The sequence below is a fragment of the Mya arenaria genome, chromosome 8 (genome assembly GCF_026914265.1).
Source record: "Mya arenaria isolate MELC-2E11 chromosome 8, ASM2691426v1".
Lineage (NCBI taxonomy): Eukaryota > Metazoa > Mollusca > Bivalvia > Myida > Myidae > Mya > Mya arenaria.
In genome coordinates, this window is record NC_069129.1 from 73719549 (window position 1) to 73831515 (window position 111967).

General features: G+C 36.9%; 7 protein-coding genes across 22 annotated transcripts in view; 3 read left to right on the forward strand and 4 right to left on the reverse strand.

Annotated features, from left to right (window-relative positions):
* LOC128242890 (short transient receptor potential channel 7-like) overlaps positions 1 to 19176 on the forward strand; it is a 279075-nt gene extending 259899 nt beyond the window's left edge. For all 12 annotated transcript variants that reach the window (XM_052960296.1, XM_052960295.1, XM_052960299.1 and 9 more), the window contains exons 11-18: positions 483 to 634; positions 2418 to 2572; positions 11357 to 11555; positions 13170 to 13406; positions 13785 to 13940; positions 14392 to 14458; positions 17284 to 17520; positions 18072 to 19176. In XM_052960296.1, coding sequence (XP_052816256.1) covers positions 483 to 634; positions 2418 to 2572; positions 11357 to 11555; positions 13170 to 13406; positions 13785 to 13940; positions 14392 to 14458; positions 17284 to 17520; positions 18072 to 18400 — 1532 coding nt within the window. In that variant the 3' untranslated portion in view covers positions 18401 to 19176. The remainder of the gene's footprint in view (positions 1 to 482; positions 635 to 2417; positions 2573 to 11356; positions 11556 to 13169; positions 13407 to 13784; positions 13941 to 14391; positions 14459 to 17283; positions 17521 to 18071) is intronic.
* Positions 19177 to 26063: 6887 nt separating this feature from the next.
* LOC128243877 (protein unc-93 homolog A-like) lies at positions 26064 to 51116 on the reverse strand. Of its 3 annotated transcripts, none has more exons than XM_052961861.1 (5): positions 51024 to 51116; positions 40705 to 42222; positions 37261 to 37396; positions 30497 to 30628; positions 26064 to 27914 (listed from the first exon to the last, which is right to left on the reverse strand). In XM_052961861.1, exons 2-5 carry the CDS (start codon positions 42004 to 42006, stop codon positions 27685 to 27687), a joined length of 1800 nt encoding a protein of 599 aa, XP_052817821.1. In that variant the 5' UTR covers positions 42007 to 42222; positions 51024 to 51116; the 3' UTR covers positions 26064 to 27684. The 3 variants fall into 3 exon arrangements, with proteins under 3 accessions (XP_052817821.1, XP_052817819.1, XP_052817820.1); XM_052961859.1 differs by having other exon boundaries at positions 50983 to 51092; XM_052961860.1 differs by lacking the exon at positions 51024 to 51116 and adding an exon at positions 43031 to 43188.
* Positions 49160 to 62727, forward strand: LOC128243878 (b(0,+)-type amino acid transporter 1-like). Its single transcript, XM_052961862.1, has 14 exons — positions 49160 to 49655; positions 51628 to 51768; positions 52550 to 52651; positions 53843 to 53970; positions 54331 to 54442; positions 54699 to 54824; positions 55144 to 55243; positions 55510 to 55554; positions 55806 to 55929; positions 56433 to 56536; positions 57120 to 57216; positions 59354 to 59503; positions 60283 to 60451; positions 61188 to 62727. Exons 1-14 carry the CDS (start codon positions 49649 to 49651, stop codon positions 61253 to 61255), a joined length of 1473 nt encoding a protein of 490 aa, XP_052817822.1. The 5' UTR covers positions 49160 to 49648; the 3' UTR covers positions 61256 to 62727.
* A 711-nt stretch (positions 62728 to 63438) lies between these two features.
* LOC128242105 (centrosomal protein of 76 kDa-like) lies at positions 63439 to 73785 on the reverse strand. Its single transcript, XM_052959148.1, has 13 exons — positions 73594 to 73785; positions 73143 to 73365; positions 72673 to 72897; positions 72144 to 72329; positions 70348 to 70445; positions 69302 to 69430; positions 68356 to 68547; positions 67968 to 68131; positions 67485 to 67605; positions 66260 to 66472; positions 65960 to 66047; positions 65324 to 65453; positions 63439 to 64955 (listed from the first exon to the last, which is right to left on the reverse strand). Exons 1-13 carry the CDS (start codon positions 73654 to 73656, stop codon positions 64817 to 64819), a joined length of 1971 nt encoding a protein of 656 aa, XP_052815108.1. The 5' UTR covers positions 73657 to 73785; the 3' UTR covers positions 63439 to 64816.
* A 1433-nt stretch (positions 73786 to 75218) lies between these two features.
* On the reverse strand, positions 75219 to 79550 carry LOC128244838 (glucose-fructose oxidoreductase domain-containing protein 1-like). The gene is made up of 2 exons (XM_052962931.1): positions 79105 to 79550; positions 75219 to 77615 (listed from the first exon to the last, which is right to left on the reverse strand). The coding sequence occupies exons 1-2, from the start codon at positions 79191 to 79193 to the stop codon at positions 76517 to 76519; spliced, it is 1188 nt and encodes a 395-aa protein (XP_052818891.1). The 5' UTR covers positions 79194 to 79550; the 3' UTR covers positions 75219 to 76516.
* A 92-nt stretch (positions 79551 to 79642) lies between these two features.
* LOC128244839 (uncharacterized) lies at positions 79643 to 85871 on the forward strand. Of its 2 annotated transcripts, none has more exons than XM_052962932.1 (3): positions 79643 to 79842; positions 83941 to 84056; positions 84796 to 85871. In XM_052962932.1, the coding sequence occupies exons 1-3, from the start codon at positions 79724 to 79726 to the stop codon at positions 85545 to 85547; spliced, it is 987 nt and encodes a 328-aa protein (XP_052818892.1). In that variant the 5' UTR covers positions 79643 to 79723; the 3' UTR covers positions 85548 to 85871. The 2 variants fall into 2 exon arrangements, with proteins under 2 accessions (XP_052818892.1, XP_052818893.1); XM_052962933.1 differs by lacking the exon at positions 79643 to 79842 and adding an exon at positions 79874 to 80010.
* A 10958-nt stretch (positions 85872 to 96829) lies between these two features.
* On the reverse strand, positions 96830 to 108272 carry LOC128244658 (uncharacterized). 2 transcript variants are annotated; one of them, XR_008262963.1, is made up of 4 exons: positions 108184 to 108272; positions 107465 to 107620; positions 106574 to 107128; positions 96830 to 97242 (listed from the first exon to the last, which is right to left on the reverse strand). XR_008262963.1 is itself a non-coding variant. In XM_052962680.1 (3 exons), the coding sequence occupies exons 1-3, from the start codon at positions 108248 to 108250 to the stop codon at positions 106932 to 106934; spliced, it is 420 nt and encodes a 139-aa protein (XP_052818640.1). In that variant the 5' UTR covers positions 108251 to 108272; the 3' UTR covers positions 106234 to 106931. The 2 variants fall into 2 exon arrangements, 1 of the variants encoding a protein (XP_052818640.1); XM_052962680.1 differs by lacking the exon at positions 96830 to 97242 and having other exon boundaries at positions 106234 to 107128.
* Between the last annotated feature and the right edge of the window lie 3695 nt (positions 108273 to 111967).

Here is a 111967-nt window from a genome sequence, read left to right on the forward strand (position 1 = left end):
GAAAAGTTTTCTCCATTTCACAAAGAGGTCAGGTATGGTTGTTATTGAACCTTCGAACTAAGTCATAGCTCCCAAGCATACATTGTGGTTCGCATCAGTCATAGGACTTACAATAGCATATCCTTTTAAAGAGCAGATATCAGCGTCATTTATATCTAGTTTCGTTTCATTTCACGAAATTCGTTTGGTGCATGTAAACCTTATTAAATCGTTATATGAAATAATTGACGATTTGTTAATATAACAACAACATTTACAGTTTTTAACATAAATTATCTTTTTTATTGTTTTACCTTATCAAAAACTGTCTTTTATAAAGAAAACATACACATAAAAACTTTTTCAAATTTGTATTACCAACCATTAAACATGAATGAAATGTGTAAATATATATCGAATAAGTTCAGTTTGTCAATAAAACACAAGACGCAAATAGCTTAGCAGGAGCGTTTCTAGACCATCACATCACATTTCCTTTGCAGACCGCCTTTACTGGGACACCTGGGACCCCCACATTATCGCCGAGGGCCTGTTTGCCATCGCCAACGTGATCAGCTTTACCAGGTTATCCTACATCTTCCCAGCCAATGAGCTGTTCGGACCCATGCAGATTTCCGTCGCTCAAATGATCACCGTAAGTGAACCAATATGTTTCCAGCCAATGTGCTGTTCGGACCCATGCAGATCTCCGTCGCTCAAATGATCACTGTAAGTTCACCCATATGGTCCTAGACAATGAGCTGGCTGGACCCATGCAGATCTCCGTCGCTCAAATGATCACCGTAAGTGAGCCAATATGTTTCCAGCCAATAAGCTAGCTGGACCCATGCAGGTAACCTTCGTTCAAATGATCACCGTAAGTGAGCCGATATGTTTCCAGCCGATAAGCTAGCTGGACCCATGCAGATAACCTTCGTTCAAATGATCACCGTAAGTGAACCGATATGTTTCCAGCCAATAAGCTAGCTGGACCCATGCAGGTAACCTTCGTTCAAATGTTCACCGTAAGTGAACCGATATGTTTTCAGCCAATAAGCTAGCTGGACCCATGCAGGTAACCTTCGTTCAAATGATCACCGTAAGTGAGCCGATATGTTTCCAGCCAATAAGCTAGCTGGACCCATGCAGGTAACCTTCGTTCAAATGATCACCGTAAGTGAGCCGATATGTTTCCAGCCGATAAGCTAGCTGGACCCATGCAGGTGACGTTCGTTCAAATGATCACAGTAAGTGAACCAATATGTTTCCAGCCAATAAGCTAGTTGGACCCATGCAGGTGACCTTCGTTCAAATGATCACCGTAAGTGAGCCAATATGTTTCCAGCCAATAAGCTAGCTGGACCCATGCAGGTAACCTTCGTTCAAATGATCACCGTAAGTGAGCCGATATGTTTCCAGCCGATAAGCTAGCTGGACCAACGCAGATAACCTTCGTTCAAATGATCACTGTAAGTGAGCCGATATGTTTCCAGCCGATAAGCTAGCTGGACCCATGCAGATAACCTTCGTTCAAATGATCACTGTAAGAGAGCCAATATGTTCCCAGCCAACCAGCTGGCTGGACCCATGCAGGTAACCTTCGTTCAAATTATCACTGTAAGAGAGCCAATATATTTCCAGCCAACCAGCTGGCTGGACCCATGCAGATCTCCGTCCCTCAAATTATCTCTGTAAGTTCACCCATGTGGTCCTAGACAATGAGCTGGCTCGACCCATGCAGATCTCCGTCTCTCAAATGATCTCTGTAAGTGAACCCATATCATTCCAGCCAATAAGCTTTCTTTACCCATGCAGATTGTCGTCGCTCAAAAGATAACATAGAGTAAAAATAATCGATCCTTAACATCAAGTTCGAGCAAACAAGAAATCGAGCCAAGCGCTATCGAGCCAACGTGTTCCGTATGTATTTCTATTGTAAAATCTTAGCACTATAAGGAAACGCAATAATGGCATATCGTCGTTAATTCAAGAGATCAACATCATTTATAAAGAAATGGTTGCATCTACATCTTCATGACACGCATTCTCATATGCAAGAGATAATGTCTGTTTTCATGGAAATTTTTTCAAAATGCAGCTTATGCATTACAAAAATTAGCATCAAAGACACATTGAAATTGCTGTGCAAAATCAGCCAAGGTTTTGTTTTCTACAGCAAGCTGAGAACAAACCAGTGTTTTTTGTCTCTTTATGTAACCTGATGTGAAACGTGTATTAAACATCTCAGACAACAAGGCAATAAACTATCCAACAGAACACATTGGAGAAATAAATCCCCATCAATGTCAGGTCCAACTGAGATTAACATGTAATTGTCTTTTATTCATGATAGGAATCCGTTTACTTAAACAAGATCTTGTTGGATTTCAGGACATTATACAATACTTAAACGAGGTCTTGTTTGTTTGTTGTTACAGGACATTTTGAAGTTCGGTGCTGTGTTCTTTGTATTCTTCACTGCGTTCTTCGTGGGCTTGCACAACCTCTACTGGTACTATCCAAAAGACGTGAGGGGTAAAGTCGAACTAGTGAAGACTGACATTCAGACGAACGCGGAAATGAACTTTGGCGTGTGAGTAAAATTATACGGGGCGTCCATCCAAGATAATCCCGATATATTTTTTTTATTTTTATTTTTTTTATACAATCAAGTTTAAATAGCAATTGGGTTAATGGTGTAGATCCACCTGTTACGCTTGAAATATGAAGTTTGTCACGTGATTGAATGTGGCACTGGTGCGTGCGAAATGACGCACAGCTGCGTGCGAGAAGTAAATATTTTAACTAATCAATTTATTAAGAGAAGGTATTTTGTAAATTTGCATGGCTGAAATGATTGCAGAACGCTTTTTGGTTATTGAGAACTGAATATGTGTTTGTACTGAAATAGAGAAACTGAGACCAAAGTGCTCGATTGTTTATTGATGCAATTCAAACGCATTTTACGCTGGAATTGAGCCATTTTTGTATACACTTAACGTAATCAGGAGCTATGATTACATCTTATGTACTTTCTGGCTTGATATATTGATTGCTTGCGATAACATTGTTTAAAAAACGCATCTGAGAATTCCAGTGAATTTACAAAAGCAAATGGAGTGCTTAACCTTCGCAAAATATGTTCCCTGATATACACGTCCCTGACAAACATCTCCAAAACAAAATGGGATTTAAATGTCTTTCCAAACAAATGTATGAAAACAAGGATAAAACCGAATTTCTTATTTTTTGCTTGTTGGTATGTATGTTACTAATATTTTGCTGAAAACCAGTGGCAATCGTCCTTATTCAAATATATTCAAAATGTGTAGCTGTTTATGGAAACATATTCGAAAACCCTTGACATTTGCTCGGTGGCTTGCTTCTATGCAGATAAAGCTGCCTTATCGGGGATAAAGCATTCTCATCCATGTTAAGGCCTACCGGTCACGCTCTTGTTTTGGAAATCTAAGGGATAAAAGACCCTATAGCTGGTTCACAGACGATATTGTACGTACTCTGTCTTGTTCAAGGATAGTCCAAACGCATGGAGCAAACGGAAATATAAATAATCGTATTCTTCCAGCTATCGACCCAGTCTTATTGGAGGTTTATGGTCTTCTGAGATAGGCACTGGTATTTATATTATATTTCTCTCTGTATGATTTATTCAGTTCAAAGATATTTGTAAAGGAACGTTTATTGTGCTTTTTACCAGGCCCTCTTGCAGATATTTTCAACTGTAAACATTGGAATCGAAGATCATACATCATATTTTGAGCTGATATTCAGACAATGACTGTCCATAATTGAAATGTAAGACTGCTGGAGATGTGTTTCTGGCTCGCCATCGTTATCGTGTAATTCAATACGTTGCAGTTTGTCTGGTGTAACGATGTAAACTTAGAAGGCATCTAAGCTTTTTTAACACATAAATGTCAATCACTTAACATATTATGAGCAGCTTCAGTTTTACTGTTTTAGTAAACATCACAGTAGAGACCTGGAGTTCGGGATATTTATGAATTGACACATGACTATGATGAGTCTGGAGATTTTTTGTATGTGTTGTATATGACATATTGGATCTTGGAAAAACTCGTGGCCCAATCCCTGGAAAGGGCCGTGACTGATATTGGAAAAACTCGTGGCCAAATCCCTGGAAAGGGCCGTAACTGATGTTGGAAAAACTCGTGGCCCAATCCCTGAAAAGGGCCGTAACTGATATTGGAAAAACTCGGGGCTAACTGATGATGGAAAAACTCGTGGCCCAATCCCTGAAAAGGGCCTTAACTGATGTTGGAAAAACTCGTGGCCCAATCACTAGAAAGTGCCGTAACTGATGTTGGAAAAACTCGTGGCCAATTCCATGGAAAGGGCCTGTAATGTTGTCAGTGTAATGTATATAACAGACCCAAAACGGGATGGTTTAATATAGCTTTATTACATTCATACTCATACGCACACGATCTTGAATCTAATCAATAACTGAACTATCGACATACATGCAACTGTTAGCCAGAGGCGGCTTATCATACACAGAGGCGGGTTTACCAATAGTGGGCTCTGATTGGCCACTACATCCCTCCTTTACATTGATTTGATTTTACTTATATGAAAAAAAAGATCAATAAATCATATAAACATATTTTCATGAATTATTCATAAAACATTGTATTATTTCTTTTTAACAGAAACTATCATTTTCTTAAATATCATTGCAATAATCAAATCACTTGCAACCATGTATTAAAATAAACAAGATTATTGTCTGTCTATAAATTAACCTCTGACCCTTTTTCCTCACAAATTTAGAAAATGTCAGGTAATAAAACTGTCTAATAGCACGCACATTATAGATCATTAAGAACAAGAATTAAGTTCGAATGTTAGATAATCTGGCTTGTCTTTATAACATTAAGATGATATCATGTAAATGGTTTGACCGGGAACAGATTTCCCAGCAAATGTCCGTTTAATTATCATGATGTGGTTGTAAATCAGTTTCGGATCTCTGCAATGTTCTGGTCAATCGGACGCTCCCAGAATTTTGTAGTTAATTGTTATTACTCCCCTGAAATGGTTAACACACTTCACGGATTGAGTTTATTAGCATTTTGCATGGGAATAGTTGTGTGTGTGTGTTTTGCTATTAACACTCTATTATTATCTAGAAACTCATTTATACTATGCAGGCATTATTATGGCCAGGATAAGAAAATCACACAATTAACACTCATTCAATCACGATAACGTATCGGCATCTGACGATGTCTGTTTGGTCGCCGTTGTTCGTTTTCGTTGTTTTGCTGCTCACGCGGTCCTGAACGCTGTTTATGTTGTTGGCTGTGTGTGGGCGGTACAGGTACCAACTTAAAGTGTGCGGCGTCGCGTGTCATTTCACGGCCATCATAGCGTACTGTGACCATGGATCCCTTTCGTCTGACGACGTATCCCCATTTATGACTGAATGGCGTTGTTAATTTATTTTGTTTGGGTTGTTTAACAAGGACCGGATCGCCTGGCTGTAATGTACACGGTTTTGCCTTCCGTTTCTCATCGGCATACTTTTTGTTCTTTTGCTTTGATTTAGTATCCCTTTTGCGTACATATATATCATTTCTCGGCACGATAAATGTTGGAAGCTTTGTCTTCATTTTGCGATTGAACATTATTTCAAATGGCGAAAGTCCTGTGCTTGGATGTGGGGTTGATCTGTAATTCATTAGAAAAATAGTAAGTTCAGATTTAAAGTTCTTTCCAGACGCTGTAGCAGTTTTCATTGTTTTTACTAGTGGCTTCATAAATGCTTCTACCAATCCGTTGGCTTGTGGGGCTAGAGGGGTCACTTTCCGGTGTTTGAACCCGATACTGTTTGCAAATTGCGTAAATTCATGGCTATTGAACGGCGCTCCGTTGTCGGATTTTACCACACTTGGAATTGAGAACATTCCAAAAATTCTTTCAAGGTGCGATATGACATTTTGTGCAGTCAGGCTTGTTAACTTTTCAACTAATGGGTATCTACTGTAGTCACAGATAACTACCATAAAATATTCTCCTGTGGGAAACGGCCCACAAAAATCAACTGACACTTCATCCCACGGTTTCTTTGGTAATGGGCTTGGCTTGATCGGTTCTACTGTCGTTTGTGGTGATGCGGACATGCATGGTATGCAATTTTTGCATTGTTCGTCGACTAGTTTGTCCAGATAGGGGAACCAGCAGGTTTCTCGTAAGAGCGCTTTTGTTCTGTTTCTCCCTTGGTGACCTTCGTGTGCTAGGCTAATTACTTTTGATTGCAGGCTGTTTGGGATACACAGCTTGATTCCTCGTAGGAGAACGTTTCCATGCTCTGTTGACAGGACGGTCAGTTCGTCTGCAAGTTGCTGATAACAGTTATAGCTGCCATCACCGGCGCATGTTTGCTTAATCCACGTGTTGTTTTGAAGCGCGGATATTATGCATGTCAACACACAATCTTTGGCTGTGGCACTTGCCACGTCTTGGAGATTTAATGACTTGGGCACTGCGGCATTGGCAATAAAATTCACATATTCCTCAGCTATGTTTTCGTGTGAGTAATTATTTATTGGATGTCGGGCACAGTAATCTGCTATCATTTTATTTCCAGGCATGTGCTTGACTGTAAAATTGTAGGTGGTAAGTCTCAATCGCCATCGTTCAAGTCTAGCTGACTGTATTTGTTTAGAGTTTGTGCATATTGAGAGCAGGGGTCTGCAGTCGGTTACTAGCTGGAATGCCTTTCCATACAAGTAAATGTGAAAATGTTTGCAGCCCCAAACACATGCAAGCATTTCTCGTTCTGTTTGGCTGTAACGCTTTTCCACTGGCGTCAATGACCGGCTTCCATATGCGATAACTTTGTTTTCTTGTATTAATATCCCTGATATTCCCTCGGGGCTTGCATCTACCCATAGTTCTGTGTGTTTTTTCGGGTCAAAATAGCTCATCACTGTATCGCTGCATAGCGCTTGTTTCAGCTGGTCGAAAGCAGTCTGCTGCTGATTTGTCCATTTAAAATCGCTGCTATCTTTCAATAAATCACGCAGGGGTGCCGTAATTGTAGAGTACTTGTCAATGAACTTTGAGAGGTAATTGGTCATACCTAAGAATGACCTTAATTCACCTGTAGTCTTCGGCTCGGCTATATTTTGAACTGCTGTGATTTTGGCCGGATCGGGACTTATGCCTTTGTCCGAAAAAACAAAGCCATAGAATTTGACAGAGGTTTTACCAAATTCGCACTTCTGCTTGTTGAGTGTGAGATTTTTGTCTTGCATTCGTTGCAGTACGGCTACGAGTCTCCGATCATGTTCGTCACGGTTTGGTGCGTGTATTATAATGTCATCCGATATGTTCAATGTTCCCTCGAGACCTGTAAGCACTTGTCGTATTTCATTCTGGAATATTTCTGGCGCTACGCTTACACCGAAATTCAGTCGTTTGTACCTGTATAATCCGACATGCGATGCAAACACTGTCATGTTGCGTGACTCCTCGGACAGCTCAAGCTGGTGAAATCCTTTATTAAAATCCACTTTGGAGAACACCTTTGATCCGTTTAATTCCAGGATTATGTCATCAGTTGTAGGCACTACATGACGCTCGCGTTTCAATGCTTGATTTGCTTTTCTCATATCTACACAAAGCCTTATTTGGTCTCGAGCGTTTGGCTTTGGTGCTACAACAATGTTCGAAACCCAAGGTGTCGGCCCGTCCACCTTTTCAATGACATCTTGCTGTTCTAGTCGTATTATTTCCTGTTCCACTTTTTCTCGCACGTGGAATGGAATTCTTCTAGCTGGTTGTGCTATAGGCACGACGTTTTCGTCAACATGGAACTTGATTTGTTTGTCTTTTAATTTGCCTAGTCCAGTGAACACGGACTGATATTTGTCACATAATTCCTCGTATTTGTTACTGTTCACTGAGTTTATTACTGGCACAATACCGAGTTCAACAGATGTCTGGTAACTGATCAATGTCACTGATGATCCCTGAACAACGTGAAATTCTGCTGCTGTCACTTTTGATTTAGTTTCCACTGTAAATGTATATTTGCCTTTTATGGTTAACGGTTTATTTTGTGCAAATGCGAACACTTCTATGTTTGTTTTCTTCAGCATTGGCCTTGGTTTCATTTTGTTAACAACATCTTGGCTGATTATGTTTATTGAACTTCCGGTATCAATTAGAGTTTTCGTTTGAACACCATTTATGCTTAATATTATCTTTGGTACTTTGTTATCTGTCAAAACGTTGACTCCAAATAATGTGTCTGTATCCGACACCGAATGCTCCTTTTGTGCCTCATTTTCCACCTGGTCAATTCCATGAACCTGTGCCTTACGCGTTCGTTTTCTGCATACGCCAATAAAGTGGTTTGGTTTACGACAATAATTACATGTCGCTCCGTAGGCTGGGCACTTGGTCTGATGTGGATATATGCCGCCACAGTTTCTGCACGTTTGTCTTGATTGTGACTGTTGTTGACGTTTTCTTTGTGCTGAGGGTGGATAGCTATAATTTGCATGTTGCGATTTTGTGTGTTGCGGTGTGACTTTAATTTTGTTTACGTCGCTGTATTGCGGTTCCATTGCTTTGGCTTGTCTGTCCGCAATTTCCATTGTTCTTCCCATTGTTAAAATATCTTTAAGCGGCTTGTCTTCTTCCAGACATTTAAGTCGTAGTTTCTTTGACACGCAGCCTTGGATGATTTGGCTCTTTATTTCACCGTCTTTGTCCGAAAATTCACAATTGTCTGCCTTGTGGCGGAGGCGAGTTGCAAATTGGTCTATTGTTTCGGCGTGATGTTGTTTTAGGTTCCTAAATTCGAACCGCTCGAACTCTCTGTTTTTCTTCGGTTGGAAATAGCCTGTTAACCCTTGCTTGACGTCATCGTAGTTTGAATCGTTGTCTCCAAGATTCAATGTTTCGTATATTTCGAATACTTCATCTCCGGCATAGTGAAGTAATAGCGCTTTCCTCCGTTTTTTGGAGTCAATGCTAAGTCCTGTGAACAAATTTTCCAACTTTGTCACGTATTTAGTCCATCTTGTGCCAAGGGATGTTTCCTCCCCGTACACATCAAATTTCGGGAACGGCGCTAATCCAGCCATTGTGCGTTAATCCTGACACTGACGTATTTCATATGTTAATCTACTAGCACTTTAATCCTCAATCCTCGTCGCCAATGTAATGTTGTCAGTGTAATGTATATAACAGACCCAAAACGGGATGGTTTAATATAGCTTTATTACATTCATACTCATACGCACACGATCTTGAATCTAATCAATAACTGAACTATCGACATACATGCAACTGTTAGCCAGAGGCGGCTTATCATACACAGAGGCGGGTTTACCAATAGTGGGCTCTGATTGGCCACTACAGGGCCGTAACCGATATTGGAAAAACTCGGGGCTAACTGATGATAGAAAAACTCGTGGCCCAATCCCTGAAAAGGGCCTTAACTGATGTTGGAAAAACTCGTGGCCCAATCCCTGAAAAAGGCCGTAGCTGATGTTGGAAAAACTCGTGGCCCAATCACTAGAAAGGGCCATAACTGATCTTGGAAAACCTCGTGGCCCATTCCCTGGAAAGGGCCGTAACTGATGTTGGAAAGACTCGTGGCCCATTTCCTGGAAAGGGCCGTAACTGATCTTGGAAAAACTCGTGGCCCATTCCCTGAAAAGGGCCGTAACTGATGTTGGAAAAACTCGTGGCCCAATCCCTGAAAAGGGCCGTAGCTGATGTTGGAAAAACTCGTGGCCCAATCACTAGAAAGGGCCGTAACTGATCTTGGAAAAACTCGTGGCCCATTCCCTGGAAAGGGCCGTAACTGATGTTGGAATAACTCGCGGCCCAATCCATGGAAAGGGCCGTAACTGGTGTTGAAAAACTCGTGGCCCAATCCCTGAAAAGGGCCGTAGCTGATGTTGGAAAAACTCATGGCCCAATCCCTGAAAAGGGCCGTAGCTGATGTTGGAAAAACTCGTGGCCCAATTCCTGAAAAGGGCCGCAGCTGATGTTGGAAAAACTCGTGGCCCAATCCCTGAAAAGGGCCGTAACTGATCTTGGAAAAACTCGTGGCCCAATGACTAGAAAGGGCCGTAACTGATGTTGGAAAAACTCGTGGCCCATTCCCTGGAAAGGGCCGTAACTGATCTTGGAAAAACTCGTGGCCCATTCCCTGGAAAGGGCCGTAACTGATTTTGTAATAACTCGTGGCCCAATCCCTGAAAAGGGCCGTAGCTGATGTTGGAAAAACTCGTGGCCCAATCACTAGAAAGGGCCGTAACTGATGTTGGAAAAACTCGTGGCCCATTCCATGGAAAGGGCCGTAACTGATGTTGTAATAACTCGCGGCCCAATCCATGGAAAGGGCCAACTGGTGTTGAAAAACTCGTGGCCCAATCCCTGAAAAGGGCCGTAACTTTTGTTGGAAAACTCGTTGCTCGATCCCTATGCATGTGTCCTTTTTATATGAATGTTATGTTTGTTCCCTTACAATGCCTCTGTTTTATTCATCATATATCATGCAATAAAATATATTTTTCCGCATTGGAGTAAACATGTGTGACAATTTTACAATAAAAATGAAACTATCCAGACGGAAACAATTTCTAGGTATTGCGTCCGTAATATGATGACACGTCTCGACCATCTCAGTGCCCTTTCGTGCATAAACATTTGGCATTGAGTTTAACACATCAATACAGCAACTGTTTTCTTTCCAATTCTAATACCTCCCTTTCAAAGTGTTTGCCAGTCTCTAGTATAGGAAGGTGACAGTTACGATACGTTCGTCTGAAAGCTGCACTCCCACAGATTTACCGTAGATACAACTTGTTTTTAGTTTTTGTCTTGGAAAGAGCAAATTGTTGCGTAAATATCTGAAAACCAATAATAAAAGATTGCTGACAAAAGATCAGATCGCATATTTTCATACATCCGTTCGAAAATTAATGTTTTATGGTTTAAACCGTAACTAACGGTTTAAGAAAAGCGCATTAAACAACCATTTTGGAACTTAAATAAAAAAAAATATGTGATCTAATTTTTTGTCAGCAGTCTTACATAACTGTTTTCCATGCATTTTCGCTCTTTCCAAGACAAAAATAAAAAAAAAGTTGTTAAAATATTCGATCTGTGAGAGTGCAGCTTTAAAGCATACAATATGACCTGAATTGTTTTCCTTAACGATCCAATAAAAAAACACCCGAAAAATGACGATACGAGTCTACTCTGGACTATTTACTTGCAGTTACGGCAAGTGGAACGGCAATAGTATTAAGTGTGCATTTTGATGTCGTAAGTTTTGTTTGACCGATTCCTGTCCATTTCACAGCCCACACATCACATTCCGGACAGTGTTCTGGTCGCTGTTTGGGCGGGGTGAACCGACGGCGGTCCAGGTGGAACCCTTTGGCCACAAATTTACGGAGACCATTGGCTACTGGATATTCGGCGTCTACAATTTCTGTACAGTCATCGTTCTGCTTAACATGCTCATTGCCATGATGTCAAGGTCGTTTGAATTAATTCAGGTAGGTATACTCGTATTAGGACAAATACAATTCTTTACCAAACGGAGTTACATAAATACAGACTCTTAAGTTTATGCAACAGCTAGGTAAGATGAAACAAAACATGTTTGTTTTAGGTTTCCCGACTTTTTTGTGCACCCGAACCTCGTTTTCTATTACCGGCAGACAAACAAATTATGCCCGTTTTATTTCGTCATTTGTTTCCTCTGCGGCAGTTTCTTGCACCGGACAGACTCGTTAAAGTGCACAGACAAATTGATGACGGTTTTCGGTGTGAAAATGATATTAAGATACAACTGTACTAAACAAAATCCCGACATATTAGACCTATCATATTTTGAAATGAAATAGGAAACGAAAGACAAATAAATAACCTTATAATAAGTTATAGCCTTTTAATGATCGGTTATCGTTTTTGATTTGGTAATACAGTTTGCAACACTCACTGATAATCAGACAAGGATGTCGATGTTGTCATTTCTAAAATACACGAATAATTGTATTCAGATATAATTCTTATGTCAGCTTGTCATTGATAGGCAAATTTATAAGACAGTCCATGGTTTATACTATTTTATTTTTGCTCGCTTGTAAAGACAACTTAAAGTTGATGTAAATTACTCTCGAATCCGTTTCCTTGGCAGAAACCAGTACTGTGCCTTTTTGAGAGGTCATGATAAAGAACCCCTGGTTGGATATGAGCCCATAACCTCTTACCCGAGAGACGGACACCTTTACCACTAAACCACTCTCACCCTGGTGGGGATCGAACCCACAACCTCTTGGGTGAGAGACGGTAACCTTTACCGCTAAACCGCTCTCACCCTGGTGGGGCTAGAGCCCACAGCCTCTTAGCTGAGAGACGGACACCTTTACCACTAAACCACTCTCACCCTGGTGGGGATCGAACCCACAACCTCTTGGGTGAGAGACGGTAACCAGACCGCTAAACCGCTCTCACCCTGGTGGGGCTAGAACCCACAGCCTCTTAGGTGAGAGACGGACACCTTTACCACTAAACCAATATCACCCTGGTGGGGATCGAACCCAAAGCCTTTTGGGTGAGAGACGGAAACCTTTACCACTAAACAACTCTCACCCTGGTTGGGATCGAACCCACAGCCTCTTGGGTGAGAGACGGACACCTTAACCACTAGACCACTCTCACCCTGATGGGGCTCGAACCCACAGCCTCTTGGGTGAGAGTCGAACACCTTTACCACTAAACCACTCTCACCCTGGTGGGTATCGAACCCACAGCCTCTTAGCCGAGAGACGGACCCCTTACCACTAAACAACTCTCACCCTGGTGGGGATCGAACCCACAACCTCTAAGCTGAGAGACGGACACCTTTACCACTAAACCACTCTCACCCTTGTCGGGCTCGAACCCACAGCCTCTTGGGTGAGAGACGGACACCTTTACCACTAAACAACTCTCACCCTGGTGGGGATCGAACCCACAGCCTCTCAGCTGAGAGACGGACACCTTTACCACTAAACAACTCTCACCCTGGTGGGTATCGAACCCACAGCCTCTTAGCTGAGAGACGGACACCTATAACACTATCACCCCTCAATACTTTAATTATCACGTCAACTTTTTTTGTTCAGCGCGAGGCGGACACTGAGTGGAAGTTTGCCCGCAGCAAGTTATACATGGAGTACATCATCGACGACTCCACCCTGCCCATCCCCTTCAACATTATCCCCTCCCCTAAGACTTTCTACTACATGCTCAAATCTGTGTTCGGGTGTTGTTGCTCGGGAGATGACGAGGACGGGGCCATTGCTCACCCGGGCAGAGTTGTCGACTTGGAGATGTTCCCTGCATCGTCGAACGTCAACCAGGTAGCTTCACAGGTCTATTATTAACAAGAGGGAGTGATGTATTTTATTGGGTTTAATCCAATGAGTAAAACCCGACGTTTATATTTGACTTTAATTTTCATTTAACTCTAATTATGAATGAAATAACCTACGACTGCAACAGAAATAAGGATAAAAATACACTTTAAAACAGACTGGAAATGTCATTTTAAATGAGCTACGACGAGATATGTAGTATATAAAGGTTGTTGTTGTTTTTAAATCCAGAAATACAATTTAGTTCTTGCGTGTGGATTTTCTTTGCGCCATCCATTTCTCGTCATTTGTATGATGACATTTTTATTCTTATTTTGAAACTCGGAATACCACAAGGAATTCCTCTCTATTCTTATTCAAAAGACCCGACGGAAAGGGAATGTACAGCAATCTTGGGATGAACAGGAACAGAGAGCGGGCCAAGGGATCAAACATTTCCAGGAGAAAATGCATACAACTAACGGATTTGTCCGGAATGACTCCGATCCAAACATATTTGCAGAGAATCTTACATATAAGGTATGTACACCGTTTTTCGATAATTCTTAAAGGGAATGGGATCCATATAAGCCTTTGGTTTTCTCCTCAATTCTCAAAACTTATATATGTAATGTTGTATAAACAGAGTTTATGTGTTGCACAATAAATACAGTCCTTTTAGTTGAATACGAAAATAGAAAGAAACAAAAAGTAATCACCGTGCCGATTGATAAAGTTGACAACGTGATAAACGACATTGATGTTAACTTTTAAATGTCAAATAGTTGATGATGTCCCCACATATTTAAATAAAACAAGAATTGATGAAATACAAAGTATTTTAAACTTGCAGAGCAGTAACGATTTGGAAGTGAACAACAATAACGCTGACAATGTGTATGTCATCTCGTTTTAATAATATACCTTTATTTCACATTTTGTCCTAATTCCGAAATGTTCAAATTTTAACGAATTACTTTTCTGCCTACAGAGAGTGATGAAACGAATTGTCAAACGATACATATTCGACGAACAGCGAGAAAATGATGCAAACGATGGTAAGAGTAACATTGCTGGAAATCCTTTTCTCTATCCCAGGTAGTAAAGTTCCATATATTTGACCATGCTGAAAATCCTTTTCTCCCTCCCAGGTAGTATAGTTCCATATATTTGACCATGCTGAAAATCCTTTTCTCCCTCCCAGGTAATATAGTTCCATATATTTGGCCATGCTGAAAATCCTTTTCTCTATCCCAGGTAGTATAGTTCCATATAGTTGACCATGCTGAAAATCCCTTTCTCCCTCCCAGGTAATATAGTTCCATATATTTGGCCATGCTGAAAATCCTTTTCTCTATCCCAGGTAGTATAGTTCCATATATTTGGCCATGCTGAAAATCCCTTTCTCCCTCCCAGGTAATATAGTTCCATATATTTGGCCATGCTGAAAATCCTTTTCTCCCTCCCAGGTAATATAGTTCCATATATTTGGCCATGCTGAAAATCCCTTTCTCCCTCCCAGGTAATATAGTTCCATATATTTGGCCATGCTGAAAATCCTTTTCTCTATCCCAGGTAATATAGTTCCATATATTTGACCATGCTGAAAATCCTTTTCTCTATCCCAGGTAGTATAGTTCCATATATTTGACCATGCTGAAAATCCTTTTCTCTATCCCAGGTAGTATAGTTCCATATATTTGGCCATGCTGAAAATCCCTTTCTCCCTCCCAGGTAATATAGTTCCATATATTTGGCCATGCTGAAAATCCTTTTCTCTATCCCAGGTAATATAGTTCCATATATTTGGCCATGCTGAAAATCCTTTTCTCTATCCCAGGTAATATAGTTCCATATATTTGACCATGCTGAAAATCCTTTTCTCTATCCCAGGTAGTATAGTTGCATATATTTGACCATGCTGAAAATCCTTTTCTCTATCCCAGGTAATATAGTTCCATATATTTGACCATGCTGAAAATCCTTTTCTCTATCCCAGGTAATATAGTTCCATATATTTGACCATGCTGAAAATCCTTTTCTCTATCCCAGGTAGTATAGTTGCATATATTTGACCATGCTGAAAATCCTTTTCTCTATCCCAGGAAGTATAGTTCCATATATTTGGCCATGCTGAAAATCCTTTTCTCTATCCCAGGTAATATAGTTCCATATATTTGGCCATGCTGAAAATCCTTTTCTCCCTCCCAGGTAATATAGTTCCATATATTTGACCATGCTGAAAATCCTTTTCTCTATCCCAGGTAGTATAGTTCCATATATTTGGCCATGCTGAAAATCCTTTTCTCTATCCCAGGTAATATAGTTCCATATATTTGGCCATGCTGAAAATCCTTTTCTCCCTCCCAGGTAATATAGTTCCATATATTTGGCCATGCTGAAAATCCCTTTCTCCCTCCCAGGTAATATAGTTCCATTTATTTGGCCATGCTGAAAATCCTTTTCTCCCTCCCAGGTAATATAGTTCCATATATTTGGCCATGCTGAAAATCCTTTTCTCTATCCCATGTAGTATAGTTCTTTATATTTGGCCATGCTGAAAATCCTTTTCTCCCTCCCAGGTAATATAGTTCCATATATTTGGCCATGCTGAAAATCCTTTTCTCTATCCCAGGTAATATAGTTCCATATATTTGGCCATGCTGAAAATCCTTTTCTCTATCCCAGGTAATATAGTTCCATATATTTGGCCATGCTGAAAATCCTTTTCTCTATCCCATGTAGTATAGTTCTTTATATTTGGCCATGCTGAAAATCCTTTTCTCTATCCCAGGTAATATAGTTCCATATATTTGGCCATGCTGAAAATCCTTTTCTCCCTCCCAGGTAGTATAGTTCCATATATTTGGCCATGCTGAAAATCCTTTTCTCCCTCCCAGGTAATATAGTTCCATATATTTGGCCATGCTGAAAATCCTTTTCTCCCTCCCAGGTAATATAGTTCCATATATTTGGCCATGCTGAAAATCCTTTTCTCCCTCCCAGGTAATATAGTTCCATATATTTGGCCATGCTGAAAATCCTTTTCTCTATCCCAGGTAATATAGTTCCATATATTTGGCCATGCTGAAAATCCTTTTCTCCCTCCCAGGTAATATAGTTCCATATATTTGGCCATGCTGAAAATCCCTTTCTCTATCCCAGGTAGTATAGTTCCATATATTTGGCCATGCTGAAAATCCTTTTCTCTATCCCAGGTAATATAGTTCCATATATTTGGCCATGCTGAAAATCCTTTTCTCTATCCCATGTAGTATAGTTCTTTATATTTGGCCATGCTGAAAATGCTTTTATCCTTCCTCAGATAAGTAGTTCCATATATTTGGTCATGCTGGAAGTCTTTTTCTCCCACCCTAAATTAATATATCCATATATATGGTCATGCTGGAAATCCTTTTCTCTATCCCAGATAAGTAGTTCCATATATTTGGCCATGCTGGAAATCCTTATCTTACCCGAGGGCAAATAAAAAAAAGAACCCGTATGCAAACAATAAATTAAAACACATGTCTACTATATTTTGGGATAAAAATAATCTACAATGGCCGCTCGTGAAAGATAGGTTCATTCAAACCCTCGCGCATGGTGTTCTGTGGAAACTCGGCAGATAAGTCGGGTTGGAATGAACCTATATCGTCCATGGAAGATACTTATAGTCTTAAAGAAAACATAGTTTGTATACCTGATGATAATATTTTAGTATCACACTAGAAATCAATATGCGAAAAAGTAATATACTTAGAGGTTCCTTAAATTGATATATTATACTATTTTGCTCGACTCCTTTATTATTTTGAACAAGTTACCGTGTTGCCTTAAAACTTTGAATCATTTTATCAATGTTCGGCGGATTGATTTTCAGATTTCGATGAAATAAAGCAGGACATTTCCAGTTTCCGGTACGAAATGTTGAACCACATTTCCGTGCGTCAAAATGAAACGGCTGAAAACAAGGATCGTTTAGACAAACTTACCTCAAAGATGGACCTTATCCTAACACAACAACTTCAGCTGCTACGGTTAATGGGAGAGAAACCTTCCTTGCAGGAGTCGCTGAGCAGCACTTCCACGCTGTCATGTGACAGGGATACATATATTGGTAATGCTTCTTTGGATGACGGCAGTAAATCGCTGTCCGTTCTAGAAACACCGCTGTGATGTTGATAAATGTTTGAGTCAGGATGCGATAAGAAATATTTTGTCTTAAAAGTCAGTCTGTAAATTAAGACACGGATTTCAATATGCGCACGAGCACTTTGAAATGCAATTTCTCGCATGCATTAAAGTTTTTGAATTGACGAATGGGACCATTTTCTTGGCATGCGGAATAATTTGCATTAAATTGGAAGAGTTTGCATGCTGTCTGCACTTTTGTGAGGTCTCATTTTTAACAGCCACGGCTGCAAGGCTGTTTTCATTAACTACTACCCTTAATTTAATCAGAACATATGCGCCTATATGTATAATGTAGACTTCCTTGTTCACAGTTGAAAGTTGTCTTCTAATCTAAACGTATGAAAGTTTTCTACCAGCCTGAGTGTGTGAAAGTTGTCTATTAACCTAAAAGTATGAAAGTCATTTTGTGTTGAGCCAACATCTGTTTGAATGCGCAAACATGTATCCAACCCCCCTTGTTCATTAACATAACAGGTTCGTCGTTGGAGCGTTCGGCTTCAGTGACAAGTTCAATTTTGGAGGACGACGAAGAGACTTTTTTACCGAAAAAGAAGCCCGATCTTCAAGACATTCCAGAGGAAGCAGCTAGCGAGCATCCAGAGGAAGACAAAGGCTATAACTCTAAACAAGAGCAGGACAAAAGGACTGCCTCTTTAAAACAAGTCGTTTCCAGACACCGGAAACCTAGTAGTGAGGACGACCCCGAGCCTACAGAAGGGGGAGTAGCCACTAAGGACATTATGGTGGATGTTCAGATCAGTCCGCTACCCAAGAATGGTGACAAAAGGCATAGAAAGACTTGAACACAGTGGTGTCTTTTGATGGGCAGAGTTGTGATAAAGACTGTTTGTTTGACTGTTATTCTAATACATGTTATCCCATTCGTTGCTTAGTTACATTGCAAGACATTTTGTTTCCACAAAAGCATTGCTTTGCTCATTTACCGGATGTATGGACCACGTGATTTATATTAACACAAGTTTTGCATTTATTTCATAATTTCGGATTTTCCTTATTATTGTATATTTTATTTCATTTTGTCTACGCCTTAATCTGCAGAATGTATCACTCTTTTATATATTGGAGCATTATTCAATTTTATTCCTTATTTCAGATTTTAGTCTAGCATCATTTAAGGTTTGTTTTGCGGTTTTAATTAACAGTTTCTCAGATTTTACAATGTTTAACTAGGTTTGGTGAAAGATCTTCTCTGTACAGTATTGTCAAGTCATGTTTTAAACTTTGCAAAGACATTGATCGCGAATTATGAAAAATGAGTCTTCACTGTTAAGAAAGCATGAATATTAAACCAAATGTGATATTTTAGTTTAGAAAAGTTTGATGTGTTTTACTGAAATTGTCATTGAGTTATTTGATCCTATAGCAATGCCATGACCGATTCCAATAACAGTTTTACAGATAACAAATGAAGTGTCATTGTTTTAATGAATTTCAATTGTACATTTTAAACATTCAATGCATAATGTGTTTAATGTTATAACGCTCATTTCCATTCCTGTTCATTCATGTTGATCAAATCATTTATATTTGTTTCAAAACATAATAAGTACTCAATGGGTTGTTTGTTTTACTTGGGCCCAAGTATCTAACATGTGTTTCCGGTACGGATAGAAAATTCCGACCCGAGGGCACGTGCGTAAGCCGGTAACGAGGCTTGCCGAGTTACCGGCCACGCAGCGTGCCCGAGGGTCGGATTTTTTATCTGGACCGGAAATACATGATTGATATATTTTCTTGCATATCTAAATTTATCAATTTGTGGAAAAAATGACATAGAAAACGAACTTTTGTACAATTACACCAAAAAGCGCGTGCGACGTTGTTTACTAACGTCATAGAGCGCAGTAATTTTAAATAACTAAAAATAGCGTTTTTTATGATTAATTATTTTCAATTTTAATTAAAAGTCTTGCAAACATATATATTTGATTGCGTTTTATTAAAATGGCATAATATATTTTTCATAAACCATACAATAAATGAAATAAGAAGTGGCGCGTTGTTGGGCGTGACTCATCTTACATAAGGTATGTAAGATGGGTTTTTCCAGCACTGGTCACATGACCGGAAACACACGTCCGGTATGCATGAATACCGCCTCGGTAACCTAGTGCTTAGATCCCGCCTTCAAAGGTGGAGGTCAAAGGTTCGATACCCACTAGGGGCTTGCTCTGATATGGGCGGAGGCTGACTCAGCAACTATAGTTAAATAATGGGTTCCGATTGCATTTCCGCCAGTTGCTCGGCATTTTGGTAAGAATCGGTAGTAAAGGTATCGCATGAGTCCAGCGAGGTTGACTCTTACATAAACAAACAATTTATTCGAACACTTCTAGAGGTTTTTCACAATTATGTTGGAGAGTTTTTGTTGTAGTAAGTTAAAATTACGTATGAAACATCTTTGGTTAATGTGACAACATCTGTCAAAGTACAGATTCACGATCTCATCAATTTTATGTCGAAAATCGTTCATTTTTTGGACAGTAAATCACTCTTTAATTTATGCTCTGGAAGGCACAAATACCGAACTCTTGCAAAGCGAACATACATGGTCATACAATTATAATTAATAAGTATTCTATATTAAGTAAACACTTAGCTGTAAATGTATTTATTGTTTCCGATGTTTTTCAAAATATGCAATTGAAATGTAAAGCGTGATTTCTATCTATAAATATCTTGAATGTAGGTCAACATAACTGCAAAACCTTAAGATGCGCGTGCACCCCGATGTGACGTCATTCCCCCATGTGCTACATTTTGATCTTTAAGCGTATAAACATTGAAAGGCATTTTTTAGAAAAATACTTAACAAAGATGAAACTTCGCAAGTGTGACCAAGGCAAGCCTTTGTATTGATCTAAATCATCGAATAATCGATCACGGTAAACAAATGCGTGGTTTAGCCAGTGTTCGGGATTTGTGTCCTGTTCGGAAATGTACCGTCAACCAGTATTCATGGCATTTCTATGTCATTCTGTGCGTCTGTACGCACCTCAGGCTTTAACATTTAATTAATGTTTATTCAATCCTGTTGCATTTATAGATAAGCGTCATAGTTACAATACAGTCGGAAACGGGTCTCCACAAGCGTTATATATACAATACAGTCGGAGACGGGTCTCCACAAGCGTTATATATACAATACAGTCGGAAACGGGTCTCCACAAGCGTTATATATACAATACAACCGGAAACGGGTCTCCACAAGCGTTATATATACAATACAACCGGAAACGGGTCTCCACAAGCGTTATATATACAATACAGTCGGAAACGGGTCTCCACAAGCGTTATATATACAATTCAACCGGAAGCGGGTCTCCACAAGCGTTATATTTACAATTCAACCGGAAACGGGTCTCCACAAGCGTTATATATACAATACAGTCGGAAACGGGTCTCCACAAGCGTTATATATACAATACAGTCGGAAACGGGTCTCCACAAGCGTTATATATACAATACAACCGGAAACGGGTCTCCACAAGCGTTATATATACAATACAACCGGAAACGGGTCTCCACAAGCGTTATATATACAATTCAACCGGAAACGGCAAGCAAGTTGTGAATGCTACGTTTCAATATATATTTAAGAACTATTACACACCACTGAGAGTCATACGTCATTTTATGGACCGGCCAGTCAGCCACCGAAAGTGTATATTAAGTGTTCACCTTAAATTATATATAATCCAACAAAGCATTTCAACCGACATGGTCGGACACCTACAATATCATCGAGCTATTTAGTACGCTATACCCTTAAAAACAGGAGTCTGAATTTAATACTATCACAAATAATCCATCAATGGGAAACATGACGGATCATCTTAACAAACAGTTCACTATTCACCAATGACAGCGGTCTTCCAGTATCGTTTATCCTCCGTTTACCAAGCACCTCGAACGCAGGGTTTTCCTGTTAGCCTCCTGTTAGTCTCTCGTAATTTTAAGTGTTTCGCAGAATTCCGGCAAAGTCATCTGAGATTTACCCAGGGATACAGAATGGTACCAGGGGCCATGATAACGAAATCCTCAAGTCTGAGTTCAGACTCAAGTGGCAAAACTACAAATCTTTCTTCCATTGTAAATTTCGTTCTATTTGAGTTTTGATGATGGCAATTTTGCTGAATTTTATTATTTTCTAAAATTGTACAATGATTAACTATTATTTTTGTGAAACGGATGAAATAAAGATGATTCTTTGTACTTTAATAAAAGAGTTTTCCTGAATCTGATATAAGACTTTAACTTGGGACTGCTCGTAATCATTGCCCCTGTTCTGATTGTATACATCAATCGTGATTATAACGGAGAACAATTTACCCAGATAGATATGAAGGAAGATCCTCCTCGTCACAATTCCCTGTCCGTTTTCTAACGTTAAATAAAATTGATAAGGTATATTTTAGGGCAGATCATTTCCACTAAGTAAAAACAACTAGCCAAAATCGTAATATTTACTCTCAAATTTTGATAATGGCGCTATATTCAAAGTGTCCTCTCTCTAGCTTCAACACTTCCAGATCCAAGCTATCAAACTTGATAACTCTGTGTATAAGTAAAAACTCTCAATAATAGTTGATAACTGATTTCATAATTCACTTTGACATAATGATCCTTGAGAAATAGTTATGCCTGACCCCATTTACTCTCACTATCTTAAAGGCCTAGTTAAAGCCTTCTATAAGTGACCCCCCCCCCCCCAATCGGTGTATAGTACACAACCTCTGATCTTAATCTAATTGCCTGGTGCCCAGTTTTGGAGGTTTCATTATAAAATTGGACCCTAAATGGCCCTTAGCCAATAAACCCAATATACAGGAAATTGGCACCTACTGTGACACCAGTGCAATTAGCAGGAGATGCACAGCAGGGGATTATCATGCCAAAAATTCCTTAAACTAGGCCTTTAAGCCCAAGACGGTCTAAGAATCATATTTCATTTAGCTAAATTACTTGCTTAAACCTGATTTAATCAACCGAGGCATAGTCTTTCATGATTGTCTGACAAAAATACCTTTTAAAGTATCGAGGCTCTTACAATAGAGAAATTTACAAAATCCCATAACTGAAATAGTGACCTTTACTAGCTTGAACCTATTACAATGCCTATGAATAGCCAAATATATAATGGAATCTACAGGGTCAAGCTCACCAGCCTTTAATTGAACCTAATAGACATTTAAAGGCACAAGAATCAAGGCTAAAGAAACACTTAACGAGAGACCCATACCCAACCTAATTACTGCCTAATTTGTATCGATCTTAGGCATTGTGTTATCAATGCATATTTGCATGGCCCATTAAGGTAGGCATCAAATAATTGGGCCTATCATAACGAACAGTCTCAAGTCTGGACGAAGAACCAGTATTGTTAAATTACAAAGAATCATTTTAATTTAAGGGTAGGGTAAGAGTTAGAATTAGGTTTTACAAAAAAGATAACCTCAAACAACTTAAAGGTACAGTGTCACAAATGATCAAGTATACACTTTGGGCATAAACACCGTCATAGTACATACTTCGGTGTGTGTGGGGGGGAGGGGGGGGGTACATCGTTATGGCACGTACTGGGGGCATGGGACATAAACACAGTCATGGTACATACTGGGGGCGTAAACTCCGTTATGGTACATACTGGGGGACATAAACACAGTTATGGTACGTACTGGGGGCATAAACACCGTTATAGTACATACTGGGGGCAATAACACCGTTATAGTACATACTGGGGGCATAAACACCGTTATAGTACATAATGGGGGCATAAACACCGTTATAGTACATACTGGGGGGCAAAAACACCGTTATGATACGTACTGGGGGCATAAACACCGTTATAGTACATACTGGGGGCAAAAACACCGTTATAGTACCTACTGGGGGCATAAACACCGTTATAGTACATACTGGGGGCATAAACACCGTTATAGTACATACTGGGGGGCAAAAACACCGTTATAGTACATACTGGTGGCATAAACACCATTATAGTACATACTGGGGGCATAAACACCGTTATAGTACATACTGGTGCAAAAACACCGTCATGATACGTACTGGGGGCATAAACACCGTTATAGTACATACTGGGGGCATAAACACCGTTATAGTACATACTGGGGGCAAAAACACCGTTATGATACGTACTGGGGGCATAAACACCGTTATAGTACATACTGGGGGCAAAAACACCGTTATAGTACATACTGGGGGCAAAAACACCGTTATGATACGTACTGGGGGCATAAACACCGTTATGATACGTACTGAGGGCATAAACACCGTTATAGTACAAACTGGGGGCAAAAACACCGTTATGATACGTACTGGGGGCATAAACACCGTTATGATACGTACTGAGGACATAAACACCTATATAGTACATACTGGGGGCAAAAACACCGTTATGATACGTACTGGGGGCATAAACACCGTTATGATACGTACTGAGGGCATAAACACCGTTATAGTACATACTGGGGGCAAAAACACCGTTATGATACGTACTGGGGGCATAAACACCGTTATAGTACATACTGGGGGCATAAACACCGTTATGATACGTACTGAGGGCATAAACACCGTTATAGTACATACTGGGGGCAAAAACACCGTTATGATACGTACTGGTGGCATAAACACCGTTATAGTACATACTGGGGGCATAAACACCGTTATGATACGTACTGGGGGCATAAACACCGTTATAGTACATACTGGGGGCAATAACACCGTTATGATTCAAACTGGTGGGAAAAGAACGTTATTGTTCATACTATTGACATAAAGATCATTATGATTCATTCTGGGACAATCTCCGAGTAGGGGTACAAAGGGGCATATGGGGCATAAACACCGTATTTGTACCTATCAAAACGTGCATTATTATACAGCGTATTGTCCCAGCCTCCACTCTTTGGCTCCAGCTCAACCCATAAAAGAATAGCTGTGTGAAGTTAGCGACATTGGACATTGGACATTCAAGATCGAATGTTGTGCTGGCACGACATTGGACATTGGACATTCAAAATTGATTGTTGTGCTGGCACGACATTGGACATTGGACATTCAAAATCGAATGTTGTGCTGGCACGACATTGGACATTGGACATTCAAAAGTGAAAGTCGTGCTAGCACGACATTGGACATTGGACATTCAAAAATGAATGTCGTGCCAGCACGACATTGGACATTGGACATTGGAATTTTGAACGACATTGGACATTGGACATTCAAAATCGAATGTTGTGCTGGCACGACATTGGATATTGGTATTTCAAAAATGAATGTCGTGCTAGCACGACATTGGACATTGGACATTGGAATTTCAAAAAATGAATGTCGTGCTAGCACGACATTGGACATTGGACATTCAAAATCGAATGTTGTGCTGGCACGACATTCGATTTTGAATGTCCAATGTCCAATGTCGTGCCAGCACAACATTCGATTTTGAATGTCCAATGTCCAATGTCGTGCCAGCACGACATTCATTTTTGAAATTACAATGTCCAATGTCGTGCTGGCACGACATTCATTTTGAATGTTCAATGTCCAATGTCGTGCCAGCACGACTTTCAATTTTAAATTTCCAATGCCGTGCCAGCACAACATTCGATTTTGAATCATTTTTGAAATCCCAATATCCATTGTCTAATGCCGTGCTGGCACGACATTTATTTTTGAATGTCCAATGTCGTGCCAACACGACTTTCACTTTTGAATGTCCAATGTCCAATGTCGTGCCAGCACAACATTCGATTTTGAATGTCCAATGTCCAATGTCGTGCCAGCAGACCATTCGATTTTGAATGTCCAATGTCCAATGTCGTGCTAGCACGATTTTCAATTTTTTGAATGTCCAATGTCCAATGTCGTGCCAGCACAACATTCGATTTTGAATGTCCAATGTCCAATGTCGTATGTTTAGCTAACTTCACACAGCTTAAAAGAATATAAACATGCTTATTCCGGTAAACAGACGATCATTTTTATTCCCGATAAAATAAAAGCACGCGATAATGTTAGTTTTATCTTAAATGTAAGCTTCTTGAGTGAAATTCAGCTAAAAATTGGTGAAAATGTTCTACTTTCGTTTGTAAGCAAGCATGTGTTTGATGGGAGAATCGGTTTTATGACTCCATACACAATATGTTTACAAAATAACCGAAACACGTGTGAAGAGTAAACATATTTATATGGCACTGCATTCCCCAATTTCTCAAAAAAGCCTTCATAATTGTGATATTAGATAAAATAACGAGTCATACTTACGTTTTATGATGATATCCGTTCTTTTTCTCTAGCTCGGAAGTGTCATTGGCTCTTTTTTATACACAGCCCCTAAAAGAGCTGGAGCCACTGTTTCGCAGCCGTGAAATATTGGAGGTTTAAAACATCATTAAGGTACATACTTTGGGGCATGAACACAAATATGGTACATACTTTATTCACATTGAAATAAAGCACACGGAATACGGAATGGGATACATTTATGAAAGTAAACATTAAAGGTTTTGGGTATTAAGCGCTAACTTTTGAAACAAGTTCACGACATTAAATGAAATTAGAATTAATAAAACCTTATTAAATAACCGGTAACAGAGTAAACTCCTTCAACTTAGATCTACACAACAGCACTTTTTCCTTTTGAACAATATCGTTTATACTCGTATATACACACTGTTATCAGCCACAATTTGTCATTAAGTGAAATTGTCACTTAAATGGTCGACAAAGTTCCAAACAGAATGTAATGCTTCAATGCCTAAACATTACCAACATGAAAAAATATTTAAAGTTGGCAAATATTACACATCTAAAATAACAATGTTTGCACAATTCAGTGTTTTATGATTTTACAATATTTTTGTAAAAAATCGTTACGTATCACAAGGTGGATAAATGTTTAAAACAAACTTTTAAAATAGACAGGTGTTGCACAGTCCCCAAACTTGGGACAACTTCTCAAACGATAACTTTGTAATATTTAAAGCACTTTCAAACGAACAATAATCATTGCCTTCACACAGTATAGTAATGGCAGCAACACACTCTAGCAGTCAAACACTGAACACACTTCAGCCTTTCCAAGGCAAGTTCACGGGCCACATTCACAAAGCGAGCGATCAAAATAAGCAGACGAAGACTGTCTCATCATATATCATGTTCCAGGAAATAAGCAGGCAATGACTGTCCCATCATATCTTGTTCAAAGAAATAAGCAGGCGAAGACTGTCCTATCATATAGCATGCTTAAAGAGCTACAACATTTTTGCATTGTTCCCTAAATTTTCGATACCCACGCCTTTACCACACTAAATTGTGCCAGTGGGTGCTGTCATATTTAATGACAACACCACCGGTTGGAGCAGAGCTGCTATTCCAACGCTACCTTGTCGTAACAAGAGCACCGCGGAGCGAACGCGACGTATGTGTTCATAGTTCAGTGGGAAAAGGGACATAACTCGTAATATATTTAAGGCATTAATATTGGCCTTGCTATACATTCTAATATTGTCTCAGGAAACATGTCTATCATTTGAATTTCTTGAATGGTGTTTAGTTTAGGTCAAGTTTTTGTAAAGACCAAAACTACAACAATACCCAAACATTTTTTTCTTTCTAAAACAGACGAGCTAAATATCTCAACGTTTTTAATTTAAAGCCCGATCCTCCTCCTTAAACAATCGCATATGCAGGGATCTTCAATATCATATATCGGGGAGTGTTGTAATGGTGTGCACGAGGGAAACATTCTACGGTTACACAGCGATCTGTGGTATTAAACTGCACGGAAGCAAGAAGCAGGTATAGAATATTGCGTACCACAGGCCAAATGATCAAGTTTGTCCTAAGAATCAACTCCACTATATATTTGATCACGCACGTAAGTACAAGTGGCTGTGACTTTCGGTGGCGGGTTTCAAGGCAAGAAGAAGGTTCATAATCGCACTGTCTCCTGGCCGCGTTTACGAGATAAGCTACCAAGCAATTACTGTCGCATCTAGAGCCGCTCAAGTCTTATTTTGATTCTTCATACACCTTGTACATACTAGAGCGCGAATGGCAGAGGCTCCGCCGAGATCTGTGGTGAGCGCACCACCTCTAGGAGAAGGTACAAGATGACGCCGACGACGAGGACGCCGCAGCAGACGCAGATCATATTGAGAAGAGTCACGTAGACGTCAAGAAGAAACACGAGCGCTAGGCCTAGACTCTGCACCGTCCGGAACACCGTCACCGCCGCGTCCCGCCGTCCTACCGACCACGACAACAGCACGTCTGAAAGAAAAATTGGTACATCTGATAAAAACAATTAGTATACGTTTCTGTTCATTTTTGGCGCTTTACCGAAAATAGAACTAAACCAACCTTCAGAAAATAAAGCAATTGAAAGGAAAACTTCAAACAAATCTTCGTCTGCCAATTGCAGACGTCAATGTTATTTATTTTGTAAACGTATTGGGAAAACATTTGATTTCTAAATTAGTTTCGTGTAATACACTATTCTGCAATTGCCTTTGCTATCAACAAAATCACAGAACAGAACAGGTTTTCAAAATCTCAACAAGTTTCAAGCAAAAATAGCATTTCAAAACGTGAAAAGAATGATATTCTGAGGTAATATCGAAATATTATGCAATCTCTTTTAAATCGAGAAATTAGAAGTAATGTATTATCATATTTTCCTGACTGCATATAGCAAAGCTTATTACTGACAAGGGAATGGACGTTATGTCTGATATTCAGTAACAGTGCAGTATATTTGAGGCATAATCATCTAAAATCATCTTCGTTAAATATTGATCATACGAACTTTCTCACTGGAAATGCGTGTAAGTTAACATCAATTTGTCTAGAAGGAAGCCATATTTGGCATCTCCAAAAGAAATTGTGCCGTTACTTAAACTTGAATACAAGCTTGAAGTCGCGCAACAATCAGACGCTTTATTTTTATTGCTTTTATTTCGTCTCTTTCCTTGACAATTTTATTGGTAACATTTGTATTGTTAATTCAGGGAAGAACACTCGGTTTAGCACGGAATGTTTGTCAATTCGGGAATACGACTCGGTTTAGCACGAATTCGAGGGAGACTACTTGGTTTAGCACGAATTCGTTAAGACCATTCGGTTAAACACTAATTCGAGGAAGACCACACGGTTTATCACGAATTGGCGGGAGACCACTCGGTTAAGCTCAAATTCGAGGGAGACCACTCGGTTTAGCACGAATTCGCGAAGACCATTCGGTTAAACACTAATTCGAGGGAGACCACTCGATTAGGCACGAATTCGAAGGAGACCACTCGGTTTAGCACGAATTCGAGGGAGACCACTCGGTTTAACACGATTTCGAGGAAGACCACTCGGTATAACAGGATTTCGGGGAAGATCACTCGGTTTAACGCGATTTCGAGGAAGACCACTCGGCATAACACGATGTCGAGGAAGATCACTCGGCTTAACACTTATTCGGGGAAGATCACCCGGTGTATCACGAAATGTTTGTCGTATTGGAACACTGAGTACATACGATTAAAATCGCAACACCGTATTGTCTTTTAAGACATTCCAAAACTGCAGTTAACTTTTTGTTGCTATAACTACAGACTTTCAAAAGGAGAACTCGATATTTTTAATTCCGCATATGAGTATAAGACCGATACATTGAATACCCCGCTTACTTTGTAACACTTTTAGAATACTATCGCAGAAATGCATTTTCAAGACACGGATCAGACAATGGTCGACATGAGAATTTCTAACAGTTGCTTGTGGTGGAAATCAGACAATATTCATTAGCTTAACCTGTCCGCAGAGAACATGGTTACGAGACGATGGGATTAAATAACGGTATAAAGCGGATGAAGACTGTCTTAATGCGGAACAGATGAGTGAAATATCAGCCTTCCAGTAACATTTGGCATGAGACCAGTTATATTTTTTTTGTAAAGAGCCTTTGATATCAATATGATGCAATTTTGGAGAACCAATTGTGGTGTGCATCATTGAAAATATTGGTGTACGAATATTTGTATTAACGGTTTTAAACTGACATTGGCCAACAAAAATGATTTATTTCGTTAACGAATCATGAACCGCTTTTAGTGACCTTTTATGTTTAAGTTCATGCGCTGTGATATACACAGAGCTGTTATTTGTTAGACAGTAATGGAACTAATTCATGGCATACCTGTTTTAAGAAAGTAAAAAAATCAATAATTCTATATGAATGTCATAGAAACGTGGAAATATCAGTTAGACATTTTTACATTCGAACTAACAAAGCTCTGCTTTTAACGATTCCAGCGGGTAATCTTGACTTCTTTCCTCTTAAGCCATCAATTTTAATCTAAGTTTTGGGAACAACAGATTTGGTTGGACATAAAATGTTCTCCGCATTGGAAAGTTTCTAAGAAATCACACGCAACATTGCTCTGTATTCAATTACAGATATTTATAAGATGCATTCATTACAATTTAAACTTTAATGTTATATCGGTAAAATAGCATGCAACTAGATGCAATAAAGCACATGCACAAGTTGCATTTCACAATTTTTAAGTCTGCATGCAGAAATAAAGCTTATTTTCAGACCGACGTAAAAAGGGTAAGTCGTCAACTAAATCTAGAATAAATGTTGTTTTTACTTCAAAAACATGATACATGAAGCTTGATTTTGATGAAAAGCTTTAATCTCGCAGTAAGGAATCGAACGATACATTTAAATATAATTTGAAGAAAATGCAGTCAACACCAAAAAGTATGTTTTTACGTAGCTAACAGAAATTTTCAAACCTAACAATAATTGTTCATTCGGCACAGTCCCCAAATACTGTCAGCAGCTAATATAATACACTTACTCTGGACTTGTGACTGCCAGAGCCCGTCCACCGCTCCCCAAATGCCCACGTAGGCGATGACCTTGAGAAGTTCATCATGCCCGGGCTCCCATATATACAGCCACACTAGCAGCCCAAGGGACACCAGGAACGCTGTAATTAGTCATGCATTAGATAAATTATTTAACACTTTTAATTTTGAAATATTTCTTAAACGAGTGTTGAAAGATTTTACGCCAAGTTATGTCGTTGGGTCAACTGGAGATACCAATGGAATTATTTTTACTTCATTTCACACTAGTGTTTCTTTAATACTTTAGCCCTTTTTGTCCAAATAGCAACGCTGGAACAAGGAACTATTTAGACCTCATTGCAATAACACGAAATTTAAAGCTTCACTCTCCGGATATACAACATCTTTATTTTTTGTCAAGGAAAGAGCAAATTTTTGCGTAATTATCTGCAAACCAATGATAGAAAAATACTGACGAAAGATCAGATCGCAGGTTTACATTTTTCGTTCGAAAATAATTGTTTTATGGCTTAAACCGTTATTAACTTTTTAAGAAATATGCAAAAAACATTATTTTTTTAACTTAAATCCAAAAAAATTGCGATCTATTTTCAGCAGTCTTATATAACTAGTTTCTATGCATTTTCGCAAAAAGTGGCTCGTTCCATGACAAAAAATAAAAAAGTTGTCAAAACGTTCAATCTTTGAGAGTGCAGCTTTAAAAGAAGCCTATGAGACATGCCTAGACCTTAAGTAAGACGACAGCACGGTATTCCGACAACCATCTGGTGTTTATTCTAGGGTCAAGGCCGACCTTTGTACTGTTTTCCTTTACGGCTTAAATCATCCGTATTTTTTAGTTGATACATCTCAGTATAAAAGCAGTGTGGCACAGCCAATCAGCATTGGCTTACATACGAATTATATAATACTATTGAAAAGTATCCTCCTACATTGTATTTAATCCGTCTTTGTTTGGCATATCACTGTTGTGTCATTGTGAATGTTAATGGCCATTCCCAATGGCAAGCGTGGGTGGGATAGGACAAAAGAGTTACAAAGTTATGTTTTATTTAGGTTTAAGAAACATTTCTTTCAGGAGAAAAACATACATACCTTGCAACGTGTTATGGGGTAAAAGGAGTTGTGTAAATTTAGAAAAGATCATTCTATCGAATTTGGGCTGAAAAGCATTTGAAATTTTTCGGAAAAGTTTGTCGATATATATTTTTTTAAATGTTGTTGTTTTTCTGTCGAAATGACCATATACTACCTGATCAACGATGTATTGTGCATAATTGATGATGTAAGATAATTAAATGATCTAGGACAGTGGATTTAATGTATTTCCTGGTAACAAATATGCACATATCTCAGTTAAAATAGTTGCAATCATCACAAAACCACAGGACATTGTTGCCATGGTAGTCTTAAATTATTTAACAAAAGATATTCACTATGGAAAGATTTTGAATGAAAACTCAACAATGTTTTTTGATGCTTGAAAAACAAATCCGACAAAAGTTCAACTTGACGAAAATACTCTTTTTAATCTTGAATCACCTCATCTTTTCATCAGATGTATGCGCATGAAGATATAGTAAAGACCATTGACATGCATAATGTCATACTAAAATGTACAAAAATATAAGTTTTCGTTAAGTTATGCCTAGGAAGAAAAGCACTTGTCTTTTGTGTAAAATAAACAAACTTAGATGCTTTATGTATACGGGCTCTGATTATAGTTGCTCTAAAAAAACGGACCCTGGTCATAGTTGCTTTATGAATTCGGACCCTGATCACAGTTGCTTTATGAATACGGACCCTGATCACAGTTGCTTTATGAATACGGACCCTGATCATAGTTTCTTTATGAATACGGGTCCTGATCATAGTTGCTTTATGAATAGGGGTCCTGATCATAGTTTCTTTATGAATACGGGTCCTGATCATAGTTGCTTTATGAATACGAACCCTGATCATAGTTTCTTTATGAATACGGGTCCTGATCATAGTTGCTTTATGAATTCGGACCCTGGTCATAGTTGCTTTATGAATAGGGGTCCTGATCATAGTTTCTTTATGAATACGGGTCCTGATCATAGTTGCTATATGAATACGGACCCTGATCATAGTTTCTTTATGAGTACGGGCTCTGATCATAGGCGCTTTATGAATACGGGTCCTGGTCATAGTTTCTTTATGAATACGGGTCCTGATCATAGGCGCTTTATTAATACGGGTCCTGATCATAGTTGCTTTATGAATGCGTACCCTGATCATAGTTTCTTTATGAATACGGGCCCTGGTCATAACTGCTTTATGAATACGGACCCTGGTCATAGTTGCCTTATGAAATCGGACCCTGATCACAGTTGCTTTATGAATACGGACCCTGATCACAGTTGCTTTATGAATACGGACCCTGATCACAGTTGCTTTATGAATACGAACCCTGATCATAGTTTCTTTATGAATACGGGTCCTGATCATAGTTGCTTTATGAATACGAACCCTGATCATAGTTTCTTTATGAATACGGGCTCTGATCATAGTTTCTTTATGAATACGGGCTCTGATCATAGTTGCTTTATGAATACGGACCCTGATCACAGTTTCTTTATGAATACGGGCTCTGATCATAGTAGTTTTATGAATACGGGTCCTGATCATAGTTTCTTTATGAATACGGGTCCTGATCATAGTTGCTTTATGAATACTTACCCTGATCATAGTTTCTTTATGAATACGGGCCCTGGTCATAACTGCTTTATAAATACTGACCCTGGTCATAGCTGCCTTATGAATTCGGACCCTGATCACAGTTGCTTTATGAATACGGGCCCTGGTCATAACTGCTTTATGAATACTGACCCTGGTCATAGCTGCCTTATGAATTCGGACCCTGATCACAGTTGCTTTATGAATACGGACCCTGATCACAGTTGCTTTATGAATACGGACCCTGATCACAGCTGCTTTATGAATACGAACCCTGATCATAGTTTCTTTATGAATACGGGTCCTGATCATTGTTGCTTTATGGATACGGGCTCTGATCATAGTTTCTTTATGAATACGGGTCCTTGTCATAGTTTCTTTATGCATACGGGCTCTGATCATAGTTGCTTTATGAATACGGACCCTTATCACAGTTGCTTAATGAATACGGGTCCTGATCATAGTTGCTTTATGAATACGGGCTCTGATCATAGTTTCTTTATGAATACGGGCTCTGATCATAGTAGCTTTATGAATACCGGTCCTGATCATAGTTGCTTTATGAATTCGGACCCTGATCACAGTTGCTTAATGAATACGGGTCCTGGTCATAGTTGTTTTATGAATACGGGTCCTGATCATAGTTTCTTTATGAATACGGGCTCTGATCATAGTAGCTTTATGAATACGGGTCCTGATCATAGTTGCTTTATGAATTCGGACCCTGATCACAGTTGCTTTATGAATACGGGTCCTTGTCATAGTTGCTTTATGAATACGAGTCCATATCATAGGCGCTTTATGAATACGGGCTCTGATCATAGTTTCTTTATGAATACGGGCCCAGATCATAGATGCTTTATGAATACGAGTCCACATCATAGGTGCTTTATGAATACCGGCTCTGATCATAATCTTTATGAAAACGGGCTCTGATCATAGGCGCTTTATTAATACGGGCTCTGATCATAGTTGCTTTATGAATACGGATCCTGGTCATAGTTGCTTTATGAATACGGGCCCTGATCATAGTTGATTTATGAATACGGGCCCTGATCATAGCTGCCTTAAGAATACGGGCCCTGATCATAGCTGCTTGATGAATACGGGTCCACATCATAGGTGCTTTATGAATACGGGCCCTGATCATAGCTGCTTTATGAATACGGGTCCACATCATAGGTACTTTATGAATACGGGCCCTGATCATAGCTGCTTTATGAATACGGGTCCATATCATAGGCGCTTTTTGAATACGGGCTCTGATCATAGTTTCTTTATGAATACGGGTCCTGGTCATAGCTGCTTTATGAATACGGGTCCACATCATAGGTGCTTTATGAAAACGGGCCCTGATCATAGCTGCTTTATGAATACGGGTCCACATCATAGGTGCTTTTTGAATACGGACTCTGATCATAGTTTCTTTATGAATAAGGGCCCTGGTCATAGCTGCTTTATGAATACGGGCTCTGATCATAGTTTCTTTATGAATACGGGCCCTGATAATTGTTGCTTTATGAATACGGACCCTGATCATAGTTTCTTTATGCATACGGGCCCCATCATAGTTGCTTCATGAATACGGGCACTGATCATAGATGTTTTATGAATACGAGCCCTGGTCATAGATGCTTTATGAATATGGGCCCTGATCAAAGACACTTTTTGAATACGGGCTCTGATCATAGTTACTTTTTAAATACGGGTCCTGATCATAGATGCTTTATAAATACGGGCCCTGATCCAAGATTTTTTTTGAATACGGGCCCTGGTCATAGTTGCTTTATGAATATGGGCCCTGATCATAGTTGCCTTATGAATACGGGCCCTAATCATAGTTGCCTTATGAATACGGGCCCTGGTCATAGTTCCCTTATGAATACGGCCCTGATCATAGCTGCCTTATGAATACGGGCCCTAATCATAGTTGACTTATGAATACGGGCACTGGTCATAGTTCCCTTATGAATACGGGCCCTGATCATAGTTGCCTTATGAATACGGGCCCTGATCATAGTTGCCTTATGAATACGGGCCCTGATCATAGTTCCCTTATGAATACGGGCCCTAATCATAGTTGCCTTATGAATACGGGTCCTGATCATAGTTGCCTTATGAATACGGGCCCTGGTCATAGTTGACTTATGAATACGGGCCCTGGTCATATTTCCCTTATGAATACGGGCCCTGATCATAGTTGCCTTATGAATACGGGCTCTCTGATCATAGTTGCGAGAAATCTTTGAATGTATCATGCAAAAAATATAAAGTGTATTCCCTCGAAATTCACCCGAATAAATCGGAATAATGAAATTATTAAGATATTTTTTTCAAAAATGTTTATATGAAAGGATACATTCTACGTATCATTGCGACGAAAACATGGCGAACAAAATATAAAAATAAAACGGGTTTTCGCACACTTATTTTTTTGTGGCGTATACTAGAATATATTGCTATAACCTTCACTATCGTGTCTAGGAAACAGTTTAGATAGAATTAATGAAACCACATATTATTCCCGGCTGGACCAATTACGTGTGAAAGACTTCAGGAAATACTTAAAGGGATTTGTAATGAAGACCACCAGAAATAACACCATTATTCGATTTTCTTCAAAATCGGACTTTCAATAAGAAACCGTCCTCTGGTTATCTAGGGATAAAAATAGCACAATTGATTTAAATTTTGGAAATATTTCTTTCGTTCATTTGCAGCACACTCTCTATTCTGTAGTGAACCAGGTTTTAAAATACATCATGCTTAGTTTAAATGTTATATATTTAACAACGACTGTGAAGAAAGCTATAATAGCTTATATTAAGTCACTCTCGTTGGCACGATGTTGCGCGAGAGTGTGGTCGTGTGTTGTGGGAGAAACCGGAGTACCCGAAGAAAACCCACTTGTTGGGTTTGGTGACCACTAACCAAACTCACATGCGCCCAGGCCAGTTAGCGCAGTTGTTAGCGCACTCGCTTATCACCAAGGCGACCGGGCTCGATTCCCGGCCTGGGCGCATGTGAGTTTGGTGTATCATGCTTGAACGGTCTAACAAATATATTTGTACGAAGTTCCTTCTTTATTTTTTTTCAAGATGTTTTGCTCGCCACCAATGACAAACAGAACGTGATTTTTATGGCCCATTTTTAATCAGGGTGTTATCAGGGATCTATAGACATAGTGTTGAATCCTCTTTCAAGAGACATAAACACTCGATGACGCATAACATGAAACTACTAAGTCAACCCACGACGTATATGGAATACCGTCAACTATTTAAAAAAAACTTACAAAATTTATCATTATTAACACCTATGAGTTACGTAACACATGAAAAATACCATTAGCACGCTATTCTGGTGCGTTCGCTTAAACATGAAAAAATACCATTAGCACGCTATTCTGGTGCGTTCGCTTAAACATGAAAACATACCATTAGCACGCTATTCGGGTGCGTTCGCTTAAACATGAAAAAATACCATTAGCACGCTATTCTGGTGCGTTCGCTTAAACATGAAAAAATACCATTAGCACGCTATTCTGGTGCGTTCGCTTAAACATGAACAAATACCATTAGCACGCTATTCTGGTGCGTTCGCTTAAACATGAACAAATACCATTAGCACGCTATTCTGGTGCGTTCGCTTAAACATGAACAAATACCATTAGCACGCTATTCTGGTGCGTTCGCTTTAACATGAACAAATACCATTAGCACGCTATTCTGGTGCGTTCGCTTAAACATGAACAAATACCATTAGCACGCTATTCGGGTGCGTTCGCTTAAACATGAACAAATACCATTAGCACGCTATTCTGGTGCGTTCGCTTAAACATGAAAAAATACCATTAGCACGCTATTCTGGTGCGTTCGCTTAAACATGAATCTATTATTATTTCTGCTGTTTGCTTTGTGACTAATACTAGGAAGCATGATACTAATGTAAAGAGCTACACTTAATACGCGTTGACGACTCGAAGATATATATCAATGCTGTCTTCATGATCCCTTGAAAGCCCAGTAGGCGAAAAAATGAGCTAACTAACCATTAAAGATGGCGACGCTGGTCTTGAGCTGGTTGTGGACCTTTTCCACGAGGAGCAGAACCACGAGCTGGCACGTGCCGTAACACATCATCATATAGCCGACCATCGACAGGCCCAGAGTCAGGGTACCGTATATCTGTAGGAGAAAAAGTGGAGGACCTGTTTGTTAACTAGGTTACTTAAAGCTTACACCATGCATAGAACTCCTATACACGTATGTATATAAATAAATTCTTTGAACGGCTTAAGTTTTTGTTATTAGCGCATGCGCAACTACATTCGATAACAACTATCATTATAATTGATAGTACGGCCAGGGTAGGGGTATATTGCTTTGTATAATTAATAATTACACAAAGGAATATACCCCTAACCGGGCCATACTGTGGCTACTTTTCACCCTGAATGACATTTAAATTCTGCGGTAACTTGCGCAATATTAAGTACTGGTAACAAGATTGTAAAAGTTTTACTGTGATCTACTATCGCCTCATAAGGTCTAAATATCGTGTTTTCTGCACCTTTCTTTCAAATTAAACATGGTATCCTTCATAAGAACCATTGTTTTCGACATTTATTCATCCTTTTTGGTATATTAAAACAATTGTATTCATTTTGGTAAATCTTATTTGGAAGTAAGAGTGCATCTTTAAAACTTATTAAAAATATATTATTTAAAAAAAACACTTAAGGCGACTTTTGCATTGTGTAAGGCCCTTAAAACAATGTTGAGCAATGATTGGGCATCTTACAGAGAAGCAAACATGTCGAACCACCAGAAATTGTAACTACAAAAATTGTAATTTCGGAATTTTGTAAAAAAATTGGTCAATTTACCAAGATTAAATACTGAAAACGTTGCAACTGAAAACATGAGATTTTGTAGCTTCGACATTTGGTTGTGGGGCCATCGATTATTATTTATTTATTATTATTATTATTATTATTATTTACTATTTAAACAGCAATAATTCATTTCAAAATGCAGAGCTTATCAGGTGGTCGTTTCCATTTTTATGGACCATTATTTAAATGATCGGAAATCGTCTGTTCTGAAACAAGTTTCAAGTTTTATTTACATCTTTGGCATATAATATGCATGAGATGATTTCATAGAAACAAGTTTAAACAGTTCTCATTTTTATTGATAAATAAGTGTTAGTTATTTTTCATGTAAGTATCTTGTTATGAATAGAACAGTTTTAATTGATTCGTACTCTTTGCATGTTTAACAGGTTTTATTCGAACTACTTTGTTTGGCCAAATGTATGCATAACTCACTGCCGTACCTCGGGGCAACGATGGAAGCCGAATGTCGATATTTCACCAGATCGAAGCTTTTTATGCAAAAACATGAAAACATTTCAAAAAGATACGACCGAAAGGCAGTACACGTTAAAGACATAAAATGAATACTAAGTAGGTAATTATAAATGTGTTGTTGTCTAGCAGCCAAATCATAGAATTTGAAGCATAAATAAAGCGATATAAACAACCTGAGTTATTGGTCCCAGATACAACTGGTTTGACATTCAGATAATCGCTATTGTTTTCGATCTCATAAAAGAAATATAAAAATACACCATAAAAAATAAGGGTGCTTCAGAGTTAGCCTAGGTCATGCACCAGTCAACTGTAACCACGGCACCCCAGGGGACCCTAGGTAAGGCCCATTCCCCGCTATATTTAAAGCGAAGACAAATCCACCGCATTCACCCGGCACTGCGGGGCCACCTGAAAGGTAAAAACACCGCCCATATCCCCGGCTATCCCCGGTATACCCCCGGACCGGGGGGGCGTGGTTACAATTGACTGGTGCATTATGTTAACAAACCCTGCAAAAGTATCAATTAAGAGATGGGACACTGGCGGTCGGTATTCATTTCTGGAAATTCTTTGGCTAAACTCTAGAGTGAATATCATTATGTTAACTTTCTTCCAGAACCTCTAATAGATTTACTTAGACTAATTTGATAAATAAAGCGATCAAAAAAAAAGTGAAATACTGTTAAAAATAAAACACCGCAGTGATAGCCGATCTAGTAAGAACTCATACTCGAGTCGCAATACAACTTATCTATTTTCATGGTTTTGACGTAATTCTGCTAAACATAGAGCGCATTGGCACTAAAAAACGTTAAAACTGACATGAAAAGAAGCAGTTCTCCGGAGTTTGCTCGGAGGACTTACGGCAAACAGCGCGCATGCGCAGATAGTCTCAACACGGGTCTCAGGATTAGTGTTGGTTTAGTTTGCTCGATATTGATACACTTTGCCAAAATAAACAAATATTTGAAATAAAATATTCTAAATTCCGTGTGATTATAAAAAATGGATAATGCATTTTAATGTCAATCTATGAGAGAGTCTTTTTAAAGGCAGGCCACACAACACATTGCAGCATAGGCCTTATATTATATTATATAACGTTAATTTTAGAAACCTGTCTGTACAAAACAGTAAATGATATCATTCTGTCATAGACTGTGTATATTAGAAAGAAAAAAGGAAACTCATATTAAGAAAAAATACTTGTACATAAACTAGCATTCTATTACATTTTACATGAGATTTATTGAGTTCCAGGTTAATCTCACTACTGGGAACTAGTTTACGAGGATTTCAATTGGCGTTGGGTGCTTGCACAGAACTTTAAATCGATAGCAATGTCAATTTTAAAGACAGTTAATAAGCTCTTATTGACCTTTATTACAATAGACAAATATTGGTATAGCAAGTTTAAAGTTTAACATGAATGTATGTGAGCAAATTCGTTCTATTTATGTATTGAAGTAGTAGAAATAATAGAAGTATAAATGTTGTTGTTGTTGTTGTTTTTGTTGTAAATGTTGTTAATGTTGTTGTTAATGTTGTTGTTGTTTTTTTCTTGTAGAAGTGGCCTCACCAGCAGTAGCAGCAGCAACGACAACAGTGAAAGTATGGGTAGCAACATCATCATTATCACTCATTGTTGTAGTTGAAGTGGTATCAACAGCAATAGCTGCAGCAGAGGTACCAGCTGTGCCACTAACACTTGTTGACCTTTAATTATGTATTTAAACTTCAATATGAATTTAGTGACTTCTTTTCGGAGGGGATCACTTTTATATAGACGCGATCAAAGGGACCCACTTTTTCTTAATAATTATGACCGGGTGGCCTGATTCTATAGCGATAACACCGGAAGCTGAAATCAAACCTGGGTGCACAGTATCGGCAGCCACGGATCGATCTTTTACACATGGGTATACAGTAACTATCACATTAGGTTTAAATTTAAGATACAATGTATAAACACAATTTTAAAATTGTCAACTTAGAAACGCAAGTTTAGATGTTAATTGTTATTGATTTTACAACTGCTGTGGGTTATGTGAAGTTACTTAAAACAACGTTATCATTTTTGTTGGCACCTTCAATTATTATTTAAACGATCTTGATTACCTTGGTAACGTTTCCAATGACAACAGCCTGCTGCATTCCACTGAAAAGCATCAACGGAAAGAGGGAGAAAAACGTCCCGGTCGTCATAAATCGTCTGACGTTGCGGAGCTTTTCACAAAGTGACGTCTTTCTCTTGTGAATAATGATATCCGGTTTATTGAGGAAAAGGCATATAATTGTCATTCCCATGACCGCAAATGAAATGAACACAAATTTAAGAATGTTTTCGAAGTTTGGCTTATCACCGGATGTGAGACCCACGTCAGGCTGGAGCTTGTAGCCAAAAGGTCCCATCCATACTAACTGCTTTGGAGAGTACACCTCGTGGGAAATATTTGTAATTTCGATACCCTCATATATATCGTTCTCTAGACGTGACATGTACATCGTCATGTTCACTGGTTGTGGATCTGTATCCCCGCAGTGTAAGACTGCGGACTCAACGAGATTTCCAAGGACTTGCGCAGCGTGGCAAAATACGAGAAACACGCTTTGAAACTGGTGCACTGCTTTGTCGATGTGGACTTGTGAAATGGCGGTGTAACTGGCGCCGTAGCTGGCAATCATAAGTTCTTGCGTTGTCCATAAAGGTGCGTGGAAAAACCCGAAGAAGCAGGACGCCGGAAGTAAGGAGTATAGAGAAGGGTAAACATTTGCGGCGCAATACACCACGTGACCAAATACGGCTATTAAAATGATTCCCTTTGGGCGAGCATTCTGTGTAATCCAATTCGAGAAAAGACATCCGACAGCAAAAGATATGTACATTGCGGCAAGGGAAAGATTACCTAGCTGTTTCATGGGGTATAAACTGGTTTGAATGTTCCTTAGGGGCATAAAAGACATAAAAGCAAACATTAAACCAGTGCACAGTGAAATGAAGCTTCGCCATATTGATTTCTTACTGTTCATTTTAAAACTAGTTTCCGTGTCACGGCTCCCTTCCTGCAGACCTTTATTCACAATAAAACGATGTTTCCTTAACTCTTTTTGGAAACTCAGCCTTGAAGATAGGCTGTTGCTATTCTCGTCAGACTGGTACACAGATCGTCTGCTTCCATGTAATGATAATATACCATTGGAACGATTTCCGGGAGTCTTATATTCGTCCGAATAACGAACATCGACTTTGCCGTCATTATAAAATGAGTCTGCATCACTCTCGAGAAAAATTAGGTTGTTCAACGAATCGTAATCATTGCAATTTATTTCTTTGGACTTTCCGTCGTTCTCGGATTGATTGGCATTGTCCGCCGCAACAAGATTAATCGATTCGCTCTGTTCTTTCTCCGAACAAGCCATATTTGCAGAACTATGCAACACGACAGCACATTTAAAGTCTACGCCAACATTGTATTTAAGACGTTTAATTACAACTACACGTGCATTATGACTGGTAGAAAATTTCAAACAAGATGGTTTCTCCCTATATCTCTCCCTCTGTCCAGGGTTTCATTACATAGAAGGCAAGATGAAGTCGGTTGTCACTTCAAAGTCAAATGCTCAAGTCTAGGACATCTGAAACAAAGACAAAAGAATCATTAAAAAAGGAAGAAACAAATAGAATTTTTTATTAAAAAATAACCTAAAATGATAATAATAATAATAATGCCATCATTAACTTCAATCATGAGAACATTAATTTGGAGGTAAAAGAGCCGCCAAGTAATTATGAACCACTTATTACTGAGAACTGATTTGATATGAATACGAATATGCTTAACTGAACTGCTCTGGAAACAGTATTTAACCGCCTGTAATACAAGCTGTGTGACGATCTGATTTTATGTACAAATTTGCATATTAAATTGAGTTTTCAATGTTGTTCCATGTGAAGTTACAAATAATGGTATAGACAGTCAGTAAAGTCAGTGTATGCATTATTTTCCGTTTCTTTGCAATTTTGGTTTCCCGTCCCTTATATTTCGGGGCAAAAAGCTCCCAAAACCGGGCCTTGTTACTCGATCAAATCTATAAAACATTTAGACAATAAATGAATTATAAGGTTTACTGTCCATGGTATTATTTATTTATGTATGCAGTACTGCATGAATTTGTGTCCGTAAGCCAATGATAGAGAGCCTTAGAACAGAAAGTCTGCGATCGGAAAACAAAGGTTTACGTTCTTAAATAACATGGAAGCTTGTCGTGAGTTTGTATTTAAAATAAATACTTGTAGCCGGTTAAAAGTACATGAGCCATGACAAATAGGTTCAATACGCACTTTTAAAAACATCAAAAGAAATTGAAAACCTGGAACCGATTCCGACATCTGTCAGCATCAAAGTACTTAAAGCTACAAGCTTCTCTCTGTGTTAATACTTACAGTCATTTATACGTCGAATTAAACGTTCAAGAATATCCAAAGAAACAATCCAACACACACACTGTTATAAACAAACAAGAAGACAAATTTGGAAACACAAAATAAAATATAGTCATTAAATATTCACTATTCAACATCTAAGTCGATATCAGCCTGGATCCAACCATGCTGAAGTAGTGGTCTATGAAGTCCCGATATGGAGAACCCTCGCCTACTATAGAATCATTATTGATCCGTCCTCTTGCAGAAACTTCTGTCTGGATAATCAATGGCTGACTTCATGCTGAACTGATGATTGTATTCTCTCTTAATGTATTGTCTTGTTTTCAACTTGAAACAATTACTCTCGACTAAGACATGTATTTTCAATCAGAGAAACAAGAATTCCTTTTGCTTTTTATGTTTGGTTAATTACTCCTGATAATACACATATAAATAGTATGCTTATTTTATGTTTGCTGATGTCGCTGTAGTTTTTGAGAATGGTCGAAAATCTTTACAATCGATATTGACTGGTGGTGATATCTTAAAAATACTGTGAGATTGCTTCAGAAAATGAAGCAAGAATGTTGACTTTTGAAAATGGTCGGTATGAGTAATACTATATCAATATATAAAATCAAAGTAAGTTCATCGTCCATACGGTATAGTTGATATATCTTGATAATGATATCGTAATCAACTGAAGTTGTCAATTATGTGCAGCTTCCACTCGTGTTATCGTTCATAATAAGTAAGACGTACCGAATACGGAATAAATTTGTTTGAATCTCTGGATTTACCAACCCTTAATATGGCCATAGTCTATGGTGCTGAGGTGTGGGGGTACCAGAATCTGTCGGTAGTTGATAGTATGCATACTAGATATTAATCACGGAAACACATAAACTGTCCTATTCTTATGAATGAACGATTCAAGAGTGAACAATATTTAATAGTATGCACATTCAACGGAAATAACAATACCCGCAACATTCGGCATTTTATGAACTCTTACATGTACCAATAAAATATGTCGAAGAAACAAACACTTTTAAATTTAGACCTTATGATATATATAACATAAAATAACATAACAGTACTTTGTTTCGTGTAATACCGATGACGATGTATGCCCGAAATCTATATCAAACGCGATAAAAATTAATTCATCATTGAATTATTCACTTCACTACGGAGGATTACGAACAATTTACGAAAAAAATGATGACTATCAAAAAAGGGTTCATAGAAATGTGGTTTGTCAGTCGTCTAGTTAACTATTAAAAATACGTATTATTGTTATTCTTTGTGAGATCTAAGCATCTAAGTGTAGAATACGTAATTCTTGGTGTTTTGTGTCATATAGTTAATAATGTTTGTAATTTTCTGTCAATAAATGCTAGTATAATGTGTGTGTATTTCTTGAAAACATCTTCCTTATTTTAGTTTTTAATACAAAACACATAAGTCATAAGTATGATGAAAATGCATTTCAGATTTAAATGACTAAGCTTATTTGGCAAAACCGATCGACAGTATCAGTTGTACATTGGTGATGTGTATTACATGTATTTGCATAGAAGAGAAAATGCAGACTGCGCTGTGAGACCTAGGTTGCATATACATGATATACACACTGAATAAAACATACAGAACAAGAACCAATTTACCGCGCCGTCAATTCTGTGTGCATTTATATGCAGACGGCATGCAAGAACGAATACGGATCAACTGGTTTTACTCCTAGTGCGTGTTTTGCTGTACACAAGAGGGCTGAAAGAAGCGGGGTCAAACAGTACATGATTTGAACATCATTAAATTATGGTTAGTACCAAATACCAAAGCTCTAAACTTTCTGCTTTCAGACATTTGGAGTATATTTGCATAAGTCCGTATACATATAATGTTATGTACCAAAAACCTTTAGGGCTATTTCTGATATGAACGAATTGTTTAAAATGAATCAGCATCCACTGAGCCCACACTTTCGATATCTTAGAGGGTTGTATTGCATTACATTCGCCGTGAGTAGTAAAAATCACCCAGCTTATTTTTCTTTCTTTTTTCAATCTCCACCATTTGTGTAGATAGCCATAACGGCGCAATGTTTATATAAGTCGCCCTGTATCGACATTGGAAACATTGCATTTATTCGTAATTTTAAGAGTGTGACTCGATTTAAGTTCATCAAGTGGCAAAGACCACCAAATTCGCGCCAGTAAGAAGCACGAGACAAATAAGCTAATTTTTTAACTATCAGATTGTGCTTAAACTAAAAGCTGGGGTTTTTGGGTGTGCCTCTAATATGACCGACAGTCTACAACAGACATAACTGGAAGCTGTGAACGCCAACATATTCATGAGCACGTCTCCGTTCGTTTATTTGAGAACAGTAGAAGTATTGCGTGTCCTCCCATCCAAATAAACAACCAAAGCTAATTTTCGGTCGGGCCAAGGTTATTTTTGACATCAGGTTTAAATTAAATTCTTAAAAAAAATGTAAAAAAATAATAAAATCTTCAAACCGTATAAAAATTTGATATGACTTATAACCTTGTTTATTTTTACAAAAACCGGCATGCAATACAGGGCACATAAGCAGATGAAATAAACAAGAAATGAACAATGGAAAACGGGTGACTATTTTAACAACGGTGTAGAAGGAACTTAATTCTATGAAAATATATTTTAATTTCCACCATGGTTTAGTTTAAAACAGTTTAGTAGCATTATTGAAAGATATTCGTATAAACTGTTACACATTTTGAAGATGTCGTCAAGCACCATCCAAGGGACATGACAAATTCATTGGCATCAATACCTGTTCATGTATGCATTATAATTATGCCTCAGACAACAACCACCTCATTGGTTGCTGACCTTTGTCGAATATTATACTAGCTCTTGTAAGTATGACTAAAATGCAAGTTCTTTTAGAGTAATAGTATTATATAAAGAAACGACTCAATTATTAGGAAGTGCGGAGCTGGATATTTGGGATTTTAAATGCCAAGATTTATTTGAATACTTACTGTCTATGTTTGGTATCACATTCGATTTGTTACGGTAATCTTTAAACGAACCGATATAGACAAGAAGAAATTATTCCAATTTCAAGAAAAAGGGAAGAATGTATTATTCCTCTAAAATATTTTCGTCCAATTTCGATCATATGGAAAGTTATCTAAATGGCTGTTTAGTCTAAGTACAGATCGTATTGCCTAACATTAAATCATCCCATAAAGTGGGACACAGCAGAAATATTTTCAGAGTGTAATTCATATATCCACAAGCTGCGGAATATATAGCAAGGGTTGGTAACAATGACCTGACAGATTGATTCTTCAAAGCAAGTGATCGCATCGTAAAACGAGTTGGTGGTTATGAGCTGACAGGTAACCGCTCCATAGCAAGCGTTGGTGACAATGACCAGGCAGATTGACACTTTAGTGCAAGTGTTGGTGACAATGACCAGGCAGATTGACACTTCATAGCAAGTGTTGGTGACAATGTCCAGGCAGGTTGACACTTCATAGCAAGTGTTGGTGACAATGTCCAGGCAGGTTGACACTTCATAGCAAGTGTTGGTGACAATGACCAGGCAGGTTGACACTTCATAGCAAGTGTTGGTGACAATGACCTGGCAGATTGACACTTTATTGCAAGTGTTGGTGACAATGACCTGGCAGGTTGACACTTCATAGCAAGTGTTGGTGACAATGACCTGACAGGTTAACACTTTATTGCAAGTGTTGGTGACAATTACCTGACAACTTGACAGTTCATTGCAAGTATTGGAAACAATGACCTGGCAGATTGACACTTTATTGCAAGTATTGGTGACAATGACCTGACAGGTTGACACTATATTGCAAGTAATGGTGACAACGACCTGACAACTTGACAGTTCATTGCAAGTATTGGAAACAATGACCTGGCAGATTGACACTTTATTGCAAGTATTGGTGACAATGACATGACAGGTTGACACTATATTGCAAGAAATGGTGACAACGACCTGGCAGGTTGACATTTCATTGCAAGTATTTGTGACAATAATCAGCCAGGTTGACACTTCATTGCACGTATTGGTGACAATGACCTGAAAACTTGACAATCAATTGCAAGTGTTCGTGACAATTATCAGCCAGGTTGACACTTCATAGCAAGTGTTGTGTGACAATGACCTGACAGGTTGACACTTCATTGCAAGTGTTCGTGACAACGGTCAGCCAGGTTGGCACTTCCTTGCAATTGTTCGTGACAATGATCAGCCAGGTTGTCACTTCATTCCATACCGTTCATGACCTGGCAGAATGACGCTGCATAGCAAGTGTTGGTGACAATGACCTGACAGAATGACGCTGCATAGCAAGTGTTGGTGACAATGACCTGACAGGTTGACGCTGCATAGCAAGTGTTGGTGACAATGACCTGACAGGTTGACGCTGCATAGCAAGTGTTGGTGACAATGACCTGACAGGTTGACGCTGCATAGCAAGTGTTGGTGACAATGACCTGACAGGTTGACGCTGCATAGCAAGTGTTGTGTGACAATGACCTGACAGGTTGATGCTGCATAGCAAGTGTTGCTGACAATGACCTGACAGGCTGACGCTGCATAGCAAGTGTTGCTGACAATGACCTGACAGGTTGACGCTGCATAGCAAGTGTTGCTGACAATGACCTGACAGGTTGACGCTGCATAGCAAGTGTTGCTGACAATGACCTGACAGGTTGACGCTGCATAGCAAGTGTAGGTGACAATGACCTGACAGGTTGACGCTGCATAGCAAGTGTTGAGTGACAATGACCTGACAGGTGGACGCTGCATAGCAATTGTTGCTGACAATGACCTGACAGGTTGACGCTGCATAGCAAGTGTTGCTGACAATGACCTGACAGGTTGACGCTGCATAGCAAGTGTTGCTGACAATGACCTGACGCTGCATAGCAAGTGACAAAGACCTTGCAGGTTGATTCTCTATAGAAATGCTGTTGATGACCTGGTAGAATGATACTGCATGGACGTGTTCGAAACAATGATTTGCCTGGTTGATGCTGCATAGCATGAGATGAGCTGGTGTCAATGATCTGGCAGCTTGATGCTCCATAGCAAGTGCTGGTGACACTTACATGGCAGATTGACGCTCCATAGCAAGTGTTGGTGACAATGGCTAGGCAGGTTGATGCTGCAAAGCACGTGTTTGTGTTAAGCACTTAGCGGATTGATTCTTCATAGTGAAGACAATACACATGTTGGTGACAATGACCTGGCAGGATGACGCTGCATAGCAAGTGCTGATGGCTATGGCCTGGCAGGATGATGTTGCAAAATAAGTATTGGAGACATTGACCTGGCAGATTGACTCTCCATAGCAAGTGCTAGTGACAATGGCCTGGCAGGTTGCTGCTGCATAACAAGTGTTTGTGATAATTTCCTGGCCCATTGATTATTTATAGTATGTGTTGGTGACAATGACCAGGTAAGTGGACGCTACATAACAGGTATTGCTGGCAATGAACTAGCAGGTTAAGGCTCCAAAGCAAGTATTGGTGAAAATGATCTGGCAGAATGACGCTCCATAGCAAGTGTTCGTGACAATAGCCTTGCAGGTTAATTATTCATAGTAAATGTTGTTGACAATGACCTGGCAGGTTGATACTGCATGGACGTGTTGGTGACAACGAAATGACATGTTGATGCTGCAAGGAAATGTTGGTAACAATGATCAGACAGGTTGACGCTGCAACTATTGTTGATAATGGCTTGGCAGGTTGACGTTGCTGAGCAAGGGTTCGTGACAATGACCTGGCAGATTGCGACAGTGATCTGGATGGTTAATGCTACATAGCAAGTGTTGGTGACAATGTCCTTGCAGGTTGTTGCTGCATAGCCAGTGTTGCTGTTGTCAATCAGCCGACCCCATATACATGTACATTTCCATCGGTGCGGATATTTATATTAAAACATATCCTTCTATTAACGGGTGTAGAACATTTCAGTTAATTGGTGAATATTTAAACCAGCATGTCAGGTCATGTCACCCATAAGTTTGTAGTCATAAAACTGTAAACCGAGTCGACTGAATGGATCTTTCGCGCTTCAATGGTTTGTCACAGAGTGCAACCTCATTTGCGGTTCTTTCAATACATCCACTAGTTTGAAACGCGTTATTTATTTGCGGCTTGCAATTTAAAGGACGCTTAAGTTTCAGTGTATTCCTAAGGTAGATACTTTTAAATGAAATGAAGTTTAAGTGTAATAAATGAGGGGAACCTTAAATTGGTTTTGTGTAATGTCAAATCAGACTATTTGATGCGACTTTCTACTCTGCTTTCATGATAGTTAAGTATACAATACAGAACAGAGTTATGATAAAGAATTAATTACTTCAAACTACAACGATTATTGGCTTCCTTCTCATTTGAAGACAAACGTGTGACCAGTTGGATTGTTTCATATTTAAAACCAAAGCCCATGAAGAAGTGAATTGTTTAGTTATGCGCGAAAGTTTGGGGTGGTAAAAACTTTGTTTTCATTTGTTCATTCATGGAAAACTGTGTTCGCAAAAGGATGTAATTGGATCCATTTTGTTTCCTACAAATTAGTTTAAGTGAACGTGATTTACAAGGATGGCAGGTGAGTTGTCATTATTTATAAATTTCAAATATTCACATAAACGTAACATCTAATTAATCATAGCTACATGCAATGTTAACTAGTTTTGGTAGATATTTACCTGTATCCACGTCGTTATTTAAGAATAATTTATATATCAATAACGTTAACAATACAGCAGCATAATTGTATGACCGTGCATATAAAGGTAGCTGATTGTTTATTATAACTATGCGTGAATACTTTGGAGGTATTCAAAATGTTAATAATGTTAATAATTTGGGCCAGTATTCATTAAAATCTTAAAATCCTAAATTCAGCCATTTTCTTAAATTAAGGAACTTACTCATCAAATAATATCTTAACTACTTTATTTTCATTGATTTGATGCAAAATAGAAACTTTTGTGTTAAAAGCATTCATACTTTTCTTTTATTTCGACTATGACCGGTCCTGTACCTTTCTCAGAACAGATTGATGTTGTTGTTATTGTTTTTTCAAACTGACTGTGTGATGTACTACGTCTATGTATCACAATGTCTCGATTGCTAATGTTTATGTGAATGTATCCACGTAGACTGGCTTATTTTCTAGTAGCCTTTTTATCAAAATACTATGTACATACAGATTTTTTTTTTAAAACACCAAAAAAATACTTATGACTCATGATAAACAAGTATTATGTTATAACACTGAATTGGCAACTCCTTTTATCCAGCTATTGTTATACATACCTAATTTGTGATTTTTAAAATCTATATATGTCTGTATATTAGTATGCACCTTTAATCTGAATTATTGTAAACTTTATGATTGGTGACTTATAGGCCCATGGGGCGGGTGTTTTCCGCTTGTTGTTGTTTTTATTCTAAGAATTTGTACTCGAATATACTCAAGTCACAAAAATAAACATTTTACTTACTAACTTACTTATATAATGAAGTTTAACATTATCAGATTTGCAACAAATTCCGTAAGATAAAACAACAAAAGATAAGATAAGATAAGATAAGATAAGATAAGATAATGTAATAGAACATAAACTTTTGAACCGACTTTCCAGCTTCCACATTTAAAAAGTTATACAAAGCTTACTAGATATATTTAAAGTTGCAAAGATAAATCAATGCATATGAAACAGTAGTTAAGCACAGCTCGATATAATGTAACTTACATTCAATAAAGCAATAACAATGATTTGTGCAATACAAAGTGCTCATAACCGTGACGTATATTGTAAAAGTTGCCATATTGAGGAATGGCAAAAAAGGTGTGGATACATGATGATTCACATTTCTTCGTATACAAGCATAATGGTGTATTCTGATTAATATACAAATCTACTTACTGTATTATTGATTATATAATTCAATCATTCATATTACTCACTGTCAACGAAATCAATTATGCTTAATATAAACGGCCACTATCTATAACACACTGATATATGGAGACTTGCCAGGTATTGTGGGTGCATTCAGCGTACTACTTTACATAATTATAAATAAAACTTCACCACCGAAACACCCGGTTATACGGAGTTGCCAAGCAAGACTTCCTGGTCAGATGCTTTTTTGGATATATATGATTACATCCATGTTATTTGGCTTGAACAAGTTTAAGAACAAGAACAAGATCGTGTATAACAGTTTAGATACGTGTTCATCACTAAATATGGACTGTGGAAACAATGTACATGGTATTACCCCCGGAGAAGCCCAGTTGCAAACCCTCCCTATATGCTGGTCTAAGTTAGGAATCGACAGCTATGGCACATTAATATTTACACCAATGCAGCTATGAGTATATTCCGATGTCCATTGTGTCGCCATATAAAACATATTATATTTTACAAATTTCGGACGTCAGTATAAAACTAGAATATTTGTTGGTTAAAGCAAACTTATATAATTTGACATGAATGAATCATCGGAAAAAATATACATATGTTCAATTTTCCAAAAAATAAAAGTTTGTGAACTGTCTTTCCTAGACTCTGTGGATTTCCGGAAGCGGAACACAAACACAAATGTGGAGCTGGAGTTTGACATCGAGCCCCGACGTGACGTCCTCAAGCTCAAGCGTAACGTCGGCCTGGTCAGCGGCGTCTCCTTCATCATCGGCAGTATCATAGGTACGTCTAATGTTACATGTCTGTGTTACCATTAAACCTTATAGGCGAGACCAACTCTTACAAATAGTGCTTGAAATTGGAATCGTCTAAGGTTCATCGGTATATGGTAACGCCAAGGTTCATTGGTATATGGTAACGCCAAGGTTCATTGGTATATGGTAACGCCAAGGTTCACTGGTATATGGTAACGCCAAGGTTCACTGCTATATGGTAACGCCAAGGTTCATTGGTATATGGTAACGCCAAGGTTAATTGGTATATGGTAACGCCAAGGTTAATTGGTATATGGTAACGCCAAGGTTCATTGGTATATGGTAACGCGATGCACCTATGGTATCAAATATATTATGGGCTAACTTAACCTATATTTTATTCTATTTCTAAAGCCATTGTCATAGTTCAATTCAGTAGTAGACTCGGGTTTATTTACTTCGTATGTAGCATTCAAAATTCCATTCACTGTCTTGTCTACAGAAAACATAATCTCTAAACTAGATACTTTGCAAATATTGACACGGTACAGCAACTTCATTGTGCGAATACCCGGCGCGTATATATCCCAGTCTGGTTTATATTTATCTACTATTTACTGCACCCACAACCCAAGCTGTTAATTCAACTATGAAAGTGGCCTTCAACTTCAATCTTAAACACTACCACAAACATGAAATTAAAATTTATTTTAGAATACGATGTAACAGCATATCTAGTAGTGTGCAAATATTAGTCGCTAAATAAGATGCATACCCTTTTTCAGTTTGTGATACTATTTTCCTTTCAGGGTCTGGTATTTTCATTTCACCGACGGGCGTTCTCTCAGAGACTGGCTCCGTAGGTCTAAGTCTGGTGGTATGGGCCGCCAGCGGGGCGATCTCGTTACTTGGTAAGGTTTACCATGAATGTACTGCCAGTGTGTGTACAACAAGGTTTTATCGATGCTTTCGATTTCGAAATAACAAAAGTTTTGCTCTTTTTCTTGACACAGTTTTTGCATTGTAAAACAGTACATGTACCAGTGTGTGTATACCACGTGATAAATTACGTCATATATGCTACGTCGGAAGGCAAAAAATTGCTTAAAATGAAGATTCAAATCAAAAATAACTTTTCATTTACAACACCTTTTTAAATGAAACAAAGGGCAGTCTATGCCGCTTAAAGATCCCCGCATTTGTTTTATTTCCTAAATTTGATGAGATCAGTAGTTTCATCAAACACTTCGACAAACCTGTATCCAAAATAATGTTTTGACAGTGCTCCGTCAGACGGCCGTATTGTGAAAAGGTTTGTCGAAGTGTTTTAAGAAACGAATCGCTCAATCAAGCTCTGGTAAAACACCGAAGGTGGGGCTCCGTAAGCGGCGTAGACTTCACTATGTTTTATTTAAAATGGTGAAGAAATAGTGAAGTTATCTTTGTTTAAAGTCTTTTTTCAAATCAAAATATTGCCTTCCGACATAGCATTTATGACGCAATTTATCACGTGGTATACACACACTGTGTACACCGATTTAAAAATGACCGTACTTTTTATCATTTTATCTCATGTAAACCTTACACTTGATGGTGGCATCAAATGGCAGCTACACTGATTGTGACACCAGTGATGTGTCTACAACGATGCCCCGGTGCCAGCTATAGACGGCCGGAAAACTCGGGTACAATTCACTGTCGTTTGTGTAAATAGATACGACAGTGCATGTGCACATGATTTAATGATATTAACACACTTTGACTTGTGCATGCCCTGTCATACGCGGAGAATGGTACATGATCCCCAGTCTGGCTTACATGTATGAGGGCATGTAGAAAATGTACCGGTAAAATATAGATTTAAAATATAGGTAACACAAGTTTATTTGCAGGTGACTTGTCGTATGCGGGACAGGGTACCATGATCCCCGGTCTGGTGGGGAGATATAGGTAACACAAGTTTATTTGCAGGTGACTTGTCGTATGCGGGACAGGGTACCATGATCCCCGGTCTGGTGGGGGAACGCGTGTCTGTATGACGCATTGTAGAACATATACCGGTGAAATAACTGGTCGTTTGATAATCATAATATAACTTGCAGGTGCCCTGTCGTATGCGGAATTAGGCACCATGATCCCCCGGTCTGGCGGCGAATATGCGTACCTGTATGACGGCATGTTTCCCTTTATCGCCTACATGTACAGCTGGACACGCACCATCGTACTGCAGGTGGGTAGAAAGTCGTCTGCCAGGGATGCAGCTAAACAAACTGTATTGTCACAGTGTATTCAAACTTTATTACAAAGTCAAGTTTCTTAGGGACGCAAGTATCACCTAATTAAAAGTGCATTTCCGAATCATCTAAGAAAAAGTCCTTTTGATATTGTAGGCCCTGTATACATTGAATTACACTTGTTACATTACGATGTTAAATGCTATATATGATACTGAGTAATATGTCTTTAAAGGGCGATGTCCAAGTCTAATGGACGCCAATATTGATATTCAAGGAACCCTGAGCTTTAAAGTTAAAATAGCTTGAACAGTCTTTTTAACGTCAATATGGCCAATTTCTTGTACTATTTCCAGCCGTCGGGTGTGGCAATCATCTGTTTGACGTTTGCGTCCTACATGGTTACTTTCTTCGAGTATTGTGGGTCACCCGCGCCGCCAGAGAAAATCATCGCATGCCTTGCTATAGGTAAGTGGTTCTGTTAAAAAAATAGACATTAAGCTGAAATATCTGCTTATACGTGACTTCAGAGTATTTCAAGAAAGAGATGTTTCCATTTAAAAAGATGCGATTATAAGTGATTCGGGCAAAGTCCAGTATGATTAACTGTGTAAATGACCCTATTGTATGTGAAATCCGATTCCACCAAACGTCTGCTCGAGTCGAACACAGCCTCCCTGATCAAAGCTCTGTTTTAAGATCCCTTTCGTGTCTATGACTTCAGTGACGCTATGCATCATCAACAGTTACGACACGTCCTGGGCCGCGTATGTCCAGGTGTTCTTCACCATCGCCAAGCTCGTCGCCATCGCCATCATTATCATCGGGGGCTTCGTCAAGCTCGGACAAGGTAAATATGAGATCATTTTACGGGGAACAAAAGTGGACATCAAACGAGTCGTTGAATGAATTGAACGTTTTCGATTTTTGGCTAAACTAAAGCCTAACATATTGACCTGAAATGCAACTCCAATTTATGAAATAAATTCAACATGAAGAATGAACAGCTAATAATATATGTTCATTGGAAAGAAATAAAAGAAAAGAACGCCTTCGTCGCCTTACTTTCACTTTTTCCAACGGTGTTCACAGAATTATACAGTGAATATTTTCCAGTAAACCTGTATAAATACTTTCCCCTGTATTATCCTATCTCTCTAACCCCACAGACGGGACGACCCACCTAAGAGACGGCTTCAAAGGTTCCACCAACTCCCCATCCAAGATCGCTCTCTCGTTCTACGACGCTATGTGGGCATACGATGGATGGTATGCATTGTGTGCTTCCTGAATTACATTGTAGAAGACAGAACGACTTGGTATCATTATTATCCAATGCTGTTTAGTGCTCCGAACCACTGTGGGTCTTCAACGAACAGTACTTGTCATAAATTATGACACAAATGTAGACATAGCAGTAGCCATGAACAATCAAAGATTAAATCAGTCATACATGTATACTTAAATTCGTACACTTAAAGATACTGCTTGTAGTAGTTTTTAAACTTCGATATATAGTACCTCATTTGTTGCAGGAACACGCTGAATTTCTTGACGGAGGAAATTAAAAATCCAAACAGGTAACCATGTCAGGTGTTAATCTACTAGCTGCAACAGTTGTATAATAGCATTCCTTGATAATATTATATTTTTGCGCGTATATATCTTGTATTATAAATTGACTTCCCTTCTGTCATGCTAATCTATGTATTCTGCATAAATCCAAGTCCGCAAGTAAACACAAGTTGAACATGCTGTGAACTGGACTCAACCTATGAACATCATGTATCAAAACCAAGTATTCTAATGTTTTCCTATTGTATTATTCCAGAAACTTGCCATGGTCGAACTATATCGGTGTTCCCCTGGTGACGATCGTCTACATCTTGACCAACATCTCCTACATCGTCGTCCTCTCACCACAGGGGCTGCTAGACTCATCCGCTGTCGCCGTGGTCAGTGTCCATACATACTGTAATGCTACGCCTCGGTATAACACTTCAGTTATCAATGTTTTCCCAAAAGGGGGAGGTGGAAATAAACGGGAAATTTAGACAGTGTATGATTCCCGACAGCTGGGATTTCGAAAAGCCTGGTGAGACCACCACGTAGGAAATAAAGTTGACCTTATGTTTATTTAATTTTATATGTGAAATAGACTTCGACCCATAGTGATTTTGACATTTTCCCGACCCGGTGGGACAAAACATTGATATGCATTACATCAGAATTCTGTACACTGTACCCAGACTGTACAGGTTTTGCTATGCACATAAATCACTTTATAAGTACGTGCTTTTTTGGCAGCCTCTATCTCATAATGCAATGGCATCGGAAATACGATAATATGCATTAGATGCCTTTTGAAATGTTTCCATGACGAATTCCAGGAAAAGAATCTATTATTTCAATACCATTAAGTGTTCACTAAACTCCTTGATGTTTGATCAAATTGCAGGACTGGGGTAAGGAGATGTTGGGGAGCGCCTACGTCATCATGCCCATTGCAGTCATGTTCTCCACGTTTGGCGCGGCTAATGGATTACTCTACTCTTCTGGGAGGTTGGTTTGCCGCGCAAATATTTTATGAAAAGTTAAATAAATGTCAGAGGCTTCGAGTGTATTATATGCGGAGTATTAAAGTTGCAATGCACTGACGGGTCTAAAGAGGGGGCGCACCCGGCGCGTGTCCCCTTTTAAATTGTCCGAATTAACTTTTTATTATTTTATTATCATATTGTTGAAAAAGGAATAAAATACGCTCAAAGGGCACCATTTCGGACTATAAATTGTAAAATATTGGGGTATTATTCCCAACGCCTTGTCAACACTTTAAACCAAATTAATTTCGGTTCGGATGGAGGGGCGCAAGTCAAACGTATACGCCCTTAAGATACGACCCCTCTAACGTCAAAACCTGGAACCGCCCCTGCAATGTTGCAGGGTGTTTTATATGTTTGCCTGAAAGTAATAAGATCATACATAAATACAACCAACGGCAAGTGTTTTTTTCTAGTTCCAAATCAACCAATCAAACCACTAAACAATTAAAAACACCTTCACACATAATAGTATTGGTTAGAAAATGGAAATAGAGACAGTTTTGATTTCATATAAGAAAAATCCCCGTTTACGTACTTTCTAGGATGGTGTACGCGGCTGCGCGTGAAGGCCATCTACCGGAAGTGCTTTCTTACGTGCACGCGACCCTCTACACGCCGCTGCCCTCCATTGCCCTTACGGTACGTGCAGAGTGGGCGTAAAATGTACACATTAGTACGGACTGCGACTGGTTTGATAAACTATTGAACGTCAAAAGGTACCAACAGCTCCTTTGTGGGCTACCACTTAAAACCGTTTTTGCCACCCTCACCTTTTACATGTAAATAGATTAAATACCGAGGTCAGGAAAGTTTTAAACATTAGTCATTAGCATCAGTGGTAATACCGTATGATAGCTAGATAGCTATAATGTAGGTCATTTTTATATAAAAACCCATATTCCATTTTTCATCAAGTCAAGCGTATCAGACCAGGAGCACAACTCTATCATGCATTGCAATTCATATATTCTCATCAAAATAAGTGAAGGACTACATAGAAAAATCGAATGTATTTCAATAGGTCTAGGTCAAAGTTATTTGTTTCATTAAGTTAATTTGGACAATACAAGGCTCTTCATAGCATTCGCAAACGATTTAAATTTAAAATATTGACCTCATTTAACAGCCAAATGTTAAGAGACCAATCATTTTCAAATGATTTCAGTCACGTGGGTGTGGTTAATTATAAAGTAAATGTGTATCTTGGAGAGAAACCAGAAACAGAATATACTGTTTTAATGTTTCCTAGCAATCTCCTACGAAAGTAATTGCACATATAGTGCAGTTTAATACATATATGGTATTTTGATAAAATGCTTTTGAGCGATTTAATATGCAAAAACCTCCGTATATGATCCTTCTGGACCTTTCGATCTTTCAAAAATGCTTAAGCCATTCTTCGCCTACTTGGCCGGGCTAACAATAACTATCATTGCCGTGTATTGTATTGCCTTTGACTCTATATATGGCCGAATGTCATTGCCGTGTATTGTATTGCCTTTGACTCTATATATGGCCGAATGTCATTGTCGTGTATTGTATTGCCTTTGACTCTATATATGGCCGAATGTCATTGACGTGTATTGTATTGCCTTTGACTCTCTATATGGCCAAATGTCATTGACGTGTATTGTATTGCCTTTGACTCCATATATGGCCAAATGTCATTGACGTGTATTGTATTGTATTGCCTTTGACTCCATATATGGCCAAATATCATTGACGTGTATTGTATTGCCTTTGACTCCATATATGGCCAAATGTCATTGACGTGTATTGTATTGCCTTTGACTCCATATATGGCCAAATGTCATTGACGTGTATTGTATTGCCTTTGACTCTCTATATGGCCAAATGTCATTGACGTGTATTGTATTGCCTTTGACTCTCTATATATGGCCAAATGTCATTGACGTGTATTGTATTGCCTTTGACTCTCTATATACGGCCAAATGTCATTGACGTGTATTGTATTGCCTTTGACTCTATATATGGCCAAATGTCATTGACGTGTATTGTATTGCCTTTGACTCTATATATGGCCAAATGTCATTGACGTGTATTGTATTGCCTTTGACACTATATATGGCCAAATGTCATTGACGTGTATTGTATTGCCTTTGTCACTATATATGGCCAAATGTCATTGACGTGTATTGTATTGCCTTTGACACTATATATGGCCAAATGTCATTGACGTGTATTGTATTGCCTTTGTCACTATATATGGCCAAATGTCATTGACGTGTATTGTATTGCCTTTGACACTATATATGGCCAAATGTCATTGACGTGTATTGTATTGCCTTTGACTCTATATACGATATACTTCTCACAAAATGTGGTCCTTGTTATTTTGAGGAGTATAGTAGAACGACCGCAAACTCAATAACACTCAACACAATCAAGATCAAGAAATGATAGTTAATGTTGTCATGCGTAATGGCTATAAAGGTTAAGATTTGTCAGGCGTGAACAGTCAATCAAAACCATCCTCCATACTCGACAATAGTAAGTTAGTTGCATGAACCCAGGACAAACAGATCATTTTCAGTTTATAGAGGTCAAAATTAAATGAAAATCAGGTACTCATCAGGAGCCGATTTTAGCATATTTTATTTTAAAATCACAATTTCGAAGGCTAGATTTTACTACAAACTTATTTGTATAAAAAAACAACACTTCAACACATAAATCTAACTCTAAATTAGCGAAAACAAATGAACGTCCTACCAATTCAGATAACACTGTATTCAAATGTTCCGACAATTTCTAGGGTATCATCGCTATCCTGATGACGATTCCCGCCGACATCGGGTCTCTGGTTGATTTCTTCAGCTTCGCCGCCTGGCTTTTCTACGGGCTCACAGTGGCCTGTGTGGTCATCCTCAGGATTCGGCAACCAAACGCCGAGAGGCCTATCAAGGTATCAACGAATGAGTCTTTGTTGTTTAATGTAATGTACGGCTGACATATCGTTGGTACACCTGCTCAACCTCTGTGTGTTTTTAAAGCTTAAATGTAAATGATATCTTTGCTGATAGTTCTTAAACATTAAGATAAAACATTTTAAGTTGGATTTTTATACGCCCGTTTATTTAACGGAACGTATTAGAGTTGCATACTGGCAGGTGGGCGGGCATGCGGCATTGCGGGCGGGCGGCGTCCAGTATGTTTTCCGATCAATAACATTAGAAGTTTTTGTTAAATCGTCACCAAATTTGGTCAGAATGTGTATGTTCATAATATCTTGGACAAATTCGATAACCAGTCATATCGCTCGTGTCACTCTAGAAATTACCGAATATCGTTTTTGTCCGATCATTTTCTTTAGAAGCTTCGTCCAATTATCACGATATTTGGTCATAATGTGTATGAGCAAAGTATCTTGGTCAGGACCGATAACCCTTGAATAAGCAAAAACAGTATTTACATTACCCGCTCAACGTACACCATTCATCACCAAATGGGTGTCCTAAAATAGGACAGTTTTTAACGACGACTTGCGCTCTAGTATATAGTTGTAAGACGTCATCGAATAAATGAATGTTGTTCATAAAATTAAAAATTTGGCAGATTTGCTTCATTTTACCGAATTGAATATTGAATAATTCTCGGCTTAGCTTTTTCAAGAACAGTATGTTTTTATGAGTGGTTTGTGGGTGTTCTTGTTTATTTAGACTGAGCTGTGTTCTTTCCACCCAGGTGTTTATCCTGTTCCCCATCGTGTTCACCCTCATCTCCATCTACCTTGTGATCGCTCCCATCATCGACGACCCCCGTCTCGAGTTCCTCTGGGCCGCCATCTTTATTGTTGGCGGCTTCCTCTTCTACTTCCCCTTCGTCGTCTTCAAGATCGACAGGGGGTGCTTCGGTGAGATCCTTTGTAACATTTGGTTTCAGTGTCACAAAAAGTACTTCAGTCATGTCTCAATCTCAACTCAATTTACCACAAAAAGGCGTATCATTACACGCGACGTATTATATCAAGTTCATTCTCTCATAAGTTATAAGGATAACAATATTTTATGATTTTTATTATTTTTTTAAAAAAAGTATTTTAAGGCAAAACATGTACTTGTGAAATAGAACAAACATAAAATGAGATGTCCTCCTACTAAAATGACCTTAATAATTAATGTCAAATAACACAACAACCTCCTACTGGTAACCCATAAAGGAGAGGACATCAAGCATGAGTGTAAATCATGCTATGATCTTACGTGGTAAAATGAGGTTAAGAAATTACTCAAGTTTTTTTTTGTAATATTGAGACAATTTGGATAATGTGAATGAGCCTATAATATGCCAAATCATGTGTTGCACTGTGTTTTATCTGCCGTTTGTTTTATACAGTTTCTAACACTGCGCACTTTTGTCTATCCAACTGAGTGACGGGCATGGTGGTGTGTAAGGCTTATTTATACCCGCACTCGGGCAAGGCCCATTCGGCGAGTGTTCCTATAAGATTGTTAGTCATATTAGATTTTTTGATCAGTCAAGTGTCTTACCAATAGACCACTGATCCGCCACGACGGCCGCGATTGGCATACATGGAGAGCTACAGTTTTGCTAGTTTGGTGTGTAAAACGTTCAAATCTTCGTTCCAGATTACGTGACGACATTTCTCCAGCTGGTGTGCCAAATCGCTCCAAGTCCCTACATTCCGGACATCTAATTAACCCCATGACCCTACATTCAGGACAACTTATTAACCTTGGACAATATTTTAGACGCGTATATATAAATGCCCGTACGAGTAACGTACGGGATGGGTGCAATGTTCATCTTATTTCGCCCTTCACGAGCACGGTATGTGTTTGGCAGTTTTGTAATTGCTATATACTCGCAGTAAACATGATGCGCAATCGCCGGTGTGACACGCCATGAACAGTCGTACTATTGTAGACGGAATCATGTACAGCCGTTGGGTACCATCAGCATAGTTGAGTACTCGTTTTTACATTCAACCTCAACCCATAGACCAATAGAAAATGGGTGGTGATTCACCTGCTTATAGTTGTATAATGTTGTTTTACTAGAATGTAGTTCTGAATGCACCATTTTATTAAATGTATTAACTGATGAAATACTCACTATATATCTATAAAATGTGTAATTTGTTACTAGTATTTAACGTATGTATACATTGCACTTATTATATTATACAAGAGTTCCCAGATCTGTGTTCTACTTAGTTTAAAATGGCAATGGAAAATAACGCTGAGGTATTAAACATTAATTCAGATTTTTAAAATTAAGCATGAAAGGAAGCCGTGATGTGTGATCCTACTGTAGATAACTCCAGTTTAAATTGTTTTTCTTTATTCTTTTGTGACTGAATGTCGGAACATGATACTACTGTCAGTACAAATAAAAACCTAATTGTACCCGAGACGTATCATTCTCTGGATATACTGCTCTACATGTCTTCAGCTCGCCCTTGTACCCGAGGCGTATCATTCTCTGGATATACTGCTCTACATGCCTTCAGCTCGCCCTTGTACCCGAGACGTATCATTCTCTGGATATACTGCTCTACATGTCTTCAGCTCGCCCTTGTACCCGAGGCGTATCATTCTCTGGATATACTGCTCTACATGTCTTCAGCTCGCCCTTGTACCCGAGGCGTATCATTCTCTGGATATACTGCTCTACATGTCTTCAGCTCGCCCTTGTACCCGAGACGTATCATTCTCTGGATATACTGCTCTACATGTCTTCAGCTCGCCCTTGTACCCGAGGCGTATCATTCTCTGGATATACTGCTCTACATGTCTTCAGCTCGCCCTTGTACCCGAGACGTATCATTCTCTGGATATACTGCTCTACATGTCTTCAGCTCGCCCTTGTACCCGAGGCGTATCATTCTCTGGATATACTGCTCTACATGTCTTCAGCTCGCCCTTGTACCCGAGGCGTATCATTCTCTGGATATACTGCTCTACATGTCTTCAGCTCGCCCTTGTACCCGAGGCGTATCATTCTCTGGATATACTGCTCTACATGTCTTCAGCTCGCCCACAATTGATGTCATATGAAGGCCAGCCGGTGTACTGAATTCATTTTTATGTTAAAAATAACTGCTTCGGCGCACCCGAACAGTGGTTTAAAATAACAAGTTGCAATAAAACCCATTGAATACTGTGACGGTTGACCTCATTACTGGATGTAATCCTCTTAGTTAAACTACGAAGATGAATCTTGAATGAACTTTTTATTCTTAAAAGAGTTTATATTCCGCCCTTAACCAGTTTAAAATACTCAGAATTTGTCCGCTGAGATCAGAAAAAGTGTCTGATTCTGTCATGTAAGCAATACAATCTGACATTAAAACTTGAACAAACTCTCAATTGTTTAAGTTTTATTTGTAACATTTTTTTACAAAAGTAAAATCTATCAAATTACACATGTATTTACATGTATATAGAATCTAATTTAATAGTTAACTTTTCTGTACAAACACACTTTGAACATCTATGACAGTTGAACCATTATATCACACAGACATTTGCACGCTATGTTGTAAATATCAATTGTAAAATCAAATCATTAATGAGCAATTGAAGAAATGTCACACTTGTAATAATTGGTCCTTTATATGATGTTTGCATGTTCGTACATTAATGCAGCCACCTTTACTATGACGCATCTATATCCTCTATCCGCTGCCTATATCCTCTATCCGCTGCCTTAACCTGTGCTGTAGAGCGGGTTTTATTGAGCACCACTCATAGCAAGTTTTAGGAACAATGGCATTTGTATTGTGAAATCTCTTTCTGTATTAGCTTAAGCAACATTGATCAAAACTGAAGCAATAAGCATGCATATACACAACGCATAATTGAAGTTACTTTCAACAAAAACAAAACTTCTTTTCTAGTCGAACATAATTTAACAAAAATGTTTATGTTATAGGTAGAAATTACAAAAAAACTTCAGAGTTCTACGAGATTTCTTTTGATGGACGGTTTTTTAATCATATAAAGAACAATATCGCATTGCGAAGCTTAAACAACAAATGTGTACATGTATCATTTAATACATTTATTTAAACTTCTATTGCTCTAGCTAGCTGCATAATACACACTGGAATCAGTGAGAACATCTAATGTTTACACGTCCATCTATATAAGAACTTCAACTAGAATATATAAGCATTTTCAGCCAACAACCTCAATGAGACTAGCTTAACAACAACAACAAATTTAATCACCATCACAAAACTTGTAGCACAATCCATATCACAGAAAACAAAAGACTTTGTTGTGAGCTCGCTTCTATAAAATTGGATAAATACTCTAATTTGAAGTATCACAAAAACTATTGTTACTATAAAGCCTTATTAAATACTGCCCTATGGTGTCATGTGCATCTAGATGTACCTAAATATACTCCAGCGAATATTATCTATATTGTTTACTAAACTATTTACTGTAATTCTTTTTTGTCCTTTACAGAGCAATATTTCACATATTTTAACGGACAACACTGTATTCAAGAATATTTAAAGCTGCACTCTCACAGATTGAATGTTTTGACAAGTTCTTTATTTTTTGTCTTGGAACGAGCTTATTTTTGCGAAAATCCATGGAAACCAGTTATATAAGAGTGCTGACAAAAAATCAGATCGCAGATTTTTATATTTAAGTTCAAAAATTGATGATTTATGCATTTTTCTTAAACCGTTAGTAACCCTAACCCTAACCATTAGTAATGGTTTAAGCCATAAAACATTAATTTTCGATTCGATCTGAATTTTTGTCAGCAATCTTATATCACTGGTTTGCAGATATTTACGCAAAAATTTGCTCTTTCCAAGACAAAACAATAAAAAAGTTGTAAAAATGGTATATCTGTGAGAGTGCAGCTTTAATATAATATCCAAAAAATATCTTTGTGGAACAAATCAAGTTGGAATTGGCTAAAACTTTTCATTAAAAGATGGCATATATGTAACATCATGAATTTATTCATAAACTAAAAAATATACGTCAAAAACACTTAAGTCAGACATGTTTTTTATATAAATAAAAGGTTTTTTGAAGTAACAAGTCACAGCACTATCTGTAACCACAGTACACATCACATAGTCACTTCACAGATGACTGATGAAGCATTGTGTTCAAGTAGACGGGGATATCTGACAATCTGTGACATTCCAGGCAGTGTAACATTGAAATCTCCTTTATGAGTAACACACTTAATTCTCCCACCAACGCTAGGTCAAGCCTGCCTCTCACACAATACATTTGTATTTACACGCAAACATGATCCATGTGGCACAAGCGGACTCAGGGTATGGATACACGCGTACCCTCACAGCCAACCTCACATGGTCACCACGGCAATGGATAATCTCCTCACACACCGGAGACCTGCAATATAGCAAAAAAGATTATTATATCATTCTTCATTAGTAATACCACTTTATATTCTTTTAGCTTGATTGTGATGAATACTGAGTGAAAACTTACAGACACTTGAGTCTATTTCTTTGGTAGAAACCAGTAATTAAATCTATTTTGAGAGCACTTGACCACCTCAACCTGCAGAGCTGTTTTTTTTAACACAATTGTTTTATAGCATTTGGAACAAAAGAAACCATGGCTTCTCCTTGGGGTTGCATCATCATATCATAAAGAGACTTACCAAAGAACACACAAAACATTTTTATTTACTATACTGGCCAAACATGATTATGATACCTAACATACAATATCCATCTTACTACAACTAAAGCTACCTTAAGCAAGTGGCGAAGGCTTTTCTCGCATTTCTGTGTGAGAACTGTATGGGGTAGCCCTTGAAAGTGTGACCATCTGGAACGGCCTGCTTTATGGAGTCCTGGAACTCTTCATTCCCGGGGATCAAACCTGCGATAAAACAACAGATAATGGGACAATTGTTCAGAACTTTGTTAAACTTAACAACATCTTTAACTCATCATTGTTAACATTCAAATATTTACTGCTCTGAAAGGTAATGGATACACTTGTGATCTGCAGTATTCTAACAAGATTTGAGACAACTGTTTCAGCTGTACTTGCTTATATTTAAATATATGAGCGCATCATCAAATATTTCCTGTTTAAAAGTTAACAACAATCTCGTTAACCCCATTTACTTTAACAAAGTTCTGAACAATCAGCCCATTGTAAAATAGTCATTCAGAAAATATATCAGGACATATACTACAATATAAGAACATTTTCATTTGTATAATATGTACAGATCTAGGTTGCTATTTTTTAACATAAAAAATACAAACAGTATTACAAATCATGCATGAAAATGATTTTACTGTAAGACAAAATTTACAGAAATATTTGGGGGGTTTTCAAGTGACAGTGAATACACAGCATGTAATGGTAATTCTTACCGGTTGTTCGCTCGGTCTCGTATGCAGCCAGTGACGGAGTTAGAAGGTAACTCAGCTGGTCGTCCCACAATGTAGTCAGTCCCATGTCCTGTAAGTAAGGGGAAATGAATGCATTGATTAACAAAACACATTGTTCTCTCTATACTTTAGGTTGGTAGATTTAAATTTGTTTTTAATTGTTTAAAATGAACATGATACCAAATATTTGCTATTTTACATATTTATGTTTTTTGAGACCCCTGGTACATCCTTTAACGGGCCAGAAATCGAATCTTGAAACATATAAGAGTATTCACCCACCCTTCTGTGTTCAGTGACGAGAATTCGGAGCTGCTGTTCCAGGTCATTACTTGCCAGGGCCGGGTCGATGGACGAAGACGAGAGGGGTGGGAACTGGGGCCAAAGTGGGGTGGAACCAGATGCACAAACAGACATGATGGCATCGTGTGACATGGACTTCCACCGAGCTTCATCGCGCAGGTTAAACTGGCAAACTTCAACATTCTCTGTTGGCTGAAGATAAAGACATCGGGGTTAAGACTCCTTTTTAATTGTTTATTGAAGGATTTCACGATTATCTGTGCACAGACCAATGAATCACAATTCTTAAAGTGACACTTTTATTCAAAATCAATACGTATGCATAACAAATATAAATTTTGAGTGTTAAACCTTGGACCTACTTACTAAATACTAGTAATGCATTTATTTCTTACATGGTCAAATGTTTCAATGTTAGTGAAAACAATAGCAAACAAGGAATGTGACAAAAGCTCTCGATTCCATGAAGTTTGATTCATACTTATATTCTTGCATACCCCACGTGTGTTTCCAGTCATGTGACCGGTGCTGGAAAAACTCTTCTTACACCCCCCATGTAAGATGAGTCACGCGCAACAACGCGCCACTTCTTATTTCTTTGATTGTATGGTTTATGAAAGGTATATTATGCAATTTCAATAAAGCGGAATCAAAAATATAAGAATACAACACTTTTAATTAAGATTAAAAATAAATAATCGTAAAAGCGGAACTATTGACGTCGATAGTGATTTAAAATTACTGTGCTTTATGACGTCAGTACACATCATCGCACACGTTTTTTGGTGAAATGTACAAAAGTGCGTTTTCTACGTCAATTTCCACAAATTCATAATTTTAGGTATGCAAGAAAAAATATCTATCGTGTGTTTCCAGTTCGGATCGAAAAATCTGACCCTCGGGCAGGCTGCGTGACCAGTAACACGGCAACCCTTGTTACCGGCTTACGCGCGTGCCCTCGGGTCGGATTTTCGATCCATACTGGAAACACATGATAGTTACTTATAATCCAATTATACAACATAAGGTAATGGCTGGTATGTGATTGGACTGTAAGATAAAAAGCATCCCATTGGGATTACATAAAATTCAAAGTGATTTTTAAAATACTAATACAATGTATAACAATTTTGTTCCTTCAAAATCAAGATCATTAAGCCCATGTATGTCATTCAAATGGTTTAAAACATGTGTGAATAAATACCTGGTTATTTGCAAAGAAAGCCTGATGGTTAAACACACAGCCCACAGTTCTGTAGGGGTATTTGGGTCGATGCTGCTTGTCCATGGGAGGGGCATTGGGATCTAATGCCTCATGAATGTACCTGAACAATAAATACATGTATTACACAGCACATGTTCCACAGGTATGCAGGGGTATTGGATTACATAATTTTTGCATTATTTGGGTATTTTGGTGGGTGCTGCTGGGGCATGGATGGGGTATTTCAGTTTACTCGCTCATGAATGTATCTGGAGATTTTATACAGATATGCTACTGAAATACAGACTAGTAAAACACACATTAAGGTAGAATCCAAAAAAAAAATACACAAAGGTGACAGTAAATTTTCTAATTTCAATTTTGCTTGAGCATAAATTACATACTTATTGCATTAATAGAATAATTATTGGGTAAAGTATTGTTTACAAATTTTGAACAAAAAAGTATAATTTCATATCCAACCTGTGTCCATTAAGGCTCTCCCAGAAAGTGACAAGTCCATCAGTGCTGACTGTCATGACCCAGGTATGGACAGCGCTCTTGGCCTTCGTGCCCACGCACACATAAGCGTCCAGCCCAAACCCAAGTAGCAGACTGCACAACAATACAGCATGGTCCTCACAATCCTGAAACATTACAGTGTGGAGTTTGATTAATACCAATGTAACTGATACATATGGGGTTGGGATTAAAGCCTGGGACACATTCTCTTGGCATTTCAAAAGCAGACACAAGTACTGGTTTCATCCCAGGAAAAGACCCAAGAGTGATTGAAAATATTTTGCTCATGTCTTAACAATCCAGCTTACTAGTATGAACTAACTAATTAACATCAACAATATTTCCCTACCCCTTTATTCCTGGTGAGGAAGGCGTGCATGGTGGTCCATTGTTCTGTGCGACCACCGCCTCCGAGCATTGGGGTTCTCTCCTGGTGGATTAGGGACACAAACCGGGCTGCCTCCCTTGCTGTGTCCAGCAGCCGCCCTGCCCTCAGGGGCTTCACAAATGAGCATACTGGTCTGTTGTTGCCATTCTCATCCTGCGAAATAAATATAATAAAAACACATTAAATATACTGTGAGAACATACTGATATGTCATGGGGTTTGAAAAGAGATGCAGTGATGTTCCCTTGTACAATGAAACGGCATTACAAATTACTTTTTAAGTCATTAACCCAACACTATTTTTCATGAATTGATAATGTTGCAAATTTAAAAACTAGCTAAATATCCTTTGAAGGGCTTCCACAGTGCAGAAGTCTTTTGAATGAACAAAACATAAAATATTTAAAAATACCAATTTTCTTTTGGGTTGAGGTTTGATATTTAGCAAGCATAAATTAGGAAATGTCCTTTTAATATACAAAAGGAATATTTTATTATGTCAAAATAGTCAACACTACCCTATCAACAATATCTTGAGCCTTTGAGGTGATTGCAGCTATTTAAAGAAAGTAAGTTGCATTTTTAAAAGCAGAAAATGAATTATGAATCCACAATTTTTCATTATTTTATTGAATATCTTTCTTGTTTGAAAATGATCATCAAGAAATCGAGTTTAGCATATTGTTTATTGGGGCATTAAGAAATAAAATTAAACTTATATAATATAAATCTTTATTACCCCAAAACATGTTGCAAAGGATTTTATGTTTGACTCCTTAAAAAGATTGTTCCTCACAACTATTTCAAACTCTTAAAACATTTTAATTTACGGTCCTTAGCACTATGGAAGGCCCTTTCACATATTTGCCAATGATTTTACATAGTTGTAAATTATGCCTCACATTACCTGAGCAAATATTTTAACGAGCCTCTCCTTGTGTGTTTCCCGTATGGTGAGGTATTCTTTCCACCATTGTTTGGCGTATACCAAAAACAGCCTCTCCTGCTCTGCATGGCGACTTCGCTCCAGTTGTAGCTGTGTTGTAAAACAAAAAATTTACATAGCATATTTATTTTCAAACATTTCTAACTTATACCTTAAACTTATACATGCATATTTCGCAACTTGTGTTTTGAAGGGTCATAAGCATTTGATGACCTTTTATTCATAAACTATTGAAATCCTCATCAGGGTACACCTGTAATTAATTTGATCCAAATTTGTTTCAGAGATAGTAACTGAAAAAAAAGATTAAAGAAAATTAAGATGATGTGGGAAATTAATAACTAAATACTTTTATGAGAATGTTTGGGAAGATTAAATGAAAGTGAGGAACAAAAAAAATGCCCTGAAAATACAAGTATCTGAATTTATGTTGCTCGCTTTCTCACATACTTCATACTTACTAATATTCAAACCTAATAGATAAATGTTATCTAAATAATTTAATTCAAAACTGACAATTTTGCCTCATACTTAAGAAAGCTGTGCAACAATGGACCGATTGTTTAGCACATTATTAAAATTAACAAAATTGTCAACTGCAGGATTGTTAATTTTCAAATCTTTAATACTCTAAAAGCTTCATGGACACGCATGTAATCTACGGAACTGATTGAGGTATGCATGTTTTATAAAATTACAACAGCACATCATAAAATAGTTCACTTTAAGTTAACAACAATGTTGTTAACTTTGACAATGTTGTGTACAATCAGCCAAATATGTACATATTTACTGGAGAAGTTAACAATGAATGAAAAAAACTCTGTCATGGAAGAAAAACACAGTGGCCCTGGGTAACAATATTGAAGGGGGCAAAGCTTATCTTGGATCTCCGAACTACGTTTTCCTGGAATGGCTGGTTACTTTTCTGAGCCAATGATAATTATATCAATGGTGTTATTAGTTTAAATTTAAACTACAAGCTTACCACACAAAAGCTCACATACCTGGGCAGAGAGCACCTCGTTGCTGACGGTCTGTTTGGTTTTGGGAAACAGCTCCACCTGAATGTCTATCACTCCGGCTGACACCTTGTTCTCTGAACCTAGCAATCACTCAAGGTCATGTACAATGTATGGTTTGTTTTCATTAAAAGAACAAAAACATATTGTCTGAAAGAAAATGGTCTTCTTAACACAGGATGACTATTAACATTTTGATCTTAACTGTCTTAAAACATTTAACATTAAACAAAAGTATGAATACTAATACATGTACTACTGTCGTCAAATTCAATGATCAATAATTAGCATAAAAGAGAGTTTGCGACACCTGAAATGTGACTCACCAGCCAAAAGACAGTAATACATGAGTGGGACAGATAACAAGAGCTGTCATAAGACAGCGCGCTCGACTACGCCGCTTTGACTTAGAATACAATAACGATGTTATAATACCAAGTTTGGTCTCTTTATGTCAAACTTAACTAAAATTATTCGATACATAAGGTGACTTTGATGCTGCCCTCCCACCAGCCCGCCCAAACAATGACGCAAGTCATTCAAATAACCTGATTTCCCATTATGAAAATGTGGTTAAGAATATACAAATATGCCTTTCAAAGGAAATTAAAAAAAAAAAAAAATAATTCAAGGGCCATAATTTGTATTTAGGCTTAAAACGGAGTTATGTTTCTTGTTGTAAGATGGTCGTAAATAATTTTGAATTTTATTAAGTGCATTTAATGAACAGTATAGAAGTGTTTTTTTGTTAAAATCCCAACTTGCCCGTAACTTTTACTTGCCTAAAACTTTAACCTAAGTCAATCAGAGGCCATAACTTGTATTAAGGATATGGAGTCATGGAAATATGACCTCATTGGGTGATGGTCCTGTACAATTGGGTAAAGTATTAAGTCAATTGAATGAAGGGCATAGAAGTTATTAAACAATATCCCAACCTCCCCTAAACCTTTAACCTAAGTTCCATAGTCAATCAGGGGCCATAATTTGTATAAAAGATAATATGGAACTATCTAACCTCATAATGTGATGGCTCTGAACATCTGTGTGAAGTATTAAGTCAATTGAATGAATGGCATTGGAGTTTTAAGTGAAAATCCCAACTTGCCCTAAAACTTTAATCGCCCTAAAACTTTAACCTAAGTCAATCAGGGGCCATAACTTGTATTAAGGATAATATGGAGTTATGTAACCTCATTGGGTGATGGTCCTGAACAACTGTGTGAAGTATTAAGTCAATTGAACAAAGGATATAGAAGTTATTAATAAATATTCCAACTTGCCCTAAAACTTTAACCTAAGTTCCATAGTCAATCAGGGGCCATAATCTGTGTAAAGAATAATATGGAGTTATCTAACCTCATCATGTGATGGCCCTGAACAACTGCATGTAGTATTAAGTCAATTGAATGTAGGGTATTGGACTTATAAGTGAAAATCCCAACTTGCCCTAAAACTTTAACCGGACGCCAACGCCAACGCTGGGGCGGGTAGTATAGCCCACCTATTCTTCGAATAGTCAAGCTAAAAACTGCCCGATTTACTATAGACAAAGATAAAGTAACTGTGGAAAATGAGTTTTCTGGCTTGTAAAGCTGGAAGTATTTCCTGATGTAGGCATAAAGGGTTGAATTCTAAATCTATGGTGCATATTGAACCAGTTTGACTGTGAAGGTAAAATGTACACCAGCATTTAATGAATTTGAGATGTACATGACTGACCATTATCATAAGTGGTCTATCCTAATTTAATACTCGTCAGCAACAACCCTAGTACATACCTGTTCCCTTCATTTCCAGTGATGTTGAGAGCCTGCTATTAGGGGAGGTAAGCACAGGTCTCCACTCCAGGAAGTGTGAGGACACAAGAGTGGTTTCCCCTGTGTTGTCCGTTTTTATGAGAGATAAATGGATCTGGTCACAGATGGACAGCATCGTGGTTGGGTCTGCCATCTTCCCTGCATCCCCTGATTTGGATATGAAACACATTAAGATTAAATTATTAAATATACTTACTGGGAAGTACTTGTGTTAATGTTAATAAAAACCAGCAGCAACTACTGGAAAGGTTTATGCATTTATGATCAGATACGTATTATCTACTGGTACTCATAATAGTATAGGTATAAGAAAGTTATTTCAATTTCTTGCAAATCAATAAATCCGCTATTTGGAACTCAACAAGCGTTAACCATTTTACTATCTACAGTGTACAACAGGTGAAAGTGGCAATAAAAGTAACAGCAGATGATCAGGTAAAAAAGGCTTTCTTTCAACCCTTCACCGCGTTAGTTGTATCCATTCTCATACCAGCACTGTCCTTGTGTAGCTCCAAAAGAAAGCCTTCATCTATGTCTGGCTCACAAGCACAAGCTACTGGTCGGGACTTGAACCTCTGACCGCGAAACAGGACATGGAATGTAAAGTAGGAAGCAACCTGCCCTGGCATGGCATTATTGTCCTCTAGGTGTTCCAGAAAGGCTTTACCAGCCTTTATGTATAGGTACAGGTAGCGCCTGGTAGGGTCAATGTTTGCTGGAACATAAATGACATTCACTTTATGTCTACAAAAGTCATAATTCTTTCCACAACCTTTTCAATCCAATTCTGCTTATCACTTAATTACTACATTGTAACGGCTACAGTTTTGTCCACAAGGCTGCACATGACAAGTAAAACATTTGAGTTAAGCAAAAAAATCATAACCCAAAACTTACATGTCATTTTAATACATATGAAATACATGTTTATTAGTAACCAATAATTATTTTTTGACGTACTTTTCTTATCTGCTACTCTCTCCATCATATGGTCCCCTCTCATGTGAGTGGCAGGCTTGGACCCAGCCCCATCAAACTGTATCTGATGGAGAATGTTGTCCACGACACCCCGCTGTTTAAGACGGCTGAAAATTTCATCCTCCCCAAGGGGATGACCGGAGCTGCTATACTCCTCCTGCATGCTCTCAGCCAGCATCTCACGGATGCGACGTTGAACATCACCCTGTTATAAATGACACAGACTTATTAAATTCAAATTTTGAGCTTTTATATACATTTAGTTTAAAATGAAATATGCACTTCAGGATGCTTATAGGAGTTTGACAGATGAAACTTAAAACATGTTTATTTTTCAGCAATATACTTCATTAAAATATAGTCAAAATAGCTTCTATAATCAGACTGCTACAAATAAAATAAAAAATATGCAAGACCCTACATGTTTTCATACCTGTGACAGTTGATTGTGAATGATTTGCTTTAGTTCTGCAACTTTCTCTGCTGGAAGTGCCATGGCATACGATGTTTTCAAACATCAAAACAAACAATTAAAGTATCTTAAGGGCGAACTTGCTGATTTTGCGGAACCGATTTTGCAGAAAGTTTGAATATTTCGCATTTGTTTTCATTCACCGGGAATCGCGAGTGATCTCCCTTGAGAACTCGAAAAATTACAGTTCATGATATTAACAAAGTTTACACAATACTAACATATCAGTGAACAGTTTTCTAGCCAGGATTTTCCTCCCTTTGCAATAGGGGACTGGTTTAATTACTGGTATTTGTACTGGTACACCGACACTGTTATACTACAATGTACATGTATAGCAGGCACAGTGCATTTTAAGTTATTTTCTCTGAAATAATAATAATAATTCATAATGCACTAACACTGCCGTATTTTGTTCAGCACATGGCAAAAAAATAATAAAAGAAGAGAAAAACTATACAGCTATAACATTATCAAACAGCCTCGGTAAAATATTCGTGAGTTTTCTGACAAAGAAACTGACACGCTTGTATGAACTCAATGACGTAATTTATTATTTGCAGGCAGACTTTAGAAATAGTACTCAACTGTTGACAATATTTTGAATTTACTATTGGTCAAATAAGGGTGGCCTTTCTGTGTTTTTTACGTCAAAGGATTTAGCACAGAGCTCTAAAAATTGTTCTAATGATTACAACTCAACTTATGAAAATCTTCAAAGAGTTAAATTGCCAGAATTACTTTTGAGCAGGATAAGATGCATCGCTATTGTAACTTACTAATGTCTGTACGGGCTTACGATATGTCACCAGAATAATGTTCAAATCCTTGTAGATTTTTAGACATTTAAACTCAGATATGATAATTATGTAGATATGCCATCAATAAGAACAACTAAAAATGGGAAGAACTCTCCGCTTTGAGGCCAGTCAGGTATATAAAGCTACTAAGTATTTAGAAGGCTGATCCGCACCTTGACAGTTCCCTCTTATAAGTGGTAAATGTTGACATAATTTTTTATTATTGATAAATAAGAAGACATTTAGTAATGTTTTTTTTCACTTAATATCTTTGATCCTTTGCTATCACATTCTTGTATACCAGAGTGATGATGCTATGCATACAAGATTTATCATTATCAAATCTATGAGAATGTTGTCTTAAGTACGACCTAGAAATAGTTGAATACTTTTAGCAAGCTGAAGTATAAAAAATTAATATTTAATAACATTTTTACCAACTACTCATTACTACACCATACTATTATTGCCATAAACATAATTCTGCTTACAACTTTACTGTTGAAATTGAAAATACTATTATGATCCTTAAATCATATGTCTGAAAAACTAGCAATTTTACAGTGGTATGTCAACTAGCGGCACCGTGCATGTGTAGATCCAAGCCGTACAGCAGGAAAACTTGTTGATGACAATGATGTTATTTTTTATATTTGTTATGTTATGTCTGATTGTTAAACACGTCAGTAAATAGCTCATTGACATCATGTTTCTTGTTATCACATACCCAACAAACGAAAGATTCCAAAAAAACATTTAATAAGAAAGCTGAAAAGGTGGTTTTCATATAAATATTTTTTATTCACATATTAACCACATTATTTTTTTTATAAAGGCTGTTGATTATGATTAAATGACAATCTGATGAATCCATAAATAATATTGACAAAAAATTACTAGCAAATAAAAACCAGCGATGTGGAGACAACAATTATACTGGCAATATGTAAATACATGTATGTTCATGCTTTTACTTGTGTTTTATATCTAATAATATTTGTTTATGGGGTCTAGGCAACAGATGATATGATTACAAGAAAAGAGAAAATTGTCAAAAACTTACTTTACATTAAATTGATATCGTACAACTCATTAAATCTTGCTTACAGATGTAATACATGTAGATCTCTAAGGACACATGCATCTTTCGCAGTTTTTGCATATTTTTCAAATTCGAAATTTACTGGATTTACACACTATAAACTTGGAAACATTATGCACCGTTTTAAAACAGGTAAACTCAGCTGAGACAAGTTGTAAAATGATTTTTTCTTCGCTTGTTAAAGAGTAAATATATAGATAAATGCAAAAAAAATCAGTCAGTAAAGCAAAAGAGAAAAACAATCAGTAACAAAATTAATCTATAGCAATTGAAGCTTGTATTCTACAGTTTTAGCTGGACAGGTTTACACCAGAACCATGCCCTTCTGCCCTCATTCAAACCTGGGACCAATAACCAATGTAACCAACGACCCTATAATTAGCATGCATTTAGTTTTAATTAATTAATAAAACCTGAAATTTAGCATAAAAAAAATTACCATGAAGTGAATCAAACAAAAAGTGCAATATGTTAAATCTAAACTACTAATTCTGAAATTAATTCATGTTCTGTACACATGAATATAATGAATTTATAATGTTGCAATACTGTTTATACTAAATCCATCATACATGTATGGAGAAAATTGATGAAATTACAAATATCATGAATAAGGTCAAAAGTGTTAAAATTTAAATTGTGGCAATCAAAAATAGGTCTTATGAATTTAAACACTAAATTTTCCAACATTTTTATGTGAAAAAAAGAGCTGCACCTATAGCGCATCATGTTTTGAAGGTCATTTATACGCTAAACTTAAATTTAGATGGAAAAGATTGGCCATTTGAGTTGTGCAAATAAAAAAAAAATGTAAAATTTACTTCAAGACCAACCAATTCTTTGTGCCACTCATTGGATGTTATTATAAAATATGCATGCAATATTATTCACATTAAAAAGTTATAAAAGAAACATTTAACTACACACGCAATCATTTAACCAAATGTTTACAATACTGTGACATATAATCTGACTTTATAGTTTATTGCACAAGTGAGCCAGAGTTTTTCCCTGCCCCATGTGGGAGAATTGGACTTGGTGGCTCCTCTGTCTTAACTTCAACCTTCACCCACTCCTTGCTCCGATTTGATTTCCTTATAGCGTCAATGACAGTCTGAACATACACGGAGTCCTCAAAGGTGGCAGCATTTTCCAGCATCTCCTGACAGTAGCTTTGTCTTTCTTCTTCCTTATCAAAGGCTTCTTTCACACTTTCCATCATTCTAATTATACCTTTCAGGTAAGGTGTGGGTATTACTGAACGCGTCTTCTCTGATACCCCATACCTTTCCTCTTCTTTAAAGTTAATCGGGTCAAAGTGAAGTAATTCTTCTTTTCTTGAGTCATTCTTTTGCCCGTAAAGATCGGCTCCTTTAGCTGTAAGCCTTGCTTTTGTTCCAACTATGACAATTTCTTGGTAAAACTGGCCTGGCATGTGGGAATTTATAGTTACAGTAGTGCAAGCTCCACAGTCAAGCTCCAGTTGGAAGGAGCAAAAGTCATCACTTGTTATTTCTCTAATGCCCTTAATTTTTTCAGTCTGTTTGGTGTAAGTTTTCAGAAGGCCTTGAACACTGATTGCCTTCTGCGAGGTCAAGTATGTGACAACGTCAATGAGATTGCTGCCAATGGAGTTTAAAACCCCACCACCCATAGTTTCATCACATGTCCAGTCAAACTTCTCCTTTGGATAGTTCCAGAAGTTTACTCTAATTTCACAGATCTTTACCTCCCCAAGGAATCCCTCATCTATCAACCTTCTCATAGAGTTGATGGTAGGTAAATACCTAAGACCGTAGATCATCCTAGCCACAAGTTTTGGATAGTACCCAGCTGCATGTACCATCTTATGAGATTCAATCTGCGTTGGTCCTGCCGGTGTCCCACACAAAACATGTTTTCCAATGCCAAGGGCTTTTACTGCTATTGGAGACTGCATATGGGGTGGACAGCTGATGACAATAACGTCTACATCTTTGTTTAGTAAGATTTCATCTACATTATCAGTACTGATGGGAATTCTCAGCTCTTGAGCTAGGTGATCTGCTTCTGATTTCACACGGCCCCAAAGAGCAACCACTCTGAAAAATAAATGTAAAATTATGATTATGAACCGTATCCTTGTTTAATGTTATGCAAATTGGCTTGTCACTGTAGATTTTATGGGTTTTACATGAAAGCAAGCTTTTTTACAACTATAAGGATATGTTTCATACATCACCTTATGCCAATGAATTTTTTTTTATTCAAACTGTGATACATATTCATGTTTTTAGTTATTAAATTGAAATCCATACAAATGATCCTGCTGGAGGTTAAAAATCCATGAAAAAATGTAATCTGTCTCAAATCAGGACACAATATTTATCCAAAGCATACCGTACATGCCATCATATCCCCCGAAATTTTTATCCTTTCCCCAGTCCCTCCGTTGGAAATTATTATCCCCCATAATTTAAAAAAAGGATGAATGTTGATAAACCACACTACATGGGATAAAAAGACTACCTGAATTACATAAATATGTTTCAAATATATTTTTTCTATAACATATTCTGTTCTGCAAGAGCATTACAGTTTTCAGTATTTGCTTATGATATCAGTCTCTAATTAGAATACGATAGTATATATATATATATATGTATATATACAAGCATAAATAAAATACTTCTGTATGTACAAAAAGGTAAAAAGATGTTCGCGTGGTAGCACTATGTTGATTAACTTGTATTACATGTATGTCAAAATCCCTTGGAATTCAGAACAAAAATGTCAAAATCACCAGAAATATTGCTTGTATGTCAAATGATGATATAAAGTCATTCAGACATTAAACTTAGTCCAAATAATTGTACGCTGACAGCTTTTTTTATGATTTTTGATATGGCAAATCCTTTACGTACAAATTGTTTTGTATCAAAAGTGGGTAGTTAATCAGGTCAGGATTCCAGGTTAAAGCATATTGCATCTATATGATATCATAAAAACAAGAAATATTACCAGATAATGTTATTTTATATTAGTTCTGTACACAATTATCCAATGAATAATTATTAGTTTGATGTTTTTTTTCATCTCATACTGTCAAAAAATAACGATATGTATATATATTAAGGGCACCTGCAAGGCTGTGGCTCACAGTTTTACAACAATCGGAATACCGTTGTTATGATTGTATTTACGAGGTCTATCTCAAAGCTTGCCAAGAATTGCAGAGTTGTTACGATTGGCATAACTGTTGTCTGTGTCAGTCAAGTTTTGTTTTATTGGAAAGGCAAATCCAGTGCTATTAATGCATGTAAGGCTTGTTTTGTGCAAAATATCTTTGCACTTACATGGTAAAATATAAATATAAACCTTCATTATCAATTTCAAACATAAAATACTTTTCTAAATACAATTTCAATATTTCCTCCCCCCCCCCCCCCCCGTTTTTGCACAAACTCAATTAGACATTAGCGATTAGAAGAATCCAGTATAACACATCTATTATTTTAGACTAATATTCAATTCTGCAAGCTTTTAATATTACCGTTACCATTTCTATAAACACATTTTTGTGATGTATACCTGAATCCACAAGAGTTCAGAATGGCCACAAATGAGCGGATACTTGGGGATGTCCCAAACACTCCAATACCAGGCAGCATCTTCCGCATTATGCTCAACTACCTAGCATTTAAGGTAGTCTTCACTTACTCTTTCACCATATTTTGAATTGTTAAATGGCATATTGTTTGTGAAGTACTAAACATGATTAAGTGAAGACTATTGTTCAAAGAGTCTAGCTAGACCAGAGGCAGAGTACAGTACTGCTGTTTATTGCTAATATATTATATACAATAATCTGATAATCAGTCAATATAAATATACAAAGTCTTCCAATGAATTTTTCATATGGATACTTAAGTTCAGTTTCGCATGTCTTTAAATGCACAGTGGCGTCCCCACTTCAAAAATGCCTCACAAATAAGAGAAAAATAACAAGAATTCCAAATTCTGACATTCAACCGGAAGTACGGAAACACTACCGAATTAATCCTGTTTAATTCGCTATAAAATGCTACCGTACAGTACAACTGCGTTCTCATTTCTGACCTTTTCAATCAGACTCACTCGGATGGTTTAAAACTACGGTAAAGGCTTTTGTACGCGTTGTCAAGCGCCTGATTGATTATCAACTGAGAAAATGATAAAAAATGCAAATAGTACAATAACCAGAACACAGTTTTTCTTTTCACGATCACAGAAAAGAAGCTTTCATTTCAACAAAGTCATGATGCAGGACACACGCCCACCGGATCACAGGTATGGAAATATCTGCACTGTAACTTGTCTTGTGCTCGCTTAACGCTGTTTGGAGCGGGTGCTTTGGAACTGATCCTTGGCTTATGATTTCATTGGCCATGTTTCAGATGGGAACTTTTAAAGTATCTTTGCTAGCAAATATGCCGGTGTAGCCATTTTATGTGACAGGTTGGTACAGGGACATTAGGGTTAGGTTTGGCCATGACTTTAATAGAGTCCATAAAATGAGTGAGGGGGGCATGTGGAGTCGGGTCAAAAAGGCCCAGTACCAGAAAGGCCGGGTCCAGAAAGGCTCACTTAAAAATCAAAGTTAGTTCTGCCATTTACAAGGTATGGCATGGGAATGTGGGTACACTTTATAAATAATCAGTTTCCTAAAACCAGCCAGTTACCCCTTCCATAGCAGTTCAAAAAAGCATTTTGTACAATTGCTACCCTTTGTTTAGTAATATTTATAGATCTACATAATAAATTATACATCACTTAAGGAAATGACATTTAATCGGATTGCATGCTAAATTATGGGCATATTGTTTATTGTATTCATACATTGCTTTTTAATTTAAAAATTAAAATAAATGTGTTTTAAAAAATGCTGATTAATAGGCTTTTTAATAGCGGATATTCTGGTTTGGAAAAGATGGCGGATATTGAAATACTTAATTGATGTTTAGGTCAACATTTAGTATTTGAACACTTTTAAAGTCAGGCAACACCAACAATCGTAAAAAGTGATGTCTGTGGATGTGGATCATGTGAAGTACATGTAGTCCAAGATCTGTGTGTTTAATTGGGATTTTTAAACCTGATGTTACTTCCCAATTTGGAATATAGTCGATTGATAGTAGTTGATAGAATGCAAAAAACGTGCTTATATAAATATATAAAGAGGTCGATTGACTCAAAACCAAACCACGTATGTTGATCTACACACATCTATGAGTGCATCATCATGACTTGGTTTTTAGCTTGACTATTCGTAGAATAAGGAGAGCTATCCTAGTCACCCGAGCATCAGTGTCGGCGTCGTTGTAACCACTTATGTTAAAGTTTCCGTACCACCTCAAATATTTTCAAAGTCCATGGACATATGGCTTTGAAACTTTGCACACTTGTTCAACATCATGCCCCCAACCTGTGTACAGGAGGAGGTCATTGTAGGTAACTCTATCAAGCATTTTGACAAAATTATGCCCCTTTTTAGCTCGACTTTTCAAAGAATAAGGAGAGCTATCCTAGTCAACCGAGCGTTGGCATCAGCTTAATCACTTATGTTAAAGTTTGCATACCACCTCAAATATTTTCAGTCCATTGACATATGGCTTTGAAACTTTGCACACTTGTTCACCATCATGATCTCAACCTGTGTACAGGAGGAGGTCATTGTATCAAACGTTTTGACAATATTATGCCCCTTTTTTTTACTTAGAATTAACGTTAAAGTTTGCGTACTACTTCAGATATTTTCAAAGTCCATTGACATATGCCTTTCAAAATTGGCACACTTTTTCACCATCATGATCCGAACCTGTGTACAGGAGGAGGTAACTGTATCAAGCATTTTGACATAAGTATCCCCTTTAGAGACTCATTTATGGTCAGTTCTCATTTCTTATTTTTCCATCTTTGTTATTTTTATCAAATAAAACCAAATTTCAGAAATCAAGCCATCGCTGTACGTAAGTAAGTGAAGCTGTTTATGGTTCAGGATTGTTACTTGCATGTGAATCAAGTTAACCCAATATTCTCAGATGATGCAGACTACAAAGAGTGGAAGGGTCCTCAACATCCAATGACATACTAATTTTACTACACCTTTGTACTTTCAGAAACATTCAATCTAACATTCACTTTCCAACTGCTGGATCAAAACATCATCTTCTTGATTACTATCCAAAACCAAACAGTTATATCATCTGACACTACTTAACATGAAATACCATACTGACTATTAAAGAGTCATTTTTTTTACGATTACTTTGTAACAGATCACATTGTAGTATAGATTCATGAATAACAATCAATTTCTGTTTTGTAACTTTCAGATTGGTTGCCTCACATTAAAATTAAAATTTAAAATTTCAATGAACACCTTCACCTGTTGCAAATGAACTTTTAACAGTACAAACTTTTATATAAAGTTTGTTGTTTTTTTCACATTGTATCACTAAAATGTCACACTATTGCATGCTGTTTATTGGTTTATGTACTAATAAAAACATGATTATACTACTTTTACTATCCTACAGTACAAATATTTTACTTTGTTAGGAAATTCAATATCTACATATATCAACTTAACCGTCAAATCCTTCAAGCCGACCTTTGCAAAGGTCCAACATTATACAATTTTCCATAGCATATATATATATTAAGTAATTCTTTTGTATCATTGTGATTTTCTTCCATATTCATAATATTATATTAATAAAGTTGTTCACTTGATATTTTTATTCTTCCATATTGATGCATACCTTTCATAGTGACATCATTATTTTTTAAATAATTAATATGTGACCATAATAATTTGTGTGATCTTTTTTTAATGTCAAACACACATCATTTTTTTTAACTCCGCGGCCATTGTGTTTCTTACACAAATTGTGTTAAGAGTGATGAGAATACATTAAAATATTTCTCCTGTTCTCTTTCATTTAACACAATGATGATCACAATTATTACTCTGCATAAGGTGTAACTTAATTCTGACAGAGAGAAACTTTATAAGCTATGCTGTCGTTTCAATCCGATTCAATATATCAATGCAAATACTTAAATTATATTTAACGTGTATTATATGTATATATAGATATGTTGAATAAAATATGTTTAAATCAATGATGATCACCTTCATTCTTGGTAACAAGGGCTGTCATATATATAATGGCAACATATACATGTGTGAGATATGTGAAAAAGTCTACAAGTCTCAAGCAACACTCAAAATACATACATGTCTTTTTTGTAAAAGTTGTAAAAAAAGTATTTTCATCCTCTCACAGGTTGAAGAACCATGTTTGTGGGAAATAATGCCAGTGCCGTCATTGCCACAAATTATTTATGTCAGTTAATACCTTAAATAATCATAAGTGTCCTTGTTGCACTTGCCTTCCCTTCAATGTCACTAATTTGTTTACTTCTAGTATTAAACAATATATTTCTGTTTTTTCTAGATGCACATCAACAGATACAGGCTTACTACTACTTTTCAACTCATTGTTAGCATGTTCAGGTTGATTGTTAAAGACTCACAGTTTCCAACTTCTTATGCATTTTCCAGGTGTTGGATAGTTTACACCCCAAAAAATCTTAACATAACCCCATTTATCAATGAATACTAATTCTTGTTTTTATTTACATTTTTCATCACAGGTGTTTTTTCCTACGAAGCCCTGTTACGTTACTGTTTTATGTATGCTTGTACATGTTTTTCTAATGATACAATATGCCTTAATTTCTATTATCTTATTAGAATGTTCTTACGATTGACCATTCAACAAGCCTTTTTTATTAACACTCTTTTCTATTTACAAGTTCCTGTTATTAACTACACTTAAACAATATCCTCCAGGATGGATATTATTTTATATTGTCAATCACAGAATAGTCGAGCGCGCTGTCTACTGACAGCTCTTGTTTGTTGTTGTTTTTTTATTGTCTTTTTAAGAAGTTCACTGGCCTTTTGTTCCCTCTCAACAACATTCTCCTGTAGGGTAACACCCTTTAAAGGGCAGTTACATTTCGCCAAAAGAAATCCCTGAAGTTTTTAGACTCCGTCGCTTAGTCATTTGTAAGTTTTTACGATTTTGATTCAAGGGAATATAAAAAATAGTAACCATGGGAACAAAACGTCAAAGGCAATATGCAAGCCACGAAATATGGGACAAAAAGTTATTACACGCAGTTTATTTAGGCTTATTTGAATCACTCACAGTTAACTGGTTAGAAACCATGTGTCAATTATTTGTATATCAAACATAACTTGTCCCTGATCCTGGCGGTGCTCGAATCTACGACCTCTTCCGCGAGTGGTGGATACCTACATGTGTATCACCACGCTTCATGCTTTTACTTACAATGTTTTAATGTGTATTGCAGACAGCGGCGAATGGACCATCTGCGGTTGTTGAACTACTCCATGTCGGTGGACGAGGCGGCAGTGAGCGCCACCGTCCGTACATCCGGGTTTCACTACTCAGACTTTTGCTCCAAGAGTAAGTTTACTGAAAATCTAAACAGTTTCACCCAAATATTTTCGTGTTACCTTTTCATTGATCAAACATTTCACTAAGCGCATTTAGAGAGTTTTTGATAGAATTGCACATACAGGACCGGTATTCCACTTCCGTCGTCCATTTCCGACAGTCCACTTCCGTCGTCCATTTCCGACAGTCTTCTTCCGTCGTCCACAGTCACATTTTTATATGCATGCCCGGAAAAGAATGCATATTTTTATGCAAAGTAAAATGATAATTAAAACCAATGACTTATAAAAAGGTTTATAGGTCAATGTTAAAACGTGTGTTCAGTTCAATAGTCACTTTAACTTTTAGAGATAAAAAATGTTTGATATGCAATCATGAAATAGACTTAATGAAAATGGTTCATTTCAAATTGAGCATAATTAAAAACACTGTCCGCTAATGTGTCCGCGGATAAGACGCGCAAACGGATGCGGACACATGTACTAGACTAGTGTTTAACTGGATCCATTTAACATACACGGAAGGATGCAAGGCGGACTGCTGGTCTTACTTTAACATCGAGATAATCGACATGTCAGCTAGAACTATAGTTCGCTCCGTAGCTCCGCATATGTACATGTGCAATTGTATGCACTGCACTGATATCATTTATATCGCATTGTTGTTTCTGATGAATATACAAGTACATGTATTCCCTTTTTACGATGTGATAGTTCGTTTAACCAACAATGTTTTCTCCTTTTTCCAGACGGACTACCAAAACCCTGGCAGATGATGAAGCTACTGGAATCCTGTCGATTTTTCTCTCATCATTGGCCGCTTGACGATACAGGCAGAACGTTTAGAGATTACGCTGAAGTGACGTCAGACCGATTGACGTTTCTCGTGACGTCATCTTTAGATATTGAAAAAGACTTGTACGATCCTGCTAAACCCAAGTGCCCCCTGGACGTAGTCGTTCAAGGTGGCTACATAGGGAGTACGTCATTGAACTCTATAGCTACGGTTCGTACGCTAGATGGCGTAGACTTGATAAAAAATGTCAACCAAGTGGTCAGCGTCGACAAATCGTCACGTCGGCCGTTGCGGTTACCGGAATGGTGGAAAGAGAAGTATGAAGAATCAGCTAAGAAATTCTCTGCTTTGAAGTTTGATAGGTATGCGAAGCCAGCGACCTTACCGTCTTTCAAAGTGCACGTCACACGCAGTGACCAGGACGGCAACAACCACACTAACTGGAGCTGCTATGTTCGCTTTGGCTTGGACGGCTTGTATCACAATGTTAAGCACGGCCTTGTACAGCATTTCAATGATCTGGAGAAACGAGGTCTCAAAAGAATGGAGCTGTTATTCTCGGGAGAAAGTTTTGATGACGACATTCTTGACGTTTACGTTTGGAACGATCCAGATGACGTCAACAAAGTCCGTGTGCACGTTGAGAAGGAGGGCGTTTTTCTATTTCAGGGAATGTTCGAATATTTTGCAGATCCACTGTATTGAATCAATGTATATGCGAAAGTGTAACGTTTGTTAATTAAACATACACATACATATTATGCTTAGTGTCATGGAAGCAAGAAGCTGTAGTATGTATCTCTAAATGTTCTTATTACAGAACTTTCTTCTCATGTGTTGGTAAAGTTGCATATTAATCAAGTCCCATTTAAATTGCAAAAGATAAAACGCTGCCGTTTGTTTTGTAGCGATAAAACTTGGTATCTGTTAAGCCAACATTAAGACGTTCTTATTCAGATAGATTTGAAAATTGGTAGGTTCAACGTGGTTGCTGTTACCTTAATCGAAAATAAACATGTTACCGATTAATTACCTTAGTGTGGAGTGCTTTGTAGTGATGTTAGCGAGCTAAAGGGGAAATAAGCCTTTGAATAAAATACGATTTAATCGTAATTTAACGCCATGTTCTATAAACAATGACGTCTTTTAAAATAGACGTGGGTTGTGCCAATAATTAGTGTTCATTTCCAACACATCATGTGTATCCCCCTCACAAAAAGTGATAAAGCTGTTCTTGTTCGTCTGTCTGTTCGTCCATACGTGTGTGTCCTCATTTGTGAGTCGCACACGGACAACTACGTCTATTCTACGCAAGGACAGCGCTTTTAATTACCCAGCTTGATGTACACTCTCGTAATTAAATGAATCCAATTCTAAGAAGCCTTAGACGTTCGAATATACGTGTCGGTTATCATTGAAAGTCGATTTAACGATTGGTGTTGTGAGAGGGTTGGGCGTCTTTCTTCCTAATACACATGAGAATAAGTGTAGGCAGCTTTCGGTCTTGTAAAAATAAGCGTATTATTACTCCAGCAAGTTGACATTATATGTGCGTATCACTTTCTAAATTTTTAGTTTTGTTCATTAACAAATTGAATATTGTCGGATAAAGCCTAACATGTGGCCTTACTATTAATTTCAAATAACGAAAACGCGACAGTATGATGATAATAATGCTAAAGTATGATAACGAAAACGCGACAATACGACAATTTTCGTCATCGTAGTATCGTGATATCGCGTTTTTGTTATCGTAGTATCGTACTGACGCATTATCATCTTCGTACTGTCACGTTATCATCATCGAACTGTCGCTTTATGATTATCGTACTGTCGCGTTATCATTATCGTACTGTCGCGTTATCATAACCGTACTGTCGCGTTATCATTATCGCACTGTCGCGTTTTCATCATCGAACTGTCGCACTGTCGCGTTAATAACATCGTCTTGTCGCGATATCATTATCGAACTGCCGCATTATCATCATCGTACTGGCGTATGCATTTGATCTTTGACTGCTGAAGCGTCAGCTAGAGACATTGCTCCAAGCATGTAAGGTTAAACACTGGCTTTCTAATTTCTTTTTAATTCCCATCTAAAAACAATCCGCTTTAGATGCAAGCTTGAGCAACCCTTAGCAAAAGTTCTTAGTAGGGCCAGATGTTTTTGAAATCAAAGAAGAGATATAAGCATATATATTAATTCTCTTTAATAATGATAAGTTTCAAATTTACACGTTGCATACACTTTCACAACTAAACTTCGATTTGAAACGGTTAGCATTGCCTTGGCAACCGCCGTACACAAACTCCTTGCATATGCCTTCGTCATGGAACCAGCTGGGAACTGAGGCGTAACATGGACCGGAGTCCTTCGGCAGTGCACATGCGCAAATCTTCAAGCAAGATTCCAGCGTTTCAAACCTGTAATGAAAAGGGAAAACTGTGTTGTCACCGAAAAAAGTCTTCCATAAGGTCCTTCAATAAAAGTCTTAATCATTGTAGTACTAACCAACGATATCGATTTTATTTCGCGGAAAGGAATGTTGTCTTCTATATAAAACACATTTAAAGATAAGACATGATCCTCAATGTCTGCAAAGAAAACCGAAAGCAGTTTGATTTTTATCAAAGCTGAGTGGTTTAACGGATATTCAGGTGACTGGACCCCAAATGATACAATTGCACGTGTTTTTTTCTCTCAAAAACTTAATTTCGTTGTGTACAACGCATTTAACGGATCTTACTTTCTGATTATCACATCGCTTACGACACATGCATCTTTCGCAGTTTCGCGTATTTTTCCGATTCGTACTATACTGTGGCAGTTTTCCAGTAAGTTTTAAAAACAGCGTCTGTATATTTATCTGTACTTATCACGTGATTAACACATGTTAAACATACACACTGTGTGGCTTCCCGGAAAAACGGACATTGAAAGGAAGCTGAATACTGCTGCGAAACAACGTAGGCACAGAGCCCGGCAGATCAATATCGGTGATAAAACTGATCCATGTCAAAGTTTGAAAATGGTTAACTCTGCCGAAAATGACAGCGAGTTGCTTATTGACAGGAACGTTTGTGAAACTATCACATGACTTGAAAATTGTTCGAAAAAAATCCGCGCATCTTCAAACTAGAATACGGTCATTGTGCGCTATTTTTAAACGAAGAAACTCAGTTGAGACAGGGGCATAATCGTTGCGTTTATTCTCTAAATCCAGTTAAATGAAATATTGACATCATACAGGCTCGCATTGACAAGTCTATCCTTGTTTTGAGCAAATGCTATATTTGCCGATTTTGGGACCATCTGGTGTCTATTCACTTTATAGGACTGTTTAAGAAATAGTTTAGAGATATTTACTAAATCGCGTATGGTTACGTCCTACCGGTTCCCGAGGTTAACCATACCGTTGCCCGGTATAAACACGAGGTTTACGTCATAACGATGCCCGTGGTTAACCAAACCGGTGTCCGGTATAAACACGAGGTTAACGTCATACTGGTGCCCGCGGTTAACCATACCGGTTTTCCGGGATAAACACGAGGTTTACGTCATATCGATGCCCGAGGTTAACCATACCGGTGTCCGGTATAAACACGAGGTTTACGTCATAAGGATGCCCGAGGTTAACCATACCGGTGTCCGGTATAAACACGAGGTTAACGTCATAAGGATGCCCGAGGTTCACCATACCAGTGTCCGGGATAAACACGAGGATTACGTCATAAGGATGCCCGAGGTTAACCATACCGGTGTCCGGTATAAACACGAGGTTTACGTCATACCTGTACCCGCGGTTTGTGTCATACAAGGCCCAAGGTAAATCCGCGGTTTATGCCATACCAAGGCCCGGATGTAAACCCGAGATTTATTCCATAACAATATCCAGGGTAAAACTGCGGTTTACGCGTACACGTACCTGTTGGTCGGTGCTCGACTTTGGCAGCCGCCCCAAGGGAACGCCTCACATTGCATGGAGGAAGTGTTGAATTGGAACATTGGCCGTGGGAACCGGAAGCAAGGCCGGAGGTCCGGAAGGGACAGGCACCGCTGATCTATAGCTACAGGTAATACAGAAAGTAGTCAAGGCAACTTTTGAATTTCTTATGTGTCTTCAATATATTTGAAATACGTGTATATAGATACATGTTGGAAAAGGATAATTATTTTTGAGAAATAAACGCATTAAAACATATGGTACACTAGTAAATAAAATGTATATCGTCGAACGTGATTCGAACTTTACTTATTTAGATAAATCTGATAAACGTGATAGAATGCGTTTTAAAGCTGCACTCTTACAGATTGATCGTTTTGACAACTTTTAATTTGTTTTGTCTTGGAGTGAGCCAAATTTTGCGTAAATGTCCGAAACTGGTGATATAAGACTGCTAATAAAAGAGGGCAGATCGTAGTTATTAATATATTGATGATTTATGACTAAAGCGTTACTAACTCTTTAAGGTGAATGAAAATTCCGCAGTTTTCCAAACAATTGAGATCTGTTCTATTGTGTGTTATCCTATATGACTGATTTGAAAACACTGATTCCAAAATCAGCTGATTCTGCGACAACACAAAAAATCAGTTTTAAAGTCATACTTACAAGAGTCGGCATCCGTCATATATAACATGGCTACTGTCGCTAAGAAATATTGTAGCATTTTAAATCCTTAAATGGAATGTTTTGCTTATCAAACTCTGAATGCATCAAAATTAATAACTTTTAAGATAGCATGACTACATGCATTCGTTGTGTTAAATAGTGATGGCCATTTATATACCACGTGGCGATTTGGTCAGGCGCTTGTCAAAACGGCCTGTCGCATTTACCAGCTGACCAACCTCTGGCTATACACCAGCATGTTACACATGCAATACGTAGCTGGTCCTCAACACGTCATAGTTTTGACAACGTTCAATGGAATTTTCTATACATTGTTTTGCTTCCAAATATCAAATCACTTGGACTTAAATAGCTAATTCCCCATTGGTGCCAAATAACGGTTAATAGTTAACTCACGGCACAATACTTACAAAACGTTTCTTGCAATTGATAAAAACAACCTTTCGCTGATAATTTATGCCAAACATCAACATCATTCCTCTTAACAAACATAATATTTTTGATGTGTGGTAATAAAAAAAATTATCAATATAAAAAGCATAATATACATTTGACTTAAACGAGTGTAGTTTTTCGATTTAATTTCTTGTAACAATTTAACATAAAATGTCATTCACCCCTTTGTATAAAGCAATTTTTTGCATATTTGAAAAAAATAAACAATGCGACCCAAAGTCCCTGCAACCGCCAAATATCTATCATTCTTACAATAAACTATTCAGGCTAGCGACGTACTTATAAATATTTCTATGTACATTTTGTACATGACTGTGTTGTTTTGCTTTCCTTGTAATCGCGCCCCGGAAAGAGCAAAGGGTCCATTGCGGGCCATTTTGTTTTGCTGTAATGCATTTTAAATATCTGATAAAAAAATATGAAGCTAAACCCGTAAAGTAGGAATGTTTTACAACGCTTATGATCCCTAACTCTTACACTTGTTGCAAAATGTAAAAATATTCCCCAACAGCATTATATAATATAATAAATATTAAGTATTTTCATGTTTGCCGCCCGTTTTGTCAATTCAATCTTGATGCACTTTGCTGGTAGCAGCAAACAAAAACAATCGTCATTATGTCCGAGGATGTTCTACTTCTTTCGCACTTTTTGCAATAACCAAACGATTTGTTTGTCGTTTTGCTTCATCTGAAATCACGAGATGAAACATCCATAGAGAAACATGGAACATGTAAATATGAGCAAACACAAGTATGCTGCATTGCAAGTATTTTAGTCCAGACATTTCCCACCTTAATATAACACTGGAGTGGTTTAGAAGTGAGGATTTCAAACCCCTTCACTTCACCTCCCTCCCCATCCTGTAGGCGCGTGTTGTTGAACAATGCGGTATAGTCGTCTGCATCCCGATATATGGTCGGGTTGGAGTCACCGGCCAAGTTTCCTGGTGGAAAACATGAAATATTTACACTCAAAATATCGTCCTTTATTACATGCTACACATTTTCCCGGTTAAATACAATCGGAAAAGGCATTTGATATACATAATATCACACTCGGATACATGACAGTAAGCTCGCCAAAGGCTCAATTACCAACACATATACTGGTCGCATTGAATAAAAGTAAGTACTATATGACGAAGCGGACGGATATCATACATAAACTTGTTGTTTTATCTGAAACGAAAAGTTTGTTTATGCTGAACCGGATTTGTTTAACACCTACACCTTTTAAACAGCATAAACATTGTGTTCATGTTCTTTCAATATTGAGAACTAAAACATGATTATTAAGGACTTGATATGTACTATCCACCTGACGGGTAGCCACATGACTCCCTGATGAACAAGTGTCCGCCATCCCGTAACCATGACAACTTTCGGGCCAGTAGTTCACGTGCCGCGTCGTCGTGAAGATACATGAGCAGCCAATTGGAGAATATCAGGTCGAATCTGGATTATTATACATATGTTTTAACGTTTTAATTACATATATACCTTTATTCCCTGATTTATGGCCACGTTCGAAAAATCGAAAACAAAAAAATGGCTAAATTGAATTAATTATAAAAATGTGTAAAATACTAATGTCAAAACATGTTTTTTCGTGGAAGTAAATGATAATAAAAGCATGATGATACATTGTATGGTTTAATTTAGGCTGATTCTTAGACACTGGTTGGTACATGTAGATGCCATCATCAAAGCTTTAAATTTTTCTTCTCTGTCTATGCCAATTTCTGTGTCCATATATTTTCATTGTATATATCAATGTGGACTTCTCTTTCAAAAAAAAACGCACGAATATGAAGTAGATTCATACAAACTCTTACGCCCTACTTCAGTACTGTCAGTGCTTTGATATTTGTTACATCCCGTATTTCCTCTCACTTGTTTTCTTCCAGGCGGAGTTTGGTGGCGTCCACGCAGTGGTACTCGATGTTTGTGAACTTGGCATTATCGAGTTTGTTCCGGGCAACATACTCTTCCATGAAGTCAACAGCGACCACATGGCTGGCAGAACGGGCAAACACTCCCGTAAACCGCCTGGAAAAAAGACCGCATTGTGTTGAGGACTAAAATGTAATATATAAATGATTTAGTAGACTTGTAAATAATAGTTTGTTATTCCTATAATCTAGTGATCATATTCAATTATTGTATCAATTAACTTGATAAAAACGATCATTCACGTACGGTCTGTGCAATACGACGGGAATGGTCAAATCTCTTACTGTTCTTCCAATACAATAGACTCGCTGGACTTGTACTCGTTCATTAGAGTGTTTTTAAAATTGAATAATTTCGTATACCTACCCGATGCCAGCCCCTAACTCGACTACATCGCGGCCGTCCCAGGATGGCAGGATAGACAAAATTTCAGGCATCTCTTCGACGCTCAGGTCACGTGCTTTCTCGTCCAGTAACATATTCTCTATTACTGGGTCTGGCTTCGCTCTCCAAAATGACGTCATCTCATTTTGGACCTTGCGCACTGACCGTAAAAGGAGATTAGGTTAAACATAAGTGTGGTGTTCCTTTCTTTATTTGAAGTGGTTAATTTAAAACAGCAACGGATACTTTTATATTTGACAAACCGTATGTCCCTCAACTGTCCTATTTAATAAATGTTATAAGAGACAAGTATTTTCTTTTTTTGCACAATGGTATCTAATTCGACGTAGATATACACCAGTGTGTAAATACCACGTGATAAATTGCGTCATAAATGCTACGTCGGAAGGGAATACTTTGCTTCGAACGAAGACTTTAAACAAAGATAACTTTCCTATTTCGTCACCAACAGCAAAATTTTGCCTTTTGACGTAGCATATATGACGTAATTTATCACGTGGTATACACACACTGTACACTATGGCTTTTGATCTAGATTTTGGACCAATCAAATGTAAATAAAACGCAGTGTATAAAAGCCAAGCAAATCATGAGTTAAGATTGTCGCGGATCCTTGGTCTCGGGGCAACACAGTTGATTGTCAATCTAGGGGTCGCAGGTGCGATTCCCCGCTCACCACTAAGAAAATACTAATATAGCAATAAGCCAGGAGAGACGTTAAGTGTGGCAGTGCCGTACACTGGTGTTCGTTTAAGAACCAGGGTACTAGTTCTAACCATGTTAATATTCTGCCTGTGCACTATGCTACAAAAACCTCAAATGCCTTACAATTTTATCAGAGCCCTCGCCGGATGGCCCATGCCCGAATGCGAGTATAAATAAGCTTACACACCCAAAATGTTAAGATTGGTTTATATTTTAAACGGAGAGACACAACTTAGATGCACCTCAAACATCTTACAGAGACTTTATTTATATTGAATGTCATATTAGATAGATGATATATGTAAGTTTTCTTCCAAGTCCTGAAATTATATTTTAGTCATATATCAACAAGGTCGCCCTCTTTAGAGCTCCTATCATTGCGAAGTATACTGTTGTTGAATTTTAAGCACACTGGACAATTAACCACACAAGAGTATACATGTACATACATATTTTATAGCAATGAAGTTCTTTTTAATTTATTGCTATGTGAACATACCGTCATTATTACACTTACGATTTTTCATAAGGATTGCATCAGTTATAATGTCTCAGACAGGTTCGCCGATGGCTTCGTGAATGAAACGTCAAACGGTTCCATATCAATATAGTCAAATCCGGGACACACCCACACAAAGCAAACATTACAGTTCATGCAGCCCACTTATTGGCAGAAAACAACAGACACTTGATGGTTGTGGATGGCTATTTGATCGGATTATTGAAGTTCAGTGTTTCATTGGAATTCAACACGAGTTTTCTTTTAATAAGCTCTTCCGACACTATGAACTGAATGGTGTGGCAGATAATCGTCTGGAAACAATATTCAACGATTGACAATGCATGTCAGCAGTGGATACGTGTTCCATAAACAGTGTATGAATACTGATACTCCAGTCATTTAACTTGCAACAAATTAAAACAATGTTAATATTAAAGGCTAAGATTTAAAAAAAATATAAATGCTCAGACATTAAAAGTTTTAATCGACATACCTTCTTCAGTTTCCATTTTTCCGTGTTTTCTGTGTTTTGCCGGTGTTAAATGGCAAACACTATTTTTATATCAATAAAAGTCACCGTGTTTAATCAATTAGATCTGGTTATGAGTTGTGTGTTTAAGTGTAAAAGTGTCACATCATTTCATCGTGAGAGTATGTAAAGGTGGTGAGGGGCTTGGTGCTTGGTCAAGCACAGCAAGTATCGGGTTTAATGTTCTGCTGATAAATCATTAAATCCATTTCATTGCTTATACTTAGTGATGTTCAGGGTAAAACTTATACCTGCATCTTTGTCATTGAGAAGGCTAACCCACTGCGAAAAACAACTACATGAAATCCAATGTATTAAGTCATTAAGATGGAGGGATACAATTATCATTGCAACAATATATATTCCTCAAAATAAGGACCACATAAAGAAACTTCTATAACTCAATTAAAAAATGAAGTTATTCGTTACATTGAAGTTAAATTAGCACAGGGTTTTCATAGCATTTGCAAACAATTCGAATTTAAGAAAAGAATATTAAGGCAATCGATCATAGTTAAGAGAAACATCAATATCGAATGACTTCAGCTTTGTGTGTGAAGATATAGTAAATTTGACTCTTGGAGCGAAGCCACCAAATACCTAATAGAATAACATGAACATGTTTATATGACTCCCTTGAATAGCAATAGACCCATTTCAAACAAACCGGAAGATGAACATGTTAAAAACTTAAAATGTATTCCTAGGAGGGAAAGGCGACATACCCCCAACAAGAGACATTCTGTGTTATTTACTAAAGTGCTTACCTCATTTCAAGTTGCAATACGATTCATAATAATTTACACCATCCACTATTGTAACAACTTCACACTTCAGTACACGTAGTTTTTTCACCAACCATTTTACATTTTAAAGCAGCTTGTTAAAACGACAGAAAATAGACATTGTATACTTTAAGTTTAAGCCGACCAACATTATGCATTCTTTATGTAATGTTCATTTTTGGTGTTCACGAGTTAAAATATATTGCGATCTTACACTTAAATAATTTCCATTTTTATCTATATAAACCTTAAAAGTTATCTTTAAAAATAAAAAAATGTGTCTTTCAAACGTGTTTTTTCTTCAACTATTCAAATTTTACTAAATTTTGCCAGGTCTATATAAAGAGCGACATTTCATAAGACTCAATAAATTGACTAAGAAGATTATAGGTTAATTAAAGTTCTTTTAACAGTCTTTAAAATACCTAGTTTAAACTTTATTTATTTTAACAACCATTGTGAAGAAAGTTATATCAACTTATACTAAGTCACTCACGTTGGGACGATGTTGCGCGAGAGCGTGGAACAAAATGGCAAGTTTGTATGTTCAGTGTTGTTTTGATAGACTCATCGCCATACAGAAATAAGGATCATTCGGAACTCCTCGGCCATTTTATCGAAAACAACCTCGGATGTACGCCGGTACATCTGTTGAAGTAGTTCGTAAAATTTTGAATTATATCATTAGTTAAATGTAGTGTTTTAGAGTTGTATTTATTGATCTAAGTTTAAATTTGTTGTCATTGAATTGTATTATAGCAAACATAATGAAGAATCCCAAGAGTTAAGTCACAAAGTTTAACTGCTAAATAAAATTACTACGCGATCTACTTGCAGCGGACTTAAACGTACCACTTTTTGAGTGTGTAAACCATCCAAATACATCCGAGGTTGTTTTCGATAAAATGGCCGAGGAGTTCCGAATGAAATAAGGATGTGTCTATAACACTATTAACTTTGTTTGAATCAAAGTAATGAAAGTGTTTTTTACCATTATACGTAATAGCATACTACATAAGTAATTATAAAAGACGTGACATGTCAAAACTAATGCATGATTTCGCGTAAATCTCGTGTACATTGTAAAGAATAAAAAGAACGTTTTTTTAATAAAAAAAGTTGTTTAGTTTTTGTTTGATATTGAGTGTAATAAAACAATATAACATTATTGACATGTTGGCTTCCCAAATGTAGCCAAAGTCGTTACTATATATAATATTCGCTAACAGTAGTCACCTAGTTACCAAAGCCAATACTATCATAATATACAAAGCATTTTGTTGAACATTCAATAACCTCTTGCATCCCAACATATGTATATTGTCAATACCAACCATATGTTTAGTCCCCATAAATCTGAGCTTTAACATAATTGGCATAGGTTTTGCATCAAATACTTAAATGTCTAACATGGTACATAACTTTTATTCCGAAATGAACTTAAATATGCAAAAGTTTTGCCTTTATTTAGAGTTCAAGTTCAAAGTTTATTGGCAAAGATCGGCATACACAATGCCTATTGCCATTAAACACATAGTCATGGTGATAATATACACAAATAGAAACACACAAAGATTCGGTAGAACAGTACAGATCATAATACAAAAAAAGACACAAAAACATAAAGCAAAAAAAACAAACAAAAAAACAACAACATAATAATAATAAACCAATTGATTTATACTTAATTATTTCAGTAAATTTTAGAAACAGTTACGGTTCCAGGGTAGATTTTCTTAATTCCATTGCAAAGTTGATAAATCTTACAGTATTAACCAACTTACTAGTTTATTTGTTTAGTAAAACAGATTTTAACATATTTATAGAAGGCCAGGAGGTGTTGCCTAAGTAAGTTTGTCTCAATCTATTGTAAAGTGTACAACATAACATAAAATGATACTCGTCTTCTATCATATTTGAAGAACAACATTTACATTTTCTGTCAGCTCTGGCAGTACCAATATATCTACCAGTTTCAATTTCAAGATTATGTGCTGATAATCTAAAACACGTCATATATTTTCTTAGTCTATCATTTTTAATTTGTACAAGATAATTTTCAAAAGAAAAGTTTTCTTTAAGTTTATATTACAATGAAAGGTTTGGCATACTATTTATAGAAGCATTCCATTCTTGAATAAACTGATCACGAATTCTACATTTAAGTAGAGGAAGATAATTTATGTTTACATCGAAGTTTAGTCTTACATCCATAAAACCAAGATGATCAATAATGGAATTTATTCTCTTTGCCCAAGAAGAATTATTTATATTAGCATTCAAATCATTATATACCATATGTATTGGTGAATTTACATTTTTCTTTACTTTTAACCAAAATTTAACAGATCGTTCCTTGAATAAAATGGATAAAGGGAATCTTTCAAGCTCACCATATACAGCAGCGTTAGGGGTTTGTTGCTTTACACCTAAAACATACTTAAGAAATCTAATGTGTAAAGTTATATACCCCCCATACCTCTGAACCGTACAGTAAAATTGGAACAACCATAGCGTCAAACAAAGACAATTTGGTTTTAACATCCAGATGAACTTTGTCAAACAATGACTAGAGAATATGGTACGCCTTTAGAGCTTGATCATTTAGCATTTTTACTGCATGTGACATATTGCCTGTATAATGAAAGTTAACACCTAAATAAGTAAAGTTATCTACTATATTTACCAATTCATTGTTAATATAGAATTGTACATTTCTGGCTTGCTTCCGTTTTTCAAAAACACAAATTTTAGTTTTATTTACATTGATTTTTAAACCCCATTTAACAGAATAATGGTAAATAGCATCCATCTGGGCTTGTAAACTTGCTGGATTTGTGGTAAATAATACAATATCATCAGCGAATAAAATCATATACATTGATAAAAGTTCTAAATCCTTAGTAGTAAATGCTTGAAAATTTAAATTCTCAAAGATATCATTTATAAACAATATAAATACAAGAGGAGAAAGAGGTTCTCCTTGTTTTAAACCGACTGTTACATCGAAAAATTGGGAAAATTCCAAATCGCCAGCAGACCCTAGTTTAACACATGACTGTACGTCATTATAACTACAGTTGATCATGTTGGTCATTTTACAGCTAATTCCTGTTTGAATTAACTTGATTCATAACGTATCTCTATTTATCGTATCAAAGGCTCTCTGGTAATCAATAAATACACACCAAAATTTTGACTTGTTGTTTAATACATTTTGGATAATAGCGTGTAAAAGAAAAATGGCATCATAACATAACATAACATAACATAATATTTATTCAGCATTAAATGACATATCATCTATAGCCAAAATGCAAAACATATGAAATAAATCATATGAAACAAATCATCGTGAAGAGCAAAGACATAGTCAATAGAGAAGTATACTATATATCATATCAATTCTCAACATAATTAGGTTCTGATCGTAACAAAAATGCATGATATAGATATTTACTAACACAGTGCATAGTTTTTCCGTTGTCTGAGGACAAAAGGGTAATAAATTTTTGTTTTGATGGCCAATGGCAAAAGTATGGTTTAAAGAATTGTTTTCGTAGAAAAGAAAATGATATTCATTTTCGATGGTATTCATATTACAAAAGGTACATATTCTATCTGTTCTTGGGATGTTATGATGTCTTCCCGTTTCGATTAATAGGTCATGTGAGGAAACTCGAAATTTTGTAAGGGCAATTCTATATTTATTTATGTGTATACTATCTAGATATTTTTCTTGCTTGAGTTCATTTTTATACCAGCGATATGTTTCTAGTCTGTTTGAATCATTAATATCTGTATTCCACGACTGTTTATAAATATCAATCATTCTTTGTCGTATTATTTTGATCGAAATCGGTTGTATATCTTGATTTAACCATATTTCTGACATTCCAATTTCATCTAATATTTTCTTTATTTGATATGCCCAATTCATTCCACTGTATGTATTATTGTTGTCAACGTCATTTTTTAACATTCTATATGTAATATATGTATTTTTAATTAATGATGTATTATTAGATTTTAAAATTCGTATCCAATACTTAAGCATTCTTATTTTTCGTTCAGTTATCATTGGGTGCCTTCCTAGTTCACCATATAAGGCGGTGAGATTCGTACTTTTCCTGACGTTTAAAACTTTTCTCATGAATTTGCAGTGAATTAGTTCAATGTTTTTTGCTGGATGGAATCCAATGATTTCTGAACCATAATTAAGAATTGACCCAATGAGACTGTCAAAAAGATTAGTTTTTTCTTTGATGTTAATGTCTAGTTGATTATAAACGATAAATAAATTATGTAAGGCATAAAGGGAATGTTGTGCAATGTGTTTCTGTGTCCTATTCCAGTTTCCATTCTTGAACAAGGTTATACCCAAGTATTTAAATGATTCAACAATTTCTAGATTTGTATTATTCATGTTAAAGATAAAGTTAGATTTTCTGCCTCTTTCGAATATCATAATTTTAGTTTTTAATGTATTAACTTTGAGATCCCATATTCCACAGTAGACTTGTAAATCATCAAGCATTGATTGTAGGGCCTGAGGAGTTTGAGCAAAAATAACAGCGTCATCGGCAAATAAAAGCAGATATAATTTGATATCGTTTATGGTGCAAATTCCTTCTATATTATGATTAATATTTGATAAAATATCGTTAACGAAGAATAAAAACATCAAACTTGAACTGGGGTCTCCCTGTTTTACGCCGATATTTGATGTAAAGAATGGAGATAGGTTTGTTTTATATCGTACACATGCCTTGACGGCACTATACATCGCCTTGATGGCCTTTACGAAACGGGTGCTTATATTTTCAGTTATTAACTTATTTTATTTTATTTTTTTTTTATTTTTTTTTTGTGTTACCTTTTATTGTCCCCGTACATTTATGGTATGCGTGGTTCGGGGCACACCACAGGAACATACCTCACAACACATTTCATAAAGATAGGGAATTTTATACATACTAGTGTATTAAATTTTAGTTATATCAATAATGATACCATCTTAAACAAAACATCATCTATAATTTGAATTATTATATACATCCTTGTCTTTTTATTTCTATTTCAGATGTTAAAACAAGTATGACATAACTAAAAGGGTGAACACACATCTAAGTATATATATATATATATATATATATATATATATATATATATATATATATATATATATATATATATATATATATATATATATATATATATACATACATATATATATATATATATATATATATATATATATATATATATATATATATATATATATATATATATATATATACATACATATACATACACATACACATACATCCACAAACACATATATACATATACATATACACATATACATACATATATATACACACACATACATACACATACACACACATAAACATATATCTATATATATATAAACAAAGCAAAGAGGTGAAAAAAGTAAAGAAAATATAAACACTATGTTCTTGTACAGTGTATATAAGTTTTTACTGTTTTTAAAACGTATGTGGTCTAGATAAACAATTTTACAACTGACCAATTTTTAAGTTCTGTTTCATTAATATTTGATTTTTCATAAATATTCCAAGCAAATTTTAAACTACTCTTTAAACCAATAAAGGATGGTCTTATTTTTCTCCTTTTACAGAGATATATGTATTTTTTAATTTCATAACTAAGTATATTATATCTAATTGATTTTTTACAAGTGGTTCTCAACAAAAATGTCTGGCAATTTAATGGGAAAAAAACATTTATGGCTGATAAAAAACTCTTTAACACAGTTTATTAAGGTTTGAATAATCTCACAATTCCAGAATATATGAATCAAGGTTTCCTCTTCAGACAAACAAAATGTACATAATCTATCATTAACAATATTCATTTTAAACAAAAGTGAGTTTGTAGCTAAAATCATATGTATGATTCTTGTTTGAAACCATTGAATATATGTATCTCTTGTAATACTAAATACCAATCCGTAGATCTTTTTCCAATTTACATCCTGGAAAACAATGTCCCATTTAGCCTGACATGTTGGAGTATCCTTATTTTTTATCAATTCATTATAAACTTTTTTACTTCCTTTGGTTTCAAGCAAAATATCCTTAACATAACATGACATTGATGGGTTTTGAGTTCTATCATTATTACTAAATGTTATTTTACATGTTTTAATGTAGTTCTTAACAACTCTAATTAAACCTTCAAACAATATGAAATTTATATTTGTCCCTGTACAATTCTCTAAGTATCTCTTTGTTACAAATTTGCCTGTATCATCAACAATATCTTTAATAAAACGTATTCCTCTATTATAAAGACTTTTGACAAAAATACCTTTATTAACAATCTTCAAATGATGGTTGTAAAACAAAGGTGTATCTAGTATATTCTCAACAGTATCAGTGGATAATTTATCAATGTAGCTATTAAATATGTTTAGTACATCAATCCAAAAATCATTTTTTAATTTCTTTATTATACTTTCAGCAAACAATTTTCCTGTATTAAATACTTTACAGACATCAAACAATGAGTTCATTAACACATAACATTTTCCTTCACTATTCACAAATTTTCTAAGCCAAGAGAGTTTTAAGCTATTACAATATGCTACGACATCTATCATTTTTAGACCTCCATTACTGTACTCTTTTACTAAAACAGAGTTTTTTTATCTTATGGGGTCCATCCCAAATGAAATCATAGAACATATTTATGATTTTATTGAACACATGTGTACTAGGGTTTGGCAATGACATAAAAAGATGTGTAAAAATGGGTAATAACAATGATTTTACAACAGTGATCTTTCCAATTGGAGTTATCTTTTCCAATAACTGATACATATCTTCACCTTTTCTAGTTTGCTAGTAAAATTTAATTCTATCATTTTTCTAAGATCTACATCAAAAATCAAACCTAATAATTTAAACTGTGTAGCTCCCCAGATCAATTTATATTTTGTTTTAATTGACCTTGTGCTATATTTTAGGGAACCAATCCATATTAAATGTGTCTTATCAAAGTTAATTTTCAAGCCAGAATATAAAGAAAAATCATGTAATAATTTTAAGGTAGCATTCAATGATAAATCTGATCCATCAAGTAACAGAGATGTATCATCTGCAAATTGAGATATTTTGTATTCAACACCGTTCACTGAAATGCCCTTGATAGATTTACAATTTCTTATTTTTATTGATAAAATTTCAGCACACAAAATAAAAATATAAGGGCTTATCGGGTCTCCCTGTCTACACCCTCTCCCAATTTTAAAGAAATTTGACAGAAAACCATTCATTTGAACAGCAGTTTCAGTATTATTCAGAAACAAAGAAATCCACTGTATAAACATTCTCAAAAGTCTTTATCTATGAAGGAGTTTTTCAATTTGGCTCAAAGACCAGATGAGTCTGTCACATCTTTTGGTTGTCGGCTCGAGTCGGCTTTGACGCAAGCTTTTGACAGCGGCCGCATCCCATTGACAAATCGTAATGAACTGCTTTGCGAAAGACTATGGTCTGGTTTGCGCACAGAGATGTTGCGCACAAACACACGTTAGTTATTAACTTATAGAATAGATGTGATCTTGTGATTTTATCAAAACACTTCTCATAGTCAACAAAACAACAATACAGTTTCATCTTTGAGGAAAGTGTTTTTGCTATAATTGAATGTAAAATATACACACAATCAATCGTAGACTTTCCTTTTTGAAATCCAAATTGATTTTCGATAATTTTATTATTAATACTACTCCACGTTGTTAGTCTATTAAGTAATATTTGAGAATATATATATTTTCGAAAGAATATTAATGAGAGTTATTCCTCTATAATTCTTTGGTTCGTCTACATTTCCCCCCTTAAAAACAGGTACTATTATACCATCCCCAAAGGATCTGGGGTATTCTCCTATAGAAAAGATGCGATTGAATAGTTTCGATAGAAATTGTGATATATCTGTAAATATAGTTTTATAAATTTCCGCGACTATTCCATCCAAACCGCTACTTTTATTATTGTTTTGGGAAAAAAACAGATACTTTAATTTCTGCCAATGTTATTTCTTTGTCAAGATACTCATCGCTAATGTTTGTTCTTAATTCTTGGTTTTCATTATAGTCTGAAGTACTATATAATGTTTTGAAATGGTCATATAAGTCTGACGCATTTAATTTTATTCCAAAATTCCTTGGGTTTTGATTTACTCAGGTTTGCCAAAATTTCTTTTTCTTTTATATTAAATTTAGTCTTATGTTTTCTTTTCAACCTATTGTAGCAATGCTTTGCTTCAATGTATTCATGCCGTAAGTTAGCACATCTTTTATTACGAACAAATTTATTTCTAGCCTTTTTAAAATGAGCTCTAGCATTAAAACATTCTGCATTAAACCACGGCTTTTTGTTTGGATGTGATTTTCTTGTAGTTATATTATTTTGTTCTTTGGCAGACATACACGATGACGAATCTTGAATTATCTGTATGAACGAATTCGTTATACCGTCAATATTTATATTAGTGTTTAATTGTTCTACTAGTAAAGACAATTGATCACTTTTTAGTAACAAATTTCTTTTAAGTTCCTCATTTTTTGATTGATTCCATTTGATTTTATTATCATTATTATTAATAATATTATCATTGGTATTATTTTTCTCAATCCGCTTATTAAAAGAGAAAACGATCCCTGAATGATCGGAAAATTCGTTTGGATCAAGTATTTGAAAGTCCGAGACATGTATGATATCCTGAGGCTTAAGTATTAAATAATCAACTACGCTTGATCCATTCATTGAATGAAATGTATATTCGCCAACACCGTGATCGCTGTGCAGCCGACCATTACCAATAATATAAGATGTGGACTGACATAACTCGATCAGGCGTTTACCGTGTGTATCTAGCACGTGATCTTTTGAATCACGTGGTGAAATGTGAACATAATCTGACAGCTGATTATCATTGTCAATATACCTGTCAAATGTAAGGTAATCTATAACATTAGAGCTTCTGCTATTAAGATCCCCTACAACAAAACATTTACCAAGTTGAGAATACTTTTCAAAACCAACTTCTATTTCTTCGAAAAAATCAAATTGATCATTACTTAGTATATTAGAGTTACTTGGAGGAATGTATGTGTTGCAAATATATACATCTTCTTCAAAATTAAATAAATTTTTACTTATCTTTATCCAAATTATACCATGTTGGTTTTTTTCTGCAATTTCAAAATACTTGCTTAATGATTGGTGATAATAAATTGATAGGCCACCGCTAAAACGGCCTTTCTTTGTGTTGTATGACTTATTTCCATTTAAATGCTCACAAAAATAATCTTTAATATTTAGATTTAAACAGGTGTGTTTAGAAATCCAAGTTTCTGATAAAAATATAACATCATACTTATTAACAATGTCTAAAAAGTCAGTGTCTAAAAATTTTCTCGAAAGACCATTAATGTTCCATGATATAATTCTTAATTCTGGCTCCTCTTGACTGTCCTATGCACTATTGGTTTTATGTTCACAGAGTTTGCCGTTTACAAACTTTTTTGTTAATTTTCTATTTATATAGAGTTTATTTCCGGTGATACGGGCGGTGTTTCCATGTTCTTCGGCGTCCTTCACGATAGGGTAGAATGCCTTCCGAGCGTCACGGTACTCCTGTAGGGATTGCACTCCGATGCCATGGCCGGAGCTCTTCAGGGCATCTTTGATGGGCGGTTCGAGGGATTTTAACCTAACGGCCTCTCTTGATTTGTAGTTGTGGAATTTAACCACAATGGGACGAGTCTTACCAGCTGCCTTCGCCCCGAGTCGATGAGCACGGTCGAAAATCATACCCTCTGTTTCAAGCTGTAATTTCATCTTTATTGATGAGCCTTGATGAGCTCCTCACAGTTCTCATTATTCTCAGGGGCACATTCAGATACCCCGTAAAATAAAAGGTTGTCTCGCATCGACCGCGCTTTCATGTCTAAGAGTTCCTCTTTGGCCCTTTCTGCTTCCTGTTGAAATGAATGTATCGCCGAATCGGCATTTTTACAAAATGTGTCTATTTGTTTCACTTGTTTTTGAATTGAATTTACCTCTGTTTTTCGTGAGTCATTTTCTTCACTTACGAAGCTGCATGCCTTTTCAATGTCGTTGACTTTCCTTTCCACCGAACTCATTCTCTCATCAAAAGCCGACAACTTTAATTTGATACTTCCTAGGGCCTGTTCAATTTGGTCAATTTTAGGTATAACTGTTTTAATTGATTTAATGTCCGACATAATTTCTAGAGCCCATGGGGGTGGGGCGTTACTCTGTGGTGTTGACGCCGTGAATACACCCGGTGACTGAGGGTTGAATCCATATTGAAATGGTTGTCCATAGTTAAGCACTGGTGATTGATTGGAATTCATAACACTTGTTACATACGCTTGTGAATTATTGGCGAAATCCGGATCAAAATTTATGCACGTGTTACCCGAAGCGGCATGGTCACTGTTTTCAAGATGGCTACTCGATAGTGAATTACTCGCCTTTCTCTTTTCACTCTTTTTCCTCTTGTTAGATTTTTTGTTTTTCTTTTTTTCGTTATCTGACATGAAGCCTGATGTTTACACAATACACTGCTGTCCAAATAAGTTTAATAATCCAGTTTTATTTAATTTAAATCACTAATATTCCCCGGAGAAAAACATTCCATGTCTTCACTCTTCACGCTTCACTAGGAAAATCAGCTGTAGAATGCTTATCACGAAAACCAAACTGGCAATCACTAAACTTATTGTTCAGTTCACACCAACTTTTTATTCTATTCCTCCAAATTAAAGAAAATATTTTAGAAGTAACATTAACTAATGTAATACCTCTGTAATTAGCAGGATCCGATTTATCCCCCTTCTTGAATATTGGGACAATAGCTCCCTTAGACCAAGATTTAGGGTAAACACAATTGTCATATATATAATTATTTAAAGATAGTACATAAATATGGTGAAATAAAATCATTCGCATCTATGAAAAAGTCCGCTACATTATTATCGTAGTCACATGACTTGTAACGGGACATCACTTTTATAGTTTTACTAATGTCCTCAATGGTAATAGCGCAGTCGAGTTGATCAATATCGTTTCTAACGTTTTACAGCATCATACGACAATGGACGCTGAGTGTTCGCTTTGAATGCGGTACCTCGCATTCGTTTAATCCCCGGTCGCGTGAAAACGATATTATTTTCTGTTTATAATGTTTTACATCTAAAAAAGGACATCGAAGCTAATATATCAGTTGAAAAAAACATTAAAATTATGTTGGTCTTTCTTTTGACGCCCAAAGCTTGAAAATCTGATCTCATTTCCAAGAGCTTTTTTTTTATTTATTTTCATCAAAAAGGAAAACAACCCTGAAGTTATCAATGTTTATTAACAATGGATCAATTGTATATCGATTATCAGTAGAAATAACCAATCAATTTGTTCATACGATCCAGTGAGAATTGAATGTCAAGGTATTAAAGTGTTGTTTTTTTGTATTCAAAGGAAAACGTTTCTAAGTACAATGTATAATAACATACATAACATACAACTCAATATAATTCTGACATGCTTTAGCTTCTATGACGAGAATGAACTCATAGCGGGAAAATATTTGTGTTTTTTTTGCCTGAAATGAAAAGCATGACCATAAACGTCGGTATTCCATGGGCACACTATCAGCATATGGAAAAATAAACAGGTTAATTACCGTTTAATCTATTCCATATGTCCGGATCCTGCCACACGCATCCAATCCGCATTCACACGGCGTCCGTTTTGAAATAATGATGTGTAAAACATGTGCAGAATACGGATGCGGAAATCGTGAACATAGAATACCGGCCTTTCATTCAAATGTATGATCACTTGTGTCAATGCAGTAAATACCTCAAGTTTTTTCCAGCGCTTTGATAAGTAATTTGTAACTATTGTGATGAAGAGAAAAATAAAATAAAATGTCTTTAAATCCGTGTATTTTTAGCGTTGAAATATACGACCACTGTCTTCCCGATTGTGAAAATAATGAGAACGGACGTGTGGTGAAATAGATTACTGGTCATATATCATCAGTAAAGGAACTTCAAGTAGGCAAATCCGAAAATAATATGAATTGCGAACGTCCCCGTGGAGGCAACCAGGCGGCCGGAAGTGTTGCAGAGATCTGAGTTGCAGTAGCACTCGTTGGGGGATCTCCGGTTGTTTGTAGCCGGGCTGTGGTCGCAGGCCGTCGCCTGCCACTGCCGCTCACAGATCCGCGCTACCACTTAAAACAAGTCACCACAGACAACATAATGTTTCTGTCAACGTCCATATATCACAAATAATACATTTATTAGCCCTGCTTCAAAATCGTGACACGATTGTTATAAAACGTAAGATAATGGTATTTGTTTTAACATGTTTTGTAACTTCATAGAATGTGTGTTCACTTGTATAATTGTATTATATTCTTTTTTCTCTTTGCTGTATCTTATCAAATTCAACTGAATGTATAGATGGCGATGATATGTTTCATTAAAGCCACGATCTTGAATATTTAATGCACAATTCCTTGACTAGACGGCATATCTATATACGTATTTTTCTGACAACCACATACCTTTCACCCTGCCTAGAAAAAAGGCTATCTTGCCGCACGTAAGGCAGTCGGCGGGAGTGGACATGTTGAGGTTGTGGGCGGTGGAAGCTATGAACATGTCGCCACACACCTTCCCATCCCGCAGCGTGGTGCACTCGTAACACCGCTCACACGCACCTGTCCGGGTGATAATTGGGGACAACCATAATATGATCCAGAATTTATACTCTATAATTATAAGCTATTCATGATGCTCTATCTACACATCGTCGGCAACCACGGTACTTTCTTCCGTTACACTTCATACAACAAAGCATAGCGTACTGTATATCGGGGGTATCCGACGATGTATCTACATTATAATAAAGCATCATTTATTGGAACTACCCCAATGGGGCTTCTCGATGAATGAACACATTTATGGCATTATTTGTACTATATTATACTACATGTATGATTTTTTTTTATTATAGTATGATAAGGCTACAGCGACAACTTTTCCCCGATCGCGCGCCGAATGTAATTATATCTATACGTTACGGGTTTTTTTTTTGTTCGTTTTTTTATTATTGTTTCATGAAAACTATACATGTTTATTTAATGCGAGCAGATACTCCGGACGGGCAAACATTTTTCATATTTTCATAATGATTTATAGGTTTTTGTGAGGAAAATATATAAGAATTTGGCTTGCAAAGAAACTTGCAGCAATACAGGAACTGTTAAGAGATAATTCTTACCTTTAATGACAATGGCCGAAAACACCAAGCTGAGAAAGTAAAATGTATCCATGTTTAACAAATGCATGATCGGAGTCAACGTTAAATTGTCAATTAGTTTCCGACTTAATCTAAGGAAACATTTTATTGAACTATCCGTATATATGAAGTGTTTGTTGTTCATTGATGAGCTTTTCAAATCACGTATGCAACACCGTTGTTATATTCATTGAACACATGCAATCCTATTGTGTGGATTAAATATTATTATTATTATTATTATTATTATTATTATTATTATTATTATTATTATTATTATTATTATTATTATTAAAACTACAGTACTAACGTCCTTGTATGACGTATATTAGAGGCAGTAAAAGGGACAACCTATCAGATCCGTCCTACTATCTGCGTGTAGGTTCAGCATTCTCGTAGAGAATCGTTGACGTGTAAAAACATACAATAACTTTTCTAATTTCCTTGAAACGAGTTTAATTGCATTGATAATAATACTGACATCATATATATATACTAAAACATAACATCTTTGAAATCGTCATGAATTTCTTTAATTCGTATCTTATAATGGTCTGGAAAATAGTCCCTTTAATAGACCCTTTAAATGAATTCAATTTATCAAAACTGTGCAGTATCACGTGCACGTTAGTAATAAGTATTGTCACATGAACATTGTACTCCTCGATCTATATCAGGATCATAGCCCGGTACGTTAGTATAACCTGAACATTTCAAGACTGATGGTTTTCAAGTCGAGTTATTATAACCTTTAGAAGTACAACATACATGCAAATAGTATTTAAATGTTAAATTAATGATATGGTGTACTCCGTTAACGTTCCTTTAAGGCTGTTCGAGGCGTCTCAACGCCACTGTTTTTTTTTTGTCTTTTTGACAAATTACAACTGTTATTACAAATTTATTAACTGCCAAGTAAACATTGTCGGAATAAAATGACATACTATACGGCATAGTGTTTGAAGCACGAGATTGGAAAGAAATGGAGACCAATTAAAACAGTGAGCAAGGGCTAAGCCGAGTTTATTAATGACATCACCAGTCAATGTGGTCATTTGCTGAGATTTTAATTAAAGAAAACGCAGAAAAACGCAAATGAAATTGTAACATATTCATGTGAATGTAGCATACTCTTTCTCCTTTTCGTGAGCATAGCCTTTGGGAACCGTCATGCAGGCGTTTGTATACCAACCGGCATTGAAAATAGAACACTCAATATTAAGCTCTATATTACCAATTCATGCCAAGAAATCCTATCCAATTTTTGATTAAGAAGGAAACCCCTGTATGCCAGCATATGCCTGGATTTTAGCAGCGTATGCATTATGTTCCATACAGTGGTTTTGTGCTAAGGGTTAAAGGGCTGACTTGGTTCTCCATGTATTTTTTATCAGTTATCTGCTGTAACAGCTAATTCATTTCATTTAATGGCCATTACGACCAGCATGAAATTCAGGGGAGCAATAATTTTGTTCATTTTTCGGAAAAATCTTTCTATAGTGCATGTTTCTTAGGTTTAACGCTTCACTCATTTTGTTTATTACGACACTTGTCAAAAATAAAACAAAAAAATTAATAATAGTTTATTATTAAGTATTGATTTTCTTAACTAGTAAAAAGTATAATTATTAATTAACTAAGCTAAGCATTACATCTTTGATATTGTTTATGAACAATCTATTTGATAACAATATTTAACTATCTAAACCACACTCTTGAATTATTATATGTTTAAAGATTGAAAACATCATGTACAAATGTACTAACTATATTTCTTAGTTCCCCAACAGCTAAATATTTTCCTCACGCCGGCCAAATCCTAATAGCCTCTTATAGAACAATACCGTAATCAATTCGTTTAATTTAACAACTTGATTACGGTATTGTTATATAAGAGGCTATTAGGATTTGGCTGGCGTGAGGATGTATTTTGACCCAAATAGAATCACGAACCCCAGACAAACTTATCAAAATGTTATGGCTCATGTATATTGAATAAAATGATACCGGGGAGTCGTTTATCTGTGGATGTCGAAAATCTGCTTAAAGGGGCTGTACTCCGTATGATAAAATAGCGAAAAAAAAAAATTGTCGAACACTGACATAAACTTGGCATCGATGTGTACAATGCATTGAAACTTACTAACAGAAGTACCACATAGTTTACAATTTATTTAAGTTTAGCAGTTATTTCGTATGTTTCCATTAAAAAGATTACTGGGTATGTCTACCAGGTAAAATTCATTCCTTATGCGTGATTGGCTAGTCTGTGTAATCACGTGATATTACCGAGGTACGTGTAAAGCTTAATTGTGTAATTAATAGAGTAAGCCGTCGTAGCTCAGTGGATACGACGCTAGACTGCAATTTTGGCGACACGGGTTCGAACCCGGTCTCCGACACATTTTTTTTTTACATTTTGGTACTTTTTTTACATTTATGATATCAAATCGTGACATATTCCATTAGATAATTGTCCTGAGATTCGTTACAGAAAAAAAACTTTTGGTGCGAATCTGGTGTACAGTCCCTTTAAGGGTTCATTGTAATTTGCGCTCATTATAAATAGATAAATGAAGGGCCTTCGCATTGATACAACAAGCTTAGTTCCTTCATTCACAGCAACATATAGTTGATTTACGCGAGATTAGCAGCATCAGTAGTAGTTATATGATAGTAAGTAGAAGGAATAGTAGTAGCTGTTGTTGTAGAAGTGGCAACAGCAACAACAACAATTCAGCAGGAGCGGCAGTAGTTTTAGGGGTATCATCATCATCATCATCATCATCATCATCATCATCATCATCATCATCATCATCATCATCGGTGGTGGTGGTGGTTGTGGTGGTGGTGACGGTGGTGTTGTGGCGGTTGTGTTGACAGTGGCAATAGCAGAAGCAGTAGTGGTAGTATCAACAGCAATAGCTGCAGCATTACCACCTGTATTACTAAGACTTAAGAGCACACGTCTTAAATGACCAACATAGTCGGTTCTGTTCGGTGGGGTTAAATACCTATTTACAGTAACGATCGTTGGGTGACTGTTATTATTTGGGGTGTGTGTGGGGGGAGGGGGGGGGGGGTGTCAGTATTTTACAGAAAAGGAGTCACTCAAGGACAGCGACCATTGTCGTGATTTTATGTGGGTCAAAATATGTTTTTTCACCGGTCACGGTATGAAGACAATGCCAGATGAACACAAAACTAAGCAATTTTCTAGATTGAAACATTGCAAAAACAAATCGCAATCAGTTATACGAAAATGCATTTGAAACGCCTCAGAATGTGTTCATGATGATATGAACAAAATTGAAGTAAATTTAACATTAGGAGATTCAGTTCGCCAATGTGATGTATGTTTTTTTCAAGTTTCGTTTGTATTTTCCATTTTCCATGGTGTATACGTATACTTACGAACTCAATATTTTTTACAGTGAAAAAAAACAACAAAGCTTTAAAAATGAATAATAAAAGAGTGTGTGTTTTTGTTAAAAAATGCGAACCCAATAAATCTGACATTTTAAAATCAATATCCATACGCTTAGTAAAGCATACCCTTAAATATAAATTGACCTATGAGACGGCCAGATTCATATATACCATGTAATATAGGTTACATTTTCATTCCAAATAAAACGGTTGGTTAAGCATACCATTTTCATTAATATCTGTCATATGTCTAAAAAAAATATTGTTACTCATTAAAAACAACATATTTTTGTTTAAAAATAAGTAAATAATAAGTTTTACTAAATTAAGTACTCAG

Excerpts from the sequence above, each read along its gene's own strand:
- LOC128242105 (XM_052959148.1), bottom strand. The coding sequence starts at position 73,656 with ATGGCACTTCCAGCAGAGAAAGTTGCAGAACTAAAGCAAATCATTCAC. Across the intron at positions 72,898-73,142 it reads GAGAGTAGCAGATAAGAAAA|CAAACATTGACCCTACCAGG; the intron begins GTACGTCAAAAA and ends TTTATGTTCCAG. Across the intron at positions 66,048-66,259 it reads TCGTCACTGAACACAGAAGG|GACATGGGACTGACTACATT; the intron begins GTGGGTGAATAC and ends CCTTACTTACAG.
- LOC128243877 (XM_052961861.1), bottom strand. The coding sequence starts at position 42,006 with ATGGCTTGTTCGGAGAAAGAACAGAGCGAATCGATTAATCTTGTTGCG. Across the intron at positions 37,397-40,704 it reads TCATTGGAAACGTTACCAAG|ATATACGGTACCCTGACTCT; the intron begins GTAATCAAGATC and ends TTTCTCCTACAG. Across the intron at positions 27,915-30,496 it reads CTGGCAGTCACAAGTCCAGA|ACGTGCTGTTGTCGTGGTCG; the intron begins GTAAGTGTATTA and ends TTTTTCTTTCAG.
- LOC128244658 (XM_052962680.1), bottom strand. The coding sequence starts at position 108,250 with ATGCATTTGTTAAACATGGATACATTTTACTTTCTCAGCTTGGTGTTT. Across the intron at positions 107,621-108,183 it reads TTCGGCCATTGTCATTAAAG|GTGCGTGTGAGCGGTGTTAC; the intron begins GTAAGAATTATC and ends TCACCCGGACAG. Across the intron at positions 107,129-107,464 it reads TTTTCTAGGCAGGGTGAAAG|TGGTAGCGCGGATCTGTGAG; the intron begins GTATGTGGTTGT and ends ACTTGTTTTAAG.
- LOC128244838 (XM_052962931.1), bottom strand. The coding sequence starts at position 79,193 with ATGCGGAAGATGCTGCCTGGTATTGGAGTGTTTGGGACATCCCCAAGT. Across the intron at positions 77,616-79,104 it reads CTGAACTCTTGTGGATTCAG|AGTGGTTGCTCTTTGGGGCC; the intron begins GTATACATCACA and ends TTTATTTTTCAG.
- LOC128243878 (XM_052961862.1), top strand. Across the intron at positions 56,537-57,119 it reads TTACTCTACTCTTCTGGGAG|GATGGTGTACGCGGCTGCGC; the intron begins GTTGGTTTGCCG and ends CGTACTTTCTAG. Across the intron at positions 59,504-60,282 it reads ACGCCGAGAGGCCTATCAAG|GTGTTTATCCTGTTCCCCAT; the intron begins GTATCAACGAAT and ends CTTTCCACCCAG.
- LOC128244839 (XM_052962932.1), top strand. The coding sequence starts at position 79,724 with ATGATAAAAAATGCAAATAGTACAATAACCAGAACACAGTTTTTCTTT. Across the intron at positions 79,843-83,940 it reads ACACGCCCACCGGATCACAG|ACAGCGGCGAATGGACCATC; the intron begins GTATGGAAATAT and ends TGTGTATTGCAG. Across the intron at positions 84,057-84,795 it reads CTCAGACTTTTGCTCCAAGA|ACGGACTACCAAAACCCTGG; the intron begins GTAAGTTTACTG and ends TCCTTTTTCCAG.